Genomic DNA, 126,975 nt, shown 5'->3' with positions numbered 1-126,975 from the left:
CTGGTTGGTTAAAAAAAATGAGAGATGAAACCAAGTGTACATTTATATAAGTTAAAAAAGCTTGGCTTCTCGGAACCATAACTCAGAATTACAGATTAAAATGAACACATATCTGTTGTTTTTTTACTGAACAGAGAATCGGACGGCAGAGCTTCTAGATATCTGGATAATAAGTTTCTCTGGAATCATTATATTTGTAGACTGGTTCATAAATCTGTTTTTAAGCAGAGCAGAGACACAATTAGGGACAGCTGCTGATTTAAAGGTGAAAGATTTACTGGGATATGCAAAAATGCAATAAAGTAAATCTCCAAGTTTATAAGAAGAAATATGCAATGCTACGATAAAATTCAACATATCTTTTTGTCTTTTGTAGTTCAGCAAGACTCAAAAATAGCTGTGCCAGCAACCCAGAGAGAGCCACATTTAAAGGAAACAGACTTAAAGTTAAAATATAAGAAACCTGCAAGAATTAAAGCATGAATAATGAAAATCAGTGTATAAATGATTTTTGAAATATAAGGTTTAATATATAGACTTTGGCTGTCAACGACATATGGGACAAATTTCTAAATTTGATTTTGCTGCTGTGAAGGAAGATAATCACTGATCTACTTTAAAGGGAAGCCATGCATGGATGGATTGATGGAATTGAAGTTGTATCCACACTAGGGATGCATGATATATTGATGTTGACATCTGTATTGGCTGTTACTCGTCATTTTTTACACATTAATGTTTTTGAGCCCTTTATAAATAATGCACTAAAGGCATCTGTCTATAACTATAAATATCAGTGTACTGTGGTTCTCTTGTGTTCTCAACAATAGGAAAGTATTCAATAAATATATTTTTGAGCTCCTTTTTGGAATATATAAGCCCTATTGAAAGCGTTCGGGCTGAGTAGCTGTAGTTCTATCTGCCACTATCCTTAGAGCATCCCCACCAACTTTTATCGCAAAGTTACATCGTTGTTGTAAACCATAATAAGTTGACTTAGGATAGCTCCTCTTTACTAAGGATAGATTAAGCTTGCTTTTGGAAACCGGGCCCATATTTAAATAACTTGATTGTCGTTTTCCTTTTTCTGTTGCTGCCTGAAACTCTTTAGGAATGATTGCCTGCCTAAGGAGACTGTTGTGTTAAATGTATGTACAAGAACTTGACTTGTATAGCTGAAGATTTTTCTAAAACTCTTTGCTTCAATTTTTCAAGAGAGGACATTTTATTTTTATATTCTTTTGATTAATTGTCCTGGCTGAAGAATTGCACTGCTGCGATTCTATGTAAATTTCTGTCATGCAGCGGGGACAGATGGACCCAGTATTCAAGGAGAGACAGTCAGTAGGGAAGTTCAAAATGTTTAATAAACAAACAAAACAAAAGCAGAGCTGTGGTTCGCGGACACTGCAGGCGGGGGGCGGGGCACCGCCCAATCTCAAACAATCTGTAGTGGGAGAAACACAGGTAAGTGACCACGATCATCTGACAGAAGATTATCTGAGTTGGTCACTTACCTGGTTTAACAGTCCAGACCAAGAATGTCCCCAAGGCTGCAGTCCCAGAGGTCATGCTGGAAGCCGATCCTGGTCAGGGATCCAGATCAGGCAGGAAGAGGTGGCAGGATCCAGACTTCCAGGCATCCACAGGCTCCCAGGAGGGTTCAGAGTCTGACTGGGACCAGAAGCATGACCAGGTGGTCACGCACAGGAGCAGACAGGATCAGGTGCAGACAGGCAGGCTCAGTGGAAGAGGGTAGCAGAGACAGGACGTGGAACCGGAACTTGATGCAGGACTTTAAACTGGTCTCCTCCCTGGAGCCAGGCTTACTGGATAAAAACTGAACCTCCCCACATATTGAGCCAAAAACCCAGAGGACTCCGCAGGGGAGGAACAGTGGATGATCAGGAGACGAGACAAACACAAAAACCCTCTTTCCACTGGCTGACAGGATCCAGGACATGAACCAAGGAATAAAACTGACTGACAGACTAACAGAAAGACAAATAATGATCTGGCCCTGAATGCTCAGGCTGAACTGAATTTAAACGAGAGGAAACAGTTGAGGGGAATAAATTGTAATTGAGGCAGGGAGGGAAAACAGCAGGTGAGAGGAATTACTAATTAGGGAGGAGCAAACAGGCCAGATCATGACAATTTCCCCCACTCTCCTAAATTGTATGTTATTTACTAACAGCTGCATCACCATAGAATAAATTATATTTTCTGAAAACAGATTTTTTATTGGAAGGCTGAAACTCATTATAAACAGTTGTTATGAACCTTATTACACAGAATAGGAGGAGGCTGAGTTTGAGTGACCCAGAGGTAAAAACATGTTGATACACAAGTCAGGGTTGGAAACACTAAATTAAGTTGACAAAGGTGCATTGAGTTAATTTGAGCTATTAAATAGTCTACCTGTATATAAGCCATCCTGATTGTACATATGTCACCTCAAATCTCTGTGTTACTCCCTTGTATTTATTTATTTATTTATTTATTTATTTATTTTATTCTTAATGCACCTTTTCCTCCTTGTTTGCACCTTCTTTAATTACTATGCCAATATGTGACCAGTGAATTTCTCCGCTGTGAGATCAATAAAGCTCATCTAATCCAATTTAAACCTTACTAAATGTTTCAGATATGTCTTACATTTCATGTGGATTATAAAATGAACTCATAATAATCTCAAGATGTTTACAAGTCTTAAAATAACATTTTAAATTTTGTCAAAACACAGTATCTCGTCTTTTTTCTCATATTCTTATCTTTTGCATTTATCATTCTAAAGATAATAATAATGATCTAAGAGATCTTAAAATACATTTTGAGAACTATGGCAGATGTGTGAGTATTTTATTTTACAAACAGTGATCTTTGAATACTTCTTTCTCATAGTTCTCTTTTCTATTTATTTGAATAAGATGTAAATGTTTCCATTTTTTCATATCAAAAACCTGTGAATTTAAATCTACTTTCACCCTTGAGCAGTGGTAACAAAGGGGCAAATTGAAGAAATAAAGCTAAAATTGCCAAAGTAGAATGAAGAATTTTTTTGTTCTTTGCTTTTTTGATCAATGAAGATTGTATTATCTGTGTGTAATGCATAATTCATAATAGAGTCAGGAGGTGTTTGCTTTTGGATGGAAACCTTGTATGTCTAAGCCCATTCCTTTATTGTACGTTTTGTTAGATTGTCTGTCTGCTTTATTAACCATTATGATGTGTTGAACTTTTTCACAGCTTTTGTGAGACACTTTATAAAGTAGGGCATTAATTCATAAAAAAAAAAAGTTTATTTCAATTCTATAAATCAAAGTTTTGTGCCCAACAGCAATGATGAACTGCACGGCAGCATTCTATACCCAGCTATTGCAGTATCTAGGTAAGAGCTGTCAGTTTGGTAAATACTGTAATCTGGTTGTTATTTAAAATTGTAAAGGTTAGCCTTTTTGCAATTTAAAACTGACTAAAGCAAGACTAAAACCTTTTTAAGCTTTAGTCGACTAAAACAGACTAAAACTTTCACATACGGCAATGACTAAAACACAACTAAAACTGTTAATAGTTTTCATCCTTAAGACTAAATCTAAGATGGCTTTCAAAAACAACACTGATATCATGATTTAGTCAGGAGAGTTCTCTTGTTGTTTTGTGCAAACAATAAAAAGAAAAATTATTCAAATAGGTCCGTTACACACATTGTTTTAATAAGACAAACAGCATGTCCTTTAGACAGAATTTGTTCAGGTCCTATCTGTTTGAACAAAGTTTTTATACTTCATCTTCTCCTGCTGACAGGTGATTTAACAAAAACAGAATACACGGATCTACTACCATTCAATCCGTAGTTTTCCCTCATATTGGTATTGTGATTACAACATTGTGGTTCCAGGCTATGGCAGGCTGTTTTGATGTTTATTAGTTTTGTCTAAATATGCATTGTTGATATCTGAAAATATTTTTTCCTTGTACAAATAAACATTTAAACAAGATGGCATTCTTCCTATCTAAGGTAAACATTCTGTACATACAGTATCTACATGTCTGGAAATAATTTGCAAATCTCCCTTGTAATACAGTAAATTGACAATACAGGTCAGGATGGGAATACTGCCACCTTGTGGTGCTCTGTATGCTCTATGAATCTTAAAAAAGTTATGGGCCCAGTAGGTCCCAGTCAGTTAAGGTAAATTAGCTTTAAACAGTGGTTTTACATGGATTTTGTGTGGAGTACTGAGTATTGTGAGATTCTCAATGGAGGACGCAGTGTTTATTGACCAGCTAAGTGGACCAGACAACAGAATATTTGCTTTGACTTAAATGATTAAGATCTTCATTTGGTCTCCAGGATTTGGGAATATGTCCTCAAACCACTCTCCTCTGTATAATTGTGGATGTTTTGTGTTCTGCAGGTTGAGACTCATGTGTAGGAGGGTTGCTAGCTTACGTTAAATGTTGTTAAACATCAGACATTTTTCAGAGTTATCTTACAAGAGTTCAAGTTGCTTTAACTTTTTTGTAAATAAACTAAAAAAAAAAGAAAAACAAAGATGGTCAAAAAATCTAGAAAGAAGTGTACAGCTTCAGCCATTAGAACAAACCAAGAGAGCTGAAGTTGAGACCCGCAGAAAAAGAACCAAGATATCTGAGGAGGTTAGACCATACACAAGTTGCCAGAACCAGATCAGGAATAGGACGAGTCCAAAAAGAAAAATGACAGAAGATGAGAAAAATAAAATAAAGAAGAACAAACAGCTGGAGCAAGTCCCTACTAGATCTTCCCTCTTATTGGACATCAGCGAACAGCCTAGGAACCCCAGACCGCTACTTCCCAGTACAAAAAAAGATTCAAGAGAGAGGAATCTTAAGAGGGAGACTGAAGACTTAATTGAAGTCAAGCAAGAAAAAAGTGAAGTTTGCTGAGACAAAAAATGGAGCAGATTCTCAAGAAGCTGAGTTTCAGAAAAGATATGTTGAACTTCATAAACTGGAAAGAGGATTCTTTGGGTTCGTGTTTGCAGGCTATCGCCGGCCAATGAATTACCTGTGGCAATCAAACACATCCCAAAACAAATGGTGTAGTACAACCATAAGGATGAGAATGGTAGAACTCTTCACCTGATTGTGGGTTGTGGATGATAATCTCCCGGAAATCAGTTTTTGGAACTTTGGATGTCTGAGTTTAATGTAGAGCTGACTGCTAAAATGACACAAGTGGGTAACTCTGGTTTTCCTTCTGCTCCGGGTTCCTCCTCTAGTTGAAACAAAATAAATCCATTTATCATGTGTCCATCAAGGTCAAGTGGTGCCTATGAAGAAGAAACAGTACAATCATAAAACACAATCAATTGTACAGTAATTTGACTAGATTCCTTAATTTTCTCAGGCTAATCCTGTGTCCTTTTCATTTTGAAATTACATAGATTTCAGGTCAGCTTTTAGATTTGGGCTTTTCTCCGGGTGCTCCGGTTCCCTCCCATGAAAGAAAATAAACTAAAGATTTTTTTTATATTTTATGATTTTTCTCCAAAAGCTTTGATGAAATATGCTGGGTTAAAAAAAAAAAAAAAAAAAACAATTTGTACTTAGGTAAAAAAATGTATTACTGACATCCTTTTTAGGTTTAGTAGAAATAAAAAGCAATAATAAAAAAAAAAGTCGACCAGGCAAATGACAGTACCAGTGGTCCAACAGCAGGTGGCGCCTCTGCAATGGCAACTCAAGTGTGTGGGAAACCACAGCCTGAGGGACTGGACAGATCCAAATGGAAGAGTTTTAAATGTTGTAAGGAAGGACATCTAAAATGCTACTTTCCAAAATAAAAAAAAAATAAATAAAAATCAAACCCTCAAAGCTAAATGAATGGAATGTGAGGATAATGAGCATTCTGATAGTGCAACTGAGAGTGCATTGGTTGCCAGAGAGACTAATCTAAATAAAAAAGTGAAGCAGGTCGAATACTTCACGACTACCAAGAATTCACAAAGCCACAATCAGTGAAACTGGGGGATGGCAGAGTAGCCCATGCCAAGGACTCAGTAATGTAAAAATGAAAATGACTTTCAAAGTTAGTGATGTCAAAGATGTCGCAATGTATGATATGCTGTATATTTCCAAGCTGTTGGGAATCTTTTATCAGTGGGATCTGCTGTGGAAAAAGGGGAATAAAATGCAGTACAAGATGACCCTGTGCTACATACGTGGAAAAGATGGAGATCTTCAAGGAAGGGGAAAACAACAATCTGATGGATTATATGAGTTGGACGTGGAAGCAAGTACGTTTATCCCCCAAATAACAGGAAGTGCATCAGTTGAAGCCAGCCAATGGCATCTAATATTGTGACATACCACCATGCTGAAGGAGCTTAAACCTCTGATGAGTGTAATGGACTTTTGCAGAAAAAGAGAACTCCTTATGTGAAGCGTGTGTGGAGGGCAAGCTGTTTAGAAAGCCATTCAAGTCAGTGGGAGAAATGTGCTCAAAGCACAAATTGCAGCTGATTCATAGTGACGTCTGGTCCCATGCAGACTAAATCCAAAGTTGGATGGAAGCACTATATGACATTTATTGATGACTACTAAAGATGCTGCATGGTATACTTCATGAGACAGAAAAGTGAAGTGCTTGGCAAGTTCAAAGAGTTTGAGAAAGCCTACTTCAATGAATTTGGAGAAAAAGTTATGAGACTGAGAACAGACAACGGTGGTGAATACATGTCGAAAGAATTCCAAGAATACTTGGAATAAAGAGAATAGAGCTCAGGGCATCCACAAATGTCTGTACCCCAAACACAACAGCAACATGGTGTAGCTGAAAGAGAAAAATCAGACTTTAGTTGAAGTAGCAAGGAGTATGCTGTCTCATGCAAAGCTGCCAAAGATGTTTTTGGAACAGGCTGTGGCAACCCCAGCATATGTGCAGAAGAAGGTTACCCACCTCAGTTCTGGAGCAACCGACCCTGTACCAGAGATGGTGTGGCAGAAAGCCAAACATCAGTCACATGAGAGTGTTAGGTTGTATGGTATATGCTCATGTTCCAGAACAGAGAGGAGGAATCTGGACAAAAAGGCGGTGAAGCTTTGCTTTGTGGGATATGCTAACAATGCCAAGGGCTATCGTCTGTTTGATGAGGAGAAAAGGAGGATTCTGATTTGCCGGGATGTCATTTTCAATGAAACAGAAAGTGTGTCTTGTTCAGACAGTGATGCTGACAGCGGTTCTGATAAGATAGGAGCATCAGTTGATGTAACAGCAGTCAACAAAGCGCCGAGAGAATGTGGCAGAGTCAGACAGTCCCCAAAAAGGTATGGCTATTATGAGTTTGCGGACATAGTGACTGTTCAACTGGGAATTTATATTTCTGATACTTTAAGATGTTTATAGGGCTGTCTTTATGACACACAGTCCTACTAACTATGTGTTAGAACAATAGATGAAAGAGTGATTCGAGCACTAATCATGGTCAAACAGTTAATTCTGCACCTACATGAAATAAATTCACCACAACATCTGTTCAAAATATAAGTTTATTAACAAAAATAATTTAGTTCCAAGTCAACATATTCCAGTTTAAAACTCTCAACTAAGTGTAGTAAAACTCAACTAAACTAAACTAAACTACTATGTACAAAGAGGAAGGGGAAACATGGTTGAAAACCATATTACAGTTTCAGATGCATTCTGTGTCTTCCAGATAAACTTTGGTTTATCTGGAAGAATTTGAGATATGATCAAATTAGCTTTTCACTGATTTAGAGAAATTGGAATGTTTTCCGATCAATGCACAATGCAAATCCATCCATCCATTATCTGACACGCTTGTCCTGAGTGGGGTCGCGAGGGGTGCTGGTGCCTATCTCCAGCTGTCAATGATTGAGAGGCGGGGTACACCCTGGACAGGTCGCCAGTCCATCTCAGGGCAACACACAGACAAACAGGACAAACAACCATTCACACTCACACCTAAGGAGAATCTAGAGAAGCCAATTCACCTAACAGTCATGTTTTTGGACTGGAGGGAGGAAGCCGGAGTACCCGGAGAGAACCTACGCATGCTCAGGGGCTTTGGCCCCGATACCCGATACCTGGCTGTGCAGTATCGGCCGATACCGATATCATAATAATGTAAAATAATTGGCATCATGGCTTTGTCGAGCTGCTGCCTACCTTTGTGAAGCAGGAAAAAATCTAATACAAAGTGAATCCAGTAGAACTTTTTATTGCCTACCAGGAGTGGGTGACAATAGTTGAAGAAACTTATGGCTTTCAAAATGGTATCGATGCCATATTTGTTGGTACTCGCCGATACTGATACCAAGATTTTAGGGTATCGGGGCCCCGTCCGATACTGGTATCGGTATCGGTGCAACACTAGTAAAAACACTGGAGATTGGTTGATTTTGCCAAATGATTGGTTGAACAAATAATCTTATAAAAGGCTATAAGCAATTGTGAAACTATTGCTCTTCAAGGTAAAATAAGCTCCAGTGCCTTTTTTGAACTGTATTTTATTAGTTTTTTTTTTTTCAGTCTTAGGTTTGTAATACAAAAAAAATCAACATCCCAACTTCAAAAATGTCGAAGCATTCTTAGTAATAATCTGCTTCAAACTGCATGCGCTGATCCATTCTCAGCAGTATATTTTACTCATATGCAAGCCGGTAACACTAGTCTTATGTATTTTATTTATTTGAAACCTTATTTCATTGGCTATAAAGCCAAAAAGACCACGTGGTCTTAACCAATAACAGCAGGACTCTATGAGGCATAACAGTGCTCTACTCAATATCTCATCCGGTGACAGGCAAGGCAGATATGCACTAATGGACTATATGCACTGATGATATTCTTATGGTCTCAGATAATGGAGTTGTATCTGTACTTGTCCTGTTAGATCAAAGTGCTGCATTTGACACAGTTGATCATACTATAGATTATGAGCTTTCTCTATAGGTATGCTGCTATAGGCTTAGACTTCTGGAGGACATAGTGCATTAAACAACTATGGGTTTGGGATTTTTGAGTAATTTATTTAGAACTATTTAATTTGTAGTATGTAAAAGTAGCGCCCCCTTTGGTTAGCGGTAGGTATTGCAGGCTGGAGTTTTTGCTCAGTCATGTTCCTTGTTAATTTCCTTCATTCCAAAGATGGCAGTTCAGTGGAAGGATGGTTGAAGACATATTCTGTTTTGTATCTTTGGTTTAGTTCCACATCCGCTGCTTCTTGTGTTGTGTGTGCGTCCAAGGATGTGTAAGTAAATTAGATGTTGGAGATTGGCCTGTTTTACCAGTGTAGTTCTGTTTCTCTGACTGTGACTGGCTGGATGTGCTCTCTTCATCTTGTGACATGGGAGCTGGCTCGGAGCTCATCTGCCTGGCTGTGTGATTCCTGGACGGGGCTACCTTTATAGTTACTTTTTGTGTCTCTGTTTCTGTCTCCGTGAACCCCAGTCGGTCTCAGCAGATGGCCGCTCACACTGAGCCTGGTTCTGCTGGAGGGTTCTTCCTGTTGAAAGGGAGTTTTTCCTCTCCACTGTCGCTACAAGCATGCTTAAGGTGAGGGATTCAGTCAATGAGTCGATGCAATAAACTGGTTTTCCTTAGATAGAAAACTTTTAATCAATTTGATTGTATGATCTGGTTGAACTGTAAAGTGCCTCGTGATGACATGTGTTGTGAATTGGTGCTATATAAATAAACTGAATTGAAAATTGAAATTTAAAAATTGCAAGTGTGTATTTGTGTTATCCTGTGATTTTTAAATTTGCTGATTTTATGCGGGACATTGACAAGAAAATCTTCTTTAATAAAAGGTAAATAAGAAAGCCTGATCTAAAAAGTAGACACGTGTCTACCTCATGGACTTAAACTGGCAGTTAGATACACAGGAGAGGGGCCTGGTTCTACTTTTAGAAATTCTAGGAGCTACTGACAAACGTGCAGTCTGGGAAGGTAGTAGCCTCGTGAGACCATCCTGATCTCGCGAGCTTTCAAGGTTTCACTCGCAGATCAGTCTGGAGACTCTCCGTTAAAGAAAATTTGGAGCCGTTCACCAAATGAACGTCCAATCAGCGTTGGCTTTGAGGCGGGTTGAGGTGTGACGCAACGAGAAGCGCGACAGTTGAGTCTAAAGAACATGGCGGCTTCAGCCAATGAAACTAGCGTTAGCGTGGCTATCAAGCAAGTTTTATCGGAATTACAGAGTATTTCTTCACTGAAAGAAGAGCAAAACACTGCTCTGGAGGCTTTTCTCAGAGGAAAAGATTTTTTTGCTCTTCTCCCGACTGGTTTCGGCAAGAGTTTGATCTATCAATTGGCTCCTCTTCGTCGTCGCTCTGTTAGTACGTCATATGCTTCGTTGATCTGATTGGTTTATTTGGCCCGTCTATCACCAACATAGGCCAATCAGCTAACCAGTATTTTCGCCCCTTCCCAAAATTACTTCAACGGAAGGTTTCCAGATGGATATGCGCAGCAAATCCATCTGGCGGAGTCAGGTTAGGAAGGTAGTGCTATGTTAGGATCATAATGTAGAATTAGATTTCTGATAAAAGATAGAGCTTGGTTATTAATGGCTTTCTACCTGAGAGTGAGAATTTTGAATTATGTTCCTGATTTAACAGGGAGCAAATGAAAGGAAGGTAAACAGGAGCTTAGATTAATCGGAAATGGGAAATTGGGTCCATACTATCCGATAATTTTACCAATTGGCCCTAGCAATGAGCCCTGTAGTACACCACAAGTAAGCCTTGAACGTAAGGAATATTAAGTTTGAGGCTTACGAAAATGAACTTGAACAAACCTAAATGTATTGGACAAATAAGAAGCCGGACAGCATAGAGTAGGGTTGCCAACTCCCTGAAAACAAAAACAGGGCAGCTTACCCGATATCCTTTACTCCTCCTTGCGTGATTTTTCTTTAGCCTCCTTTTATGTGTGAAAAGATTTTTTTTAACTGTTTGACTCAAACATGCATTGAATTAGATGCATAATTGTGAGTGACATGAACACATGGAAAACAAATTATTATTCAGCAATTCACTTTAATAACAAAAAAAAAACTTTGCTGAATTAAATAAGTATCTTAGACATAAGCTTGTCCTGCTTAACTCAAACAACTTAAATGAATATAAAACAATAAATAAATAGTGCACATTTTTGGTGCAACAGCAATCTTGTGCAAACTTGTATGCATATTTGTGCCTTAAATGCAGGCTACAGTTGTAAAACTGAAAAAATAAATCATAATGAGGATGAGGGTATTCCGGATCGTTACATATGTGATGTCAGCTAATTGGTCACAATGCAGGAAAGGGGCCCGGGAACAAGTTTACCGTAAGTTTTGTATCTGACATTCCCTTGTTCTTCATTTTCCATTAGGTTTTTTTTACTCTCACAGTAAACGGAACAAAGTGTGTTCCTTTTCCACTAAATACAGAACAAGTATTTCTGTTTCTAAATACGTAATGATTCAGTTTTTCAAGGGACGGTTGGCAACCCAAGCATAGAGACCAGCGTCGTCTATGAATAACTTCTAATCAGGCCAGTAAGGCTGAGAGCGCCTCCTCAGTCCAAACCTGGACGCTTCTGATGGTGAGTTTGGTTTTGTGGATTCTCAGAGATGTGATGCAACTTTCCAAGGTTAAGACCACGTGCTGCTCTGAACGCTCCTGTAAAGTTACTGTCCACCTGGTGAAATATTTTTCTCTCTATCTAGTGGGAAACTTTATAGGTTTATAAAAATGAGCAGAACAAATTTTAGTTCTACATCATTCAAGTCTCGAGCTATGATCACAGCTGCCTCTGGATTGAGGTTAATTTGACTGCTGATGAGATCTACTTTCAATGGTCTGAACTTTACCTCTGGGATCCAATCAGTCCAGTAATAAAGAAAGCTGACATTTCAATTCATAGCATTTCATTATGATAGCAGTAATTAAGCCTTTTTTAAAGCCTAATTCATTTAACAACTATTATAAACTTCAATAAACATATGAAATAAAATATCCTGTTTTAAGTCTAATAGATTTTCCCTTTTTATTTCTAAATGAGTCATACACATTGTTGTTTGAATGCACACTTGCTCTAACCACAGTAGGGTTTCCTTTTAAATTTACCGACCTGCAAAACCAAGTAGAAAGTTTCACCATCTTTGACATTTATTTCCTGTTCAACCACAAAACCCCATTTATTTTAACACCTCTGACACATTTAAATGTTATCATCTCGATAAATGCACCATTAGCCCCTTGTCTGTTTAGAAGGCACAGCTCCTCTGCTCATCTACCAGATCCCATCATCATGAAGGTTGCTCATATCTACCTGCTCTGCATCCTGGGAGCCGCCCTGCTGTCTACAGTCCTCTGCAACAGTAAGAATGTTGAGGTTTATTTCACTTAGAGATGCCACTTCTCCACTCAGCTGATATTAAATTACCTAACGCTGTTATTTTCAGGTGGAAGTGCTCCTGATATGTGCTGCTTTGAATACTTTCCAAGTCCCATACACAATGAGCTGATCTCTTCGTATTTCAAGACTGATCCTCGGTGCCACTTGAATGCAGTTGTGTAAGTACCAGAACCTTAGTTTCTTTCATTCTCTGTTAGATAGTAATTTGTTCTTTTCTTTTTTTTTTTTCTTAAATTTGTAGTTCATTAAACATTATTTATATTTGGCAAACACTATATATTTTTTTCCTTTCAGCTTAATAACAAAACGATCCCGCCCCATCTGTGTGAACCCTAAGCAGCTCTGGGTGGTGAAGATGATCAATTACCTGGAGAGTCAGTCCCTGGTCTAGAGATCTAGAAGCTGCCTACCGTTCTGCTTTATCAGATCATGTTAAGTATATGTAGCAATGCAACCATCATTTCGGTATCAGTGCTTTTAAGTTTCTGATTTTGCTTCCAACATGTAAGCTTTTTTTTTTTTTTTTTTTGCAATAATTTGTTCTTAAAGCTTTGTACAACACATATTCTACAGTGGTGATTTCAACCAGGAGGAATTTATGTTGTGTTTTCTTTTTTTTCTTTTTTTTTTTTTTTTGATCTTTTTCATTTCAATAAAATATCATCATTAGCATTTGTGTTTTGGCTGATTTTTAAATAATAAATGCAACTTTTATAAAAATGATTCTGATTGCTTAATATTAAAAATGAAGTCTCAAGTAAGAGGACTTTAATAGTGAGATTGTAACTACTTTTCAAATGCATAAAGTTACATTGCAAATAACAGATTTACTTTCGTTAATCCTGAATAATAATGTCGGGGCTTTACTGGTTTTCTTGAACTAACGCTTATGGAGGGTCCAATTGCAATGCAATGCATATCTAACCAAATCAGTTTACTTAATTAGAACCATTTTAGAACAAATGGCATTTCAAGGCACTTCACAGAGTTATTTCAATCTAATCATACAGACAGACAACGGTTTTCTAAGTGTGGCAAGGTGCACAACAGAGGGCCATTTTGGGATTCGGACCCTCAAGGGCCCTGAGCGATCACCATGCACACTGACTAGTCAGGCAAAGGGATATAAACTCCCTGGCCAAGTAGCCTGGCCACATGATCAGTTAGAGGCCTGCAGGTGGTGACAGTGAGGAGAAAAACTCCCTTTTAACAGGAGGAAGATGTTAGCAGCCATCTGCCAGAACAAACAGGGAGGTTGAGAAGACAGTACAGAGTCACACACACTAAAACAGCACAGAAGAACCAGGAATACTTTAGGTAAGAGAAAAAAGTAAAACATTAACTGTAATAGTATTGTAGCTCCTGATGTAGCTTCATCTAGGTGATAAAAACAGCTAAGCAGATAAACTAAGGCAGAATTTTGGTCTATGATCTACACAATAGGTCCTCAGCAACACAGCCAATAATCCTCTGCAGGAAGGATTCACAAATGAACAGAAAGCTAGGAGAGATGTAGCTTCTGTGGAGAGAGAGAAGATAAAACTAAATCAGAGTTTAAGGTGAGGTCACATACACTATATTGCCAAAAGTATTTGCTCACCCATCCAAATTATTGGAATCAGGTGTTCCAATCACTTCCATGGCCACAGGTGTATAAATTCAAGCACCTAGGCATGCAGACTGTTTTTACAAACATTTGTGAAAGAATGGGTCGCTCTCAGGAGCTCAGTGAATTCCAGCGTGGAACTGTGATAGGATGCCACCTGTGCAACAAATCCAGTCGTGAAATTTCCTCGCTCCTAAATATTCCACAGTCAACTGTCAGCTGTATTATAAGAAAATGGAAGTGTTTGGGAACGACAGCAACTCAGCCACGAAGTGGTAGGCCACGTAAACTGACGGAGCAGGGTCAGCGGATGCTGACGCGCATAGTGCGAAGAGGTCGCCAACTTTCTGCAGAGTCAATCACTTCAGACCTCCAAACTTCATGTGGCCTTCAGATTAGCTCAAGAACAGTGCGCAGAGAGCTTCATGGAATGGGTTTCCATGGTCGAGCAGCTGCATCCAAGCCATACATCACCAAGTGCAATGCAAAGCGTCGGATGCGGTGGTGTAAAGCACGCCGCCACTGGACTCTAGAGCAGTGGAGACGCGTTCTCTGGAGTGACGAATCGCGCTTCTCCATCTGGCAATCTGATGGACGGGTCTGGGTTTGGCGGTTGCCAGGAGAACGGTACTTGTCTGACTGCATTGTGCCAAGTGTAAAGTTTGGTGGAGGGGGGATTATGGTGTGGGGTTGTTTTTCAGGAGCTGGGCTTGGCCCCTTAGTTCCAGTGAAAGGAACTCTGAATGCTTCAGCATACCAAGACATTTTGGACAATTCCATGCTCCCAACTTTGTGGGAACAGTTTGGAGCTGGCCCCTTCCTCTTCCAACATGACTGTGCACCAGTGCACAAAGCAAGGTCCATAAAGACATGGATGACAGAGTCTGGTGTGGATGAACTTGACTGGCCTGCACAGAGTCCTGACCTCAACCCGATAGAACACCTTTGGGATGAATTAGAGCGGAGACTGAGAGCCAGGCCTTCTCGTCCAACATCAGTGTGCGACCTCACAAATGCGCTTCTGGAAGAATGGTACAAAATTCCCATAAACACACTCCTAAACCTTGTGGACAGCCTTCCCAGAAGAGTTGAAGCTGTTCTAGCTGCAAAGGGTGGACCGACGTCATATTGAACCTTATGGATTAGGAACGGGATGTCACTTAAGCTCATATGTGAGTCAAGGCAGGTGAGCAAATACTTTTGGCAATATAGTGTAGATCTGTATTCTGACATTAGTTTGTGTTTCCCCCCAAACTCTCCACTGTTTAAAACAGGACTGCTGGATCGGAGCTGCCTAAACTATAAAAAAGATAACTTACATGTATAAACTGTTCAAGCTGAATCCATTTACGCAGACTGGGACTTTCTCTTACTATTTGCAACTAGTAATTAGTTTAACAAAAAAAAGAGTAAATGTATTTAGTGGCACTTTTTAATAATATCTTAAATTGTCATAACTTGCAGTAACTATATTATTGAGATCTGAAATTAGAGTTTATCCTTGCCAGAATTCATTTTTAGATAGGAAGAATGTTTATTTTACATATTTGAGAGTAAAAGCCCAATACACAAAAATAGGAAAGGTGATGTCATGTATAATACTAAAATTACATTTCAGATATTTGAAATATTTATTTTAGATGGGAAGAATGTTATTTTAGATATCTGAAAAGTTCATTCTGACTAGGAAGAAATGCATTTGAGACATCTGTATTACGTATTCAAGCAAGTTAAAGGCACACTATGCAACATTTTTCAGTTAATTAATGTGTTCCATAACGTTTTGGATGATTAAATGAGTCATTTCAGGTTGAACAAAGGTATTGTTGGCCGCCCTGGTGGTCTGTGGGGGAAATACCGCACTTGCAATTGCAGGAGCACCGACCCGCACCCACAGGCTCAGAAGTCTTGCGAGAGTCGGTCTTGCTTTAAGGCGAGAACTGCTACACGCCCCCAGTTAAAAGCATGCTCGTTGCTAGCACAGTGGCGATCTTTGTGCAGTTATGCTACGTTCACATCGGACGCAGCAAAATCGCGTCTGCTGCTTCATTTTTGCTGCTTGTACCAGTTAGTTCTGACGCGCGGCTGAAGCAGCTTTGCTGCTCTGGCTGTGCGGTGCAAAAGTGTGTCTGACGCGCGTTGGGCGGAGCTTCACTATCCTTTATCTGCCTTGCAGCTATATTTGCTGTGATCAGTGGGAATAAAGTAGTTTTAATATGTGTTTAAGTGAGAAAATACACCTGAAAACGTAATCAGTGCAGTCAGTTCATTCAGATTATTATCCTGCCTTCAATATTTTTTCTGTCGGAGCCGCTCAGACCCCCACATACCAGCAGTGCGCCGACAGTAGGAAACCCTTCATCAGCAGCCTCTGGCCGGGTCGCCTCCTCGCGGTTCACCGTGGCGGCTGGTAGGTGTTTTTCATCTAAATAATCCAAACTGCAGGCAGCAGGATAATAAAAGCCAACATATTCTGCCGGCAAATTTCTGCATTTTAAGTTAATTTAGGCGTCAATAAACTGTTTAAGAGGAGTGATCATCAGCGCTGTGTCTCTCTCCCTGCGTCAGATGATTAAACGCGCCCGACGCGCTGCTTCAGCTGCTCAGACGAGCTGCGCCTGCTGCTCAAAACGCGCCGCGGGACCTTTTTCTGCGCCTTGACGCGCGTCCACCATTGACTTTGCATGTAAACTCGCTGCTTCTGTCGCGCCAGCTGCGGTGTGAACGCAGCATTAGTCATTCGTTGCGTTGGCCTGTCTGCTAAGCTCAAAACAACCGCGCCTGGCTTGACGGAGAAACCAGGAGAACAGCTGTGCATATTTACGACAGTGCACTTTTACTTTCGCCCTCTGGGGGGAGCCTCGCTGGAAAATCAACACCGGTTGCATAGTGTACCTTTAATAATCGTCAAAACGGCTTGCCATAGGATCTTGCTATTGTCTAGGTTCATTGTTTATGTTTACTTTGCGCTCTGCAGGACCAGCGGCAGAGCTCCAATGAACAGCCACAGCCTGCTAGCTTTCTCTGCCTGTATTTTGCCTCTACTACTACTAGGTAGGCTACTTCATGATTTTGTCCAGCTGTTCTTCATCATCAAAGATGATTGGAACCCACTGTCTTCAAACTTAAAATGTGGCATTGCTTTACCATAAAGGATGTGCTGTAGAATTCAAAAGGACAAAGGCATGTATTTTCTGAATAAAGACAAGTAACAAGAAGAAAAGTTGAGCTCCAATGTTTCGTTAAAAACAACTTTAGCTACCTAGGTTAATATCTTTAATTGAAAGTCATAGGCTAAAATGTATTATCAGATTATTTGTGAGACAAAGCCAATAATCTAACTGTGGATTCTGTATATAGATTCTTTGTGGACCATAAATATTGCTTGTTTACTACCCTTGAATTTTTATTTCTTTTTTTGCCTTTTGCTATTACTAGTTTCACACAATCCTTGTATATTGACACCAAATAAGTATTTTGTATAGTTTTTAGTCATGAAAAAGAAAGAAAATGTGACACTTACAGGAAGTGTTACGAAGAGCATGCAAAATACGATGGACATCCAAAGGAGTATGAAAAAATTGCCAACCCCAGGAATCCTCAGAACCTGACCTCAAGGGCTGGTGTCCAGCAACTTACAGAAATGCCTCTGGTCCAGCACAACGGACATCTGCTAATGACATTATTATTCTACTCTGGAATGCTAAAGCAGACACACATTAAAAAGTTTCAGGACACCAACCCGGAACTAGAAAAGTTAAAAACTAGCTCAAGGACGCCTTATCTTAAGAGTTTTCTCCACACCTTTCTGGTTGACAATGAAGATGTCTTGCTTGAACGGTTTCAGTTGCTTTGTCCTAAAAAAAGGTTTATGTTACTTTAAAAAATAACTCAGAAAAAATGACATGATTTTCTTCTTAACTGCCAAAGCTTACCCTGATCATCACAATGTTTCCAACACTGGCTTGAATTCAAAGTATTTTAAATATTGCTCGCTGTAACTGCTACATCTCCACTCCCATGCCACCTGTTTTTTTTGTTTTTGTTTTTTGTTTGATTAAACATTACAGAAAATAATTTTCAAATAAAAATCTCTGACCTTGGACATTATGTAACATGTCGTACATGTCAGTTTTGATTTTGTGCTTGTTCCTTAAATGAAAGCTGGGTCAATGTCCAACAGGTAAAAAACAGGGTCCATGTTGAGAGGTTACTTGACATGGTGCAACTTTAAAATAGGTTGTTTAACATATACAGGTGCTGGTCATAAAATTAGAATATCATGAAAAAGTAGATTGATTTCAGTAATTCCATTTAAAAAGTGAAACTTGTATATTATATTCATACATTACATACAAACTCATATATTTCAGATGTTTATTTTGTTTAATTTTGATGATTACAAATGACAACAAATGAAAATCTCAAATTCATCATATCAGAAAATTAGAATATTGTGAAAAGGTTCAAAATTGATGGCCCCTGGTGCCACACTCTAATCAGCTAATTAACTCAAACCACCTGCAAAAGCCTTTAAATGGTCTTTCAGTCTAGTTCTATAGGCTACACAATCATGGGGAAGACTGCTGACTTGACAGTTGTCCAAAAGACGACCATCGACACCTTGCACAAGGAGGGCAAGACACAAAAGGTCATCGCTAAAGAGGCTGGCTGTTCACAGAGCTCAGTGTCCAAGCACATTAATAGAGAGGCGAAGGGAAGGAAAAGATGTGGTCGAAAAAAGTGTACAAGCAAGAGAGATAACCGCACCCTGGAGAGGATTGTGAAACAAAACCCATTCAAAAATGTGGGGGAGATTCACAAAGAGTGGACTGCAGCTGGAGTGAGTGCTTCAAGAACCACCACACACAGACGTATGAAAGACATGGGTTTCTGCTGTCGCATTCCTTGTGTCAAGCCACTCTTGAACCACAGACAGCGTCAGAAGCGTCTAAAGAGAAACAGGACTGGACTGCTGGTGAGTGGTCCAAAGTCATGTTCTCTGATGAAAGTAAATTTTGCATTTCCTTTGGAAATCAAGGTCCCAGAGTCTGGAGGAAAAGAAGAGAGGCACTTCATCCACGTTGCTTGAAGTCCAGTGTAAAGTTTCCACAGTCAGTGATGGTTTGGGGTGCCATGTCATCTGCTGGTGTTGGTCCATTGTGTTTTCTGAGGTCCAGGGTCAACGCAGCCACATACCAGGAAGTTTTAGAGCACTTCATGCTTCCTGCAGCTGACCAACTTTTTGGAGATGCAGATTTCATTTTCCAACAGGACTTGGCACCTGCACACAGTGCCATAGCTACCAGTACCTGGTTGAAGGACCATGGTATCCCTGTTCTTAATTGGCCAGCAAACTCTCCTGACCTTAACCCCATAGAAAATCTATGGGGTATTGTGAAGAAGAAGATGCAATACACCAGACCCAACAATTCAGAAGAGCTAAAAGCCACTATTAGAGCAACCTGGGCTATCATAACACCTGAGCAGTGCCACAGACTGATCGACTCCATGCCACGCCGCATTGCTGCAGTAATACAGGCCAAAGGAGGCCCAACTAAATACTGAGTGCTGTACATGCTCATACTTTTCATGTTCATACTTTTCAGTTGGCCAACATTTCTATAAATCCTTTGTTTTTATTGGTCTTCAGTAATATTCTAATTTTCTGATATGATGAATTTGAGATTTTCATTTGTTGTCATTTGTAATCATCAAAATTAAACAAAATAAACATCTGAAATATATGAGTTTGTATGTAATGTATGAATATAATATACAAGTTTCACTTTTTAAATGGAATTACTGAAATCAATCTACTTTTTCATGATATTCTAATTTTATGACCAGCACCTGTACTGAGACACAATGTGTGCCTTGAAGTCATAAATGGACAGATCTCAAACTTGTCATGACACTGAGATCTCCTCACAAAGCATTATGGGTTTTGCTGTCACAGCGCCCACTGTCGCCATGAGCTACCTGACAGCGGCAACTAATAACAAAGATGGCGCAGGCACCGCGCAGTGGACGAGGAGTTATGTGAACAACTGCGAGGAAAAAGCAGTGATCATCTGTCTGAACGGTCAGTTAACGGAGTTCACTATAAAGTCTACTATAGAACCTTCGCTCTATATAGTGGATTTAGGGGTTAGGATGGACGTTCGGACACAGTAAGCTTGTATGAGCTATAAGAACAGCTACTTTTTAACAGAGCGTGCACAACCACAAAATGGGCTTGTGCATGCTCTTGCATGAGTTTAATAGGCATTCCCTCTCGGGATCTGGTACAGGGTTGTGCATATGCATTTTTTTAAGTGGAGAGGGCGTGTCTTTTAAAATGATCCCAGAAATCCTCTACAATATCTTTAATAGTTGCTGTGCTGCTGTCCAGCCAAATTATATAGAAATATAGAAAGATATCAATGTCCAGCCCTCCATTATCTGACACACTTGTCCCAATTGGGGTCGCGAGGGGTGCTGTCAATGGGCGAGAGGCAAGGTACAAACTGGACATGTCTCCAGTCCATCACAGGGCAACACAGAAACGAACAGGACATACAACCATTCACTCACACCTAAGGAGAATCTAGAGAAGCTAATTAATCTAACAGTCATGTTTTTGGACTGTGGGAGGAACCCGGAGAGAACCCACGCTAAGGGAGAACATGCAAACTCCATGCAGAAAGACCCCAAGCTGGGTATCAAACCCAGAACCTTCATGCTGCTCCACTGAGCAGCCTAGAAAGACATAATTTCAAAAATTGGTAGCACAAACGTACCAACGCATCCTAGAAATTTTATTTATGCAAATCTACTTTCCTCCGAGATCTGTCAACATTGATGGCAGGGCGTTAGGAACAGCTTGTTGAAAACATGTACTTTGTGACTAGTAAAACAGGGAAGTCCATGCAAAAAACATGACCTGTGCAAAAATATAACAATGTAAAATTAAAAACTTTTATTATGGTGGCTACCTTTGTTTTAATGTTAGGTTAAATATTAGCATTGAAATCTGTTCTTGGTCATTCTATAGCTGTGGCATGAAGGGACTTTTAGAGTCTCACTGGTCCACTTGTCCATCTGGTCTTGCAAATTGTTGAAATCATCAAACCTTCAAATAAAAGTTACATAAGCAATAAAAAAATAGAATCTTAAATTTTACACAAAACTTTGTTATTGATAAAGAGTCATTATTATAAATAAAAATTTATTCATGAAATGTATGAGACACTCACACAATCTCAATGGTGCTGTATGTCCTATTTGCAACTGGACAAGATGGATTTCTGTATTACAGTCTTATTTCCATTAAATGTAGAAAATAAAGCCCACATGTAAGCAGTACCGATGGCATCCCAGTACTGTCCATTGAATCTCCCAATTTGATTCAGCCACGGTTACTCTCCCTGTGCCCATTCTTTCTTCTTAAAAAGCTTGTCAACCTGAAGATAATAATCTATCCCAGGTTTCATGATTCTAGTTGTTGTAGTTTTTTTAATAAGAGTAGATTAAAGATGCTGAAGGTAGCAAAAAAATTAGGTGGCATTACTCTTCATTTCCTGAATCGGAAGCCAGAATCAGAAGCCAACTTCAGCCACCGGATGCGTGGTCACCCTGCTGTTATCCGTTATTATTGTGTTCTTTCCTAAGTTATTGCATATTAGATTTAAACCTGATTGAAAAGAGCTGGGGAAACTGGAAACAATCAGCATTTTTAAAGTAGAGAAAGGGATTTTAATTTCACGGGGAGTAGGAGCATGTCAAACTCTGCTTCCATCACAGAGGTGAAGGTTGTAGAGTCAGACTGAAGGAGTAACACTGAAGCTGGTTTCAAGACGGGACACAGCAGACTGAAAAAGTCCTGTGTACAGATCTATAAAAGAGCCAATCTGTCGGGGTCATAAATAGTTTATGTATAAATAAATAGCGTTTTATTAACAGAACATAACACATGGTTACAAACAGAGTATTGTTCTGACAGAACAATTGGTCAGTTCATGAAGACAGAATGCTCCATCAGAATGACAAGGCAGGATGGTCTCCTGACTGGATCATGAGACAGGAGTGGAGCATCCCCTTGCACAAATGTTTCATAAGCACACATTAATTTTATAATCATCATTGAATAAATCCAACAAAATCTTTTAAAGATCTTTTGCAAATATGATGGCAGCACCAGAGCTGGGGACTCTGTTATAGAGATTGATGTTGGGCCCCTGAAGATGGTTGAGAAAGAAGGATCCTTTGGTAAAATTAAGAATATTATAACTTTGAGCGTCCTCCTTTCAGGCTTTCATATGACATATGCTATCATTATTTTGTACAGCATGTTTGCCGATCATTTAAGTTTGAATAATGCTTCCCTCTACACAATCGTTTTCCAACATCTTTTCCATGGTCAGTAATTAGTCTCTGAAACTTGTGAGATTCAGCCTTCCTCAGCTTAATAATTTTCTCGGCATTTCCTCGGTTTTTGTATCACTCTCTCTGTATTTACTGCATTTGGTTTTATTTGGTCAACTAAAATTCTTTAGCATTTCTACCCCCCATATATCCTGCACGGCCCTCAATACACAGAAAACAGGAAATTATGTATGAAATATTTTTAACAGCCAAACTGTGTCAACCTATAAATGCATGTTGTTTATAACTGGGTTCAGGTCAGTTTCTACATCAGAAGCCTGTATTCATGTGAGCTGATGTTCATTAACCCTGAAAGACTAAAATATCTGAAGAAGGTGTCTTCAGGTGGATGTAGTTGGTTGGGGAACCAAATGCAGAGATGAGTATTTGCTGATTTTACAGTAAACAGCAACAAAATCCAATAATGCAGAAAACCAAAAACCAGAAAACGTCATGAGAAACACACATGAGGAGCCAAGTACAACAAGAAACCAGCAAAGAGTGACTGAAGAGGAGGAGTATAAATGGGAGACTGAACAAAGACTGGGCTGATCAGCAGACCAGGAACAGGGGTGGATGGAAGCAACTAGAAGGGAGCTAGGGAGAAGGAGACTGACAGAAGCGGCAACAGAGGGTAAACATGAGAACTCAAATACAACCAAAAACAACTAGAATAAAACAAAATGGAAACCATGAAAACTCAAAAACCAATGAAAACTAAAAAAAAAAAACTTAAACAGAACCAAAACAATGACAGACGGAATATCACAGAATCCTCATTCAGCACCAGATGATTATTATCTCCTACAGATGTGCTGCAAAATAGAATACCAAATGGCAACATGATATAGAATACTACCGATCATAAATGTTTCCAAGTACTTTTCAGCAAGTCAAAATGTTTAACATTATAATCTAATTGAATATTCTTCTCCTCAGGCCTGCAGATTTAACAGGTCTTCAATGTGGAGGTCCATCTTCCAGTCCTCAAGATCTGCTCTGCAGCTCATAGACGTATTTCTGCTCCAGTAAACCTGATTCAAAAGATTTTTCTCATTACCAGCTGTTTGCTTTAGTGTAAGGTCTTGAGGACTGCAGATGAATTTCTTAAAAAGAAGTTTTTGTATATTAGCTTGTTTTCTTTATATATTATTACTGTAAGTGGAAATGAGTTTTAAAACCATTCAGTTTCAGCACCTAACCCCTCATCTGTTAGAACTGGTGTTGCATATATACTGATCCAACACACCCCTTCGAAACTGGCTGCTGGACTTCCTCACCAACAGACCTCAGTCGGTCCGGGTCGGTCAGAACACCTCTGACGTCATCACCCTCAGCACGGGCTCCCCTCAGGGCTGCGTCCTGAGCCCCCTGCTGTTCACCCTGATGACATACGACTGCGTCCCCAAGTTCACCACCAATCACATCGTGAAGCTTGCGGACAACACAACGGTGGTGGGCCTCATCAGGGACGACAACGACCGGGACTACAGAGAGGAGGTGGAGCAGCTCGTGGGCTGGTGCAGTGAAAACAGTCTGATACTGAACGTGGAGAAGACGAAGGAGATCATCGTCGACTTCAGGAAAAACCGCCCCCACCATGCTCCACTGCTCATCAACAGCTCAGCTGTAGAGGTGGTCAGCAGCACAAAGTTCCTGGGGGTGCACATCACAGACAACCTCACCTGGACTGTAAACACTTCATCTCTAGTGAAGAGGGCACAGAAGCGCTTGTACTTCCTGCGGAGGATGAGGAGAGCCTGCCTGCCCCCACCCATCCTCACAACCTTCTACAGAAGCACCATAGAGAGCGTTCTGACCAGCTGTCTCTCTCTGTGGTGTGGAGGCTGCAGAGCCTCTGACTGGAAGAATGTGAGGAGGGTGGTGAGGACAGCAGAAGGAATCATTGGGGCTCCTCTTCCCTCCATTAAGGACATTTCATCACAGCGCTGTGTGTCCCGAGCCCGTAATATCATCAAAGACCCCTCACACCCCCACCATGGACTGTTCTCCCTGCTGCCCTCTGGGAAGAGGTTCCGCAGCATCCGCTGCAGATCCACCAGGTTCTGCAACAGCTTCTTCCCCACTGCCATCAGACTGTTGAACCTTTGATCCACAAACCGAACTCTGCACCTATTGCACATTATCCGGCATCAGTGCTGCTGAACGTTTAACTTTTAGCCCTTTAATTGTTCATCTCATTTCTATTCTCAATAACGCATTTTTTGCACAAATGCCTATTTGCACTGAACCACTGCAACTCGCACACTGTCTCTTATCCTCTGCACTGTTCACACTTTGACCACTGCTGCACTTTTTGTATAACTCGTGCCATTTGAAATATCAATGCAACGTTCATAAGTTGTATGTAACGCAATTTCGTTCTGTATGCACTTAGTGCATACAAAATGACAAATAAAGAAGTCTAAGTCTAAGTCTATCCAACACTAAAATGGTGCTATCGGTATCGGCGAGTACCAACTAAAATGGCAGCGATACCATTTTGAGAGCCAAAAGTTTATTCAACTATTGCCACCCATTCCAGTTAGGCAATAAAAAGTTCTACTGGATTCACTTTGTATTAGTCTTTTTTTTCCCTGCTTCACAAAGGTAGGCAGCAGCTTGACGAAGCCATGATGGCAATTATTTTACATCCCAGTAGTATGCAGTTCTGCATTTAAACACACAGACATCAATTTCAAACAGATGGTATCTAGTAAGAACCTTCATCCTGTAATCCTGACGTTTTTGGTCCAAATGTCATTTTTTAATCAAATAAGATGGGGTTTCTTATTTGTAGTTCTTTGGTAAATGCATTCGCTTCCATGGGAGGTAGGGATGTCCCTATACCAGATTTCTTCGAATCAAGTACAAGCACTGAAATTTTAGTACCTGCCCAAACTGAGCACTGATTCAAGTGCTTAATGAAAAAGTCAAAAAGAAAAGTTTAGAACTTACAGTAGTAGCCATTTAAAATTTCCCCACTTCCTTGCTGGGCCCTTAGCTGGTCCTTGACTGATTGGCCTATGTTGGTGATAGACGGGCAAAATAAACCAATCAGATCAACGAAGCATATGACGTACTAACAGAGCGACGACGAAAACACAACCACAAGCCAGGCTACTCTTACCGAAGCCAGTCGGGAGAAGAGCAAAAACATCTTTTCCTCTGAGAAAAGCCTCCAGAGCAGTGTTTTGCTCTTCTTTCAGTGAAGAAATACTCTGTATGTCCGATAAAACTTGCTCGATAGCCACGCTAACGCTAGTTTCATTGGCTGAAGCCGCCATGTTCTTTAGACTGAACTGTCGCGCTTCTCGTTGCGTCACACCTCAGCCCGCCTCAAAGCCAACGCTGATTGGACGTTCGTTTGGTGAACGGCTCCAAATTTTCTTTAACGGAGAGTCTCCAGACTGATAAGCGAGTGAAACCTTGAAAGCTCGCAAGATCAGGATGGTCTCACCAGGCTAGTTTTGAATGGCTTCTACTTTATTTTCTAAAATGTCAAGCTGGCAAAGTCAGACTTTAACCTCGGATCAAGTACAGCTTAGTTTCAGTAAAGGTATTTCTTCCAACACGGAAGGGCCTCTTGACAACTTAAGCTAGAGTAAACTTAACTGTGTTTCTACTGTGATCCGTGTCAAATATAGAAGCGGTATCGGTTCAGAGTGTCGGGTTATTTTTACAAGAACTTCACACTGCTGTCAGGCCCGATATCAGTACCAGTGCATCCCTACTGGGAACCACTTGTGTTCTGGGTCATTCTTCTCCCCGTTTCTGTCTGCAGAAGTCTGGAGAAAATGCAGATCTGAAGTTCTGAAAAATGCTAAACCAATAACCGGTTTCCAGGGAGGTACATGTTCACTGAAACAAGTTTATCTTATAGCAAAATCATCCTGGGAAACGACAAATGGAGCCAATTCTCCGATTAATTTGAGCTTAGTGTCCAATTTTGAGTTGAATTGTTTGTTTTCACATCTAGTCTAACCACAGCTGCATTTCCTCTTCAGCTCTGTCAAACAAAATGGAAACTTTCACCATCATTACCATTTAGTTGCTGTGTAACCACAAACACACTGCCACTGACACACCTCTGACACATTTTTTTTTTGTCAGTTTTTCTCTCGATAAAGGCAGCATTAGCCCCCTGTTAGTCTAGAAGGCACAGCCCATCAGCTGGAGTGTTAATCTTTCTCATCTACCCGATCCCATCATCATGAAGGTTGCTTACATCTTCCTGCTCTGCATCCTGGGAGCCACCCTGCTGTCCCCAGTCCTCTGCAACCGTAAGATTATGGCAGTTAATGTCACTTAGAGATGCTACTTGTTAATCAGCTGATATTACAATAATTAATGCTGTTATTTTTAGATTCAAAAGAACCTGATGAGTGCTGCTTTGAATTCTTCTCCAATCCGATAAGAAGAAATCTTATCACTTCGTATTACGAGACCGATTCCCGCTGCTCAAAAAAAGCAGTTGTGTAAGTACTAAAAGCTACATATTACTTTATTTTCTGTCCGTTTTTGTTCCTATTGGTGGGAAAAAATCTAATGTGCATTTCCTTGCTTTCAGTTTAATAACTAAAAGGTACCGCCACATCTGTGTGGAGCCAGGTAAAGACTGGGTGGAGAAGATCATCAAGTTTCTTCAGAGAAAATCCCTTTAAGGAGCTGCATCCTGTCCTGCTCTATCGGATCATGTGGCAGAGACGCCTTCATGTTGGTATAAGCGCTTTTCTGCTTCAAGTAATCAAAGATTTTTCTTCCAGTATGCAAACATTTTTAGATTTTCTGTGTATTTTTTAAAAGCTTGATTGTAACCAGGAGATTGCTTTCCTTTTTTTGCTTTTTCTATTTCATTCTTTTGCCTTTCTCTTAATTCTCTAACACTATCAGCAGCATTTGTCTGTTGGTTTTAGTGTATTATATGGTTTTGTTAATGAAATAAATGCAACTTTTATCAAGTGCGTCTGATTATTTATTTTAATCAAGTGAGTTTAATATCAACATTAAATCATAAGGTTTTTTTTCACAAAGTTTCTTTTTTTTGTAAATAAAAGGATTCACAGCTATGCATATCTTTAAACAGTCACATACCCTCTGCTAAGTTGGGGCATTCCACAGGATGTGTTAATAATCTGAACACAAAGCAATTCACTTATCTGCCCAGCAGAGGGCGACAAAAATATATAATCTTGTTCTTAAACTGAAGGTATGAGAAAATAAGCTCTACAGCTCTGCAAGCCTCTTAGCTGCTGCTTCTCCTTTGCTCAGATACTGAAGGTAAAGAGACAAAAGCATATAGTTATGGTGCAGGTCACAGGTTTACATCTACTCACCTTGATTAATGTAGAAACAGCTTTTATGCAGGATCCTCTAAAAATGCGGGTTCAGTCAGTTTATTTACATTGCACCAAACAGATGTCATCTCAGGCAGCGGCAGTAGTGCAGTTGCCTAGGGGCCCAAGTTCCTGGGGGCCCCATAAACCTCCATTTACATGCATGGTTAACACAGCTACTAATTTGTGCACATTAATGATGTTGCTGATAAAAATCCTTTCTCTAAAATGCCATCAGAACACTTATAGTGTCCACCACATTGGATCAGTCCATTTGCTGCACATGTGCAGAAAGGTCCAGTCAGCAGCAAACCATTTGAAAACAAACGTGTGAAGAGTAGCATTGCCAACTTTACCCTATGTGCTTTTGTCGCTATATTTAGTGACTTTTCAGACTTCTCTAAGCACATTTGTTTTTAAAAGTGCTAAAAATTCTGTAAGTGTTCAATGGGTCTGTTTTATGGGCCGGATCTATCAAAGGTTTGCGTGTATAAAAACGTGAGCTATTTCACTGCGCACGCTAAAAAATGTTCAAACTGATCTATCAACAGTGTGCTAAAAGCATTTAGGGCCGGATCTATCAAAGGTTTGCGTGTATAAAAACGTGAGCTATTTCACTGCGCACGCTAAAACATGTACAAACTGATCTATCAACAGCGTGCTAAAAGGATTTGGTCTTTAAAACGTGCTAAATAGCGCCTCTTATCCATTTAGTACTTTTTCTGCAATGAATATGCAATATGGGGCGTTTACACGCAAAAGTGCGTCTTGTGGGAGGAGAACATGTAAATATATTAATTTAGCACTCGCAAAGTGATTTATCAAACCTGAAAGCAATTTTGCTAACGGTATCTGACTATATTTAACACGTTTCAAAAGAAGGTGCAAATGGTCTGTATGCGTAATTGCGCACACATGGCAGCGGTTATTGTCGCAAGAAGGAGACATCGAAATGAAGCAAGGAGACGCAGAGAACGCATTTTTTCACTCTGTGTGAATATTTTTGCAATGAAGGAGGAAACGATCATCAAAACATATCGTTTATCCAGCATTGACATTTTGGAGCTGTTGGGGGAACTCCGAATGGATTTGGAGCCAGCCGCAAGGAGGACCCACGCAATACCAGATATCACAAAACTCCTTGCAACGTTGCACTTTTTTGCATCCGGGTCATTCCAGCGTACGGTTGCAGCGAGAGCTGGGATCTCCCAAGCTCGTTTTTTCCGAAGTGCTGTCCGACGGGGTTCTCTCCCTGGGCCTGTGGAGCAACATGCCAATGCTGCGGGGATGCATACGCGCAGTAATCTCATCCACAGTCAGTTCTTGTGAGCCATTTGGTATGTGCATTTTTCTACAGGCCAAAATTTTTATTTTTTTTTTTTACTGCAGTGAAGTAGAAATTCAGCCACATACCACCTTAGGGAATAAAGGTTGCCAAAGTTTTTTCTTTAAATATATATATATATTTTTTTGTTGTTGTTGGGGTCACTGTAAGATTTAAATTTCTTAATGCACTATAGTTTGTAGAAACTACAAACTACTTTTCCGCAAACCACAAAACGCGCAAAACCATCATTTAAATAGGGCGTCTCCAACAGTTTTGCACCTGCCACCAGTTACGCAATCACTCTTGTTAAATCACCCGCAAACCATGGTTCAGCCCCTCGCGCAAAATTCCAGTTTGCGAGCGCAAATTACTGCACGCAATATTGAATCTTGATAAATCCGGCCCTTTGAGTATACAAAATGTCAATAGAAATTGTCTAAGTTTAAGCATATGTATAATAAAGAGAGTTTGCCCTGGCATTGATGCCTGTGGGACTCCACGAGTAACCCTGGAGCATGAAGAAGATTTATCATTAACATGAATAAGTGCAGCAAATCAAGTGGGTTAAAAATGACTAAGGTATTTATTATGATACATGTGGATAATTCGTTGACTTCAAGATCTTAAAAAAAGTATTAAATTAACCTTTTGAAACTTTCAAAACCCATGTATTGTATCATATCTTCTTCTCAGTTATTATCCTATTTTATCTTGTCATAAAGTATTGTATTATATAGAATTATATTTTATCTTATCTGAAATTATCAAATCACATCAAATTGAATTTTCTTTGATCTTGTCTTAAATTATCATGTTTTATCTTATCCTCTTGTATCTTGTTTTATCATATATTTTCTTATCTTTTCTTATTTTTATCTCATCCATTTTTTCATCTTATCGTACCAAAGAGAGATAATAAGTCTGAACATCGTTGAAATAAATTCTAAGAACAGAAGCAGATATATATGTGGATTTTATTTCATATAAAATTTACAGACAAGGTAAATAATTTCATAAAATACAAGAAAAGAAGAAAACATAGAAGAGTTTTTCAAAGAAGGGAACATAGTTCAACATGACATTGGATTATAAGAAACCAGTGAACCACAGCAAAATAGATGGCTGGTTGAAAGAAACATTATGAATAGTTATAAATGTTTTTTTTTATAGTTTATGGGATAAAAAGCAAAGGAAAAACAAGATTTTCACTTGAAGTCCGTTTCATCCAGATGTCTCATAATTCTCTCCACCCAGACGAGATTTGGATCCACACAGATGTTGCGGCCATTCTTTATTGTGACCAAACTAGAGCAAAGAACAATATTTATAAATATAAAAAATGATCTTTCCCTTTTAAATAGTATTGACCACATTACAGTAGAAATAATGGATGTAGTTTAAAAACCTAACAGGTTTGTAAGTCTGTAGTACTCACACGACTGCAGCCTTGGGACAGCGGTGATCAGTGTAGTAATATGAACCAATGAAACTTTTCATTATTCGCCGTGGATAGAACTGGAAGCAGCAGCCATCAGGACCAGTCGTATCTGAGAACAAAAACGCATGAATTAAATCATTTTAACGCTTGAAGAAACAGCAGCTCTTTCCTAAATCTGACTCTAATCTTTCTTACTATCGCAAAGGACTGCGGACAGCAGAGCGGCTCCCAGGAAGCAGAGCAGGAAGATGTTTACGGCTTTCATGATGACCAGATGATACAGAGTAACGCTGCAGCTGGGTGGTTCAGACCTTTAAGCAGAAACAAGGTCTAGAGTTATGCTGATGAAGTAAGAAAAAAAAAACAAGTTGTTAGTGGGGTTAATGTAGGAGGATATATGTGGTTACATGCGTCTGTGAAACTTTCCACTCAGATATGGTGGCGGAGAACGGAGGAGATGCAGCTGCGGTTTGACCAAAGTTAGATACAGAACAAAACATAATCTACGTGAAAAACTTTGAGTCTCTTAAAATATTTTCAAGCTTTAATTTGTTTAAAAATAGACTTAAAATTGGAAAAAAAAAAGGCAAGTTAAGCTATCTATTATTTATTCGTGTTAAGGTGTTAAGTCAGGTAACCCTTTAATACTCTAGCACATTTTACTTTTGCAAAAGTAAATATATATAGAAGTGGTGTTACACATACTTCATGCTGGTGAAGATTCTCAGTCATCCAGGTCGTAGTCATTCCAAAAAAGTAAAATAATAAAAATAAAAAAAAAACCACTGGACTTTGCTTCCAAGCTTAAAGACGTTTTGCTTCCCATCCAGGAAGCTTTTTTCAATTCAAAATGTCTGAAGCAGTGCGGAGCTTGCTACCTCCCCTGGACAAGACTGCTTTCCACCAACACCAGGGATGTCAAACTGGTTGCAGACGAGTCCTTTCATCTCATCAAGTCATGTTAAGACTGGACTCACTTGATGAGATAATTGGAATCTGGTGTGCCATTGTTTGGTTGGAAAGAAAAGCTGCAGCCACATGGCCCTTTCTGGAACCAGTTTGAGACGCCTGACCTACACCTTAGGGACAAAGGACACACGTTTGAGGACCAGGATGTTCACATTTTGGACAAAGAAGACAGTTGGTTTGAAAGGGGTGTGAAGGAAGCCATTTACGTTAAGAGAGAAAAACCAACTTTAAAGTCATAGGGAAATGGTTCTTCCAACCGTTGCATTTCCGTATTCTCCAGAGTGGTGCACGACTTTACAAGAGTGAATAAAGTGAATGTGATTGGTCGTTTATCAAGGGGGCGGGATTGTTGAGGCGGAAGGTTCGCAAGCGCATTTTGTTGTGGCCGTTGTCTTGCTAACCAGTTAGCAACTTAGTGCTAGTAGGTTCCCAATGTGAAATTCCATTGGGACCAAGTAGCACTAAATTGGTGACTTAGCAACGACACTGTCAAGGAACGCTATGGACAGCGGAAACATGCAAGAGGAGAGTTTAGTGTCGGAGGTCGTGGATGAGTCTCCTCCGTCATCCATTTTTTATTTAGAGGAGGAAAGCGGGGACGAAGATGTTGTGGAAGAGGAAGCCAGGGCGGCAGAAGCTTGGTTTGGTGTAGAAGGCTTCCAGCCGTACATGTTTGAGCCCTTGCCTCGCAACGCTGCCAGTTCTGTTAGCTCTACGCCTGCCGAAGACACAGACGTCCATCCCCGTGAACACTGGGACGCAACTCAATGGGAAAGGAAATTACAGTTGGCATGAGACAAGACTGGTGGTAGCGCTCACCTCGTCTTCTTCGAACAAGCTGTTTTCCAAATGTCCCAAACAATGGGAAAGGGGATTGATCAGAGAAAATGACTTTACCCCAGTCCTAGGCAGTCCACTCCCTGTACCTTTTGCCAAATATCAGTCTGTCCCTGATGTTTTTCCTGCAGAGAAGTGACTTCTTTGCTGTCTTTCTTGAGACCAGGCCTTGCTCCAAGAGTCTGTCTCACAGTGCGTGCAGATGCACTCACACCTGCCTGCTGCCATTCCTGAGCAAGCTCTGCACTGCTGGTAGCCCGATCCCGCAGCTGAAACACTTTTAAGAGACGGTCCTGGTGCTTGTTGGTCTATCTTGGGCGCCCTGGAGCCTTTTTGGCAACTATGGAACCTCTCCTTGAAGTTCTTGATGATGCCATAAATTATTGACTGAGGTGCAATCTTTCTAACTGCCATTCTCTTTCCTGTTAGGCCATTTTTGTGCAGTGCAATGATGACTGCACGTGTTTCTTTAGAGATAACCATGGTTCACAGAAGAGAAACAATGATGCCAAGCACCAGCCTCTTTTTAAAGTGTCCAGTGGTGTCATTCTAACTTAATCCTGACAGATTGACCTCCAGCCCTGTCCTCATCACCACCCACACCTGTGTTAACACTAAAAGTCCCGGAAGTACGAGAATTTTTGTCAGCCTGCAGTCCCCCCGCAGTAGTTATCAACTCATAAATCCCTTTTCAGATGTAAATGCCCCATTAGCGCTGTGGCTGGAGAACAAATTCACCCCTTCAGTTTCAGTTTTAGCTCAACTCACTTTCTTTGAGATTGTTTTACCTGAGAGCAGGTGGGAAAAAAATCATATTTTTGATTAATGGAGCAATCACTGAAACCATGTTAGCTGGTCCTTTTAAGGCAGGGCTGCAATGACGTTGAAATGTGTTTTGGGGGATAAAGTTCATTTTCTAGGCAAATATTGACTTTGCAATTAATTGCTGTTACGCTGATCACTCTTTATAACATTCTGGAGTTTATACAAAATTATAAAAACTGAAGCAGTAGACTTTGTAAATATTAACATTTGAATCATTCTCAAAACTTTTGGCCATGACTGTACTGTCACAGGTAGGAGCTTCGGCTGAAAGTAAGTGTTGTGGCCGATATGATTTAAGGAGGGCAGGGCACTGGGCATTCACAGATTATCAGTGCAAGCCTTGCTTTATAGAAATAAAACTGATAATATTTAAGGTGAATAAAAAGGTAACATTTTGTATATATGGCTGTCTGGTTCATAAAATGTAGGTTTTTGCAAAAGAAGAACTGAAATACACAATTATGGATACAATTCCTGCAGGAAGGAGAGACAGTTGAACCCCAGACTCAAACACACTGTCTTCCACTGGACCTCCTCTGCAGAGCGTTTATTAACAGAACATGACGCATGGTTACAAACAGAGTATTGTTCTGACAGAACAGTTGATCAGTTCATGAAGACAGAATGCTCCATCAGAATGACAAGACAGGATGGTCTCCTGAGTGAATCATGAGACAGGAGTGGAGCAATCGGCTTACAAAATTGTTTCATAAGCACACATTAATTTTATAATCATCATTGAATAAACCTAACAATGGCCTCCAGATGAAGGCTGGTGGTCAAGCCTTACTTTCTTCTCTCTCTAAGGGCTCCATGCAGTGGCCCCCATTAGACAGCTGGCCAACATTAACAGTGTTTCTGGGACATCGAGGAGTTCCCTTAGGCAAATCCAAAATGTTCTGATTGGTTTGTACATGGAGACGCTTACATCTATATGCCTGTCTACCGATTTATCAAGACAAATTAGATAAGTAGTCCCCAATAACGCTATTTTCATTTTTATCAGACACTATTTCTACCAAAGCTGAAGATCACTGCTGGTCAGTTTACTTGCATTTTTTCCCCCCCAATTACTCCTTAGAGCACCATATGGGTCTGAGATTATTACCGCCTTAAAGACTGAAGCAGCACAGTTGGTTCAAGACAACATTTCTGTTGTTCAGAGTTTTTTGTCCCTAGTTTGGAACCGTGATCTAACAGTCAGAGGGTGAGAACTGAAGATTTTATTCCATTTATCTGATTTATTTCGGCTTGTTGAGAAATCTTTAGACATCTTTTTTACTTTATTAAGCTTGAGAAGCTTCAGTCTATATTTGACATCGTCAACGACCTCTTTTATCTTTTTGTGTGGTTGCTTTGATCTTTGAATGAAGCAGGGTAACCCAATTTTTTATCTGAACGGCGGTGAAATTCCTAGAAGTTCACAGAATTTTCAGGATTTTTTCCATTCTGTAAAAATGTTAAAGCTTAACAAATCTTTTTTTTTTTTATATAAGCATATTACCAGTATGTGAGATTTATTTTTCTTATTTGCCTTATTTAGTTGTTGGACGTAAAGTCTTGATGCAAAACTATTCAAATTTTTTCATGCAAACCAGTGGTTTGCACATCAGTTTGTCTGCGTTATAATAGTTCGTCCAAATAGGGCCTTATTTTACCAGTAACATAGAAAATAAATTGGAAAATAAGGTTCAATTTCTGCTTCCTCCTTTAGTTATTTCTGTGCTGTGTGGCTGAAAAAACCCCTAAAGTTGTTGGTGTTAGAAATATGGTACATAGTTTCAGTTTGGTCCATTTACAATGATAGAGCTGTTTCTAGGTAGACTTTCTGACACTGGTTGTCATCTACAGCGAAATATTAAACAATAAGTCACATTTTCTCTCAAAAATTATAAAATAGTTTTGTCTCAGGTTTATTTATCACATTTAACAGACATTGATATATATATATACAGGTGCTGGTCATAAAATTAGAATATCATGAAAAAGTAGATTGATTTCAGTAATTCCATTTAAAAAGTGAAACTTGTATATTATATTCATACATTACATACAAACTCATATATTTCAGATGTTTATTTGGTTTAATTTTGATGATTACAAATGACAACAAATGAAAATCTCAAATTCATCATATCAGAAAATTAGAATATTACTGAAGACCAATAAAAACAAAGGATTTATAGAAATGTTGGCCAACTGAAAAGTATGAACATGAAAAGTATGAGCATGTACAGCACTCAGTATTTAGTTGGGCCTCCTTTGGCCTGTATTACTGCAGCAATGCGGCGTGGCATGGAGTCGATCAGTCTGTGGCACTGCTCAGGTGTTATGATAGCCCAGGTTGCTCTAATAGTGGCTTTTAGCTCTTCTGAATTGTTGGGTCTGGTGTATTGCATCTTCTTCTTCACAATACCCCATAGATTTTCTATGGGGTTAAGGTCAGGAGAGTTTGCTGGCCAATTAAGAACAGGGATACCATGGTCCTTCAACCAGGTACTGGTAGCTTTGGCACTGTGTGCAGGTGCCAAGTCCTGTTGGAAAATGAAATCTGCATCTCCAAAAAGTTGGTCAGCTGCAGGAAGCATGAAGTGCTCTAAAACTTCCTGGTATGTGGCTGCGTTGACCCTGGACCTCAGAAAACACAATGGACCAACACCAGCAGATGACATGGCACCCCAAACCATCACTGACTGTGGAAACTTTACACTGGACTTCAAGCAACGTGGATGAAGTGCCTCTCTTCTTTTCCTCCAGACTCTGGGACCTTGATTTCCAAAGGAAATGCAAAATTTACTTTCATCAGAGAACATGACTTTGGACCACTCACCAGCAGTCCAGTCCTGTTTCTCTTTAGCCCAGGCAAGACGCTTCTGACGCTGTCTGTGGTTCAAGAGTGGCTTGACACAAGGAATGCGACAGCAGAAACCCATGTCTTTCATACGTCTGTGTGTGGTGGTTCTTGAAGCACTCACTCCAGCTGCAGTCCACTCTTTGTGAATCTCCCCCACATTTTTGAATGGGTTTTGTTTCACAATCCTCTCCAGGGTGCGGTTATCTCTCTTGCTTGTACACTTTTTTCGACCACATCTTTTCCTTCCCTTCGCCTCTCTATTAATGTGCTTGGACACTGAGCTCTGTGAACAGCCAGCCTCTTTAGCGATGACCTTTTGTGTCTTGCCCTCCTTGTGCAAGGTGTCGATGGTCGTCTTTTGGACAACTGTCAAGTCAGCAGTCTTCCCCATGATTGTGTAGCCTATAGAACTAGACTGAAAGACCATTTAAAGGCTTTTGCAGGTGGTTTGAGTTAATTAGCTGATTAGAGTGTGGCACCAGGGGCCATCAATTTTGAACCTTTTCACAATATTCTAATTTTCTGATATGATGAATTTGAGATTTTCATTTGTTGTCATTTGTAATCATCAAAATTAAACAAAATAAACATCTGAAATATATGAGTTTGTATGTAATGTATGAATATAATATACAAGTTTCACTTTTTAAATGGAATTACTGAAATCAATCTACTTTTTCATGATATTCTAATTTTATGACCAGCACCTGTAGATTGATTAAAAGTTTTTTATCGAAGGAAAACCAGTTGATTGTAGCGACAGTGGAGAGGAATAACTCCCTTTTAACAGGAAGAAACCTCCAGCAGAACCAGCCTCAGTGTGAGCAGCTGTTTACTGAGGCTGAATCCTTAGTCCTCTCTTATTTCTCAAACAAATTCTGCACCAATTGTAAAGGACTTTAGTATCAAAATACCACAAACAAGGACAGCTATTTAGTGTATTATTATTTAGAAACAAAGCAAAAACAGAACAGGATTATCTTGACTCTCCTCCCACTTTCATTATGGAATAGATGTCTAAGGTTGAATCTGAACCCGCAACCTTTACTAATAAACAGCTTGATGACATGGCAACAACTTACACCCTGATTAAAAGTATAAACTACAGATAATATGTGTCCTGATTTTCTCACATCTGTGGAATGTCATGCAAATCTCTAAAACAGTGGTGTCCAAATTCAGTCCCAATGGCTGCTATCTGCCATGTTGAAATTGCATTTTAAAAATTAATAACTAGCAGCTTCCTTGAAATGGAGTGGAAAAGAAATTAAAATATTTTACTATAAACTTTAGCAGAGTGGAAGTACCCCCACGAAAAATTACTCAAGTAAAGATACTCAAGAAAGTACTTTTGTACAGTACTCAAGTAAATATACTTTATTACTTTCCACCACTGGTCAGCAGAGATGGCAAAAGTACTCACTTTCCATACTTGAGTAAAAGTACAGATACTTGTGTTAAAAAATACTGTGGTAAAAGTGGAAGTACTGATTAAACTTCTTTACTCAAGTAAAAGTAACAAAGTACAGGCTTGTAAATTTACTTAAAGTATAAAAGTAAAAGTAGAAACCACTTTTTTCATGCCGTTGCCTACATTTTAAATGGATGTCTGCCAATAGGACTAGATCTCCGTTGTGTTCATTTTCAATCATCTCGTCGTCCATGCTACTATGCTAACGCCACCGCCACCAAGCTGCAATGATTTGCCGCCAATGAATACCGCCGAATCTGTCGATTCATCTTGTAGTGGTGCGTCAAATGCAACGTAGATTCCCATCCAATTAGATTGAGTTTGGTATTGATGACGTGAAAAATAACGGTAACTCCATTGAAATGATTCAAAACTAAAGTAACGAGCCAATTTTTTAAAATGTAAGGAGTAGAAAGTACAGATATTTGTGTAAAAATCTAAGGAGTAGAAGTAAAAAGTCACCATAAAAATAAGTAGTAAAGTAAAGTAAAAATATCAGAAAAATCTACTTGAGTACAGTAATGAAGTATTTGTACTTAGTTACTTCCCATCTCTGACTAATAAACAGCTTGATGACATGGCAACAACTTACACCCTGATTAAAAGTATAAACTACAGATAATATGTGTCCTGATTTTCTCACATCTGTGGAATGTCATGCAAATCTCTAAAACAGTGGTGTCCAAATTCAGTCCCAATGGCTGCTATCTGCCATGTTGAAATTGCATTTTAAAAATTAATAACTAGCAGCTTTCTTAAAATGGAGTGGAAAAGAAATTAAAATATTTTACTATAAACTTTAGCAGAGTGGAAGTACCCCCACGAAAAATTACTCAAGTAAAGATACTCAAAATAGTACGTTTGTACAGTAATCAAGTAAATATACTTTGTTACGTTCCACCACTGATCATAAGGTAATTGTAGAAATTAGGAACCATTAGGAAAAAGGCTGTAATAGTATGAAGTCATTTCCATATTTACTGCAGGCTGGTACCAACACAACAACCTGTAGGAATAAATTATGAGCCAGTTAAGAAATATATAAACGATGCAATGACGAAAAATGAAAGTAGCATCAGTCATAAAATGGTAAATGGCCTGTTATTTTAGCGCTTTGGTCAAGTCAGGAGACTTGACCAAAGCGCTTTACACTATATTCAGTCATTCACCCATTCATGCACGCACTCACACACTGATGGTGGCAAGCTACATTGTAGCCACAGCTGCCTTGGGGCTCACTGACAGAAGCGGGGCTGCCGTACACTTGTGCTAGCGGGCCCTCTGACCACCATCAGTAGACAATGCCGGTGAAGTGTCTTGCCCAAGGACACAACGACACTGGAAGTCAGAGCCGGGGCTTGAACCGTCAATCATTCGATTTCAGGGCAAACTCCTACATCCAACGCCACTGTCGCCCTGATGGACAAATAAATAGCATCTTTGGAGGCACATCTATCAGCCTTGAACTTCACAGCACACCAGGATACCGACATTTTTCTTACAAACGATGTTGATATTTATGAACAATTATGTAAGAGCATGTAGTTTCCCTCCTGATAAAACAAAAATATTCTATTTGCTTTCAAAAAATGACAAATGGCAAAACAGGCACTAATGATGTCTATGTTTCATCTCAAAAATGTCTGGGATGGTTTAAAAGTTATTGTTACAGACTGACTCTGGGTCTGCTTTAAAGGAAAATTCTGGTCAGCAAGAATAATCAATGGATCCTTATCTATACCTAAAACTATTACGTTTAATAATGCATTTAGCTTTAATCAGTAACAAAATAAAAACTATTTTTGTTGCGATCACCAAGTCTGGGAGCGGCCATTTTTGCCAAATATAGCAACCTGACATCTTCCAGCAGTGACATCACGGTGCGGTAAGCCTAGCGCCATTCTCCCCGCTTTACAAGCTAAATCAATGGGAACTACTAGACACATCTGCAATCAACAACAATTATGGAAGATTTCCAGAGGACTTCACCATTGAAATTCACCAGAGCTATAGTGAAACTGACAATGCCCACGTGCATGGCAGCTGGATGCTGGAATACATCGGGTGAAAGTGGAAAGAAAATTTGTTATTTCACCTTTCTGATTCCTGATCCTCCACGGACGGGTTGGTCGTTGGATCGCCAACTTGAAGAGGGAGGATTTTCCATCAAACTTCTGGCCAGAGGAAAAAACACGTAATATGTGGCCAACATTTGGAAGAAGAATGTTTTCAAGATGACTTGGATAATAGCGCGTTGTGACAAACACCAGATACAGCACTGGGACTTGATCAACAGCCGATACCGCACCGTGACGTCACAAACCAGTAGGTGGCAGTAGTGTTCTTGAAATTACTCTTAATTAAAACCATTATCATCTATTGAACAGTATGTAATAATTTCATATTCAAAGTACTTTCAGAAGTTTTAATTCTGAATATAACCGCACTTTTCCTTTAAAGAATTTACTTGATTCTTTAACATTTTTAGATTCTTAATCAGTTTTTCAGAAGTGGCTTTGGGGGAAAAAAACGTACGCAACGGACACAGAATAGACACAATAGAGTTAAGAAAGGGAACAGATTTACAGATTTCCAAAGTCTCTGCAGCACAACATCAAATTTATTAGCTTTGTGTCTTCTAGGGATGCACGATATTGGGATTTTGGCCGATATCCGATATTTTAAAACTCATGTAGCCGATAACCGATATCGATACCGATGTTAAAGCTGGACAAAAATAAGTAGTCATTGAAAATAGCAGTTTTGTTATCCATTTCTGACACTTTGAAAAATAATAAACTCAAATATATTTTCATATGCTGATATCAAATTGATTTTTAAAAACGCGGTATCGATCTATTTTACTTTCAAAATCTCGTGAAATTTCATCGTTCTGTTACAAACTCTCGTGATATTTTGCAAATTCTTGTGAGATTTTGTTAGTAAAATAGATCGATAACGCGTCAATATATCAACATATAAAAATATGGCAAAATTTCGTGAATTTTCGGGGGATTTCGTAGCATAACGATGACATATAGCAATATTTCATTAGTAAAAGAGATTGATATGGTGTTTTTAAATGGCAATATATCAGCATATGAAGATATTGGGATATTTTAATGTATCAATATTTTTTCCCTCGTCTTTAGAAATTTTTAAGCCTGTAAATAAGAAGTTTTTAAGTCTGTAAATAAGAAGTTTTTGAGGAAGTAGTAGTTTTTTTTTTGTTTTTTTTTTAGACTTTAGAAACTCAGAAGCTGATCAAATATCGGGTTAAATATCGGTGGGGTGGCCGATGTCCGATATTCCGTTTTAAGGCCGATACCGATAGGGGGCAGATTATATCGTGCATCCCTAGTGTCTTCTCTCCTTTCTTGTTTGAAGCTGTTGCCAAACAACTTCAGGCTCATTACTGCCACCAACTGGTGGCAGTAATGAGCTTTGTCAGGTTTCATACTAGTTAATCTCTGATTCATATCGTTCCAAAGTTGTAACTTATATGCAAAATTTCTAAACTTCTATTCTAACAGATGAAACATCTGATGTCACATATGTATGAGTTGCAAAATTACAAATATAATTTTTTTATTTATTGAAGTTTTCTTTTTATATTTACTTTTTCAACCCAAACAGTTCAGAAGCCTGACTTTTTGTTTTTTCTATTACTGACCTTATATTCTGATTTTCTGTATTGTTGGTTTTCATTACCTGTAAACCTTAATCATCACAATTACAAGAAACAGCAGAAAGTAATCTTTCTCTCTATGGGTAATGAACCAAAGTTTCACTTTCTACCATTAGCTGGAGAAAACATTGAACTAATTCAGCAGAAAATCATCTTGAGGCAGCAGGGTATGTACAGCTTTTTATTACGATAAAACCATCATTTATATACATTTCAAGTGAGATACAGTTGCATGATGACCTTCTGCTATCTGCACATATGTATCAGTCCTCTACAGTACACGGGTCTAAAAAAAAAAAAGAAAAGAAAAAGGAAAGGAATTTAAACATAAAAATGTAAAATAAAACCTGATTATCAAACTTTTATTGTGTCCAAGTGCTGAATTAAGGAATAAACAGGTAGTGTTGACAGATAATACCAGGCTTTATGTAACTTCTTCGTAACCAAAATCTTTACCTTCTTACCCGGAGCAAACGATACAGAGAAAAGATCGACACAGTAACTTTAATTAAGGTAGATTAAAAAAAACAAAAAAACAAAGGAAAATAAAAGACGGAAACCCGTTTAAACCATGACTGATCACAGAGTGATGATGCGAGGCACGACTCAATGCAAAGGCTTACATGTCTGTGCAAAAAGCTCTAGAGCAGTGCTGTGGCTTTTTAAAACCACAGTGGAGGAGGTGAATAGAAGGGGAGGGGGGGGGGGGTGTGAAAGCAGAAAAGATGAGATGAGTTGAGATGAATCCAACGAGTCAGAACCAGTTCTGGTCTTCAGACATCTCAGAATATGAATTTACTCACAGAGAAAACTAAAGTTCATCGAATCAGCAGCGACGCAAAAACAAAACAGAAAACGACAGTCAGGAGCATCTCTGACCTCCAGATCCAAACAGCCAATCACACGCCACGCTTTCAACCTGATTACCTTCAGATAAAAACTATATAAAAAAAAGAAATAAGTGGATGATTGTTTCATGTGCTTTATTGTTTGCGTATCAAAATGCTAAAATGGAGCAGCGTGAGAACGGCGCCACCCACTCCTGGCCCTGATGGGGTCACACTTTGACCACAGTGTGAATCCACTGTGAAGCCCGCAAGAGTCGACGCCAGATCCAGATCCATCGGCAGACGGCTTTTTAAAATCAGACGTAGACATAAATAGTTTGATGTTTTCACCAGTAGCAGGAATAATTGCCTTGTTTGTGTTTAAAACAGACAAATCTCCATGGATACTATTCAGAAACCAACATAGGGGGAAAAAAAGTGCTAATGGAAGGAAAAAAATGATCTGCTGGAAGTTTTGCAAATTCACGTCTCATTAAATCCTGTGTGGTTCAACCTCCAGCAGTAACATCTCTTTCTGTGGCGCTTCTGTGTGAAAACAGGCGCCATCATCATCATGATCATCATCATGCAGCTGTTTGCTGCTAATGATCCAACATTAAAGCTGTTCATCCATCATCATCAGCTTCTCCTTGAAAGTCCTGATCTGATGCATCTTTTTTGGTGAAAAAGAAAAAATATTTTCTGCATGTATTCAGTGAATTAAACGTGTGCGATGTGCAGCCTGATGTTTGCACCCATCTCTCCCTCTTTAGCCTTCATTTCAGACGAACGCGTCCCCCGTATTTGATAAATATTAAATAAATCGCACAAATAAAACAAACTTACTCTCACACCAGACACCACAAAGCTGAAATGTACCACAAACGAGTTAAAAGCATGAAAATAGATCAACATCTGCAGTGTTCAGACCAACGTTACCACATTTGGTCTTTTTAAGTTAACCCACTTTCATTGACATAGAAATGAAAAATGATTTTCCAGGCAGCTTATATGACCTGCAACACAGATAGGTTTGTTGCTAACGTGTAGAGACACGGTGCGGGTCAGGGATCGCTTCGCAGCTTGGTGGATTTTAAGTCAAAGAAACGTCCGATTGTACCGGAATGACTCGGAAAACAAACCTGACGAACAAGGAGCCGTGAGGAATCCCTTTCAGGGGAGCATAAAGGAATGAAAAAATGTGCAAACTACGACTAAAAGAGAAGAAAAGTTTGAACTCAGAAATATGATTTATATGGTTTGATTTTAAAGCACAAAATCAGAAATCAGAAAGTGACAATAACACGTCATCAAGATCATCAAGAACAGAAAATGTTCCCTGACTGGAAAAAAAAAGGAGATTTATGATTCTCATCGTCGTAGCAACCGGAGGAAGAACGAGACGAGCGGAACAGCGCTCAGGATGCTGGCGGAGGGGCGGTTTTCCTCCACCCCTGGGATCTGAGTCAGCCATGTGGGAGTGTTACATTCTTCACCTTTTTTTTTTTCCCCCAGCTACAGTTTCCAGTTCATTGCTGGGCTTCGGGGTAGAGAGGGGTATGGGGGGAGGGGGTGAGAGTCAAATTAAGGCCTCGTGTTCCTTCCTCACACCTGTGCATCAGCGCAGACAAACCCTGCTGGTGGACGCTGGTTTAGGGTCTGATTGGCGATGCGGCTCTGCAGAGAGGAGCTCCATCACAGCAGCTACAGCAGGACCCCCCCTTCCCCCCCACCAGAACAGGATCTTAGTGTGGGACGCCCCCTCTGACCTCAGCTCAATGCCTCGGCCCCGGAAAGCCTCGCCCCCGACTTCTTCTGCTCCGTCAGCGTCTGCAGGACCTGAGAGGACGGCAGGGGGAGAGGTTCAAAACTCAAACTCCTGGACTACGCTCCATCAATCAAAGCTTTATTAGTAATGAAGTGGAAGGAAGATAGAACAATAAGTCCACCTGTGACCACTTCCTGTTGCGGCTGGTCATGTGGACGGCGGCGATGTGCTGGAAGAGCTGCTCGGGAGGGATGAGGTCCGGCAGGCGGGTCAGGAACTGAGCCATGTGGATGAAGTCCATGGAGGTCAGGACGTCCTGGTAGAGGCGCAGCACGCCCAGCGCCGTGCGGAACAGGAACTCCTCGCCGTCCCTGCAGAACACGTCCCAAACGCGGCACGCCAGGTCCAAAGGCAGAGACTTACTGTACAGCGTGAAGATCCTGGGGGGGAGATGAGAGAGGAGAAAGAACCTGTAAACTGCAGCTTTAGCTTGTTTTTATTTTTAAAATAAGGATAAAATAACCAAAGAAATGATGATCTGAGATCATTCAGATCTTTAAGGTGTTTTTTCCATCTTTGTCTTGAAAAGTGATTTAAATCTCCACAATACCGACTCTGCAACGATTCCCTCTGTTGACTGTTTACTTCCTGCCCTCGGTCTAAAAACTGTTATTTGCTTGCATTTCAAAAACCTTTTGCATGGCCAACAGGTAGAACATGTAAGTCCCTTTTAGGGATGGAACGGTTTATGAAAACCGTCCGAACCGTTCGGTTCGACTGTCTCGGTTCAGTTCGCGTGTGTTGCGTTCGGTTCATGCGCTGCTCCTTTTTCTCATAGGCGAAGCGTTTACACTCCAGAGCAGAAGGTGGCGGTACTGCGACCAAAGCCAACCACCAGTAGTAAACAAGAAGAAGAAGCGAAGCAGCATCTCTGGAGTAACCTTGGGAGATACTGAATACAGAATCTCGCTTTATGCAGATGACATGTTATTGTTTGTCACTAAGCTAGAAACATCTATTCCTGCATTAATATCCACTATTAATCAGTTTGGCCTTATTTCAGGGTACAAAATAAATTATGATAAATCAGAAGCTTTGCCACTTGGTGACCAGGGGAGATGGGACACTCCTGATAATTTTCCTTTCAGGTGGTCGATCACAGGTTTTACATATCTTAATCAGTGGTTTGACCTTCCATTATCTTGGATGGGTAGAATAAGTTTGATTAAAATGAATGTTCTTCCTAGAATATTATATCCTATGCAAATGCTTCCTCTTAGAATCACCAACAAACATTTTCAGAGATTTAGGGATGTTTCTCTAAATTTATATGGCACGGAAAGAAGTCTAGGCTAAAATTAGGGATTTTACAATGACCTTTAGATGAAGGTGGTCAGGCTCTTCCTAACCTTCTTTATTATTACTGGGCTTGCCATGTACGGATAATCTCAGGATGGTTACATTCTTTTTTACATCTAGGTGAGCCACCTGTAGATACTTGGTGCTGTGACCCTCTTTCTCTTCTTGGTCTGTTATCTATTGAGTTAGCCGAACTTCCACTGGGTGTCAGAAATAACTCAATTTTGATGTGTACACTTAAGGTTTGGCATAATATTGCTGCCCACATTGGAAGAAGAGGTTTTTCTAGTGCATTGCAACCTCTAATTAGGAACCAAGCTTTCCCTCCAGGTATTGGCATTAGTGTATTTGATGATTGGCATTCTAAAAAAAATAAGACTTGTTTGTAATTTATTTGAAAAGGGTAGTTTTATGTCCTTTAAACAAATTCAAACCAGAGATGGGAAGTAACGAAGTACAAATACTTCGTTACTGTACTCAAGTAGATTTTTCTGATATTTTTACTTTACTACTTATTTTTATGGCGACTTTTTACTTCTACTCCTTACATTTTTAAACAAATATCTGTACTTTCTACTCCTTACATTTTAAAAAAGTGGCTCGTTACTTTAGTTTGGAATCATTTCAATGGAGTTACCGTTATTATTTTTCACGTCATCAATACCAAATTCAATCTAATTGGATGGGAATCTACGTTGCATTTGACGCACCACTACAAGATGAATCGACAGATTCGGCGGTATTCATTCGCGACAAATAACTGCAGCTTGGTGGCGGTGGCGTTAGCATAGTAGCATGGACGACGAGATGATTGAAAACGAACACAACGGAGATCTAGTCCTATTGGAAGACATCCATTTAAAATGTAGGCAACGGCATGAAAAAAGTGGTTTCTACTTTTACTTTTATACTTTAAGTAAATTTACAAGCCTGTACTTTGTTACTTTTACTTGAGTAAAGAAGTTTCATCAGTACTTCCACTTTTACCAGAGTATTTTTTAACACAAGTATCTGTACTTTTACTCAAGTACGGAAAGTGAGTACTTTTGCCATCTCTGATTCAAACTAAGTATAATATACCACAAAAACACTTTTTTGGGTTTTTGCAAGTGAGACATTTTGTAAATTCTCTTAAATTCCCAGTCAACCAACCTGTTTTTATCTCTATTGAAAGCTTTCTTCATAAATTTAATGAAGATGTACTCACTAAAAAGAAATTCATTTCTCTCAGTTATGGGAAATTACTGTCGTTGAATTTTGTTACAACTGATAAGGCCAGGGTTCGGTGGCAAACAGACTTGGAGTTTGAGCTTAGCTCAGAAGCATGGTCAAAAGCTTTTAGGTTTGCTAAGAAAATGTTTACTTGTTACAGAATTCTACGGTATATAGAATGCAGCATACAGAGTTTTTACATAAAATTCATCCTCAAATTTCCCCTCTTTGCATAAAGTGCAATACAGATGTAGGGACTTACTATCACTGTATGTGGAAATGCCCAATAATTGCTAGATTCTGGAATAACGTTTCTATAGAGCTTCGCTCGATCTTTCACCAGGCAGTCCCACTGAACCCTGTGCTGTTTATTCTCGGTCTTTCTGTAGAAGGGCTTTCTCTATCTTCAGCACAAATGACTTTACTCCATAAACTTTTACATTTGGCAAGACGATGCGTTCAGTGGATTCAGGGACGGCCCCCTTCTGTAACAGTGGTACAGAGAAACGTTCAAGGTGTTTCCGCTGGAGCGCCTCAGTGCCATCATAAAGGGTAATTGTAATGATTTCTATAGAGTATGGCAGCCTTTGCTTGATCATCTGCTTAGTGAGCTTGCAGATCTATTACACAAAGGGGAGCACAGTTTGTTTTTAACCATTATGTTTGATTGTTTTTGTTTATCTTTTTTTCCCTCGACTTATCATACGGATTATAGGTTTTGATCCTGATGTGTATTTGAAATTTTGTACAGGTGTTTTGCTGGACATTTCAGATTTGGATTAGACTTGGCTGTGCTGAATTGTTGTTGTTTGTCCTGTTTCTAAAAGACAATAAAGTATTATTAAAAAACAAAACAAAAAAGAAAACACATTGATTTTTGGTACAACATAATCTTAGAGGAATAATGCTGATACTGGCATTTACATTTTTTAGTTTATAAACCTAAATATAACGTTAACTAGGCTTATTAACTGACTTCAATTAGCTTTTTACCCTTTTTCTTGACTTGTTACATTTTTTTTAACTTAATTTCCAGTGGGTAATATGTCATTCAAGGGCTCATCTAATTGGTTGATGTAGCAGCATTTTTACTGAATGGCTGGATTTAGATCAGAGGTGGTGGAGGCTCCATTTGTAAGGGGTATGTAAGCGATCAAAGGGTACCTTGCCCTATAAAGGGGGGTTAGGTAGGATGACTTCAGAGGGGAGGAGCCATTGAGTAATAGGTGAGAGTGAACAGACCAAACCGATTCCATCCTGTTTTCTGAGAAACACCATGTCACCTACAGGCAGCATGAAGCTCCCCCTTCAGCAGCGTAAAGTTCACTCAGCATCTACATGGCTGTTTTTTTTTTTTCATAAAAACCATCAGTTCTGTCCAGATTAAATGCTGTGAGTAAAGAGAAAAGCTGCATTCCTGTGCAGGAGTGTCCGACTCACCAGTCGATTAAATAAATATCAGGGGTCAAGTTGTTTTTCTTGAAATGTGCAAAGAGCTTTGGTAGGTTTTCTTCAAAGAACACTTCAAACGCTGCAAAGTACGTCAACATCTGCAAAGAGGAGAGAAAGAGAGAGGAGGGCTTAGTGGGAAGGGTCACCATTACTGTGCTTCTACAGAGATCCAGCTAGTGATTATCAGACGGTGTGTTTTTACTAACAAGGCTGTGGTCGACTCGGAAGAAGGCCATCTGACAGGGCTTGTTGAGCAGGTTGGCGAAAGCTATGAAAGCGTCGGCCGTGTCCAGATTGAGGATCAGCACGGCGGCGATGAAGGACATCCCCTGAACCTGATGGAGAAAACAAAGCAGCAGGTTGTATTAAACCGAGGGGCTGCTGTAATCAGAGTAAACAACAACCTGCAGGAGGTTAGATGTGTGTGCAGAGCTGGGTTGGGGTCAGCGCAGGAAGTCACACTCATTTCTCTAAAAGTGTATGAACAGCGGTGTGTGGCTGTGGTAATAAAGCGCAGAGGAAACGACGCGTCTCCAGGCTGCACAGCGATTCAAAGAACGCTCGGCGATCAGAGGCCGACGACAAAAACTTTTCCCTCACTGCACTTTCAGTCCAGCTCTCCTTAAATCAGGAAGTCTGCACTGGAAAATGATCTAGAAATAATTAAAAATGTCTTAAATTAAGTGTATTTACCCCTAATTTGGGTAGCTATAAAATGATCTGCCAATGGAATCAGTATTTTTACTCTTAAAATAAGATATATTAAGATAAAATGCACTTTTCTTATTTTCAATGGAAATTGTCTTGTTCCATTGGCAAGATGTCTCTTTTACCTTCTCAATTCAAGAGCAAATGCACTTATTTTAAGAATTAGATTTTGATTTTTTTTTTATCCCAGTGTGAGAGCTTTGATAGCTTTTAGATCATTAATTTAGACCATTTATTTAATCATGAGATCTCTGGCTTGAATAAAAGACAGAAAATCAAAAGTGAAAATGATTCAATGATTTAACTTTTTTGTTTTCCACTAAAAGAAAAATCAATCCTTTACTAAAATTATATATATTTTTTGGAAATCAATGTTTGAAAACCAGCAGAATAAGCCGGAATAAGAGGATTTAGTTCAAACTTTTTCGTCTCCATCTGCAGCTTTATAAGATATTGACTCTTCACCTTTTTACAAACGGACCCACGCAGCTTCTCCTAACCTCCCACTCAGGGCGTGAGAAGATGATTTCACTCCGACCGCATTCAAGCAGCTTAATAATAGAAAGCCTGGGTGTTCTGATGCAGGGTTATATTTACCTTTCCTGCTGTGTTCAGCACCAAATGTTTTAACATTGTGAACAAAAGCACCACTGATGCCAACATCATGGTTTATTGAAATGTTGAAAAAAAGAACCACAAACACAAGCAGACGGCCATTTAAAGTCATCAGTAATATTATTCATTACTTCTGTTTAAACCATGTGTGTCTGTAAATGAGATCAGAAATAAAACAAATGCAAAAACTGGTTTCTTTTTAAAGCATCAAAAATTGATTGTGATAAAAAAATAAAATAAATTGCAATTTTTATCAACATTCCTAAAAGTTTATAAATATTGATCTGCTTGCATATTAATAACAACTGATGTGAATTATTTATGATTTGGGATCAATAGAGTTTTAATCACATTTGAGAGATTTTATACATTTAATTGACCAATTTATTACTCTAAACCTTTGCAAGCTATAAGAAAATCCTAAATAAGCAAATTATGGAAAATATTGCTTCAACTTTTTCCAAATTTAAATATTATTATTTGTTCAACACACAAAAAAATAACTATATCTTATTACAATTACAAATATATATATTTTTTACATTTTCCCTCCACTTTTCTAGACCCCTCTAGCAGTGTTTAGTCCTGTTTCTCTCCTAGACATTGCTATAGGCTGAGCTTTCACTGGGATTACCTGAATTTGCCCTCTTTCATCGCTTTTGGCTCACAGCTTATGGGTTTATCCATTTCTTTCCCAGACAGAGCCGCCTATGGAGCCAGTTTACCATTACCTTTACTAACATAGAAAGCATTTATCAGAGGTGTCATGTAACGAAGTACAAATACTTTGTTATTGTACTTAAGTACACTTTTTAGGTATCTATACTTTACCCCATTACTTATTTTTCTTCCTACTTCTGACTTCTTCTCATTATATTTTCACACAAGTATCTGTATTTTCTATTCCTTACATTTTTAAAACAAAAGTTACTCTTTACTCTTGGCTCCGGTTTAATTTTTACATTTTTTTTTTCTTGAGTTTTTACGGCACTAGTGGCACGTTTTTTCAACAGTAGGTTGACAGCAAAGGGGATATGAGAGAGGGCGAGAGACATGCGGCAAAAGAACTCAGGTCGGATTCAAATCCTGGTCGGCCGCGTCTAGGACTAAGGCCTCCATACATGGGTCGTGGGCACTAACCACTGCGCCACCTGCACGGCCCAGGTTTAATGTTTCTAAATATTTATTTCCCGTCATGTGCTCCATCCAATGCAGATCATTGGCTCCATCCACTTCTAGTGAAAACTAGTGTGATTGGATGAGTCATTTAACGCATCACTCACTGGTTAGCTAAAGGAAATCATCAGAAGCAAGCAGGTGTTCTTCAAACTGTAAACGTGAATTGTCTATGCCATGCTACAATGTAGGATTCAGAAAAAGATGTTGAAACGTCTGAAAGGTCGGACACAGGCGAGAGCGTATCGGGAGACGGAGACCAACAAGACCTCCCTCATCCTTGGCCCTATCTCTAAGAATGTTTATAAATAGTCGAAAAATTGAGCTCATATAGCGGCATCTGGCTGTTTTTTCTAAACGTTACTTTGTACTTTTATACTTTAAGTAGTTTTTGGAGAACATACTTTTTCACTTTTACTTGAGTAAAGAGGTCAAGTTCATACTTCAACTTTTACCAGAGTGTTTTTAAACTGCAGTATCGTTACTTCTACTTAAGTAACAAAAGTGTGTACCTTTGACACCACTGGTATTTATAGATCAGTGCTTCCATTTTGACTTTGTCTGCTTCCATTTCCTTAAATGTCTTCTACAGAAGACGGCTCTCACTGAGCATGATTCTGCTGGAGGTTTCTTCCTGTTAAATTATTTTTTTTCTCCTCCACTGTCGCTACATGCATGCTCAGTATCAGGGATTGCTGAAGAGTCAACGACACATTGCTATCAAATATCTAGTCCTGCGCCTCTACCAGGACGTCCTAAATATCTAAACCTTTAACTCACCTGACTGGAGGATCTGATAGAATTGACTCTTTAATGAGCCTTAAGATGACAAGTGTTGTGAATTGGCACTATACATAAATAAACTGAACTGAATTATAATTTATTATGTTTACTATCTACAATTTAACAATCCATTTTCCAGAGGTAGTTATCGTACAAATATATATTTTTTTCTTTTTTACATGAATTTGAATAAATAATAATCATGAAGATCTTATTATTTGGTCCTAATATTTCTATAGTTATGATGCTATAGGCTTAGACTGCTGGAAGACATAGGGACCCTTTTTTTTTTTATCATTCTGCTTCATTCTATCTCTATTCTCCCCCTCTGCAGAATCTGTTAGTTCAATCTCTAACGTTCTGCGCTCTCTGCTTTTTCTCAAAGTAGCTTCATCTGGTCTGTTCCTGTTTTGCTGTGACTCCATCCTGGAGAGAAATATCAGCTGTGCTGCTGACATAAACCTATGTTCATAGATGTTGGAGCTTAGCCTGTTTTTCAGTATGTAATGTATTTATAACTGGATGGGCTCTCTTCATCCTCCATGTGTTTTCTGGACGGAGCCGCCCGTAGAGCTGGTTGACAGTTGCCGTTTGTATCTGTTAAAAGTTTTTCCTCTCCACTGTCGCTACTAGCATGGTTGATGTGAGGGATTGCCTTTGAGTCAACGAGTCGACGCAAGCGGTTGGCTTTCCTTTGAAATCTTTGAATCAATCTGACTGAATGATCTAGTTGAACTGTCTCTGCAAAGTGCCTTGAGATGACCTGTGAATTGGCGCTATGTAAATAAACTGAATTGAAATGAACTAAGATCAGGTTCCTCTACTCCATCATATTCCACAACTGTCCAGGTTTATTATTTTCTGAACATCTGAGATGTGTTTCATCTTGACAGCGAGACTTCTCTACTTCTCTCTCTACATCTCTATAGACAGAAAGCCACCAGGATCAGGGTGAAATACAGGAAGTGTTAGGAGGGACTTACATAGCCAACGTCGGGTCGGTAACACGTGTACGCTCCCAGAATGCTGTGCAGCATGTCATAATAGGGCCCGCCCTGCAGAACAACAACAACAGAGCCTAAAAGAATGCATTCATGTTCCTCCACCTCATCAGCAGCTTCCATTATTCTAAATCAGGTCCAGCTGGACTGCAGGAGGGAATGAGTAAGCTGTGTGTTCAGAGAACCTGGTTCCACTACTGACCTGCTGGAAGATGCACAGTTGGGGAAATGTTCTGGAGATGTCCAGCTTGATCAACTCCAGACTGGACTCACGGTCAGAAGAATCAATAACATCTTGAGGAAGAAAAAAAAAAATTCCTTCATGCAAGATGGAAGTAAAAAACTTTGCCATTTATAGGTTGTGTTTGGTCTCTACCTTCAGGTTCAGTGCTGGGAGCTGCTGTCCTCCCCCACTTCTCTTTGGCCCGGGCCAGACAGATGTTATAGAGATCTGCAGGAAGAGCAGAAGAAAACGCTGGATATAAAAGAAGATGAGAGACAGACTGAGCATGGAGGGATGAAGGCAACACAGCTACATTGAAACCATCACCTCCATGTCACAAGCTGCTGATCCCACTGCGACCTCTTGCTGCCTTCTAGTGGTCATAAGCAGGTAATGAATTCACTGAGATGTTGAATTTAATTCTTAAAACATCAGAAGATTTATGTTCCTGCAGAAATAAAAGCTAAAAACGACCAGCAAACGTCAGCATTTGTCCACTGAAAGGAAATCACAGCAAAATGCAGCCATTTGATGGTGACCTTCAATCAGTAATGATTAAACTTTGTGATAATGTAGGTTTTACATTCAACTTAAACTTTCTGAGCTTTCTTCTCATCTTAGTTAGCTGTGGCTTTAAGCTTAAACATTATTTGTCTTGTTTATGCATTTATGCTGTTATTGTGTTTTATTATTCCGTTCAGCGCTTTGTTTTCAGCTGTAGCTGTTTTAAAGTGCTCTACAATGAAAGTTGATGACGATGATTATCTTTGATTTTGCTAATGTTCACAGTCATAGTGTGGAAAGTGGGAAACTCTTCTGGTGACTTTTGATTTTAACCTAAAAACGTTAACCTAATGGAAGAACTGAAGGCCCAGATTCACTCATTTAACAAGAGAATAAAAGCTGCTGAGTTCATAACTGAAATACAACTCTATTTTTCGTGCAAGAAAAATATTTTCTTATGATTTTGGTGAGAAAAGTTTTAAACAGAATAAGATGATTTATGTTTGAAATAAACAAAAGAAAACCAACATCTTCTTTTAGGTCCATCAGATCCAATTAGGTCATTTGAAAGGCAAAAATACTCTCTTCATGGGTAGATCATCTTATTGAGCTTCTCAAATTAAAAACGCACTGATTTGAATATTTTTGGTGAAAAGTGTGAACTGAAATCAGAGACCAATAGGCAGTGTTGTGCCTGAACGCGTTCAATGAACGAAAGTTCATGAACTCGTTCATATTTTGGGCGATCGTGAACTGAACGTACTGTATTACTGCCTGATGAACATTATTGTGAACTCGTTCATTCTGGTGTCTGTGAACGGCACGCTCTCTCAGTTCAACTCCGTTCAGTAGGTTGCCAGATTTCTATAGAGTCCTCCAGGCGACACCTAAATCACACCGTAAACAGGCCTTAATATGTAGCGGGAAAAACACCCAATCTGGCAACACCAGCTACCAGTGTCGTAGCCTACAGCCGCGTGCGTCATCAAAACAAAATGCAGCGTGGAAGCCTCAGCAGCATGGAGGCGACCGTGGAGGCGACAAAGCAGCAGTATGATCACTTAAAACAGGTTTATGACCAGGTGGTCGGTGAGGATGATGGCAACAATCTGACATTTCTCTGCAAACTTTGCCAGCCGGCTTTCTTTTAATAATTCCTCATAAAAAGACCATTCAAGCAGCACATGTTCCTGATGTTTTTGAGAATATACTGTAGGGGTGAAAGCTGCAGCTGCTACTAGTGTGAAGTGAATGGACAGCAACAAATGCTGTCCCCTCAATGCTAATGTAAACCCTGGTTGGATAAGGATTCAAAACTGGATATGAAGATGAAATCTGACGCACAGTTTCAGTGTTACAACTGATAAAATAATTGCTGTCTGTGGTTCTACAGTAGGCTGTGATGTAATTGAGCAATATATGAAAAAAAAAGAACTATGAACTAGTTCATTTTTTGGAACTGTGAACTTAGTTCAAAATTTTGAATTATGAACTATGAACTGAACTAGTTCATTTTAAAATGTGTGAACTGAACTTTGAACTAGTTCACGTAGAAAGAGAACTTTCCCAACACTGCCAATAGGGTGGCCAGATGTCCGGCTTTACCCCTTGCTCACACTGACTCCGGTGCGGTTACCGAGCCGACGGAGACCGCAACTCCCGCACACCCCCTCTCACACCGCCCTTTTGACTACGGTGCGGCTCTGCGGCTCCGGCAACAGGTCCGGAGATTGACTCGCGAGAACTGGAGTTCACGTAACTTCACGCGATAACACGACCCAAACAAGGAAGTGTCCAGTAAAGAAATATCGCATTTGGATTTTTCACGCGTGTCAGCACACTTCTCCGCATTTTTTGGCGACTTTTTGACTTTCTACTATGAGTAAGACAGACAATACATGCAAACGAACGTGTTTTATTTTGAAAAAAACAGGAAGTCTTTTATTCTCATTGGAAAACTTCCTGTTTGTGCCGCGATATTTGCGAGAGCTTGTTGCGGAGGGCTCCGGTACGCCGCAAGGATAGCTTTCTTGCGGAATTTTCTGCAGCGCCGGAGTGCCTCGGTAACCGCAGCCGGACAGCTCAGCAGCCGGTGAGAGAGGTTTACGTCTTTTTAATGACTTGGAATCACTGCGGCGCCGCACCCACCGCACCGCAACGGTAAGACCGGAGTCGGTGAGAGCCTGGGGTTAGGGCGGACAGTCCGGATTTTCATTGCACTGTCTGGAGTCCGGCGCCGCATCCAGCCGGGCGTGTATTTGTCCTCCTTTATTAGGCATTAGGCTTGTAGAGCAGATTTTTATTTTTTTATTAATTTATTTATTTTTTTTGCTGGGCTGCAGCACAATATCCAATCATCAAAAATGCATCACTATCTGATCTAACAGATGATTGGCTAAGAGTGGCAGAGTGTCAGATAAAGATCTGCTTGTCATTGGTTACAAAAGTAAACAAGGATCAGAATCACTGATGCTAAGTATTAAAGTTAGCGTCCTGTCAAATCCAGGATGTCGTTTAACCCAGAATGGACAAAATGAATTTATGACCGAAGGTAGTGGAGATTCATTCCATGGTTTCTGCCACTTTGTCGATGCAATGTGGGCGTAAGCAGTCGAGGAAAAGCTGCAATTGAACGGCGTGCGAGTACGGATCGACATAAAAGTAATAAACGAGCAGCAGCAAACTCTTCAATGTTGGCTTTTACATTTAGTTTTGTCGCCCCTGGATGCTAAAATTACTTGTGCAGAGCTGCAAGGTGGACTATACTATAAACATCACTAGTCCTACGCAAGTGTAGACTGTGAGGTGAAAGGGGATTTCAGTGATTGGCCCGTAGCTAAAGGGATGACCATAAAGACAGGTTTGCTGCACACAGACACTTAAGTTCCCAAAAGACTGAGGCTCTTAAAAATAAAGCTATAGTTGTAGAGCAGTTAAATGTGTTTTCTACAATTTCTTTTGTTGTTTATAAAATATTAGGCTATATTATTATGAATGTTTCTTGTTAAAAAGATTTTTTTAAGGTTCAAGTCGACACATCTTATGCTTTGTGCTATTCTGCACTTTAAAGATTCATCTGGCTGGTCACTTTTTAAACACCACAATGTATTAAATAAATACAAATGCTGGGAACCAATTCTTCTTTTTTTTTTTTACGTTTCTTTAATATTTTGTTCTATTCAGCTACTAAGAATTGTACTATAAATGTGACTTTACCCGATGCTTATGTACACCTTAGTAATTTATTGATATTTCGCACAATGTCCTCCTTTTTGGTGCTATAGAAATGGCCGCCCTAGAGACAAAGCAGCTTCCGCTCCAACAGAGAAGAACAGGTTTGTACCGTGTGTGATGTTGAGCTCGTTGCCCACTGCCAGGCTCCATACTTTGCCCCTGACGCTGGGGGGGATGCCCTGCCACCACAGGTCCCTCACTCGCCGGGATGTACACCTGCAGACAGGAAAAACAAGAAAAAGACTGGTTTATAGCTTCTTTCTGAAGCCTCTAGTTAATCGTCACGACCCACCTGGCTGCTGCTTTTTTAACCTTTTAAAAAACTGCATCATCAACATTTTTAGAGGTGGATCAGAACAGTTTCTAATGAGACTGTAGCTACTAAATCTCCAATAGAAACTAGAAGAAATTGTGAGGATCAAGTATTACTAGTGGGACCAGTTTGACTAGGAGCCATTTAAGGCTTCACTGATTAACAGTTAATGTTTTTAGAGTCAGTAAATGAATGAAGGTTGATTTCTTGGTTGATTTTGATTGATCCATTTAATTTTAAAGCAATCCCCCAGAGTCAGTCCGTAACCATCCCAGAAATGGTAACAGTGAGATCAACATTCGGTTTAAATCTTAAGTACACTGCAGCTTTTGGGTTCGGAATTGAAACCAACTCCCATCATTTTTCAAATCCTCAGTCACAGATCTGTCATGCTACACTCAGTAGGCTTATGCTAAGTTCAGACTGCAAATGCTGGAAGCAGTAAAAAAACTTCTGCTGCTTCATGTTTGATGGAGGTACACATTAAGGTCAGACACGTCCAGTAAAGCGTGTCCAGAAGCGTCTGACGATTCTGCTGCTTCTGTGTTCAATGCCAGAGAGTGGATTTACTATATTTGCTGTGATCAGTGGGTTAAAAAGTGGTTTTAATACGTTTTTAAGTAAGAAAGTACACCTGAAATAATCGTCTGTGCAGTCAGTTCATTAAGATTATGATCCTGCCTTCACAGGGTTCCTACAGCATAAAGCAAGTTAAATTCAAGACTTTTTAAGACTTTTTAATGCCACCTGAAATAAAAATTTAAGACTGAATTCACAAGAAAAACCTGCTTGCGACAACTTAACCCAAAGGTTTATTTTAACATAAACCAATTTTGAAAAACTTCCCATACAGGAAGTAAGCTAAAAACACACAAATGACAGATATATTTGAACAATTATTTAACTGAATTCACAAACTTTTAGCAGGGAACAAAACAAATCAGTTTTAAAGCCACAACATAACCAGTGCTAAGTCTTTTTTGCAGTTATTTTTCTTTGTATGGTTTTCTTAGTATGTTTGATTTGGTGATAAGTGGAGGCGTTGCAGAGACAAGGGTGGAACTAAACTGAGAAATACCGGCTGTTTCTCTGTAACTCCATTTTGATGCTTTGTGTTTCGCGCTTCGCATGCGACTCCACTGCCTTAATTCCCATCGTTCTGAGCTTGAATGACTTGTTGCACAAAATACACTGTGCCTCATGTATGTTCCCTGGTTTTATGTTGCTGCAGTCTGCAGTCTGACCTGGTTTCATGTTGCTGCAGTCTGCAGTCTGACCGCTAGATGTCGCTAAAAGTTACACACTGTAGCTTTAAGACATACCAATTAAGGCCTTAGTTTTATTTTGAAGAATTCAATGCCTTTTAAGACTTTTTAAGGAACCGCGGGAACCCTGCTTCAAATATTATTTCGCTCTCGGAGACGCTCAGACCCTCCGTACACCGGCGGTGCTCTGTCACTGGAAAACCCCTTTAATAGCTGCCTCTGGCCCGATCGCCTCTTGGGGAATCTCCTCTACTGTTCCTGGTGGATGAAAACATTTTTCATGTACGTAATCCAAACTGCAGGAACCAGAATAATAAAAGCAAACATATCTTGCTGGCAGGTTTGGACATTTTAAGTGAATGTAGGCGTTAATAAACTGTTTCAGAGGAGTGATCATAGCGCTCTGCATCAGCAGTGCTGTGTCTGTCTCCCTGCCAGCCTCAGATCATCTTCTCTGATTGGTTGATGTGACGCATCCAGCAGCAATAGTTTAATTTTTTCAATTCCAGCATCTGCTGCTTGTGCAGCACGACCCACGCTTCAGATGCTTAGAAGCTCTTGAGGTGTTGCTTCAGCTGCTCGAAACGCTCTGCAGGAGCTTTTGCTGCGCGTCAACCTGAAGGCTTTGCATGTAAACCAGCTGCTTCACCTGCCTCTGCTGCTCGCGTTAAAATGTAGTCTGAACGTAGCACAAAAAATTATAAGGGGAAAGTTGAGTAGAGAGAAACTTTTGGTCTTAGAGACTCTAGTATCTAAGACTAATGGAACTATAAGCATAATTTTACCGCCTGGTGGGCTGTAGAGCGCCGACTGTAGACCATAAACAAGATGTGTGGCGTTCTCTACCTTTACGCCAGCTGCAAACCCGCACTAATCTCCCCCTTTTCCCCTCACTTTCTCACCCATTGCCATATATTTGTAAAGGAAAACCCCACAGCAAAGCAGCATTAACTTTCAGAGAAACACGTCTAGTGAAGAAGTGAGTAAGCAAGAAAACGTCATGTTGGCAAATGACCGGCTTCAGGAGAAAACTGAAGATACCTTTAGTTTATCAAATCACTGTTTGTTCTATCAAAAATAATGAATTAAGGATTATTGCTCCTTTAACTAGGCCTAACTGTGAGGAGTCTAAATTCATTAGTAAAGCAGATAAAACCCAAAACATATGTCCTCGTAAATGTTACTTAAATGAGCTCTGCTGACACACACATTGTACTCCAGTTGGGTAAGATCTCTTGGTTCCAGATCTGGGCTGCCGTGCCGATGCTCTCTTCCAGCTTACATCGATCCTCCAGCTGCTTCTTCCTCTTCTGAGCTTCCTTCAGCTCTGCATGAAACACATGTTTTACGATACAACAACACAGGGATGCACAAACACTCAACAAAAGAAGTGATTCAGTGTGAAGCCACAGAGTCTCATCAGCTGACCTCTCTTCTTGGCCTGGGCCACCATCTCCTCATACTGCTGCCTGTGTTTCTGGGCCTCCTCTGCAGGCTTGGCGGGCAGATTACTGCAAAACAAACAGGATTTAGTGCAGGGATCGGCAACACAAACTGTTCAAAGAGCCATTTTGGACCAAGAAAATCAAAACAAATCTGTCAGGAGCTGCAAAAAATGTAAAAGTCTTCTATAAGCCTTGTATGGCAACACAGACTCTAAGTGTATTATCCCACTGTAAAAAAGGACTACGTGGGCTTAAATTATAATAAGCATTAATGATTAAATGTTTATACTGGAGCAAATGTTTCATAATCGCATGAGGTGATGGACGAGCAGTGAATGCTCTTACCGCGTGGAGTTCAATGCGTGCTGCTTCACCGCACAGTTTAGGTTTTGTTGCACTGATGAAATTATAGAAACACAATAAAGGAATCTTTCTATGGTGGACGTGTTTCTGTTGGGAGGAGTTGAGGAACCAAGCAGGAACTGACAACCAACAGAGCAGAGCTCTCTAACCATGAAATTCTACATCCTCCATCACCATCGTTCCTTGGTCTTATTTTTATGGTGTTTATTTTTATTTTAAAATCACTGCCTGTTTGATCTGTGGACGGTTTTTCATGCTTGCAACAAAATTAGCAGCAGTAATGGAGTTTGGAGATGCTTTGCTTTCCCCCAATTTATCCACAAGTTCTGCAATTCCATTTTTTCCTCTCACTCCCAACTTGGTGGTCGGCTGCATATATTTAGCATACCTTCCCAGGGTTCATACAAGAATGAGTAACTCTAATTTAATACCTTTTAATGCTCTTTTAATGCTCTAAGAATCATTTTAATGCCATCAACTATGGTTGCCATATATATGGTTCCTAAATCGTATATATATATATATATATATATATATATATATATATATATATATATATATATATATACTTTACCGTCGACGGGCTGCAGTAATGTCCTGAATTTCTCATTTTCCAGCCACTTTTGTTGAAATTTGCAATATATCTGACGAATCTGACATATAATTCATTTTAATGCAAATTAAGGCCTTAATTTAAAAAATAAATATCTAAATACCTTATATATAAATATATAAAGTAACGTTTAATGATTTTTAATGACTTTCAGAAACCCTGCTTTCAAAATGAGTCTTTATTTTTTGACAACTTCTCATTAAAAGCAAAAATGCAGGCAATCCTTCCGCATTGGTAACAAAAGCAAATGTTTCGCTCCATTTCTCTTTGAATCCTCCGTTCTCATCAGCTATCTTCCTTTTTTCCCTTTGGGATCCATGGTTCGAGACACACCCTCCCCGCTTTGTTTGCCTGGCACCGTACCATATTAAAACAAACAAAGAAATCTAGTTTAAATTTTTTTTTTTTAAAGATCCATGGGGGGCGCTAAAGAGCCTCATGTGGCTCCAACCCCTGAGTTAGTGGGAAGGTTAGCAGCTGTGTGGGTTGTCTGAGCTCTACCTGCATCTTTTATCAGAGAAACAGGCCCATGGCGCTGAAATTCGACACGGTGCATAGAATCCAGGGGAATCATATGCAGCTAAAATTTAGCCTCAATAATCTTTCTTAATCCAGAAAAATTTCCATTTTATGTAACATCCAGCCAGTCTGGAGCTGATTTTCCTCGCCTGGGTCAGGGGAGGCTGATGCCCGTCTCCTGCTCTCATTGGCCAATGTCTTTAGCCTCAGAGAGGAGGATGGAGTATTCAGAGAAAAGAAGTACACCTCCTGTAGAAATGGCCTGGCCTGCATTCAAACTAGTGCAGATCCATCATCTTATTTTCATGTAATAATTATTATGTTGTTTATGAAGATTTGGTTTTGGGAAAACCTGATTTTTTTCCCCCAACCTAAGCACTGCTTTGGCCTCAATAGTTCAGAGTGACTTCTGTTAACCATCTCTATGACAACAATAAGCTCACTAATTGTGTTAGACCATCGTTTACAGATTGTATTTAGCTGCACTTTAAATTCACACCCAGAACGGATGGCTGAAAAAAGCAAGTTTTAAAATGTTTTTTCTGTCATTTGTAATTTATTTTTATGAAACGAAAAAAAAAAATGTTAATTTGGTGAATATTGCATTGCAAAAAAAAAAAAACAAGTCCAATTTATATACATTTTTGGGCTAAATCACCCAGCCTCAAATTTTCTTGATCTATTTCTAAGCAAAACAACCTATTTCTGATTGAAGAAGGAAGATTACGAAGGAGAATATAAGAAAAAAAAATGTTTTGGTTTATGTTGGTGTCCCCATTTGGTTTACAACTAAGCTTTCACTTTCATAATAAGCTGTAGAGAGGATTTTATAACACTACCTTAAATCAAATCATCAAAAGTGAAGTTAATATTAGAGCAAACAGAGCTGTGCAATCAAAAAATCCTTGTGATCTGCTGATATCCAAATTGGCAAAGTGTCAGAATCAGATTGAAAGTAAAAAGTGTGTTTCTGTGCATCCCTAATTTTAGGTTTAACAGTTTACTTTAACAGTAAATAAATTCAAAATCTTTATAAAGATGTTCTTTACATTTAAAATAGCAGTCAAAATGGGTCATTTATTCTATTCCTTTCTGCCTGAAATAACCACTGATCTCCATTTATTCACTGCATTGCTGATCGTTGGTAGTGCACTGTGCTGTGAAGTCACCATATTTTGGTGCTCACTGGTTGGAATGTAAACAATGAGCGTTTGTCAATTCACGAGAACGCGAGTTCAGACTCATGTCCGCGTAAACTATGTTAATGACAAGAACACAGGAAAGTCTGGACTCGGGGAGAACAGGAGCACGCAGCATAAATATGGGTCAATTGGAACAGGAGCGCAGTCGTGACATCACCACACGCTCAGCTCATCTAGAGCTGCATTTCTCCTGCTAGTAATAGTCTCTAGATAATAATAAATTCTTACTTTTTCATTTAGTGGGGAGGATATTAGTTAACATAGACAGATAAACACAAATTAAATTAACATTTTGCCAAATATAACAAAAACAAAATCACCATCAGAGACAGCGGTCCTTTTCCCAGGGCTATGCCAACTGGGCTGCTGTAGACGGGCTAATGTTAGCCCTGGCTACGGTTAGCCCTGGCTGGTTGCCACTGTCCTCTCAACATTGTAAGTTTTTTTTATTTTTTATTAGGAAATAAATCAATAAATTGGCCATATATTGATGCTTAAAAGTATAATGTTCTCACCTCAAATGATCTTAAAATGTACTTTAATAGAACAACGGCAACAGAAAAGAGAACTTTTAAGTCACAGCTTTGTAAGCGCTCCATTGGAAGCTGCTGCTGCCGCAGTGCATGCTGGGACAGCTGTCAATCTCAAGAACGGACGGACAAGTCTGGTTGTCAATACCCGATCTGTCCCGCATAAAGATCCGGGTGTTCATAAATAATTTAATTACGGTACTGAAATTACTTATTTCTATCCTTATCTCTCTAAAGAATGCTAATACACATATTTAAAAAAATGTTTAATGACTTTTGTGGTACAATGTTGATGCTTTTTACATTTTCTTTGTTAAACTGCTTGTCTAACGTAATCATGGGACATGCTAATATCAGCCCGGCAAAATATGATTAAACCATGTTTATCTGCGTTTTAGTTGTTTTATTGCTCTGAGAAGAGAAAGAGTTTCAGTGATATATGATCCTATCCTCAAACTGTCATTTAAGACAGGGCTCGATATTAACCATCGCCTGATCTCCCGGGGCAAGTACTTTTTATTGTTGGGAGAGCACAAATTTCATTGCATTTGCCTGCCGGGAAAGTGCAATGATCGCAAAAAAAATTATCACTCAAAATTACTTTAAAATCACCGACATTCGCTGAAAACGCCATTTTTGTTGTTTTGTACACATTCTCGCGTGAATTGAAAAAGCTGCGTGATTTTCCGCCAGATGGCGTGATTTTTGTCCACCTAGCGGTAATTTTGTTGTTACCAAAACGACAAATGGCGGCATTTATTTTGTCAGGGAAAACTAATCCTGAGTCAGTTAAAAGTCAGGGAATTCTGAAATTATCTAAAACTGTGGAAACCCTGTATAAAATAACTATGTATAATGATTCTCTAGAAAAGTCACATTATATTAATAGTATTATCTTGTATAAACATACCGTGACTCTAAAATAAAAGTTATTCATTTGTGACATTGACTTCTGTCTTGTGATTTATCTTAAGTTTTATAACGTGTCAGGTTTTTTTAGATTTTTAACATTACAATTTATATTTTTCCAAGCACACAACAGTTTAAAGCAAAGTTTAGTTTGAAAAGAACGTGCAGGAAGGATTGAAAAGCATGTTAACACGGTAATGTAGGCTTGAGTTCATTATCTGACGCATGCATATACACACCAGGAACCTGGAAACTTAAAAAATACTGAATTACAAAAAACATTTAAAAAACAAACATGTTTCATTGATATATATACAAAAATTTATATTAGGAACTATATTTATCAAACATTATACTGGACAAGTAAAAATTGTTTCTGGACAAATGAAATGCGAAAGTCACTTGCCCAAAGGGCAAGTGGTAAAAATCCTTAACGTCAACCCCTGTAAGGGATTTCAAACTATTATATTTTAATATAATAACATTAAATTTGTAACGAGAGAGATTTTGAATCTATTCTAAATAAAAAAAAATATGACTGTTAAACTCTCATAAAGGAGAAAACCATGAAACAAGCTGGTCGAGACACAGACATTTTCAACCTCATTAGATGATTAAGAGAATAGGACGAGCAGACCGGGAACAACCAATTTAAAGCTGTAATGATCTGGATTATGAAGACATGAGTGCAATGGAAGGATTAGGAGACGTACGCAGGTCTGTCCTCCAGGATCAGCGCCGTGGTGGAGAGGGGCTCAAAGTCCAGGTTTTTCCTCACACCCGGCCTGGGGGATGTCTGGTTGCCAGCTCTGCCACTCTTTGTTTCATATTCCTGTAGATAAACACAGAAATGTTAATGAAACAGGACAAAAACATGCCAGTATAGACAGCATTTTGTGATCTCCATTTAGTCTGATCCTGATCTTGGCGTCAACATGTGATCAGCATGAAGCTGAGCTAGAGAAAAGGTGGATTCAGAGTGTGGGAAAAGAGCCTTAAGGTGCTTCACAGAGTCAGATGCTGATATGGAACGACACACCGATGAGATTTAACGAAGGGCTGAAATAACCTGGAAAACTACAAAGAAGACAAAAAAAAAAAAGGCACAGGAGGTTTGGGTTTTTTCCTTACCCTAAAGCCACCAGAAGGTGGCCTGACAACCTTGTGACAAAGCTGTCGCAGACACACCGTCATTCAGTTTATGTCCAGTGAGGGTGCAGCTTGATTCAGCCGCTGGGTGTGACAGATCCCATGAACAGGGGAGGCCATGTGACAAGCAGTCTGCTCCAGCTGGGGTCATAGAGCAGCTAGCAGCTGACTCTCAGCCTCTGTGTGCAATCAGCCTTATGCAGCAATCACTTTCAGGGGCGTACTTTTTAAAACTCCCTGTCTGACTAATTATGATCCAACCAAAAATAGAACAAGTGCAACATGAATGCACAACATTAAACTGAATCAGAGACCACGGCATTTCCGCTCTGACTTAATTACGTCGACTGAGGTCTGCAGGAAAACAGTTATTCATTGATCAACAGAGCACCGATGCAGACCATGGCATTCATTCCTCTTTAATGTGAGATCTGACATTTACTGACCTCTTACTTAAAGAAAAGAACTTGGCTTCAACCTAAATAGCTTCTGTAAAAAAAAAACAAATAACATTCTCTTCATGGGTTTTGTGAAAAAAATTAATAAAATACAAAAAGGGGGGTGGTGGCCTAGTGGTTAGGGTATTGTGCTTTAACACTGCCACTCTGGGTCCCTGTGCAATGACCATTAACCCCATACTGCTCCTGTGACGCTGCACAATGGCAGCCCTTTGCTCCCTAAGGGGATGGGTTAAATGCAGAGGGACAATAATGACGATAAGCACTGGAATAAAAACAAAAAAAGGTTGCATGAGAAAAGAAAAAGCTGGCATATTTCTACTTCACCAGCAGGTGGCGGTAATGTTGACTTCAAAATTCCAGATTCTAAGCACAACTAAAGCGAGGCTAAGCTAAAGAGGTTGCCCAAACAAACCAAATCCATGTCATTGACTTAAATAGAGTTTCCTCCATGGTATAGTGTTAAAAAATTAGCCAGATACTTCCTGACTTTGCCGTTCGTTCCCCTCTGGTCCTCAAAACCAATAAAAAAAAAAATAAGATTAAATATAAAAGCTCAAATCCCTGCACACCACCAATAGAAGGCAGTAACGGCAAAATGCGATAGATTAGGTCCTGACCAGGGACGTGATTTTTGTTTTGACCTAAACGTTAGATACGGCAAAATATTTAAAGAGGCATTACGGAGTTTTCTAATGATAGTGCCACCTGTGGCACAAACACAGAACTGCAGCTATCTTTTGCGTGTGCTGGTAGCTTGCACTCCTGTGTTTTTTTTTTTTTTACTTTTTTCATCTTATGGGATGCTGGTCCTTTCGAGTATCCACAACATCCATCTTTATTATAACGCTTGGATTCCTTACTATATTGGACCCATTTAACATGGATGCATTTGACGTCACTTCAACATAAAACGGTGTGGAAACTTCCGACCCGAAGTACATTCAAGTAAAATAGGCTACAGCCTTACAGATGCGGCGATGCCGAACTACTGAGGTGTCATTCTAATCATCAAACAGTGTTGTAGCCATAAAGGGTGAAATAAAAAGGTTATTCTATAGGGTTTTTTTTGTAAAAACTTTAAAAAGGCTTCTTTAAGTAGTCATTAAAAAGCTTAAAGTGCAACAGTTACGACAGCTCCTGATTGGAAGGTTAAATGGGGATTTATTTATGTAAATAATATCAAATTTAAACTATTCAGTTTTAATAAACCAGATATAATTGCAGTAAAAAAAATGCATTGACCTCTATAAAACTTAACACCTTCAGGTACTGACTAAGTAGATGTATGGTTATTTCAGTTGTCAAAAAATTGCCAAAAAACATGACTCTTCAGAAAAAGATTTAAAAAAAAAGGTTTGAGGAAATGACAAAAAAAACTATAAATATTTTCCCCTTTTGAGTCAAATAATGGAAATAAATACTTTAAATTCTCCACTTCCTCATGCTTATAAGACAGGGCACTTAAGAACAACGACATTAGCTCAGACGACTGAGGATTGGATAAATGTAGGAACATAGAGGAGATTTTTTTTAGGATTGTATTGTTAGATTTAGTTGTTGCCTTTGCTTAACTAAATTATGCTTTTCTATTGGAGAAGTTGAGTTGGTTTGGCTTTGAAAGCTCTACAATCGACATGGAGAATCTAGAGATAATTGTTCTTGTTAAAGTTAGTAAGTCTGTATTAAAGGCTCTGTCTGGTGGAGTGGGGCCATCTTAGACCATTGTTATGGTCTGTTTTTACTAATTATTTTCCTTTTATTTCAAAAACTAAACTTTTGTCCTAAACGCAGATAATTCAACCATTTATTTGTTCAATCACATTACTGTGGAATTAAATACAGCATTGAAAGAGGAAAAGAAATTTGTAGACCATTAGACAAATTAAAATAAGTTGGTGATTAATCACGGTTCCTACAGCATAAGGCAAGTTAAATTCAAGACTTTTTAAAGCCACTTGAAATAAAAATTTAAGACCAAATTCGCAAGAAAAACCCGCTTGTGACAACTTAACCCAAAGGTTTATTTTAACATAAACCACTGCACTAATGTTTCAAATTTTGAAAAGCTTCCCATACAGGAAGAAAGCTAAAAACAATTATTTAACTGAACTCACAAACTTTGTTTTAGCAGGGAACAAAACAAATCAGTTTTAAAGCAACAACATAACCAGTGCTAAGTCTTTTTTGCAGTTATTTTTCTTTGTATCATTTTCTTAGTATGTTTGATTTGGTGATAAGTGGAGGCGTTGCAGAGACAAGGGTGGAACAACACTGAGAAATAGCAGCTGTTTCTTGGTAACTCCATTTTGACGCTTTGTGTTTCGCGCTTCGCATGCGAAAAAGTTAATTGTGCATCTCCCAAATGTCCCGGCCGCAACAACGCTTTTATTGGTTCCGCTATCGGGACGGATTTTTTAATAAAAAAAAAAAAAAAAAAAAAGGTAAATTTTAATGTTTTATTTAGGTTACAAAAATAAATCATAATAAAAATGATCCTATTTATGAAGTTTTAAAAAATAAGACCTACGAAAGACTGATTTAAGACATTTTAATACCAATTAAGGCCTTAGTTTTATTTTGAAGAATTCAATGCCTTTTAAGACTTTTGAAGGACCCGCGGGAACCCTGATAATGCTGAGATGACTGAATCTATGGCAACTGGATGATCTTATTTCCCTGTTTGAATCTTTCCACAGGAAGCATAATCATTGAGTACGTCTTGGAGGAAAGGATAGACTTACAACCTGGAACCTTCAAGTTAAACAGATATTAAATAAAATGGGAAAAATAAAGTATTGCTTTGAGGAAACCTTTGGCTGAAGAAGCATCGCGTAGATTCACAACCAGTTGACATTGTAAAAGGTTGAGATTACATTTACTCAGGAGCAACCTGTGTAGATGGCTTATTCCTGTCGTTACTTCATGTATTGTATCAGAGTGAATTTGGTCCTACTTCCTGTTGCCTTGATGTTGCTAAATGTTGGTGTGAATGTAAGAACTGTTTTATCTAACTAAGAGATCTTAACAGAATAAACAAAACAACAGTTTACCATTAACTTGCATCCATATAACAACCTTTAATAGGGCGTAGAGCTGCATTGTCATAGATCCCACAATGAACTATATATCTTTATCTTTTTAAACTCGGACTGTAGAAGGAAAAAAAAAAATATAAAAATCTACCCAATGTTTATGTATAGGAAAAAGTTCAAATATCCATCAGACTACAACTCCATCTATATATTTTCTTTAACGATATTTTACAGCTGCTCCAATTTTCCTCGTGTTCCTTTTCGCTTTTTTTTTCTTAACGTCCTTAGGACTTAGGGACGGTCATTTCTCTACAATCGGTTTTTCATTTTCTCTATTCTGTTTGTGTGTTTTCTGCACATTGTCTCAACCCATGGGTCCATAGAGACAGCATAGATTCTTGATTAACTACTGCTCATGCAAACATCTGACAAGGAGCAATAATTGCTCATGTCAGTGTAATTACCCCTATTAACTAAAAAACGGGTACGGAGGATGAATTAACAGACAAATATTCAGTTATTGATCGTAGCATCACTAAAATATCTCTTCGGGGGGCAGTGCTACTGCTGAAAAAAACTAATTCTTTATCTAAAGTAACAATCTGGTGGCAGCCCACTGCCCTGCGATTCCCAGCAGAATTCCCTCTAACTTCCAGCCACTGGCAGTCTCCTGGGTGTGCATATTTTCTTTACTCTGACTGGATTACAGGGTCTGACCAGGATATTAAGCTTCTCTTTAGATTTTAATGTCCTCAGCCAAGGGCCCATGATGGAAAGTGGGGAAATTCTGAATGGCTGCTACTGTAGTGGATAAAGGTTAAAGAAGAGAAAGCTTTTTATCGGGTTTGAGGATCAGAGACGCCCAGCAGCGTTTGACACTATCCTCAGAACAACAACAGAGCTACAAGGAACATTTATGCTACGTTCACACCAAAAGCAGCAGAGGCAGCTGGTTTACATGCAAAGTCAATGGTTGACGCAGCAGCTGCTGGACTTGAAAAAATTTAACTTTTCCTGCTCGACGCGCCACATCAACCAATCAGAGAAGCTGATCTGGCAGCTGGCAGGGAGACAGACACACCGCTGCTGATGCAGATCACTATGATCACTTCTCTGAAACAGTTTATTAATGCCTAAATTAACCTAAAATGCCGAAATCTGCCGGAAAAAACATGTTCACTTTTATTATCCTGGTGCCTGCAGTTTGGATTATGGACCTGAAAAACGCTTTCAGCCGCTGCAGCAAACCGCAAAGGGACAACCGGGGCAGAGGCTGCTTTTAAATGGGATTCCTAGTGACAGCGCACCACAGGTGAACGGGGGTCTGAGCGGCTCCGACAGAAGAACTATTTGAAGGCAGGATGGTAATCTGGATGAACTGATGGCACAGATGCAGTTTTTAGGCGGCCTTTCTCACTTAAAAACATTTTAGAACTAATTTTTATCCACTGATCACATAAAGCTGCCATTGTTTTTTTAACTTTAGGATTTCCTTTTTTTTTTAAAAGGAAAATAAATGGGAACTTGAACAAAACTTCTATCATCAAGCTGTGCCGCAATAAACATGGCAGAACAGGTTAGGCACAGAGTAGGGTGGTCATGATACCACAGCTTCACTGGACATAGATTCCCAAGAAAATATTCACTCTTTAATAAAATGGGGATTAAAGAAATTATTAAATTTCAATTCAGTTTATTTCTATAGCGCCAATTCACAACATGAAATCTCAAGGCACTTTACAGTTCACCAGATCATCCATTCAATTTGATTCAAAGTTTTCTATCTAAGGAAAACCAGTTGATTGCATCGACGCATTGACTCTTCAGCAATCTCTCAAGCTAAGCATGCTTGTTGCGACAGTGGAGAGGAAAAACTTATTTTTTACCGGAAGAAACCTCCAGCAGAACCAGGCTCAGTGTGAGCGGCCATCTGCTGAGGTCGACTGGGGTTCAGTGTAATAAGCAGTTTACTTCTGCTTATTATGCAAACATCGACCCTAAAGCATTCTGCCCCAAAAGAATGCAAAGTTGTTTTCAGTAATATGGAGCTTCTAGTAGCTCTGTGAGAAATAACTTTTTTTTTTCTTTTTTTTTTTGCTTCAAGTATCAGTAACTCAAGCTAGGGATGTGCCAATGCAGCTCTTTTATTTCAGGTGCAATATAATATTTCAGTTTTAAGTATGGGAGCAGAAGTGCAGATTGTATTGATTTTAAAGATGTTTACATGTTTTTGCTGGTTTTATTTTAAGTTTTCAGGATTATTTGCATGTTAAATAATACCTCAGACAACCTTCGGATTTTGTCAAACCGTGTTATATATATGGGTAATTTAAACGTATTTGATCCTGCCCGTGTAAACACTAATTGAAATATCTTTTATGCATTCAATCAAGGTTGCTTTCTGTGTCTCTGCTTCTGTCTCCTTGAACCCCAGTCGGCCTCAGCAGATGGCCGCTCACGCTGAGCCTGGTTCTGCTGGAGGTTTCTTCCTGTTAAAAGGGAGTTTTTTCCTCTCCACTGTCGCTACAAGCATGCTTAGTGTGAGGGATTGTATTTGAGTCAATGAGTCGATGCAATCAACTGGTTTTCCTTAGATAGAAAACTTTGTATCAATTTGACTGTATGATCTGGTTGAACTGTAAAGTGCCTTGAGATGACGTGTTGTGAATTTGGCGCTATATAAATAAACTGAATTGTAATTAAACATTTATATATTTTAGAAAATGTATATTTATATACTAGCTTTTAATTTCATTAACACGAACTAAAACTGGACTTATCGTTACATTCCTACATAAGGTTGCTTATTATAGGCAGAGTTTATCAATAATAAACTCAAACAGCACACAGTAACAAACATGTGATGTTGGGAACGGTTCTCTCACCAGGTGTGCTTTAATAGAAAGCAAACAGGCATTTGATAAATTGCTGTTTGTTGATGAGTGGCTGTACTCAAGAGAAACAGATTAGCCAGAGATGGATGCTGCAGTGAAGAAAAAGGTGGGTGAGGGGAAAGGAAGGTTACTGAAGGAGAGGTCATTAACCAGGCAGCATCTGTTCTGCAAGGCTGCTGTTGCCAACAGGAGGAAACGCAGGAAAGGGGCATAAGAAGCTGAAGATGGGAGGATGTGTGAAATCGGTTCTCTACTACAGCCATGTCAGATTTACAGATTAACTACCGTATTTTCACGACCATAAGGCGCACCGTACTAAAAGGCGCAGTCTCAGTTATGTGTGCCATTACTGTATATATCACACACATAAGGCGCACCGGACTATAGGGCGCGGGTTTTATATACTGGTACATGTCTTATACTACGTTTAAATACCTCTACTGCGTATTTAAAAATAGAGCGGGAGCATAACTGAGTATGTTTGTGCTTTATTCATGTATTTATTACAAAGTATTAATCAAACCCATCAAAGTCCTCATCCTCTGTTTCTGAATTAAACAGCTGCGCTAAATCAGACATGTCAATTTCCCCTTCTTCGCTGTCAGAGTCACTTTCCGTGACGTGCGGCTCCTCGGAAATGATGCCGGCTTTTGCGAAAGCTCGAACAACAGTGCCAGCAGACACGTTAGCCCAAGCAGCTACAATCCATCCGCAAACTGTGGCGTAACTTGCCCGGCGCTGCCTTCCACTTTTCGTGAAACTGTGGTCTCCGTCGGTCATCCATCGCTCCCACGCCACTCACAGCCTTACTTTGAACGGCTGGTTCACACCGATGTGGAGCGGTTGAAGTTCCTTTGTCAGACCTCCCGGGATAACAGCAAGCACAGCGTTCATTTGTTTCACCTTGTTTTCCACATTGGCTGTGAGATGGGCACGCATGGAGTCACAGATTAACAGCGATGGAGATGCGTGGAAAAAAAACCACCTAGTCTCCTCACATACACAATCCACACCCACACTTCCCCCTTTAACGTTCTCATGGCGGTCTCAACAACGTCTGCAGTAACAACACACCCAGGGCGCGCCGCACATTTTGAGGCGAAAAAAAGACGTTTATATGCACCTTATAGTCGTGAAAATACGGTATTTAAAGGTGTTACAATCCACCAGGTTCTAAAAATCCCCTCTCAAAATGACCTTTTTCCCACTCAGCACAGCAAATAAAGCAAAGAAGCCATTCTCTGTATTCCATTTGCCACCATACATAGAAACATTTTGTTCACGGAGCATGAAGGGGATCAAAAATGGTCTCTCACACATCTGACCTCAATGCACAGCAGCCTCCATGATGGACGCTTTTTGATGCCCATCATCACAGCTATCCTGCTGAGCCATGCAGAAGTAAGCAATCTTCCAGGAAACAGCAAAGCTCTGAGATTCTGAGCGGAGCTTTAATGTACAAATATATAATAAACATCATAAAAAAAAAAATATCAAGATTTTCATATCAATATAAAATGCAATTTGAATTATGAAAAAAAAAAATCACAGCTTCATTAGCTACAACTTAATCAAACAGTGATCAATTCTCCTCTAGTTTTTCTTTTTTTTGTTTTCTCGATTTATTGAATGTAAGTGATTGAAAGTTGTCTATTCAACCTCTCTTTCCTGTCTTGTGTTTCAGGTAAAAGGTGAAATTGGTGTTATTAGAGAGCTGCTCATCTCCCAGCAGAGACCTGGCCAGTAAAACCGGATTTGATTACATATTAATCACTGGAAAGCAGAACTGTTCTCCTGCAGCTTGGCTCCCAGTAGCTGTCCTCTGGAATAGCAACTGTAACCCGTGATAACCTGGCGCCTGGGCAACATGCTTCGTCATGCTGTCTCTCAGCCGACTTCTCCAGTTTCCGGAAAGTGATGCAAGAGCTGAGAGCGCCTGACTGCCATGAATGAACCACTGATTTGTGCTCCTGCTGGCAGCTAGCACCCTTTACAGCTTCATAGAGCTGCTCTGTAGTCAGCTCAGATCATTTTAATTTGTCGCCACACAGCAATAGATAAAGGCATGATCCTGCTGCTTATGTTGTTTCTTTAGCATCAAACCGTCATGGAAACTCAGCATCCTCACTAAATAATGCATGAAGGCAGATAAAAGCCTACAGCAGGATGCTGCTCCTGGTTCCATGGTGCCGTTGAGTGGAACCTGCCTGAGACAAGCTAACAAAACACTGAGGATCTGTCATTTGGTAGCAGTGGAGATTAGAGAAACAACAGGAAGTGATCAGAGCTTGAAAAGCAAAACTTTGTTCTGATTGTATTTCAAACGGAAACCAAAAAGAGTGAAGCAGAGGAAGTCATGGATCGGGTCGGGATATTCACAGCTGGAGGAATATTTCAGCAACACCACAGAGTCCGGCTGAACTGCAGCCCGCTACGTCATGCACTACCTATACATTAAAGGAATAGTACACCCAAAACATGATTAGCCTTCATTTTCTACTCACCCCCATGCTGAACAACACTCTGGAGTACTTTTTTGATATCTCAAATGCATCTGGAGATCTGGGAGGCTTCTTGCTGTCTGCTGACATTCAAATAATGGAGGTCTATGGCGCCCGAGGCAGAAAGGTCCATAAAAGTCCACAAAAAACGTGTCAATATTCCTCCATACTGCTCGTCCAATGTATTCCAAGTGTCCTGAGTGGGTAGCGTCCATAATTTACTCGAAACAAAGTCATTTAGAATGTTTTTAGAACATAAACAGTAGTGTATAGGATTTCCTAAAAGCGAGTTCACGAGTCTACGGAAACCGCAGCAGACCAAACCAGATGAAAGTGAACATTCAACTCGGTAAAGAACTCATGCTCTTCCTCAACACTGAAGTCCTCAAACATTTTTCTTTCGTTGTTTCTTTCTTTGCACAGGTAAACAGCACATTTCTTCTTCTACGCTTGCATTATCAAGAGCAGACGCTGAATGCGCACTTTCATCTGGTTTGGTCTGCCGCGCATGCGCGCGATTTTAGGAAATCCTATACACTACTGTTTATGCTCTAAAAACATTCTAAATGACTTTGTTTCGAGTAAATTATGGACGCTACCCACTCAGGACACTTGGAATACATTGGACGAGCAGTATGGAGGAATATTGACACGTTTCATGTGGACTTTTATGGACCTTTCTGCCTCGGGCGCCATAGACCTCCATTATTTGAATGTCAGCAGACAGCAAGAAGCCTCCCAGATCTCCAGATGCATTTGAGATATCAAAAAAGTACTCCAGAGTGTTGTTCAGCATGGGGGTGAGTAGAAAATGAAGGCTAATCATGTTTTGGGTGTACTATTCCTTTAAAGCAGGCTCATATTTCATCCATTCAGGAAGTAAAACACAAAACTGCTGAACTTGACTCTGCATTAGAAAACAAAACCTTTTGACTGTATGGCAACCTGAGTAAAAGCAGCACATTACTGAAACGTCCAAAAAAAGGTTAAAATAACAACACATAAAATTCACTTCTACTGTAAAGCAGAAAAGGAGCAATTATCCATATTGATGCTAAATAGTTAAAGGAAAAGTCCGCTCATATTCAGAAGTCAAACTTCTGAAAGTACTTTAGATATGAAATTATTACATCCTGTTCAATAAATAATTGTTTTTATTTAAGAGCAATTTTCATGTGAATGTGCTTTACTGGAGGCATCCATGTTTGTCAAAGAACTCTACTGCCACCTACTGGTTTGTGACGTCACGGTGTAGTATCGGCTGTTGATCAAGTCCCAGTGCTGTATCTGGTGTTTGTCACAACGCGCTATTATCCAAGTCATCTTGAAAACATTCTTCTTCCAAATGTTGGCTACATATTACGTGTTTTTTCTCTGGCCAGAAGTTCGATGGCAAATCCTCGCTCTTCAAGTTGGTAATCCAACGACGAACCCGTCCTTGGAGGATCAGGAATCAGAAAGGTGAAATAACAAATTTATTTTTTTATTTTTACCCGATGTATTCCAATATCCAGCTGCCATGCACGTGGGCATTGTCAGTTTCACTATAGCTCTGGTGAATTTCAATGGTGAAGTCCTCTGGAAATCTTCAATAATTGTTGTTGATTGCAGATGTGTCTAGTAGTTCCCATTGATTTTACTTGTAAAGCGGGGAGAATGGCGCTAGGCTTACCGCACCGTGACGTCACTGCTGGAAGATGGCAGGAGGGACGGGTTACTATATTTGGGCAAAAATGGCCGCTCCCAGACTCAGTGATTTTTTTTTTTGCTGATTGAAGCTAAATTTATTAAATCACCGCAAAAGTGTTAGCTTTAGGTATAAATAATGATCCATTGATCATCATTCCTTGCTAAACGGACTTTTCCTTTAAAGCCAATATTTTTTTCCTTTATTCTACATACTCTTAACAATATTTAATTTAAGGAATTGTGCTGTAATTAATGTTCTTGGTTCAAATTTCTAAAGTAGCAGCTTTTCAAAGAAGGTGCATAAGATATCAGGGTGAAAAAAGGCTTAATATTTATAGCTTTCAACCAAACTGATGGTTGAAAAACTTAACATAAAAAAAAAATTCTGTTGCTGTGCTCATGCTTATTTACTCAATAATTTAAAGGTTTTTTTTTTATTGTGTAGATATATAGAATATGTTTTTCAATTAAAATGGGATAAATTAATAACAGACCTTGTTATTAACTTGATTACATTTCTAAATTGAGCTCCACCACTATTTCTCTGCTTTAAATGTATCAGGCATTTAAATAAGTCTTCTTCTCATTAAAAAAATCCAACAAATCACCTTGTCACTAAATGTTCATGTTTGCCTTGTGAATAAAAAAAAAAGGCCTTTCCTAAAGATGACGAACGATTTTTCCTTTGCATCAATTGGATTGTTAATAAGCGTTAATGGTTTAATTAATCTTTCAATCAGGACTGATGCGTTATTACACCTCTACAATCGCTCTGGCTTTTTTAATTTTTTTATTTGTGTCATGACTACATGACTTCCAGCTTCTTGTGTTCATTATTTTACTTTAATAATAATAACCCTTAATCTGTTATTTTATTCGCCAGAGAATACAACTTCAGCACCTGAAGGGAAACAGATCCATCTTGAAATGTAAATCATACCAAAATTTAAAAAGACCATTGAGGATGAGGATTTAGCTGAACAGCTCCACTAGCAAAGGCATTCCTACTTTTAGCCGGGAAAATCCCAGACTAACTTTGTGGTTGAAAAGGTGATATTTTTCCAGATTAAATTATGCTCCTATCAGTTTGTTCATTTGAAGCTCAAAGTGAGACGTACAGCTTTAAAAATCAGCTAAAGCAAAATGGCTCAATAATAAAAAAGACTTTAAACTGAAGAAATTAAGTTCAGATGGAGAAGGTGATTGTCCCTCAGCAGCAAGTTGCTGACCATGGTGCTTCAGCAGATTCTGAACAATAAAAAAATTGCTGCTGTGCATTGAAACTCTCTGGCATATAGTTTATCATCATCTTTAATCAAAGCGTTTGGCATCAGCAGCTACATTGATTACATTGATCTGCTGGAGAAGAGAAAGCAGCATCATTCAGAGACTGTCATTCTCTTCATTCGAAAAGAATGCAAAAAAATGGATTGTAGAGAGCCAAATTTGTGGGCACTAAGGTTTTCTGTGTGTATTAAAATAATTTAACAATTAATTTTAAATTATTTTACAGGAATTGTATTTCTTAACCATAATGTTTTTTTTATGTAATTGGTATTGTAATTTTATCTTGTGATTTTATACTTGTGTTTATTTTTAAGGTTGCCTTTTTTATACCTGGCAGGGGGACTACCGATGAAAGTTAGCACTCCTTAGCTAACTCAGGTATATTTACATTGTTTTAATGTTGATTAATGTACACTGTCCCCTTTCAAATAAACAAATGAAATTAAATTCCTGACCTGAAACTCTGCTCCACAATGAGCTCTTTAGCCCACAGAACCCTTTACCTTTTGTTTGATTACTTTCTGAAGTTCTAGTAAACGACATGCCAGACATACTGCTGCCGCCAACCATTCTTTAAGGATACGCTTGATTAGTTTTACAGGATTTGACGGTTAGAAGTATTTTTATTTCTGTTTATTAGGGTGAATAAAATTTTAGAGTCGTCTTATAAATTAGTTCTTTTAACCAGTGAATTTTTATTTATGTAACGATCTGTACTTATTTAGCACTTTTACAGGTCAGGAGATTAGACCAAAGTGCTTTGAAATACAGTCAGTCACCCATTCATGCACACAAGATGGTAGCAAACTACATTGTAGCCACAGCTACCCTGGGGCACGCTGACAGAAGCGAGGCGGCTGTACCATAGCGCTACCGGGCCCCCTGACCACCATCAGTAGACAATGCAGGTGAAATGTTTTGCCCAAAGACACAATGACACTTAGGGATCCACGATATAATCAGCCCCTTATCGGTATCGGCCTGTATCTGCCTTAAAACTGAATATCGGACATCGGCCAACCCACCGATATTTAACCCGATATTTGATCAGCTTCTGAGTTTCTAAAGTCTAAAAAAAAATAATATAATACTACTTCTTCTTCCTCAAAAACGTATTTTTTACAGACTTAAAAACTTCTAAAGACAAGGGGAAAAATTAGGGCTGCAACTAACGATTATTTTAAAAATCGATGAATCGGCCGATTATTTTTTCGATTAATCGATGAATCGGACAAAAAATATTTTTTATATTAACCTCTTTATTCCAAAATAAACATTTTAGACAGAAGAAACAAGCACACAAGTACAGGTTGCTCATTAACTGTACTGGTGCAATATGACAAATAAATGTTTGTGTTAAAACTACGCAAACTTACATGAGAAATGTAGCTGTACATCCACAAAATATAGGCTACTTTGTTTCATAAAGTGCAAAAAAAGACAGGCATTTATGTTTTAAAAGCCCCTCAGGGGTTCAAACAATAGGCCCCCCCATTTCAACAAATGAGTTTTTTTTAGACTAGAAGAGTTCTGCCTTTTAAGACAGGAAAGTATAGCAGTTAAAGTTGCTACTTGAGAAAATATTGAACCATAGAGATAAAAATAGCCCTGTGATTCAAATTATAAATTGTATTTGGAATAAAAATGAGAGAACTAGGGGTGCTAAAAAACACATCCTCCAAAGACAGATATTTACATGGGAATGTGGCATATAATTAATTGACATATTACTGATCTTGCTGGATTTTATTCTGCTTTACTTCCATAAATTGCAGGATCTTCTTTACTTTATCTTTGCCAGAAGATTTAAACTTTTAAAGCCTCGACCTCATAATTTGCAAGTTAATTTATTTATAAAGAAAATATAAACGCTGCTTAAGCTAATTCAAATGAAATTAAAAGTAAAATAAGTAGCCAACCTTATCACTGTCTGTAACCTACTAACAAGGTAAGGAAAGCATCAGACGAGCTACCTGAGAAACTAACGTTACGTTTCCCCACTTTAAAACGAAACAAACATGCAACTTTTGTAAAAACAAATTAACATGGCACGGAACCACCATGTTACAACTTTTTTTACCTGTACAAAGCGCAGGCTATTTTAATTATTGTGATCAATTTGCGACGTCAATCCCAGCGCATGCGCGCTTCATTTGCAGTCTGGACGCTGAGGGTAAACATCCAGCTGCTCTGACTGCAGCGCTGAGAGGGACTCCTGCGGGAGCGGGGGGAGGCGCCCCACGGCAGAGTAGGAACGATGCATGCTTTCACGTAAGAGTCTCCAAAAGCCGCCAGTGACACCGTAAAAAGTCGCCAGATTTGTCGCTAGTCACTTTTTTGAAAAATAGTCGCTGGAGGGGTCTGAAAAGTCGCTGAGTTGGCAATACTGCACCTGCAGTGCTGGCTCACTCTGCTGTATTTTTTCTTCTTCCCCCTCTTCAGTCAAGTGGATGTGATGACGGCGGCCGCGGATGACGCATTAATCGCGGGACACAACTAATCGATGACGAAATTCGTTGCCAGCGCTTTTAAAAGTCGATTTTTATCGATTTTATCGATTCGTTGTTGCAGCCCTAGAAAAAGTATTGATACATTAAAATATCACAATATCTTCATATGCTGATATATTGCCATTTAAAAACATATCAATCTCTTTTACTAATGAAATATTGCTATGTCATTGTTATGCTAAGTTATGCAAGCAAAGTAAAAGTTTTGCAAATGGTAATTGAAAAAATATATATATACATATGCATTACAAAAATGTAACTTTGAAAGATTTCTTTTAATATAAAAAAAAAAAAAAGCAAAAAGCGTTTTGTGAGACTTTTTTCTTGCACCCCAGATATAACATATTCTCTTTGTTTAAAATCCAATTTCTCCATCTCAGATGAAGTTTTACATATTGATCACAATCTCTTCACCTCTGGACGCCTGATTTCTTCTTCTGGAGGTTGGAGCAAAGACATTTCTATTAGTCTGCTGTACGTTAGAGTCAGCATTTTTATTGATCAACGGGGAATGTTTGTATGGGGCTACAGGTGAAAATAATGTGATCAGTGAAAGCAAATTTAAAAGGAAAACACACCAAAAAAATTTGTTAAAAAAAATATATTTTTTTTATTCATTTCTGGATTGTATATTTACTAATTTTCAGATTATGTTCTTTGCTTGCAAAAATAATGGAACAATCTCAATCCATACAGCTTTACTATACTTCATTTATAAAGTTTTTCTGTGTGAATTATTCCATTTAAATCAATCATGATATCTAGAAGATGCTCATCCAGATGGACCAATAACAGGGCGATAACAGAGAGATACTCATTAACAAGCATTTTCTATTATAGACCAGTTAAAACTGAAGCCATACCTGTATTTACACCAGAGTAGTGAATCTGTAATGTGCAGAATGTGGGTTAGATTGCCATCTTCAACTGGATGAGCGTCTAGACGGTCTTGAAAGGCAGTTTTTTTTTTTTTTTTTGTTAGAACACATTTAACCCTATAATGCCAAATGTATCATATTTGATACATACGGTTTCTGAAATGTTTTGCGTCTGACACCTTTTGCATAATTTAATGGTAAAAACTTTGCTCAAAATCCTATTGTACACAATCAGATATACCTGATAACAGAGGGCAGAAGGCTTCACAAAAAATAATCTTAACTTATTGCATAGTAATAAATTATTAATATCAAAAATGTATTTCTGTTTTATCTTTTTACATATTTTGTTAAAAGGCCAAATAAGGACTTCAAACCAAAAAAAAAAAAAGTAATTTTCTGTTTTGTTTTATTCTTGGATCGGGCTTTAAAGGGTTAAAGGTTGTTTTAATTTAAAAAGATGTGCTAAATATTGAGAGATTTACCAGTTACAGCTGTGTAATGTAGCAGCTTTTAAATGTCTGTAGACATTTGATAAGTTTGAACAAACTTAGCAGAATCTGATTTTTAATACCTTTAATTATAAGCGCTTACAGTTTACATTCTCCTTGTGCAATCTGAAAGGAATTAAATTTGTAAAACTTAATCTGTAAAAAAATACAAAATCTTTAAAAAAAAGTTTCAAACAATATAATAGAATATTAAATAACATTTGGAAAAAAAATAATAAAAAAGGCAAAAGCAGAGTTACTCTCAAAACCTTTTTTTTCCCTCTTCTATTAGAGGTCAGTTAAAAGTTTTATTCCTAGATTCAATTTTTCTTCCAAATTTCCATTTACAAAAAATTTGCAACAATAATGGAACTAATTTCCTACCATACTCTCTCAGCCTGAGCAAAACACTCTGTTCTAGTAGCCAAACAAACAGCAGGCATCCATGTTTGTTTTTTGGCAGCTAAAAAAAACATCTCATCTGCTTCTGTTGACGCATCTTACAGTAAATATTTAATCAGCCAAGTGCTCATACCATTGAAAGATTTTGCAATGTTCTTTTCAGGTCAGAAACAAACAAAAACAAAACAATGCTGCCATTGCCATTTTGCAATTGAAAGAGAAACTGCATGTGAATTAGCTTGTTTACATTATACATTTTTAAACAAAATAAAACCATGCAGGGCCTACTTCCTGTTTTGCCAGCAGTAACATTTGGTTTTCGATCGTGTGAATCGGTGATGCGAAATAAGTGTTTCTTTTTCTAAGTCATGCAAAAGATAAATTTTCCAAATTAGAAATCTGTGCAGTTTTACCTCGGCCTGTCTCTACCTTTCTTAATTGCTTTTCTGAAGTCAAAAGAGCAGAGGACGAGATGTTGTGCTCGATCATTTTCCTGGTGACTAACAGGACTGTATTTTAACCGAGCAGACCTCGATAACTTAGCTGAGCCGTTAGTAGATGAGCCAGATCCATCCTGGACTGCAGAGCATCTTTCTATGAGCAGTTTTAAAAGGTTGCAGTACAGGACTTAAAAGGAATTGGTTTTAACCCTTTAAAGCCCGATCCAAGAATAAAACAAAACAGAAAATTCCTTTTTTTTGGTTTGAAGTCCTTATTTGGCCTTTTAACAAAATATGTAAAAAGATAAAACAAATACACTTTTGATATTAATAATTTATTACTATGCGATAAGTCAAGATTATTTTTTGTTTAGTCTTCTGCCTTCTGTTATCAGGTATATCTGATTGTGTACAATAGGATTTTGAGCAAAGTTTTTACCATTAAATTATGCAAAAGGTGTCAGACGCAAAACATTTCAGAAACCGTATGTATCAAATATGATACATTTGGCATTACAGGGTTAAGACCTAATTTGACTCCATAAGACAGAACAGGGTACGAATATGTTCTACTACATGAGAATATTAACATGTGGGAGCTACCTTTATGTTGGCTTAACGGTAAAATGTTGCTAATAAGTTCAACATTAGATACGCTGCGTTTCATAGTCGTGGTTTGTTTACCACGTTTGTTGAAGTGGGTGATTAAAGCATCCTCTACCAAAGTCTTTATTTGCTCCACAAAAAAGTCAAATGTGCTAAATGCCTATTGGCCATATCCACACTGGACTTGTGATGAGTTGGCAGCACACATGAGCAAAGAAAAGACACATTTAAATATATTATACTAAAGAAAATTAAATATCTAAAGTTTTTAATGTTATAAGGTCTCATATTATTCCACATTTGAAAATAAAAATATTAAAAATAAGGCCTCTAGAGCACGTGTGTGCAGGAAAATTCCTCTCAGATTAGGCGGACAGCATGTACCAAAAATCCCCCCCCCCCCGGCTTTTTTTTGGTTCCCTTAAATGGTTCCCTTAAATGTAGGGCCCTATAAAAATCCGTTTTATTTTTTCCCAAATTCCGTTTTTTCCAATTAAATTTTTGAAAATTCCATTTTTTCCGTTTTAATTTTTGCAAATTCAGTTTTTTTACCCTTTACTGTTATTTCAGTCGTAAAGAGAATGTGCTTTTAATGTTAATGATTAAAATGTACACAAATAAAATAGGAATGGCCTTAAATTTATTGAGGTAAAAAAAAAAACACATTTACTCAGTAGGTGCAGTACTTTTACTGCATGATGCAACATAACGCACTCTTAAGTACTAACAAAATATTAATCGTTATGAACCAATGGTTATAAATAAAAGTGCTCCATTAGCTTTTTTCGGGTAAAAAAAATAAAATAGGACCTCCCAATTTCAGAATTATAAAGTATTTCATAAAGAATCATATTTTCCATAAGTACATTAAAGTGCATAAAAAACTAGGCAAAATACAGCAAGTGTTTCTCAACTTTTCGCCGAAAGCGGAGCTATGGAGAGCCGCTTCGCCATTTTTTCAATGTTTTGATGGGGGAGGGTGGGCGGAAATGACGGAGCGGGAGGGGTTGTGTCGCCCAGATTTGCGTCCCCCGGTGTGCATTTCCCCCCCGACATACGTTCTTCTCCAACACAAAAACAGAATTTCATGTCAAATGTAGAAATTCCGCGTTAACACTAGATTCCGCGTTAATTTGCCAATTCCGTGATCGCGGAAATTATAGGGCCCTGTAAATGCCTCAGCTTCTAAGTGAACCGGTTTCTGGTTCCTTATTGGCATTTTTGTTAATACATTTGTAATTTCAATGTGCTTCTTTTACCTTTTGCTGGTTGAAAACTTTATAAGATTTCAATTTTATTTCTTTATTTTTTTTTAAGAGGTGGTTTCTGTTCAATTAATAACACATTAATATATCAGCTAAATTAATATTTTCCACATCTTCTGCCCTCTTAAGATTCTTTTAATGAAAACAAAGTGAGCTGCCATAGATGACTCAGTTTTCTAAGTGAACCCTGACTTCATAACACATAATATGGTGCGTTGACTGATCTGATAAAAATTGGATGTTTGAGTTTCAGAACTTGCAAACAAAAAAAAAAATCTTAATTATTTTTTGGTCCCTAAAAATGTTATTGTTAAGATTTATATTGACTCGAAGCAGATATTCCATCTGCTTCAAAATTTCATGATCTAAATAAATATTAAACAATGATTCCATTTCCATACAGTCTATTTTAACCTCAGCTGAATTATAGTTTCCAAGGTGAATAATCAGTGGATTTGGCTTAAAAGGAAGAGATGGTAGAATATGTTGACAAACGGACGGATGCACAGTTGGTGGCATCAAACATGGTTTGAGCTGCAGTGCAGGTAATCTGAACACGCTTTACTGAAGAGAGAACTTAAACCCTCCTGGATTTAACTGTCAAATTAGCAGCATTTCTAATGAGGAAAAGCTGCGAGTTCTTCAAAGGAGAGAAGAACGCGCCGAGGATCGCTGCTACACGTGCTCCTAATGCACAGCAGAAAGCTTCTTGTTAGGATTCCTTACATGAACCCTCATCGCCAGGATGGCAACCCGGCAAACAATGTCATTTCTATCCCTCTACAAACGGGCTTTCTTATTACCTGCGACTCACACAAAGCAGTGAGGCTATTAAAGGAAACTGGAGCCATCATCCTGCTGTAGGTTTTAGCTAACCAACGTCCTCTGATGCTGCCAGACAAGGAGACAGTCTGGGGGTCAGCAGAACGCTCTCACTCACCATGAACGCTGCGGTTCCTCACAGATGGACGGTCCGCCGGTGGGGGTTCGCTTTTAAAGCCCTAGCGTAGCATCACGGCTGCTCTGCAGGGCTCACTCCTGGTAACAGGACACCCAGGAGCTGAAGGCGCAGGGCAGAGGGACATGCAGGCTGCGGACGGAAGGACACACCCCGCATTGCAAAGGATGCAGCAGCATGATCCCCTACACCCCCCACCTCCACCCTTCCTCTCTCTCTCTCCCTCTGAGCAGTGAAGCTACACTGATCCGCTCTTCATCAGGTCTTCAGCTGCCGTGTGTCAGCAAATCAGCTCTGCCTTGTGGCGTCAGGCTCCGCTGCGATGAAAGGCTCTGCGCTCTTCTCATCTCTGCAAGTCGGTCTAATCAAACACTGAGTAACGGATCAGGTTTCACCTCCACTACAGATTCAGTGAACTTCTACCACCTCTAAACTCTTTTTTTCAAGTTTTACATTTAAAGACAAAGCTACACTGCGATGGAGCTCAACATTTTCCATTTAAAGCAACACAGAATGCTTTGTTAAAGACGTTTACTGAGAATAAGCAGCTGGTAATAAACCATTAGAGAGAGCAATGAGCTCACCTTTAAAACAGCCAGAGTTTCAGAACAGAAGCTTGAAATCTGAGCCTCGTTAATCAATCCACCCCCCACCCCCCAGCGTCGGATTACAACCAGAGATAAGACAGGAAGCAGAACCATGAATGTAGCTATTATTAATGAAGGGTTTTTCTACTCTAAAAAAGTAATTACACATATTTGAGTTTTTCACACCATTTCCTACATTAGAACTAGAGCTGCAACTAACGATTGTTTTGCAACTTGATTAGTCTGTCGATTATATTTTTGATTAATTGAATACCGTATTTTCGCGACTATAAGGCGCATATAAACGTATTTTTTTCCCCTCAATATGTGCGGTGTGCTCTATGTGTGTTGTTACTGCGGACGTTGTTGAGACTACCATGAGAACGTTAAAGGGGGAAGTGTGGGCGTGGATTGGCTGCCACGCAAATGGACAGAAACTGCCGCCTATGGTGATTTTTAAAAAGAAAGACTTTGCCTAAAGAGACTTTTCCAGCTGGAGTCGTTATTAAGGCAAATGAAAAGGGCTGGAGGGATGAGGAGATGATGAAAGAGTGGCTGAGGGAGGTGAATATAAGGAGACCAGGTGTTTTTTTCCACGCATCACCATCGCTGTTAATCTGTGACTCCATGCGTGCCCATCTCACAGCCGATGTGAAAAACAGGTGAAACAAATGAACGCTGTGTTGCCGTTATCCCGGGAGGTCTGACAAAGGAACTTCAACTGCTCGACATCGGTGTGAACCGGCCGTTCAAAGTAAGGCTGCGAGCGGCGTGGGAGCGATGGATGACAGACGGAGACCACAGTTTCACGAAAAGTGGGAGGCGGCAACGGACAAGTTACGCCACCGTTTGCGGATGGATTGTAGATGCTTGGACTAACGTGTCTGCTGGCTCTGTTGTTCAAGCTTTCGCAAAAGCCGGCATCATTTCCGAGGAGCAGCACGGCACGGAAAGTGACTCTGACAGCGAAGAAGAAGGGGAAACTGGCATGTCTGATTTAGCGCAGCTGTTTAATTCAGAAACAGAGGATGATGACTTTGATGGGTTTGATTAATACTTTGTAATAAATACATGAATAAAGCACAATCATACTCAGTTTTGCTCCCGCTCTATTTTTAAATACGCATACGATATGTACCAGTATATAAAACCCACGCCCTATTATCCAGTGCGCCTTATGTGTGTGTTAAATACAGAAATGGCACACATAACTGAGACTGCGCCTTTTAGTACTGTGCGCCTTATGGTCGTGAAAATACGGTATTAACCAAGCAGCCAAATATTCCTTAAAGTCGTAGGGAAGCAAATTCTCCCGATTGGTGCCCGACTTTATACGAGTGAATAAAGTGAATGTTATTGTTCGTTTTTTTAAGGGGGCGGGATTGTTGTGGCAGAAGGTTTGCAAGCAAGTTTGTTTGTTTGGCCGGTTTGTCGGAAACATCTTGCTAACCAGTTAGCAACTTAGTGCTAGTATGTTCCCAATGGTTAATTCCATTGGGACCAAGTAGCACTAAATTGGTGACTTAGAAACGACACTGTCAAGGAACGCCATGGACAGAGGAAACATGACAGAAGACAAAATAAAAATAGAACCCATGAGCCATCGTCTTTCCTCCATTTGTTGGTCTATCAGCTAAAATGTAGAGAAAACACATAAGATTGTGGCTGGAACATCAAGTTAAAAAGTAACGGAGGGGATAACTTTGCAAGGCTCTACAGGCCTGATGAGTTACCTAACCTACAAAACACCAGCGAGTGCTCTTCCTCTGCTGTCAGACAGGAAACGAATGAAAGGAAAATAACTGGTTCCTCACACTCTTAATTACACACTAATCTGTTCCTGTGCTGTTTTGTACTTGTCAAACTGCCCTTTAAATGAGCCCGTGGCTGTTTTTCCCCATGTGATTAGAAGCAGGAGATTACACAGAGCCAGTTCAGTCTGCCGACAGCAGATCGAGAGGCTGACATTTTCAGCAAAACCTCCAAGGAACAAACAGAACAAAGACGTAAATCTACGTTGGACCGAAGACAGAATTGAAATAACTTTCGGTTGCAAAGTTGTGCTAAAAACAAGCCATTGTTTATGTAAATGTAAACGGACAAATTTTGAATTCAAGGAGAAATTTTAAAAATTCTCAACAAGTTTGTACTATTTTTTTAAACCCTTTAAAAGTCACTCAGCGAAATCAAAATTTCAAGCAAATACTGTTATTGGAATCCAGATCAAGACCTTATTACCTGTAACATTCAAAAAATATGGATATGTTAATGTCAATGTAATAAGAAGCAACAACTTATCCGAACACATTAAGAAAAATCACAAAAATGCTTCTATAAGAAATTCATGAAAAACGCTGAGTGAAAGGAACATTTTTTTAGTAGAGCCATTAATGTTGATACTGACACTTATATTTTTTTGTTTATAAATATAATCATTAACTAGGCTTATTAACTTTTTAAGTTTTGAATTAGCGTTTTACTGTTTTTTTTCCAAATTATTTTACAGTAGGTAATGTATCATTCAAGGGCTCATCTAATTGGACAAAAGCTAAAATCAGACATGCAGTCATGTAGCAGTATTTGCTGAATGGCTGGATATAGATCTTGTTCTTCTAGACCTCACTGAGGGACCGGAGGGACTCCATTTGTAAGGGATCAAACGCTAAGTTGCCCTATAAACGGTTAATAGAAATATAGAAATTAAATGCAATCAAAAGGTTTAGAAAACTAAAGCCGGGCATAGACTGTGCGATATTTTCAATTGTTCCATCTGGCTACAAAAGCTACATCTCAAACTGTATGACGAAACCACAGGGTTTAAAAGTTCAAAGGTCACGATGTATGTTCTCACACTGTGCGGCCCAACGCTCTGATGCGATGTCCCTGCTCACACTGTACGTCTAAAAACCAAACATCGGACTCAGCCCAGAGAGATGGCGCTGGTCGGACTCCTCAATCTGGAAGTAGAAGAAGAACTCCCTTGTTTGCACATGTGCAGTGCTCAATGTTCTGGTAAATCGCTTCAACAGCAGGATTTGTCCACGGCCACCTCACGACGGCCGAGTGAATTTCAAACATGTTTGATTTTCTCCAGACCTTACGATTCCTGATCAGGAGGTGGTCTTGAGAGGCTGATCGCCCCTCGTTACTCCCTGTATAATACACAATGCAGGACGCACCACGAAGCTGAAAGTCACCCCGATCGAAAAAATTCTTGCACGGCTGGAGAATCGGCCCAATAAGGGCAAAAGAAAAAAAAAAAAAAAAAAGAAAATCGTACGGTGTATGAGAAATAACATTTCAGAAATAAATCTAAGCTAAAACTAGGGCTGGGCGATAATTCAATAACGATATATATCGATCGATAGACGTGTGGCGGAATAGAAAAAAAGAGCGTCGATAAAAGTTCGATAAATAAAAGCAATTTTCCTTCCTTCTCATTGTAGCCTAGCATGTAGGTTTATGCTAGTCACTGCTTCCTCCCAACCAATCACAATCGCGGACCCAGGCACGCCGTCACAAAGCGCCGCCCTCTCAAACCACAACACAGAGCACATGAAGCTGTGCAGCAAGGAGAGGCAGAGGAAATTGTTCCAAAGAAAGGTTTTTGTAGTTCGGCAGTCTGGCAGTATTTCGGTCATGGAAAGTCGGACAAAAAACAAACCACAGTCATCTGGAAAACGAAGTCTGATAACACAACCAACTTTTTTTTATCATCTCAGCCGCTCACAGCCGCAGGAGTACGAGCTGTGTAGGCCCCGGCGCGCATCTGCATCGCCTCCGAGGAATCTTCGGGAATTTCGGGAAAATATATATATATTTTCAGTTCTGGGCAGTTTCCCACGTTGTTCTAACAGTTGAGATAAAAATGCTGAGGGGCCAGAAACTTCAGAGTAATAACTCAGGTTAAAGCAGGAAACGGGGGCGGCGGGGGGGGTCCATTTATTTATTTGTTATATTTATTTTGGTCACTTTTCTGGTCACTTTAGTTTATTCTTTGTCAGTATTTAATAACATAACTCAGGTCTCTTAAGTTATTTTTCCTTAAAACAATTCTGTTATGGTTAAAAAAGTTGGTTAAATATTTAATTCGAAGTCTGTGTTTGTGTTCTTTATTAAAATTAAATAATTTAGCAATATTATAAAAAGTCCAGGCAGAGCTGCACATAAAATATGGTTTCAAATCTTTTCAATAATTATCGATATCGATCAATATGCATTTTTTTTTATCGATAAGCTTTTTTTCTATATAGCCCAGCCCTAGCAAAAACTCAAACAACTAAAGAATTTTAAATGAAAAACTCCTGACTAATAGCAATAAATAGTCAACTGTACGATATAAGCTAACGCTAGCTGATTTTAGCTTACCTGATAGGACAGTATGACGACAGGAGTCTGACTTCGCTTCAGCAAACAGAAATAGGTCAGCCCCTTAAAATGAGGTACCCACCCGGTTTTGTCATTGTCTCCTTTCCATCTCCTCTTTCTTTCATCTTTTCTCTTTTTCTTCTTCTGTTTTTCTTGTTCTGTTCTATTGACATTGTTGTGTCCATATAAACTGTAAAACTCCCTACATAATTATAATAAAGCAATTTATATGCATGAAACAAGTGTAGCAGTATGGCAATTGCCATACTGCTCCACTGGTGAAAGTAAAATCTGTTGGTCTCTTTTTGGCATCAAAACAGTTATTCTTATTGCCACATTTCAGGACACTGGGGGGAAAAAAATGGTTAATAAATGTTTCATTATGTTTTAACTGAGATTTGTGTAACATTTCTTATTGTCGTCATTTTCATGATAGGAGCAGAAAGCAATGTCAGAAAAAAAATCTGTAGTGTGTATCAGGGATAGCTTAGATTAAGTGTAAAATAATTATCGGCTTAAAAAAAATATATCTGTTAATACCTGTACCAAACACTAAAGATGTTTTATTTATCTATACAGAAAAGCTGAATTTATAGAGAACTGAAAATGACCAAATTTAAAGCAGAAATATATAAACTTCCCTCTAAATAAACCAATAACTTGAAATTTGAAATAAAAAAAAAGATGTAAGTGTATGCTACTTTGTGTTTATTAAAAATGTCTTACTTTATGATTTTATCGACTTTCTTTTTTTTTTTTTCCATTTCCATGTTAATTTAGGATTTATTTTTAAAATGCCTATTTTTATTTGTTTGTTTCAGTGTCAGTTTGGATCCTCCACAGGGCGCGATGTTAACCATCGCCCGATCTCCCGGGGCAAGTAGTTTTTATTGTTGGGAGAGCACAAATTTCAATGCATTTGCCCGCCGGGCAAGTGCAATGATTGCAAAAAAATATATATTTATGACTAAAAATTACTTTAAAATCACCTACATTTAAAGCTACAGTGTGTAATTTTCAGCGACATCTAGCGGTCAGACTGCAGACCGCAGCAACATGAACATCTCCCCCCCACCGCTTCTCCCCCCCAACAGTACGGCGAGCGTTACGGGACAAAATTTCTTCCACGACGTCCACATCACCTACCTTCTCAAGTGATGAGGTTTGTTTACATAGATAATTTTACAGATAGTATTTCATTAGTCTGAGTAGGGTATAGATTTCATGTAGACTTAAGATAATAAATATACCCGTTATTTTTTCTACATCGTTGTGACGTTTTGGTGAGCTGCTTTGCATGGTGATATAAACAGACGAAGTAATTGTAGTCATTAGTTTAACAGCGAGATTGTGTTCGCTGGAAGAATATATATTCCCCGTTTACAGAGTCTAAGTCATTTTGGTGGCACGGGGGTTACAACGCGAGGAAGAGGGAGAGGACGAGGGCGAGGGCAGGGAGGCCGTGCAGCTAGGGCCAGGCGAGAGCGGGGAGCCAGCGGGGTGAGAGCAGAGGAGGAAAGGCTTGAAGATCTCCAAAGGAGCCGGAGAGAAGTAACCGAGGTATATATCCAGAAAATCATTTTACAGAAAATTACTGAATCATTACCTATGAAACGTCAGGGACGTTGCTGAATAAGTATACTGGAGAGGAACAGCATCATCACGCCGCAGCATGTTATTGTTTTAGACAGGTCTGAGCATCCTGTACTCCAAAAACTGCAGTGATATTAGACAATTGTGTGTATAGGATTAATTACCTGTCCAAGAGAAAACTGGCAACTTGAGCGTCACTTTGAAAACCTTTTTCCTCCATCAGTGACTTCCATCGTGTAAATGCCGTGCCAATGTTGATCCGTGTTTTTTGCCGTTTCTTGTCACGCTTGCGTTTATTCTCGTCGTGTTTCCGCTTCTTAGATGACGGGGGTTCGGTGTCCGCCGCTTTTCGTTGTGATACAGAGTAGGAATGATCCTCCATTCGTCTGATGTTTGGCCACACAGTGCCAAACAGTTTGCAAAGTCACTCGCGCCTGCCGCCTTGTTCACCTTTCTTGTTACTGAGGCGCAGTATACCTGCTTCTTCTTCTTCTTCTTTGGTTTCAGGCAGACTAAACGCTTCTCAGGCATAATACTGCCATCTACTGTTCAGTACCGTCTCAGTTCATCTCTCTCAACTTGCCGTAGTTATTTTTGAGCGTCATGGGAGATCTCGCAATCGCTAGTTTGTTGCCTCTGCGCTGCCGTAGCGCAAAGATGTCAGCCTCCATGGCTGCGAGACCCGCTCCTATGTAATTATAAATAACGAATTCTAAGGCAACGCAAATATTATGGTTAAAAGGCTGAGCTCATAGGTGATGATAAATAACATAGTTATGTATAATATATTAAATTTCTGACTTTATATCCCTGTAATTATTACACACTGTAGCTTTAATGAAAACGACCCACAAGCGTTGCCGGCGCCATTTTTGTACACATTCTCGCGTGATTTTCCGCCAGATGGCGTGATTCAGCTCTTGGGGAGAGAATTCTGCAGAGCAGCAGCTGGATGATTAATTTAATCTATACTATAATACACGCTAGATTAAAAATGATCAGTCTGGGATTAGGAAAATAATTTAATGCGCACAGTGTAAATATTTCTTTCATATGGCAGTCTTCTGTACAGTGATGCAGGTCATACATTAAAAAAATGTTCATTAAATTTTTTTCTCTTAGACATTTGAGAGGTGCATTTAAATGTTATAGAGCTAAACATGTTAGATTGGTGAGTAGTAGTAGTGTAAGTTTTTAACCTGTCAAGTTTTTTTGACGCATGCAGATACACACCAGGAACCTGGAAACTTAAAAAATACTGAATTACAAAAAACATTTAAAAAACAAACATGTCTCATTGATATATATACAAAAATGAATATTAGGAACTATATTTATCAAACATTATACTGGGCAAGTAAAAATTGTTTCTGGGCAAATGAAAATGTGAAAGTCACTTGCCCAATAGGCAAGTGGTAAAAATCCTTAACATGCTCCATACTGTTCTCTCTACCAGTTAGTTTTCCTCTAATTATTTTCCTTTTCTCAGAACCAGAAATACGTTTGCATTGAAAAGAAAAATGTTCTTGCAGGAACCGAGTATTTTCCTGAGCTTTTGAACATCCCTGACCTGATCTTCCTCCCTTCATGACAGTGAGCTCCGTAGCGTGTTAACGCTCAGCAGGTTTGAAACAAAGCCCTGGTTCTTGTTTGCTCTAAACACGTGGAATCCTAAATTTAGCCGTCAGTGTTTATAATGGGGGTTCCTTCTGCTCAGAGACACAACGTGCTCATTTAAGTGGACAGGGTTAATATATAACAGCCTTATAGCTCAGCTGGGTTTTAATGGGTGGGTGAGAACTTGAGATCTATTCCCTTTTATCTCTACGTGCGGCAAAAATGCTGAGCCGTCCGCTTTGTGATGAGTCGTCATGTTCACAAGCGCCACATAAAATCCTGACGCCACCAAAGGAAGGAGATGCAAGCCTGCTGCTGGTTTATATGCAGACATATGAAGCAGCTAAATGAGACTAAAACTCTTAAATCAAATTCACACAAAGGAGTGAAATTAACATCCTTTCTGAACTCTACTGTAAAATAAAAAACTAATTTTCTCTTTTAAATCTCTGCTTCTCTCGAAACAAGGAAGGCCGTGTTCTTTCTGAGGCCTAAACAAACAAAGCAAAGCAAATGAGCAGAAAGCAAACAGTCTATTGTTGGGTTAGGGAAGGATTTCCTCTCCTAGGAGGACAGAATATAAACACGCAGCGACGTAGCTTTTCATGGTTTTATACTTAAATTAAAGCTTTGATTTTTAGAAAGTTCTTTTCTGCATTATAAAAGTCTATTCTGGGAAAACGAGGGATCATAATATGAAGAGCTTTATTCACTGACGCTCCTACAGGTGATAAAAATGAAAGGAATGCTTTTTAGAGATAGGCTGACTTTGGCAGGACCTCATTAAAACATTTCCTAGTACAGCATCAGAAGATATATGATTGGATTCCCAGATTCATTAATTTATTCAGCAGCCAAGCTTTGAAATCACCACTCTCTCAATTTTTAATGTTTTCTTTGATTGTAGCAATAAAACGATTAATTGCATTAACCATAAGTAATTTAATCAAAAGCTAGAGCTATGTAACAGAGTAAAACTGAACAAAAACACTAAAAGAATAACCAATTTACAGCAATAATTAAAAAAATATATAATAAAATATAAGATAATTTTTTTTTTATATATATTTAATGTATTTGCAAGTATCTTGCCTATTTTTCCACATTTTGGCCATTTATAATTCATTTAAAATTCTTGAAAAATTTTGTTTTTTTTCTTCTTTTCAAATGGTTGTGAACAAAGAAATGTTAATTTACTGATTTGCTAAGATAAAGAATCACTAGAATATTTAAAATAAGTAAGTAAATATCAGAGATCAGTTTAACTGGTGTCATAATAATCTGTATTTGTTTAGGATTAAAAATAAAATAACATATCAGTGGATTTCTAATAGAGATAAAACGGGCTAATTTAAGTTTTCTAACTCAATTATCCCAAAGGTGTGATGACGGCTGAAGTTTGTAGAAAAAATGAAAAACTCTACATGGGTATGAAATGTTGAAGGAGGAGAAAAACAAGCATCTATTTAAACTCTCCGTTAAACGCATCCGCCTAATTTTTACTGTATTATTTAAATTAGTTTCCAAACGCGCATCAGACCCACTTTTCCACCGCACAGCTGGAGCAGCAAAGATGCTTCAGCCGCGCGTCAGAACTAAACTAGTACAAGCATCAAAAATGAAGCAGCATGCGCGTTTTTGCAGCTCCTGCTGCTTTAGGTGTGAACGTAGCATTACATGCAAGTCTATGGTTGATGCTCAAGGAGCATCAAAAGGTCCAATCTAGAGCAGCAGAAGCAGCGCATCTTGATGCATCAAAGCAGTGCCTCATGAGCATCTGAGGACTGAAGCGCTTCAAAAGCAGCAGCAGCAGCTGCACATCACGCCACATCAACCAATCAGAAGCTGATGTGAGAGCTGACAGTGAGTCAGACACAGCAGTGCAATGCAGAGCGCTATGATCACTCCTCTGAAACAGTTCATTAATGCCTAAATTAACTTAAAATGTCAAATTCTGCCGGCAAAACATGTTCGCTTTTATTATCTTGGTGCCCGGTGAAAACCGCATTCCAGCCTCAGCGAAAAGCAGCGAAAAATCCCCAAGAGGTGACCGGGACAGATGCTGATGTTGAAGGGGATTCCCAGTGACAGAGCACCGCCGGCGTACGGGGCTTGGAGCGTCTCCGACAGCAAATCAGTGTTGCCAACTCAGCGACTTTGGCTACGTTCACACTGCAGCCTGAAGTGAACCAATTCCGATTTTTTTGCCCATATGTGACCTGTATCAGATCTTGTTATGACAGTCTGAACGACACAGATCGGATTTTTTCAAATGCGACCCAGGCCACTTGGATATGTGGTCCTGAATCCGATACGTATCTGATCTTTTTAAATGCGACCTGTGTCTGTACGGCCAGGTCGCATTCATCCGACCTACACGTCATTGATACTTGACAAATGTTACTAAACGTTACTAATCTGCGTCCTACTAAGCGGAGGCGGGAAAAACTAACAACCATGGCGGAAGATAACACAGAGAGCAGTCAATGGAGAGAAAGTGAGGTTGCTGACTTAATTCATATTTGGAAAGATAGCTCGATTCAGATCAAACTCGAAGGGTCTTACCGGAACCTGGCTCTCTTTCTTTTTGATCTTCTTAAAAAGATTTCGTTCGTAATGTGCCTGCTCCTGTTGGAGAAGAACTTAAAGAACGCAATATACGCTGCGGTATTACGAGTCATGTTTACTTCCGCAAACACTGAGGACGCTTGCTACATGTGACGTCATCGCGTCCTCGAGTGCGCATGCGGGACACTTCGGTTGAACGCTTTCAGTTCACACAGTAGATCACATACAAGTCGCATATACTTGAAAGTGTGAACGGACACGCAAAAAAATCCGATTTCACAAAAAAAATCGGAATTGAGCATTAAGGCCTGCAGTGTGAACGTAGCCTTAGTCGCTATATTTAGCGACTTTTCAGACCCCTCCAGCGACTATTTTTCAAAAAAGCGACTAGCGACAAATCTGGCGACTTTTTACGGTGTCACTGGCGGCTTTTGGAGACTCTTACGTGAAAGCATGTATCGTTCCTACTCTTGTCTTCCAGCGGTAGCTGCTGCCGTGGGGCGCCTCCCCCGTCCCAACCCCGTTCTCCCGCTCCCGCAGGAGTCCCTCTCAGCGCTGCAGTCAGAGCCGCAGGATGTTTACCCTCAGCGTCCAGACTGCAAATGAAGCGCGCAAATCGATCACGCGGTGCCGCTCCGCCCTGACTTACATTCAAGGCGGGAGCGAGCGGGATGTAAATGTAAAATGTTATTTGGTCTAAAATAAATAACTGAATTTGAAATATTTTATCTTAAATAAATAACAGCATTTGATTCACACAGCCACAGTCAGCCACTTAATCACCTTGTCCATTGTGTTTTCCTCTCTAAGATTAACATTGATCTGCTGGTGAGAATCATTAGGTCTCAGTCTAAACTGTACAGTCAAAAATAAAGAAAAGAGGGAATCAAACCCTGAAAAAAGTAGCTCTATATATTGTTTAGTAAAGTGAGTAAAAACACTATTTTATAGTGTTTTTACTCACTTTTTGTCTTTCTGTAACAACATTTTTTCTCCCACAGCATCAATAACATGCACATCACTTCCTGTGGCAGATTATGCAAATTAGGCGCTGACGTCATTTAGCGACTTCTAGCACAGCCAATAGCTACTTTCCTTACTGAGGAGTTGGCAACACTGCAGCAAATTAATATTTGAAGGCAGGATCATAGCCTGGATGAACTGACTGCACTGACCATGTTTTCAGGTGGATTTTTTCACTTGAAAACATTAAAACTACTTTTTAACCCACTGATCACAGCAAATATAGCAAAGCTGCTCTCTGCCATTGAACGCAGGAGAAACAGAAGCATCGGACGCATCTGGACACACTTTACTGGACGCGCTTCAGGAGAATTAAAGATGCTCTGAGGCGCGTCTGAGCTTAATGTGGACAAGCTCAAAAATGAAGCAGCAGACGCTTTTTTGATGCTTTCAGCGCTTCCGGTCTGAAAGCAGCATAATATCAACCAGTCCGATATCAACAAAGGATCATCTGAAAGGTATAGAGGATGTTTTTTCCAGAGCAGGATTTAAGGGTCGAATCAGCTCTGCTAATCCTCCATGATATGGATTTTCTGATACTTGCTCTAACTTTATGCTTTTATTACAGAGCTCTTTAGAACAAGCTAACAAACAGATGAGGGAGGGGGTTTATAGTCTTAAATCAGGTTTGCTGAAGCAAAGAAATCTCTCAAGCATGTCTAGCAGAAAAGGAAGTAGTTTTTTTTTTTTTCACTGCAACATTTTAGACTGGTTCAGAGATGTTTCTTCTCTGACCAGTTTTCCATATTTTAACCTTCTCATAGGTTCCAAAGTTCTGATGAAGCCTCAGTATATTTTAGTCATCATTAAAACCTCCATTTCTGACCTTTTGGATCTTCCTGGGGTCCTTTACGGCGCCTTCTCTCGGTGGGACCTTCCCAAACAGCTTCCAACCAGGATCTTTTTGCTCCGGCGGTCGACTTTCTTTCACCTTCTTGGCAAACAGGTTCCTGAGATAAAGAAGGGATCGAGAAAGTGAATTAGTGAGAAGGGTCAGCATCCAACAGCATGAACAGAGAGGAAGAAGCAAACCTCTGTATGAAAAAGGTAGCCGAACCGTTTCCACGGCATTGTTCAGTCACACCATTCACAAACAGACAAGCAGCTGCAGGAGCCGATCAATTAAAAGCTTCAATAGATTCTGAACACGCTCAAATAATACGCATGATATAATCTGACAGGGAAAATAATGGCTTAGAAGCTCCTAACAATGACTTCTGTTTGCTCTGCAGATCTCATTTTGGGATCTTATTCAGCTTAGCAGCTGGCTCACATAGAGGCTCTATAATTAATACAGGATAATCGATCCAGCCTGCGAGGAAATACAGACCGAAGGAATCAGCTTCAATGTTTTAAAACAGTTTACACTCTTTAGTTTATGACACAATAAGACCAGTTAGGGTGTTTTATATCTAAATATCTTTAGAACCTTTAGGCTGGTTAATTAAGATGGTTTAAGGGTCACCGAACAAACTAATCTTCATAGGATGTCCTGGCCAACTTCCCTACAGCTCCCAGCAAAATCCCCTCCAACTTCCATCCACTGGCCTTCTCCTGGGCGTGCATGTTTCTTTACTCGGACTCCACCCTTACACTGGATTACAGGGTCTGACCAGGAGACGATGCTTCTCTTTAGATCTTAAAGGAATAGTACACCCAAAACATGATTAGCCTTCATTTTCTACTCACCCCCATGCTGAACAACACCCTGGAGTACTTTTTTGATATCTCAAATGCATCTGGAGATCTGGGAGGCTTCTTGCTGTCTGCTGACATTCAAATAATGGAGGTCTATGGCGCCCGAGGCAGAAAGGTCCATAAAAGTCCACAAAAAACGTGTCAATATTCCTCCATACTGCTCGTCCAATGTATTCCAAGTGTCCTGAGTGGGTAGCGTCCAGAATTTACTCGAAACGAAGTCATTTAGAATGTTTTTAGAGCATAAACAGTAGTGTATAGGATTTCCTGAAAGCGCGCACCTGCGCATTCATGACGCTACGGAAGCCGGCAGACCAAACCAGATGAAAGTGCGCATTCAGCGTCTGCTCTGCCAATAATGCAAGCGTAGAAGAAGAAATGTACCGTTTACCTGTGCAAAGAAAGAAACAACGAAAGAAAAATGTCTGAGGACTTCAGTGTTGAGGAAGAGCATGAGTTCTTTGCTGAGCTGAATGCGCACTTTCATCTGGTTTGGTCTGCCGGCTTCCGTAGCGTCATGAACTCGCAGGCGCGCGCTTTCAGGAAATCCTATACAGGTGCTGGTCATAAAATTAGAATATCATGAAAAAGTAGATTGATTTCAGTAATTCCATTTAAAAAGTGAAACTTGTATATTATATTCATACATTACATACAAACTCATATATTTCAGATGTTTATTTTGTTTAATTTTGATGATTACAAATGACAACAAATGAAAATCTCAAATTCATCATATCAGAAAATTAGAATATTACTGAAGACCAATAAAAACAAAGGATTTATAGAAATGTTGGCCAACTGAAAAGTATGAACATGAAAAGTATGAGCATGTACAGCACTCAGTATTTAGTTGGGCCTCCTTTGGCCTGTATTACTGCAGCAATGCGGCGTGGCATGGAGTCGATCAGTCTGTGGCACTGCTCAGGTGTTTTGATAGCCCAGGTTGCTCTAATAGTGGCTTTTAGCTCTTCTGAATTGTTGGGTCTCGTGTATTGCATCTTCTTCTTCACAATACCCCATAGATTTTCTATGGGGTTAAGGTCAGGAGAGTTTGCTGGCCAATTAAGAACAGGGATACCATGGTCCTTCAACCAGGTACTGGTAGCTTTGGCACTGTGTGCAGGTGCCAAGTCCTGTTGGAAAATGAAATCTGCATCTCCAAAAAGTTGGTCAGCTGCAGGACGCATGAAGTGCTCTAAAACTTCCTGGTATGTGGCTGCGTTGACCCTGGACCTCAGAAAACACAATGGACCAACACCAGCAGATGAAATGGCACCCCAAACCATCACTGACTGTGGAAACTTTACACTGGACTTCAAGCAACGTGGATGAAGTGCCTCTCTTCTTTTCCTCCAGACTCTGGGACCTTGATTTCCAAAGGAAATGCAAAATTTACTTTCATCAGAGAACATGACTTTGGACCACTCACCAGCAGTCCAGTCCTGTTTCTCTTTAGACGCTTCTGACGCTGTCTGTGGTTCAAGAGTGGCTTGACACAAGGAATGCGACAGCAGAAACCCATGTCTTTCATACGTCTGTGTGTGGTGGTTCTTGAAGCACTCACTCCAGCTGCAGTCCACTCTTTGTGAATCTCCCCCACATTTTTGAAGGGGTTTTGTTTCACAATCCTCTCCAGGGTGCGGTTATCTCTCTTGCTTGTACAGTTTTTTCGACCACATCTTTTCCTTCCCTTCGCCTCTCTATTAATGTGCTTGGACACTGAGCTCTGTGAACAGCCAGCCTCTTTAGCGATGACCTTTTGTGTCTTGCCCTCCTTGTGCAAGGTGTCGATGGTCGTCTTTTGGACAACTGTCAAGTCAGCAGTCTTCCCCATGATTGTGTAGCCTATAGAACTAGACTGAAAGACCATTTAAAGGCTTTTGCAGGTGGTTTGAGTTAATTAGCTGATTAGAGTGTGGCACCAGGGGCCATCAATTTTGAACCTTTTCACAATATTCTAATTTTCTGATATGATGAATTTGAGATTTTCATTTGTTGTCATTTGTAATCATCAAAATTAAACAAAATAAACATCTGAAATATATGAGTTTGTATGTAATGTATGAATATAATATACAAGTTTCACTTTTTAAATGGAATTACTGAAATCAATCTACTTTTTCATGATATTCTAATTTTATGACCAGCACCTGTACACTACTGTTTATGCTCTAAAAACATTCTAAATAACTTCGTTTCGAGTAAATTCTGGATCCTACCCACTCAGGACACTTGGAATACATTGGACGAGCAGTATGGAGGAATATTGACACGTTTTTTGTGGACTTTTATGGACCTTTCCGTCTCGGGCGCCATAGACCTCCATTATTTGAATGTCAGCAGACAGCAAGAAGCCTCCCGGATCTCCAAATGCATTTGAGATATCAAAAAAGTACTCCAGAGTGTTGTTCAGCATGGGGGTGAGTAGAAAATGAAGGCTAATCATGTTTTGGGTGTACTATTCCTATAATGTTCACAAATCATGACAGAAAGAACATTTTAGTACAAAGACTGATGTTTAAACAGGAACTGTTGGGGACCAGCTAAGGACCCATCAAGGGAAGTGGGGAAATTTTGAATGGCTACTACTGTAATTAAAGTCGTAGGAAGCGGCTGTTCCAACCGATATATTTCCGAATTCTCCCGAGTGGAGCCCGACTTTACACGAGTGAATAAAGTCTAGGGATGCACGATATTGGGATTTTGGCAGATATCCGATATGCCGATATTTTAAAACTCATGTAGCCGATAACCGATATCGATACCGATGTTAAAGCTGGACAAAAATAAGTAGTCATTGAAAATAGCAGTTTTGTTATCCATTTCTGACACTTTGAAAAATAATATACTCTAATATATTTTCATATGCTGATATCAAATAGATTTTTAAAAACGCGGTATCGATCCATTTTACTTTCAAAATCTCGGGAAATTTCATCGTTCTGTTTCAAATTCTCGTGATATTTTGCAAATTCTTGTGAGATTTTGTTAGTAAAATAGATCGATAACGCGTCAATATATCAACATATAAAAATATGGCAACATTTTGTGATATTTCGGGGGATTTCGTAGCAGAACGATGACATATAGCAATATTTCATTAGTAAAAGAGATTGATATGGTGTTTTTAAATGGCAATATATCAGCATATGAAGATATTGCGATATTTTAATGTATCAATATTTTTTCCCTCGTCTTTAGAAGTTTTTAAAGGCACACTATGCAACATTTTTCAGTTAATTAATGTGTTCCATAACGTTATGGTTGATTAAATTAGTAATTTCAGGTTGAACAAAGGTATTCTCGGCCGCCCTGGTGGTCTGTGGGGGAAATACCGCACTTGCAATTGCAGGAGCACCGACCCGCACCCACAGGCTCAGAAGTCTCGTGAGAGTCAGTCTTGCTTTACGGCGAGAACTGCTACACGCCCCCAGTTAAAAGCATTCTCGTTGCTAGCACAGTGGCAATCTTTGTGCAGTTATGCTACGTTCACGCAGCAAAAGCAGCAAAATCGCGTCTGCTGCTTCCTTTTTGCTGCTTGTACCAGTTAGTTCTGACGCGCGGCTGAAGCAGCTTTGCTGCTCTGGCTGCGCGGTGCAAAAGTGTGTCTGACGCGCGTTGGGCGGAGCTTCAGTATCCTTTCTCTGCCTTGCAGCTATATTTGCTGTGATCAGTGGGAATAAAGTAGTTTTAATATGTGTTTAAGTGAGAAAATACACCTGAAAACGTAATCAGTGCAGTCAGTTCATTCAGATTATTATCCTGCCTTCAATATTTTTTCTGTCGGAGCCGCTCAGACCCCCACATACCAGGGATGTGCCGACAGTATGGATCCCTTCATCAGCAGCGGTTCACCACGGCAGCTGGTAGGTGTTTTTCATCTAAATAATCCAAACTGCTTATTCTGCCGGCAGATTTCTGCATTTTAAGTTAATTTAGGCGTCAATAAACTGTTTAAGAGGAGTGATCATCAGCGCTGTGTCTCTCTCCCTGCGTTAAACGCACCCGACGCGCTGCTTCAGCTGCTCAGACGTGCTGCGCCTGCTGCTCAAAACGCACCGCGGGACCTTTTGCTGCGCCTTGACGCACGTCAACCATTGACTTTGCATGTAAACTCACTGCTTCTGTCGCGCCAGCTACGTCCAGTGTGAACGCAGCATTAGTCATTCGCTGCTAAGCTCAAAACAACCGCGCCTGGCTTGACGGAGAAACCAGGAGAACAGCTGAGCATATTTACGACAGTGCACTTTTACTTTCGCCCTCTGGGGGGAGCCTCGCTGGAAAATCAACACCGGTTGCATAGTCTACCTTTAAGTCTGTAAAAAAGAAGTTTTTGAGGAAGAAGAAGAAGTAGTATTTTTTTTTTTTTAGACTTTAGAAACTCAGAAGCTGATCAAATATCGGGTTAAATATCGGTGGGGTGGCCGATGTCCGATATTCAGTTTTAAGGCCGATACAGGCCGATACCGATGGGGGGCCGATTATATCGTGCATCCCTAATAAATTCAATACGTTTGGTCATTTATCAAGGGGGCAGGATTGTTGTGGCGGAAGTTTCGCACACAAGTTTGGTTGTGGCCAGTTTGTCGGAAGCATCTTGCTAACCAGTTAGCAACTAAGTGCTAGCAGGTTCCCAATGGGAAATTCCATTGGGACCAAGTAGCACTAAATTGGTGACTTAGAAACAACGCTGTCAAGGAACGCTATGGACAGCGGAAACATGCAAGAGGAGGAGAGTTTAGTGTCGGGGGCCGCGGATGAGTCTCCTCCGTCATCCATGTTTTATTTAGAGGAGGAAAGCGGGGAGGAAGATGTTGTGGAAGAGGACGCCAGGGCGGCAGAAGCTTGGTTTGGTGTAGAAGGCTTCCAGCCGTACATGTTTGAGCCCTTGCCTCGCAACGCTGCCAGTTCTGTTAGCTCTACGCCTGCCGAAGACACAGACGTCCATCCCCGTGAACACTGGGACGGAACTCAATTGGAAAGGAAATTATTCTGATTTAAATCGTTGCGTATTTTAGCTGCGACATATGAATCAAGATGCTATGACCGAAAAAATTTACAGATGATCGTTGATATATGATTGGCTGAATTTAGGTGTTCAGGCTGACGTAGAACTAACTGGTCTGCAGAAGATAACGGGGAAAAAACACGTTTTAAGAAAGGATTTTTTTTTTTTTATAGAAATTTTCAAACTTTTGGGACAATGTGGTCTGATAAAGAGAACATTTATATACATGTTTAAACCAGAAGGATTTGACATTTAAATTTGATTTCCCTACAACTTAAAAAAATAAGATAAAGATTGCATAATCTAGATACTATGCCAATAATATTAAGCATCCCACAGATAAATATGTTGTTAATCTATAAAATGACTTTACTTAAATAGAATCGTTTTAAGCTCAAATCTGAAGTGGCTATGAGCAGCAAAAACAGGTCAAAAATCGACTAAATAAAAACAGAAGAAAAAAAAATTTGGAAACCCCCAAATTTCACAAAAGTGAAAGGAAGTTGATGAAACGTTTTCCAGGTCAACACCCTGAGCAGCTGTTCAGACCAGATGCAAAATAAAAACAGAGGCTCTTTCAGTTTCTAATTACAACCCAGCAACGCAAAAAAACAAAAACAACACTTTCACTTCTTAACCAATGAAGAAGTTAAATGTGAAGCTGCACTTCATAATAATCCTCTCTGAGTTCAGGCGGCGTTTGTGATGTTTTACTGCCTTTCCGTCGCAGCAGCACGGTGAACGACACTTCGCTCTAAAACATCTGGAGAGCAGAAAGATACCAGCGGCAGCTGAAGACGTTTTCTCATTCTCTAGCCGACTGAAGGAGAACAGACAGAAAATGTTCTGTCATTTCTGCTTTGTCAATGTTTTCTAACAAGTTTCTCTTTTTGTGTATCAAGCAAAAAAATAAAAATAAAAGTAAGCTTTATTTTCTCTTTCAAAAACAAATTTAAGAAATAAAGAAAGTAAAAGGATATGATGCAAGCTTGTGACCAGGGGTGGAAAGAAATGAATTACATTTACTCAAGTTACTGTAATGGAGTACTTTTTATGAGTAATTTGTAATTTTCTGAGTAGTTTTTGAAATATGTAATTTTTAACCTAAGTAGTTTTACTTTGCTACATTTAAAACTCCCTCACGTTACTGAGTAAAAAAAATAAAAAAATAAAAAATACTGATGGTGAAAAAATTAAATGTGGCCCTGCTTTGCAATTAATCTTTGTATTGTCTCATAATCCAGTGCTGCGCTTCAGAAGATGGCAGTTGCTAATCACAACTTAGGGAGTATGGATGAGGAAAGGCCTGAAGAGGAAACATATTCTGGAGACAAAAGTACGATGGCCCTGAAGTGCAAACTGCAACTACAAATCTAAAAGCGCAACTACATTAAGGAAATCGCAACTACATTAAGCAAAACATAATTACATTAACCTACCGGAAAAGGTAGGTACCAGTGGGAAACATGAGACATCGCTGATTGGACGACGGCGCCGTTTGACCCTTGAACCGGAAGTCATTCTGCCTGCTGCGGCTTTTGAAAACATGGATATTGTCGGCGCCCCAAACATAGCTGCCGTTATCCAGGAATATTTTGAATCAGGACATACGTACGAGGTGATACTGGATATACTGGATAGACTAATCACGAAATTTCAGTTAGTTTGCGTACACTGAAGACACACTTAAAAGAAGCTGGACTGTTCAGACGACGCAACTTCCGGTTCAAAGGTCAAACGGCGCCGTCGTCCAATCAGCGATGTCTCATGTTTCCCACTGGTACCTACCTTTTCCGGTAGGTTAATGTAATTGTGTTTTCCTTAATGTAGTTGCGCGTTGCTTTTGCAAGTGTCGATATCAACAGAAATACGCCTTGAAATCGATTAAAACACCTTGTGCTCAATTCAATTCATGACTCATCCTTTTTTTTTGCATTAAATAACTCAAAGTAACTAAGTAACTTTTACTCAAATTACATTTTAAATGAAGTAATTTTGTACTTTTACTTGAGTAAATTTTGAGATGGGTAATTTTACTTTTACTCTGAGTAGAATTTAGGCAAAGTAAAGATACTTTTACTCAATTACAATTCTTTTAGTACTCTTTCCACCTCTGCTTGTGAGTTTACCCACTTTGTTTATGGAAATGTCTACTGGATGAAAAGCTAAAGAACAAAAACAACACGCAGGGAAGGAGAAGAAAAATGGCAGGTAAAAGAAAAACAAAACAAAAACGCTTTATTAAAAGGAAGATAAATATCAACCAGATGAGAACAGATAAGCTGAGCTATTCTTGTCTTCAGATGCATTCAGTCATTGAACTGGAGTAACCTTTAGAACAGAGATAAAACCACCCAACATGGACCGAAGACCCTTGACCTTCAGTCTCTAGCAACAGAACCTTCAGAGCAGCTTTACTTCAACCCATCAAACATCAACAAAGTAGGAAAATTATTTGCATTTAATCGGGGTCAAACGTGCCTCAACGTGAGAGCTGAATGACAGCGCCTGTGCCAGAGCGCTCAAGTGGAACGCATCAACAGGAACAGAACGCGGTGTTTGCTGGATCAGAGTTCTGGGTGGTTCTGATACGCTGCCAACCCTAAAGAGCAGCTGTGGAGGCCTGACTCTGGAGGTAAAGACGTCTCAGTGGAGCTGACAGTTATTACAGACATACCAAACAAGCCGGAACAAGAAGCAAAGCAGAGAACATCAAGTTTTTTCCCATGTTGGACAGAAATGAGGACAACGCTCCAGGCTGTTTTCTCTAACAGTCAGAGCGATCACCCCGAACCAAACAAGAAAACCAGCTGACCATCTCATACTCTCACCGATTATCCCATCAGAGCATCAACTGATCCTTAAAACTTCTCACAACAATATTAACTTACCTGTCAGTGTATAGAAGGAGAGATGGAGTTGCCATCCTGCTTGCTTAACTCTAAGAAAAGTCAAAATCCGCTCAAAAATTAAATAAAAAAAAAAGGGAGAAATGTTCAGCGAGGAGAGAAACTACTCAGACCTTTCCTTCAGTCAACAATCAGCTCCAACTATGGAGGACGGAGGGGAAAGTCCTCCACAGGCAGCCAGTTGAAGCGGAGAGGGAGCCGCCTCCTCCTGAGATGCCTTATCTGAATGGGAGGAGGAAATGAGTGATTTCTCTTTCAGAGAATGAAGGCCGTAAAGCAGGAGGCAGTTTGGCTGCCATGTGACACATTATCCATTAGATGCACTGATTATATTCTACGTTTCATCCATGTCTGTGGGCTTGTTTTGTTCCCTTTGCCTCAGGTTCAATCAGAGACTAGAATAGAAGAAGGGTCAAAGACTCTGTAGGGTCCAGTAAGGATATTTACCTTCATTTAAAGAAAAAAAAAATGATGTTCATTTAAACCGGCTGCAGGAATTCAGTCAGAACGCTGCGTCTTACTCAAAAAAATGAAACTCCTCGAATGACAACTTTCAAACCAGCTGCAGTTTATTTTCTGATGAATGGCCAGTTTTTAAAGTTATACTTCTAGCCACTAGGGGCACTAGACCTGTAGCTTCCAGGTGTAAGGGTCCAGTTAACAAAGCACTGTTGCAAAACGAACCAGTCTCAATCTGTGTTCTGGAATCTGATAGACCGTTATTTGCCTCTAAATTAAGACGTTATAGCGAAGGCTTTATTCACTCCTCCAGATTAAATCCAAAATCAGAAAATAAGTCTTATCTAAGAGTCATATCTGTTGTATTTGTTTGTTTTTGTTTTTTTTTCCTAAAGGAACTTTTACCTCAGTTAGCTGTGGTGTTTAGGGGAGTTCAGTCAGCATCAGTTCCGTGGGTCACATGTATAAAACAACCATTCCAATCAATCAATCTGGAGTGATGCTGGAGATCGGCCTGTTTTCCAGTGTGGTTCTGTTTCTCTGACCGTGACTGACTGGATGTGCTCTCTTCGTCCTCTGACATGGGAGCTGGCTCGGTGCTCGTCTGCCTGGCTGTGTGTTTCCTGGACGGTTCCGCCTTTTACAGCTGCTTTTTCTATCTCTGCTTCTGTCTCCTTGAACCCCAGTCGGCCTCAGCAGATGGCCGCTCACACTGAGCCTGGTTCTGCTGGAGGTTTCTTCCTGTTAAAAGGGAGTTTTTCCTCTCCACTGTCGCTACAAGCATGCTTAGTGTGAGGGATTGTATTTGAGTCAATGCAATCAACTGGTTTTCCTTAGGTAGAAAACTTTGAATCAATTTGACTGTATGATCTGGTTGAACTGTAAGGTGCCTTGAGATGACGTGTTGTAAATTTGGCGCTATATAAATAAACAGAATTGAATTGAATCTTGCTTTATTATTGCTGCAGGGAAAAATAAGTTTGTTTTTCTAAAGGATAAATCCGGTCAGTAAGGAATGATCGATGGATCATTATTTATACCTAAAAATTAATATGTTCACGGTTATTTCATAAATTTAGCGTTAATCTGTAAAAAAAAAAAATAATAATTTTTGTTGCGATCTCCGAATCTGGGACACATTTTTGCCCAAATATAGTAGCCCCTCCCTCCTGCCATCTTCCAGCAGTGATGTCACGGTGCAGTAAGCCTAGCGCCATTCTCCCCGCTTTACAAGCTAAATCAAGGGGAACTACAAGACACATCTGCAATTATTGAAGATTTCCAGAGGACTTCACCATTGAAATTCACCAGAGCTATAGTGAAACTGACAATGCCCACGTGCATGGCAGCTGGATGTTGGAATAAATCGGGTAAAAGTGAAAATGGAGTTATTTCACCTTTCCGACTTATGATCCCCCACAAACGGGTTCATCGTTGGATTGCCAACTTGAAGAGGGAGGATTTGCCATCTTAACTTTTTAGATTTAGGTACAGATAATGATCCATTGATCATTCCTTGCTGACGGGACTTTTCCTTTAAGAGCATTCCCATATTATCCTTTGGCAACTGTTTCATTTTTATTAAAAACAGCTAATCTCTGCTGTCACCTTCACTAAAACAGTCAATCCATGATAGTTTCTAATCTTCTATAATTTAGAAAGCTAATAAAACAACATCAATAATCATTAGACAGCAGCTGAAGAATTGATGGATGTGATCAGCAAAAACTCATTTTTGTGATCTGTGCTCTACAAAAAATGTGGTGTGTGTTTATTTTTAAATTTCTTTTACATATTAAGATTTACTAACTGCTTTCTTTTCTAATTTGCAGATCACGTTCTCTTCACTTCAAGGCCAATAAAAACGTTTGCTCTTAATCGATAAAATGTTGTTCCTGATGTCCAGCAGACCAAGAGAAATGGGTCTTGGCCCCCAGAAGGAAAGAGAGTGTGAGCTTTAAAACGCAACTTAAAAAACGATCATATTCTTGCAACTCAATCTGAAAAAAGGGAAATAACTTTTTAAAATATTAAATCTCAAAAGAATTATCAAAAGAAAATTTTTATAATTTTAACATGATCATTTGAAAATGAGAAAAAGAGCAGAACTTTTTCTGCAGCTTTTTAAAGTTTTTTTTTTCATTTACAAACAAAATTCACTCCATATACAAAGTGCCACTTCTTGACTTGAAAAATCTTTAATTTAGAATAAAGTTAAGGCCTTGATAAAAAGTTACACAGTGATGCTAAAATTAATCTTACTTGCGCAAAAGTAATGTTACTTTTTATTTTCCCTTTGATCCTTATCGCGATAATATTACTCAATATTATAATTGAATTTTAAGTGCATATATCCCAGCTCCACGCATAACTACATAACTTAATTAAATGTGGAATTAAATAAATACAGCGATAAACAATTAATTAAATGTGTCAATAATTAATTAAATGTGGAATTAAATATATAAATGTGTCATTAATTTAATAAAATACATCTTAATTTTATTAAAAAAATATATATAATTATTTCATGGTCCTGTGTCGCAGTGCATCGAAACCATTAAAAGAATCTGTCAAACTCACCCATCAAAGTTAGGGGGCGGGGTTAACGCGAATCGAGTCTGTAATCGATTTGCTTCGCCTTAATGTGCAGGGTGACCAATCAGGTGTTAGATAACCGCCCCCTAACTTTGATGGGTGAGTTTGACAGATTTTAATGGTTTCGATGCACTGCGACACAGGACCATGAAATAATTAAATGCACACTGAAATAATTAGATATATTTTTTTTATAAAATGAAGACGTATTTTATTAAATTAATGACACATTTATATATTTAATTCCTTATTTATTTAATGAATTACACATTTAATTAATTGTTTATCGCTGTATTTATTTATTTAATTGTGGCACTTTATATTAGTGACCTGGTTTTAATTAATGAATGACACATTTATTTATTTAATTCCACATTTAATTAATTATTGACACATTTAATTAGTTATTTATTGCTGTATTTATTTAATTTTGGCACTTTTTATCCTCCATACAATAGGTGCTACTGATTTTTTATTTCTTAGCCAATTCTTTAGACTGAGATTACTTTCTCTTTCTGTATTTTCATAAGTCACACAATGAGGATAATTTTTGTAGAAGTTGCAAAGTAAATAAATCAAGGTCATTTATTAGCTGATCAAAAAAGATTAAAGGGTAACGCAGTTTTTGTTTTTTGTTTTTTTTGTTTTTTTTTTACATTGGACCCTTGATTTTACGTTATTCCATCATGTTCTACTCACCTATATGAGTTTTGTGTCAGTTGGAGCCGTTCTGAAGATATTCCGTTATATCACGGTAACATCTTCCTATGGGCAACGAGTTGAAGACACAAACTAAACTGTTCATCATTTATTCTTTATGATACGCCAGCATTCATAACATGTAGGCGAATCCCTGTCCCCCAGACATCCGTGGTTATATTTTTATATTTATATCTTTTAAAAATGAAGCGGCACGTGTATGACGTCATCCATGCGTGCCAGCTACCATTCATTCCTCCTGTCTGCTGAACTGCTGCTAGTTTTCCTCACATGCCTGGAAGATGTCTAGTGTTAGCCTTGTGAGACCATCCTGATCTCGCGAGCTTTCAAGGTTTCACTCGCACATCAGTCTGGAGACTCTCCGTTAAAGAAAATTTGGAGCCTTTCACCAAACGAACGTCCAATCAGCGTTGGCTTTGAGGCGGGTTGAGGTGTGACGCAACGAGAAGCGCGACAGTTCAGCCTAAAGAACATGGCGGCTTCAGCCGATGAAACTAGCGTTAGCGTGGCTATCGAGCAAGTTTTATCGGAATTACAGAGTATTTCTTCACTGAAAGAAGAGCAAAACACTGCTCTGGAGGCTTTTCTCAGAGGAAAAGATGTTTTTGCTCTTCTCCCAACTGGTTTCGGCAAGAGTAGCCTGGCTGTTAGTACGTCATATGCTTCGTTGATCCGATTGGTTTATTTGGCCCGTCTATCACCAACATAGGCCAATCAGCTAACCAGTATTTTCGCCCCTTTCCAAAATTACTTCAACGGAAGGTTTCCAGATGGATATGCGGAGCAAATCCATCTGGCGGAGTCAGATTAGCCTAGTGCTACTACCGCTGATGATCTCGCTCTCCAAATGGAATTGAACGATTCAGATTAGCTAGCCCAATGAAAAGAAGAGGTAGAGTGCAGCCGCCCGTGGCCCACGCTGCCTGTCACAATTCCAGTCCAGCGCGTGGATGACATCATTCACGCACCGCTTTGTTTTTAAAAGATATAAACATAAAAAATATAACTGCAGATGTCTGGGAGACAGTGATTCGCCTACATGTTAGGAATGCTGGCGTACCATAAATGATAAATTATGAACAGTTTAGTTTGTGCCTTCAAGTCGTTGCCCATAGGAAGATGTTACTTGGATATAACCTAACGGAATATCTTCAGAACGGCTCCAAATGACACAAAACTCATATGGGTGAGTAGCACATGATGTAATAAGGTAAAATCAAGGGCCCAATATAAAAAAAAAACAACAAAAAATGGCGTTTCCCTTTAACAATAGATAGCAAATGCAGGAAGCAGCGATGTTTGAGCTTAATGACTGCAAGGCATGGCTGCTGAAAGCACCAGTGAATCGGAACACATGCATCTGCGGGCCAGTACTGAAAAAACAGCAAAAAAATACCGTCCGACTGGTGCATCTCTACTGGAAAGTGCCTCCATCTAAAGTTTCCAGCTGCAGGTAGAAACTCTTCATGCAGTAAAAATACAGGAGGATGCAAATCAAGAATAACAGGATGCTAAAGACAAAGACCTGGTTAGTAACTTGGAGAAGAAAAATGGAAATCAAGGTTGAAGCTAATCAAATAAATTGTGAAAAAATCAACTATATATTAATAAAATGTGTGGTGCCTTCAGAGAAGCAGCAAAGCCGCATCATATTTAGTGCTACAGAAACGAGATGGAGAAACGAAGGCAGGGTTCAGATTATTAAAGAGCAGCAGGTGGCCGGCTCTGCATTAAAGGGACGTTCAGGGGCCCAGTGGAAAAAGGAATGAGGTAAAAGCAGTGAGGGGAACTGAAAAACAAAACTGCATTAAAACCTGCTGCAAGACGAGCTTTAAAACAACAAGGCTCAGAACATGAAGTAATCTGTTGAAACTGCTGAAGAAATCACACTGCATCCAACTGAAATAAGTTACATCAACAGAAAACCTCACTATGGTAACGGCCACATAGTCTACAGATGCCATCAGTGAGTCCGTCAGTCCTGGCAGTGCCTGGAAGAGCAGCACATCGAGCTACTAATGCAGGCGGAGATCAGTTTAAGTTGATGATGGTGAGAAAAAAATATTTCAGCCCAACAAACTATTCAGACAATGGAAGAGGATTAGGGCCACTGAAAAAAAAAAGTTAACCGATTTTTTAATTTTATTTCAGTTTAGCATTCTGACTTTAATCTCAGAATTCTGATCTTTTTCATCTCAGAATACCGACTTTTCATCTCAGAATTCCGACTTTTAATCTCAGAATTCTGATCTTTTTCATCTCAGAATTCCGACTTTTCATCTCAGAATTCCGACTTTTCATCTCAGAATTCCGACTTTTCATCTCAGAATTCCGACTTTTCATCTCAGAATTCCGACTTTTCATCTCAGAATTCCGACTCTTCGTCTCAGAATTCCGACTCTTCGTCTCAGAATTCTGATCTTTTTAATCTCAGAATTCCGACTTTTCATCTCAGAATTCCGACTTTTCATCTCAGAATTTCCGACTTTTCATCTCAGAATTCCGACTTTTCATCTCAGAATTCCGACTTTTCATCTCAGAATTCCGACTTTTCATCTCAGAATTCCGATCTTTTCATCTCAGAATTCCGATCTTTTTCATCTCAGAATTCCGATCTTTTTCATCTCAGAATTCCGATCTTTTTCATCTCAGAATTCTGATCTTTTTCATCTCAGAATTCCGATCTTTTTCATCTCAGAATTCCGATCTTTTTCATCTCAGAATTCCGATCTTTTTCATCTCAGAATTCCGACTTTTCATCTCAGAATTCCGACTTGTCATCTCAGAATTCCGACTTTTCATCTCAGAATTCCGACTTTTTATCTCAGAATTCAGACTTTTTATCTCAGAATTCCGACTTTTTATCTCAGAATTCTGACTGTAATCTCAAAATTCTGACTTTTTTCTCAGAATTCTGACTGAATTCTGACAATAAAAAAGATTACAAGTTGTTGATGACTGCCCAGGAACAGCGTTGGTTCTAACTATAGCCTGTATGCGAGTCCGGCCGTCATTTATACCGGCTATTGTTAGAATACAGGCCAATATTAGAGGATTTACGGTAAAGCAACTTATTACACTGGAATGCCTTTTGTGACATATTTCTAGTCAGTTGTAGATAACAGCTTAAAAACAAAGATGACATAAAAATCAAGTTTACAGGTTTATATGCTTGAAATGTCTGGAAGGGAAAGAGAAATATTCAAAGTCACAATGACGTTGCTTTTGCTCCTTAAAACTCTTAAAATGGCCAGATTTAAATTATGGAATAAAAAACATTTTCTGGGGAGCACGCCGGGCAGAACACACAGAAGTAATTCTCAACCTCAGTATTTTTTTAAGGCCCTGCTAATCGCATCAGTGTTTGCATCTTCTAAATGGTTCTAATTGAACAGAACCTGCAGGAGTTCCTCTGAATGATTCACTATGAAGGTAGCGATGGGTTGGGAAAGAGGTTAGCAGTGACAGAGCGGTTTGACAGGTCAAGGTCCGTCTCTACTGAGCCCCGTTTCTACAGCAACGTCTCCTTCCACAGGATCTTTCCAGCACAGCATGTTATTGCCTCTCTAAGGTGATGGCATCTCTCCATCTTTTCACTCTTAGTGAGTTTATTGCTAAGTTTAATAAACCTTAAAGGTTAGAGAGTCTGCAACATCTAGAATGTTACCCTTGGTAGACGGGACGGACTGCTGTCCAAAACGCTGGCCGTATGACAGCGGATGGAGCCAAATATCAGAAGCTGAAGAAATCTTCACCAACAAGGAATTTAGGAGTCCGACTGTGTAGACAGCAAAAATATTCGACACACTGAACATTTACACATGGTGTCCCCTTAAAACGGTATAGTGGAGGATTTTCACAAATTTTTGAAAACACCCGCCCTCTCCCCTTTAAAAAAAAATTTACATGCACAACCCTGTGCCTGAACGTCCGCTCTAAGCCCTGAATCCCTCAATCACTATATAGGGTGGGGACTATATAGTGGACTTTATAGTGACATAAGTTAACTGACCGTTCGGACAGATGATCACTGCTTATTGCTCTGTTGGTCACGTAACTCCTCCTCCTCCACGAGGTGCCTACGCCATCCTTGTTACAGGTCACAGCTGTCGGGTAGCGACAGCCTAGCAAATCCCAGAATGCTTTCCGTGGAGAGTTCTCTGCGCAAAGCATTTTGGAATATATCTGCCTCTTCTGAGGCCTTTCTTTTCTTCTCATACACTTCGTAGACACTTTTTCTCTTACAACCCTCGGCCATTTTCAAAGAACAGCAGTGAGAAAGGTGAGCCTCAATGACTGAAACCGTAGCTCACCACAGATATACGACTAAAAGGGACGAGCACGTAGGACGGCCTTACGTAAACATTTTAACGGAATGATTGACAATAAGGAGGACAACGTATTTAGATGATCCACCCAGAAATAAAAGATTGCATCCTATACTTTTAATGTGTTCCTATACATTTCAGTTTAATTCAGCTTATTTTTTAAGCAACAATTAATAACATGTCATGTCTGATGTTGATGGAGGGAATTGATTCAGGATGCATCTTCCTGGACAGTAGATGGAGACAGGAAGCTCTGCTCTCTGGAAGGTGAACTTTCACCTCAGTCTCTAATCCAGGGTTCTGCAACCTGCGGCTCTTTAGAACCTCTAAACTGGGCTTAAGTAGTGGTAGAAAAACGCAAACGAGGCTTAGACGCTTTATTAGGTTTTAAAAAAACATTTGATTTGAATTTTCACAACAGAATGAAGACACTAATAATTTGTTTTTAGATCAAATTTTCTTCTAGATAGCTTGGAGATTATTTTCATTATTTTTTTTTAGCATCCAGTATTCTATGAGGGGAAATCTGTGCTTCATCCTTTAGAAACATTTTATGGTTTTTCCTCATCTGAAAAAAGTTCAAAAACAATCCACTGGACTTTGTTTCCAAGCTTGACGATGTTTTGCGTCCCATCCAGGAAGCTTTTCAATTCAAAATGTCAGAAATAGCGTTGAGTTCGAGGCTTTGTAGAGTGGACCAAAACAAAGGCTTGTTCTTGTTTAGAAAACATGCAAATTGAACAAATAAACAGGTCCGCCCCTTAGAAATGGGGGTCGTTAAGCTTTTCAGAGACATAGACAGGTACGGGGCATTGCAGGTTAACAAAAGAAGCCAAACCACCCTGATTGCTAAAGGTTGGACCCGTTCATTCGTTCAATTTGCATGTTTTCTAAACAAAAACAAGCTTTTGTTGGGCTACTGTATAAAGCCTGGAACTTATGGAAGAAAAACAAGTCTCATTAGAATCTGACTTTTTTTTTTTTTTTTTTTTTTAACACTGAATTTTTTAACAACAAATTTTAACATTGAATTCCTTACTCTCAATTTTTGTCTGTAAAAATTCAGCTGCAAAAGATTTCAGCCGGAAAAAAATTTCAGCCGCAAAAAAAAATTCAGCCGCAAAAAAAATTTAGCTGCAAAAAATTCAGATTCAAAAGCTGCAAAAGTGTTGACTTTTTGGTGAAAGCTGTGATCGGCTCAGTTTTTTCACCCAGTCTGATAAGAGGAAAAACTCTAATAGTTGTCTGTTAGTAGCTAACTGACGTTTTGTAATTCTATCTCTTTAACAAAAAAAAAAAAAACCTCATTCAGCTGGGAACAGCGCTGAGCAAAGCCGTTGTGTCACATGACCAAATGAGCTAATTTCATTGGCTAGAAGCTGATCGACTCTATCGAGTGTAGATTGCTTTGGCTTGAGTTCACCAAAACGTCAACACTTTTGCAGCCGAATTTTTACCAGCTGATTTTGTACCAGATAAAAATTGAGTATAAGGAATTCAATGTCTACAAAAATTCAGTGTTTAAAATTTGTTGTTAAAAAAATTCAGTGTTTAAAATTCGGTGTTAAAAAAAAAAGGCAGATTCCGATGAGAGAGTTTTTCTTCCATAGGAACTCATCGCTATTTCTGACATTTTGAAAAAGCTTCCTGGATGGGAAGCAAAATGTCTTCAAACTTGGAAACAAAGTCCATTGGATTGTTTTTTTAACTTTTTTGGAATTAAACTGTTTGTGTTTAAAATAGATTTTCTATAACAAATATGTAACAAATATAGCAGGGTTTAAAACAGGAATGATTAACTCTAATTTAATGATTTTTTAATGCTCTTTTAATGCTCTTAGAAATAATTTTAATACCATCAACAAATACCCATGACGTTCAGATATACGCGGCAAATTCCTTCATCTTTTCGATCGGATGGCTGCAGTTCCTCCATTTCCAGCCACTTTTGTTGAAATGAGCATTTCCCCCATTCCCCCTTTTCTCCGCAGCGAGCTTCTTTTCCGAACATACGGCTTTACGATCAACCGGGAGCAGATCCCGCGATATATTTGCAAATATATATATATATATATATATTGTTTATTAAATTGTTTTTATAAAGTTTTTTTTATATAAATAAAGCATTTCAAATGCCCAAATCATCACATTTAATGAATTTTAATGCCAAATCAGGCCTTAATTTAAAAAATAATTATTTAATGATTTCTAATGACCCGCGGAAACCCTGTATAGGTTTTCTTTTATTTATAAGGTCATATTCAGTCAACCATGGTTCAATATTTGCGGCTCTAAACAACGTTTAATCAGCCTGACTTGGGGGAAAACGGCTCTTTGGATGAATTTATTGATGTTAAATGTAAACGTAACGGTGAAGTGGATCCAGAGTGAGAGACTGCTTTACCTGTTGAACAGATTTGCAAACGGCCCCAGCTTCTTCAGCTTCCCGTCTTCCTGCTGCAGGACGCCCGACCCCAGATGACCCCGACCAGGACTCCACGTTTCCCCCGTCGGCGAAGAAAGCGTCACGTCCGAGAAGTGAGCCGAGCCGCTGAGATCGGTTTCCAGGGTTACGATGGCGCTCGAGTTGGACGTGACGGTAAAGTCCAGGATGTCCTCGTTGGAGACGGACAGCTCTGTGCTCATGCTGGACACGCTGCACACAGAGATGTCGTCGCTGCGGTTCAGGGCGCCGCCCCCGACGCCAAGTCTGACGGTGGGGCTGAAGTGCCGGGCGGAGTCGTAGCCGCTGCGGGGGAAGGTGGACGACCTGTGCATGCTGCTGCTGCTGCCGTCGTCCAGAGGTAAAGTGGCTGGAGAGTCCCCGCCGGCGTCATCTGAAGGAGGATGATGATGATGGGGGCTGTGGAGGAGGGGGTCCGGAGGATTGATCTCCAGAGTTGGGATTCCTGAGTCCTGAGAGGTTAAGCTGTGACTGTCTGGGTCCAGGTAGGAGCAGTTTTTGCGGGGGCTGCAGTAGTAGATGGGAATGGAGGAGCAGGACGGTTTATAAGTGGGCAGGACGAGCTGAGCGGACGAGGTGGAGGCGGGTTTATCCTGCAGGCTGGGGGCCTCTGTGCTCACAGAGCCGTTCTTCATGACGACTCCCCCAGATGCCCCTAAATAGACCACAGAAAACAGGTTTACATCATTTTAAAGCTTATAAAACACCTGAAAACAATCACTATTGTGCAATAAATGACCTTTAATTACAAAAAAACTAAAATTTTAACCAAGTTGTTAAACAAAAATCCCTGATGCCCATAAAGAGCAGCTCCTTTAAGCCAATCAGGCTCCTTGGTTGTTGACTTGGCAGGAAACATTTATCCCAGTTAACACAAAAAAAATTTTCTTTAAATCATTATGAAGCAATATTTTTTTATTTACTCCGAGCATCAAAATAATCAAAGTAAAAGCCTCAATGTGGCTGAAGAAGAAACAATCGTCACTCAAGCAGCAAGAATTTCTGTTTTACATTGATTCTACAGGCAGATATTTTATTAAATTAAACCAGGGAAGCTAAAACTTTAGAGCATATTGATGGAGAAAAACTTTTTTTTTTTTATCTTAAATGCAAAATCTTATATATTTTTTTAACAATCTTGGTATAATTATTGCTCTAAGTGGGTCGCTCTTTCAGGTAAAAGCATGTTTTAAAATCTCTATATTCCAGTTAATCGTTAATCAATTACTAAAATAGCAGACAATTATTTCAATAATCAGTTAATTGTTTCAGCCCTAATACATAGGGATGCACGATATTGGGATTTTGGCCGATATGCCGATATTTTAAAACTCATGTAGCCGATAACCGATATCGATACCGATGTTAAAGCTGGACAAAAATAAGTAGTCATTGAAAATAGCAGTTTTATTATCCATTTCTGATACTTTGAAAAATAATATACTCAAATATATTTTCATATGCTGATATCAAATAGATTTTTAAAAACGTGGTATCGATCTATTTTACTTTCAAAATCTCGCGAAATTTCTTCATTCTGTTACAAACTCTCGTGATATTTGGCAAATTCTTGTGGGATTTTGTTAGTAAAATAGATCGATACTGCGTCAATATAAATTTCTTGAATTTTCGGGGGATTTCGTAGCATAACGATAACATATACCAATATTTCATTAGTAAAAGAGATTGATATGGTGTTTTTAAATGGCAATATATCAGCATATGAAGATATTGGGATATTTTAATGGATCAATATTTTTTCCCTCGTCTTTAGAAGTTTTTAAGTCTGTAAAAAAGAAGTTTTTGAGGAAGAAGAAGAAGTAGTATTTTTTATTTTTTATTTATTTATTTATTTTTTATTTTTTTTAGACTTTAGAAACTCAGAAGCTGATCAAATATCGGGTTAAATATCGGTGGGGTGGCCGATGTCCGATATTCAGTTTTAAGGCCGATACCGATAGGGGGCCGATTATATCGTGCATCCCTACTAATACATACATATTTCTAAATTACAGCAATATGGCTGTTTAAGAAGGTTTTTCAAAATTGCGAATTAGGGCTAAACAATCTGGCCTAGGCTTGTCCCGATCCGATCCACGTATCGGATGCCGATATTGGCAAAAAAATGCATATCGGCAAAGCATGTAAAAATGCCGATCCAGTTTTTTTTTTTTTATCCGGTCCGTATTTTCCAGTTTCGACGATTGAAACAATCCATTCCACTATTTTGCGCCAGTGTTTCCCTGTTTTGCATTTTTATTAAAACTTACAGTAATAACTGTCCCCCGAATCCGGTCCGTATTTTCCAGAACACCTTCAACACACCCATGGGTCCTTTTGGGTCTGTCTCCCGGCCTAACCATTAAAACAGGTGAATTGGAAGATAGCGGGGAAAATGTCAGCCGTGTGGGATTATTTTATCCTGCACGATGTGTAGATGGAGACTAGGTGTGGAGGACATTGGGGAGTATAAGGCATTTTTGTGTAACTATTATTTGCACTGATTTTTTTTTAAGCTGTGTCTTTTTTTCAAGAGTAGAGTCCTGATTCTAAGTTAATAGACTATTTTCCACTCTTGTCTGTTTTGCATTTTTATTAAAACTTACAGTAATACTTGCACCTTTAACTGTTTAAGGTTTTACTGCTCACTGTGCAATATTAGATTGCTATTCATAATTTTGTCCAGTTTGTGTTTATCTCTTAATAAACAGGTAAGTTTGTTGTTACCAATCATTGTGTTATATTCAATCTCACCTAATTCAGCTGGCTAGATGTTATCAAGAGTACTAAAACCCTTTTCAACATGAGTCTTACAACTAAGGCTAAATACTTTAACTTAAACTTAAATACATGCTCGGATAGTCTGGTATTGGCCAGTATCGGTATCGGATCGGAAGTCCAATAACAATATCGGTATTGGATCGGAAGTGCAAAAACCTGGATCGGGACATCTCTAATCTGGCCATAAATTGAAATTGCAATTATGTTCAACCAATATTGCGATTTTATTGCGATGTTTTCATCAAGGTTTTTCCGTTTATGTCTGACCTAGAAAGCTTGCTTTTCCAGAATTCATTGATGCAGCACTTTACTGTAACCTTCAGAGAAAAAGTTCTTGCTTCTACTATCCTGCATGGATCTGCATGCTAGCTAGGGGTGTAAATAATCATCCTTTTGGATCGATGCATCGATCCAACAGCCGACGATCCAATGCATCGATCCAACAGCCGACGATCCAATGCATCGATCCAACAGCCGACGATCCAATGCATCGATCCAACAGCCGACGATCCGATGCATCGATCCAACAGCCGACGATCCGATGCATCGATCCAACAGCCGACGATCCAATGCATCGATCCAACAGCCGACGATCCAATGCATCGATCCAACAGCCGACGATCCGATGCATCGATCCAACAGCCGACGATCCGATGCATCGATCCAACAGCCGACGATCCGATGCATCGATCCAACAGCCGACGATCCGATGCATCGATCCAACAGCCGACGATCCGATGCATCGATCCAACAGCCGACGATCCAATGCATCGATCCAACAGCCGACGATCCGATGCATCGATCCAACAGCCGACGATCCGATGCATCGATCCAACAGCCGACGATCCGATGCATCGATCCAACAGCCGACGATCCGATGCATCGATCCAACAGCCGACGATCCAATGCATCGATCCAACAGCCGACGATCCGATGCATCGATCCAACAGCCGACGATCCGATGCATCGATCCAACAGCCGACGATCCGATGCATCGATCAAATAGCCGACGATCCGATGCATCGACACGTCTGCAAGAGTATCGATTCATGTTTTTTTTTTTTCCTCTGGTCTATTTTTATCCATTTTATCCATTCTGACTCCTGCACTGCGGTGGCGCTAAACATTTTTCGTACTCCTACCTTGCTTCCTTCAGCCACTACCCTCTTTCCACTTGCAGAATGTATTTTTGATACAAGGCCTTTTCAGAATCTAAAACACAGAAGCATTATTATTTTTCAGTGAATGAGGTTTTTTATAGGCCTTGGTGTAGTACAACTTTGCTACATCTGTTATTTGCGTTTGTTTCTCAAATAAAATGCACAAAGATGTTACAGCTTTCATAGATTTATTTCACATTTGAAACATTGTCTAGCCTGTAAGGTAAGAAAAAAAAAACTATTAAATGAATTAAATTGTGGTGTATTCTTGAGTATAGAAAATAATCGAATCGTTGGGCCAGGAAATCGATACTGAATCGAATCCCCATGATGGATGTGATTTACACCCCTAATGCTAGCTGCAACTCTCTCCTCCGTTCTGTGTGGCGCCAGTCTTACCTTAATTACTGCCACATAAAGTGCTGGAGGTAGACATTTAGCGTCTTACACTAAAAAAAATAAAAATACTGCAACCTCTTTTGACATTTACGCATATTTAAGCATATTTAGTTACTTCAACACAATCGTTTTATGTCCTGCCCTGCTAAAATGAGAAAATTGTGTTAAAGTAACTAAATATGCTTAAATAAATGCCAAAAAAGGTTGCTTTATTTTTTTCAGTGTAGTCTTGATAAATGTATTGCGACAAAAATCTAGAGCTTCTGCGCATTTTTTTCTAAATTGTGATTATATTGCAAATGCTTTTAATCTCCAAGCTATTCTGAATAGATTCTCATTAATCCCTTAAAAAACTAAGTTTTTAATTTATTTTATTTTTTTACCAACTGCAGGGAAAAGGTTTGTTCCTCTCGACCAGCTTTAATCTGCCATTATTTTAATAATTCATTGACTATTGATACAGGTTTGAACCCCAGTCGGCCTCAGCAGATGGCCGCTCACGCTGAGCCTGGTTCTGCTGGAGGTTTCTTCCTGTTAAAAGGGAGTTTTTCCTCTCCACTGTCGCTACAAGCATGCTTTGTGTGAGGGATTGCCTTTGCGTCAATGAATCGATGCAATCAACTGGATTTCAGAATAATAAAGTGAACATATTTTGCCAGCAAGTTTCATTTTAAGTTAATTTAGGCATTAAACTGATTCAGAGGAGTGATCATAGCGCTCTGCATCAACAGTGCTGTGTCTGACTCCCTGCCGTTCCCACATCAGCTTCTCTGATTGGTTGATGTGGCACGTCGAGCAGCAAAAGTTCAATCTTTCCAACTCCTGCATCTGTTGCTTGTAAAATTTTGAACATTTCAGCGAAGTTTCAAGAAGAAAAACAGGGCGTAAAATTTGTCTTTTTTTTTTTTTTTTAGTAAAGGCCGTACAATGTATGCCCGTACACATTGCAAGCTAAAAGCCTGCCTGAAGGTCAGAAAGGGTGGCTTGGACACATCAACAAAAACAAACTACCATCCAAAATGACAAATATTTTGCGTGAATCACTTACCGTAATTTTCGGACTATAAGCCGCAGAAGCTAAATTGCATGATTTGTACATATACAAGCCGCACCGGTCTATAAGCCGCAGGTTTTTTATGTTTAATTACCATATGGTTTGTGCACAGAGAGGATTGTCGGGAAAGAGGCAACTGTTTGGGGAAGCTCCTATTTATGAACATTTCAACACAATTGAATTGAGACAATTCTTCCTGCTGGCGTTTCCAACGTCTCACCATTGACTCGTTGATTCCAAGGTTACGTGCAGCGCTTCTATTTCCTTCGTTTACTGCCGAAGTGGCTGCCTTTAACTTAAAAGCTGCATCATATGCATTTCAACGTTTGTTTGTTGGAAGCAAATGTGACGTCAACATGATGGATAGTAAAATCCATAGATTTAGGTACCGTATTACCCTAGTGGCCGTTAGCATTGTCATATAAGCCGCATGGTAGAAAAATGGTCGAAAAATTGGGAAAAAGTCACGGCTTATAGTCCGAAAATTACGGTATATTCCTCTTTTTTTTAAACAGACATCTTTTTATTTTATGAGAGGATTGTCTTGTTATAATAGAAAACTCAAGTTTTTAAGAAAATTAGCATTAATTGTAAGCTGACTGATAAGATTTATCAACTTTAGATTAAGTTCATCTATACCTCTACTAAATCAGTATTATGAATGAATCATCTGTTAAACATCACAACACTAAAAACCTAAATCCAGCTGAACCCGTTGCAAAGAGAACGGAAACAACTCTAGAGAACAAAGTCATTTAAGACCTGCTTCATTTTACCAGGGCAGACGACACAAAGGAGGAAACTCAACGCCGCAATAACTGGGCTGTAACTGGATCCAGGAATGTAATGTGAACGGAACCCCGGGGCTCCATCAGGCTTTTTAACACCCGGCTGGAACACTTGTGCAAGAACAAGGTGCAAAATGAACAGATAAAACTCATTTGTTAGACAGTCTGCCTCTTTTTGTGGCTTAAAAACCTCCGCTATGTTCCAAGCCGTAGCGCCACGGAGCCGGATTCCTAGCAGCTCTAAATCCTGATCTGCTGGTTGCTATGCGAGTGCTTCAGACCTTTTCACAAAACTATTCAACAGGTTGAGCCTGTGCCACCGTGGCTAACATCTACAAGCAGAGGTCACTAAGGTTGTTAGGGCTGTAGATCAACTATAAATGAGGCAGGACTTCAAACAAAAAATGTGGACGAAAGTTTCAGAAATAACAGCTGCTATTATAGCCAGACCAGAAGAGCAGCCTGTTTGAATAGATGCCCAAATGACTCAGATAGTTAATAATAATCGACCAGAACAAAGACATTTATCTGTATGTTGGCAGCAGAACAAAAGCTGAAATATGGGAAAAGTTACTCAGGTGTTGCATTTTGAAAAGGGAAATGATATTAAGCAATAATCCAAGTTCTGCATTTAGCTAAACATAAAAAGGCAGATCATTTTAACTTTCATATCAATATCAGCGAAGCCCGGGCTGCCATTGGAGCAATATATATATATATATATATATATATATATATCCAAAATACGGAACTGAGCTATTTTTTGCTCCGGCCCGTCCAGATCAAGACCCGCAATTGTAATCGCACCAAACAGGAAAAAGAATGTAGAGAGGACCCGGTTTTTCAAATTTAATTATAGTAAAAACAGACCGGTAACTAGAAATTAGAGCATAGTTCGTATATAATCCAAAAACTAAGAGCAATTAATTAAATTATTGGATGCAGACTATTGGTGCTTCAACAGACCAGGAAAAAGTTGTGAGATTCTAGAGCGAATCTCACAACTTTAAAAGAAAATTCTTATTGCAGGAATGGATGAAGAGATGATGAGTTTGGAAGCAGAGAACAAACAGAGTTCATACAAACTATGTTTGATCCTAGTTATTCCTGTTACAAAAATCCACAACAGAAAGAAAATATTTGGGCAGAAACTGAACACAAAATCCACGATTCGGTTTGGTTCACGGTTTCGTGGTCACGGTTTTCGGTTCGGTTCGGTATATGATGATTGTTAGGAAAATCTACTATGTCTTGTAAAGTACAATGCGTATGTATAAACCCTGTGAACGTTTAATTTAATATGACATATTTTTAAAAAATCCCCATCATCATCCAGCAGATGTTCAGTTTCTGCCTAAATATTTACAGGAATAACTAGGATCAAACATAGTTTGTATGAACTCTGTTTGTTCTCTGCTTCCAAACTCATCCATTCCTGCAATAAGAATTTTCTTTTAAAGTTGTGAGATTCGCTCTAGAATCTCACAACTTCTTCCTGGTCTGTTGAAGCACCAATAGTCTGCATCCAATAATTTAATTAATTGCTCTTAGTTTTTGGATTATATACGAACTATGCTCTAATTTCTAGTTACCGGTCTGTTTTTACTATAATTTAATTTGACAAACCGGGTCTTCTCTACATTCTTTTTCCTGTTTGGTGCGATTGCGAGTCTTGATCTGGACGGACCGGAGCAAAAAATAGCTCAGTTCTGTATTTTGACGGTGAAAGACGGAGAAGACGTACGAGGACAGAGAAGTAGCGGAGGATGTGGGACAGCTCTCATTGATTTACATGACAGACAAGTACTCCGCACCACGTACGTAAGCAGAGCGGAGCGCTGACGGAGTATGTGGAATCTGGGGTTAAAGGAGGACAAATACACGTCCGGCTAGTTGCGGCGCCGGACGCCGGACAGTGCAATGAAAATCCGGACTTTCCGCCCTAAAGCCGGACATCTGGCCACCCTATTTCCAACTCCTGTTCTTTCCCACTCGCCATACCCACACAATTCTCCACAACAACTGAATTTTTTCTGCTACACCAGGCTAAGCTGCTTCGCTGCTTCTTCTTTTTATGTACGACTGGTGGTTGGCTTTGGTCGCAGTACCGCCACCTTCTGCTCTGGAGTGTAAACGCTTCCCCTATGAGAAAAAGGAGCAGCGCATGAACCGAACACAACACACGCGAACCGAACCGAGAAAGTCGAACCGAACGGTTCGGACGGTTTTCATAAATCGTCCCATCCCTAATATATATATATATATATATATATATATATAGCACGTAGTCGAAACAGGGAGCCAGCGGCGGACGGATCGACACAACCCGGTGACGGTTGCCTGACGGCCCCGTGCTTCCTGCGGCACTGTAAGGCAGGCGGGGGGGATGATACAAGCATATCTGGTCACCATAGATATGTTAGCATTGCTATCATCAGCTTAGCGACTGAATCATACTCCCAGCTTGGGGTTGTGATGGCCTTACGGTGGGAACAGCCCCTCGTTTCAGTAAAAGAAGTTTAGCAAATCCTGCTTTGAACTGTCCAAGATTTTAAAAGCTGTGCTTTGCTTAGAGCAAATGAACATCTAAGCATCAAACTCTGCAGGGATCTTCTGATAGACAAAAATAATCCATGCCTGTTGAATCTCTGGATCCTTTGGAAGACTGTAAAAATGTTACACTTCCTCCGTGCAGCCTGGAACACTGCATTTACGCCCGTGGTTCTGGCTCATTTTCAATAGAGAAACTTTGTAATTCTTGTAGAAGTAAACCCAACTGTAAGCTAAACAGCTAATCTAGTGTCTAACATCTACCGTGACAAAAGTACAGGCCAGAACCAATTAAGGCAACATCCCCGAGTTGAAGTCAATTTGGTGCTTCATTTGGATTCACCTGTTTTACGGTGGAAGTTTAGAGTTGTGAGATTTTGCAGAGAAAGGAGGTGTTGATGGGGTTTGATCTTCTCTGTACGTACATTTCAACCACTGAACTAACATCTATGATGATGGAAACTCGGTTTTGCATTTTATGACCCCTTTAATAACTAATATTTTGATAAATTAATTGATTTCAGGATTATATTGTTAATTATATCATATTTAATACTTAAAAATCAGTTGACTGTACTTCTGTCTGAAAAACTAATTTGCTTCTTTTTTTTTTTTTTTTTGTTGAAAACCAAAACAAAAGTGACCTTTTGCTTAGACAGAGAGACTATAACACGTCATATGTTTACTCCTATGAATGGATAGAAATGAATGGAAACTTTACTGCCATCTTACAATTTTGACAATATGAAATTAAGTTATAACAAGTGTTAATTTAGATTAAAAGAAATGTTAAAATATTTCACCAGAATCCATCTATTAGCAGCAGCAACAGCTGGAATACAGCAGAGTTAAAAAAAAGTGGAAAGTTTCAATCCAAAAGTACATTTCAGCTCTAAAAACATTAAAACCGTCAACATCAATTCGTTCCTTTCTATTTCATTACATTTATAATAAAACTGTTCTCCATTTAACATAAGTGAGTTGAATTCTAACTTTAAAAAATGGTGAAACTTAATTAAAAGTTATTTTTTTCTTAGCAAGTACAGTTTTGGTTACAAATATGTAAGCCGAATTAATACATTATGTACTAGATACACAAATATATGTTTTTTTAAGTAATAAAAAGTTTATCTATTTTAATAAAATCAAAGATATGTTTCAATTCCACCTCCGTTTCATGTAGTTTGGCGAAAATCAAGAGTTCAGCGAGAGGGCAGCCCACACGGCAGAGTCTGACATGTGAGCGTGTTTTTATGGTTTTATAAATAAAATAATAAAAACCAAATAAAGTGGACGGGACTTTAAGGTCAGCAGCCTTACCAGAGCGGCCGTCCAGCTGGTTCTGTGGACCGAGGCTCGGGTTTGCCATGGCGCCGCTGATGGACGCTACAGGTGGATGACAGGTGCCCTCCGCCCGGAGAGCTCCATGCTGAGGATGCTGCTGCTGCTGGGGCTACTGCTGCACCGCCACCGCCCCCCTGGCTCCCCCACACAGCCGGCAGCGGAGGAAAGTCATGAGCTGCCGCATAAAGTCCCTGCAGGGGGTCAAAACAGCGCGAACAGCCGGTGGCGCCTCCTTCCTCCCCGAGCTGCTGCTGCTGCTGCTGCTGACGTTCCCCTCCGCAGCGCTTCCTCTACTGGAAACAAAGGCCAACAACTTCTCCGCTTTCTCCTCCGGCGACGAAACAGGAGATAAAGTCCGCTCCCACTACTTTATAAAATGTACAAACGGCATCATGTCACCCTTTCAGCTGCGGGGTTTAATAACTCATACCTGTTTCTCCGCTTCCGCCGCCATTTTAAAACAAACTTTGACGTGGAGTGCGGTGTAATCGATGCAAGAACGTCCTCTGTCGATGGATTCACCTGTGTTAACCTGCAGGCATTAATAATCGAACACGACACACCTGGCTAAATAAATAGGTATATATTAACTTTAAACCTCTTTATTTAATAACCTCAGTTTAATTATTTTGAGCACGAAGGTTAGAGCCACTGAAAAAATAAAGAATGTTAACTGGTTTTTACATGTTATTTCAGTATAATATGAGAAAAGAATCTCAGAATTCTGACTTTAATCTCAGATATCTGACGTTTTTCTCATAACTCTGAATTGTTTCCTCGGAATTCGGATTTTAATCTCAGAATTCTGACTTTAATCTCAGATATCTGACGTTTTTCTCATAATTCTGAATTGTTTCCTCGGAATTCGGATTTTAATCTCAGAATTCTGACTTTTTTTTTTAAAGAATTCTGACTTTTTTCCTCATAATTCTGACTTTAATCTCAGAATTCTGGCTTTTATTCACAGAATTCTGACTTTAATCTCAGAATTCTGACTTTAATGTCAGAATTCCAAATTTTTTCACAGAATTCTGACTTTTTTTCACAGAATTCTGACTTTAATCTCAGAATTCTGACTTTAATCTCAGAACGCTGACTTTTCCCCTCAGAATTCTGACTTTAATGTCAGAATTCTGACTTTTTTCCTCAGAATTCTGAATTTTTCCCCTCGGAATTCTGACTTTAATCTAAGAATTC

At 39.3% G+C, this 126,975-nt stretch overlaps 4 protein-coding genes across 6 annotated transcripts; 2 read left to right on the top strand and 2 right to left on the bottom strand.

The window, feature by feature from the left end:
- The first annotated feature begins 12,231 nt into the window (after positions 1–12,231).
- LOC119772160 (C-C motif chemokine 5-like) lies at positions 12,232–13,090 on the top strand. Its single transcript, XM_038268486.1, has 3 exons — positions 12,232–12,380; positions 12,465–12,576; positions 12,713–13,090. Exons 1-3 carry the CDS (start codon positions 12,311–12,313, stop codon positions 12,807–12,809), a joined length of 279 nt encoding a protein of 92 aa, XP_038124414.1. The 5' UTR covers positions 12,232–12,310; the 3' UTR covers positions 12,810–13,090.
- Positions 13,091–26,548: 13,458 nt separating this feature from the next.
- Positions 26,549–27,391, top strand: LOC119772161 (C-C motif chemokine 3-like). Its single transcript, XM_038268487.1, has 3 exons — positions 26,549–26,713; positions 26,797–26,908; positions 27,001–27,391. Exons 1-3 carry the CDS (start codon positions 26,644–26,646, stop codon positions 27,092–27,094), a joined length of 276 nt encoding a protein of 91 aa, XP_038124415.1. The 5' UTR covers positions 26,549–26,643; the 3' UTR covers positions 27,095–27,391.
- Positions 27,392–30,049: 2,658 nt separating this feature from the next.
- Positions 30,050–30,893, bottom strand: LOC119772171 (C-C motif chemokine 3-like 1). Its single transcript, XM_038268498.1, has 3 exons — positions 30,727–30,893; positions 30,529–30,640; positions 30,050–30,398 (listed from the first exon to the last, which is right to left on the bottom strand). The coding sequence occupies exons 1-3, from the start codon at positions 30,794–30,796 to the stop codon at positions 30,299–30,301; spliced, it is 282 nt and encodes a 93-aa protein (XP_038124426.1). The 5' UTR covers positions 30,797–30,893; the 3' UTR covers positions 30,050–30,298.
- Positions 30,894–43,499: 12,606 nt separating this feature from the next.
- Positions 43,500–126,309, bottom strand: tbc1d14 (TBC1 domain family, member 14). Of its 3 annotated transcripts, XM_038268501.1 has the most exons (14): positions 125,755–126,309; positions 115,643–116,357; positions 96,342–96,465; positions 63,910–64,028; positions 59,044–59,126; positions 58,825–58,942; positions 56,147–56,253; positions 52,453–52,527; positions 52,279–52,370; positions 52,059–52,130; positions 48,000–48,128; positions 47,782–47,891; positions 43,952–44,210; positions 43,500–43,841 (listed from the first exon to the last, which is right to left on the bottom strand). In XM_038268501.1, the coding sequence occupies exons 1-14, from the start codon at positions 125,801–125,803 to the stop codon at positions 43,773–43,775; spliced, it is 2,121 nt and encodes a 706-aa protein (XP_038124429.1). In that variant the 5' UTR covers positions 125,804–126,309; the 3' UTR covers positions 43,500–43,772. The 3 variants fall into 3 exon arrangements, with proteins under 3 accessions (XP_038124429.1, XP_038124430.1, XP_038124431.1); XM_038268502.1 differs by lacking the exons at positions 115,643–116,357; positions 125,755–126,309 and adding an exon at positions 105,116–105,315; XM_038268503.1 differs by lacking the exons at positions 96,342–96,465; positions 115,643–116,357; positions 125,755–126,309 and adding an exon at positions 83,742–83,868.
- Between the last annotated feature and the right edge of the window lie 666 nt (positions 126,310–126,975).

The sequence above is a fragment of the Cyprinodon tularosa genome, unplaced genomic scaffold, assembly GCF_016077235.1.
Source record: "Cyprinodon tularosa strain WSP-4 unplaced genomic scaffold, ASM1607723v1 ctg70, whole genome shotgun sequence".
Classification (NCBI taxonomy): Eukaryota; Metazoa; Chordata; class Actinopteri; order Cyprinodontiformes; family Cyprinodontidae; genus Cyprinodon; species Cyprinodon tularosa.
The sequence above is the reverse complement of the archived record's forward strand: the minus strand, read 5'-3'. Positions and strand labels throughout refer to the sequence as shown.

Excerpts from the sequence above, each read along its gene's own strand:
- LOC119772160 (XM_038268486.1), top strand. The coding sequence starts at position 12,311 with ATGAAGGTTGCTCATATCTACCTGCTCTGCATCCTGGGAGCCGCCCTG. Across the intron at positions 12,381-12,464 it reads GTCTACAGTCCTCTGCAACA|GTGGAAGTGCTCCTGATATG; the intron begins GTAAGAATGTTG and ends TGTTATTTTCAG. Across the intron at positions 12,577-12,712 it reads TGCCACTTGAATGCAGTTGT|CTTAATAACAAAACGATCCC; the intron begins GTAAGTACCAGA and ends TTTTCCTTTCAG.
- LOC119772161 (XM_038268487.1), top strand. The coding sequence starts at position 26,644 with ATGAAGGTTGCTTACATCTTCCTGCTCTGCATCCTGGGAGCCACCCTG. Across the intron at positions 26,714-26,796 it reads GTCCCCAGTCCTCTGCAACC|ATTCAAAAGAACCTGATGAG; the intron begins GTAAGATTATGG and ends TGTTATTTTTAG. Across the intron at positions 26,909-27,000 it reads TGCTCAAAAAAAGCAGTTGT|TTTAATAACTAAAAGGTACC; the intron begins GTAAGTACTAAA and ends CCTTGCTTTCAG.
- tbc1d14 (XM_038268501.1), bottom strand. The coding sequence starts at position 125,803 with ATGGCAAACCCGAGCCTCGGTCCACAGAACCAGCTGGACGGCCGCTCT. Across the intron at positions 64,029-96,341 it reads ACCCCAGGAAGATCCAAAAG|GAATATGAAACAAAGAGTGG; the intron begins GTCAGAAATGGA and ends GTTTATCTACAG. Across the intron at positions 43,842-43,951 it reads GCAACAGGAAGTGGTCACAG|GTCCTGCAGACGCTGACGGA; the intron begins GTGGACTTATTG and ends CCGTCCTCTCAG.
- LOC119772171 (XM_038268498.1), bottom strand. The coding sequence starts at position 30,796 with ATGAAAGCCGTAAACATCTTCCTGCTCTGCTTCCTGGGAGCCGCTCTG. Across the intron at positions 30,641-30,726 it reads GTCCGCAGTCCTTTGCGATA|ATACGACTGGTCCTGATGGC; the intron begins GTAAGAAAGATT and ends TTTTGTTCTCAG. Across the intron at positions 30,399-30,528 it reads TGTCCCAAGGCTGCAGTCGT|TTTGGTCACAATAAAGAATG; the intron begins GTGAGTACTACA and ends TCTTTGCTCTAG.